We start from the raw sequence: 144,179 nt of genomic DNA, 5'->3' as shown, positions 1-144,179 counted from the left end.
AATAATAATACAGTAGAGGAACATTAGTAATGCCATTTTGAATTCTAAGCACATAGCTAGAGTCTCCTGCCATGACCTGATTCACTTATCGGCATGTAGAGGGCATCTGGCTAGTGTATTGTAAGCATTCTCACACTCCTTTTCACTCTCGCCTGTTACTCTGAAACCTGTAACAACCATAAATCATATAGGCCTTCCTGTTCTTACTCTGTGATTAGAGACAGGGATATATCTTTATTAAACTATGTCAGGCTCTGGAATTTAGGGCAATAACAATGTCAGTATTGTAGCTTCAAAGAACCTATAGACGCTTGATATTGTGATGTATCACCAGACTGTTTTCTGACCCTTTGATTTGCTGAAATTTGTATCTTTTCTGTATATAAACCTCGGGCAGATGCCATTATGGGCTGCCCTGTCTTTGGAAACATATTTCCCAGGGACTAGCGCTTTTCTTGCTCTGCAGAGACAAAGAAAGCTTTTGAAACATTCTCCCTTGGTGTGTGGATCTATTGACAAAACATGTACCAGGTAACAGCCCGATTTGACTTGCAACAACTGCAAGTATTACTCAATGGTCAAAAAATCTGCCAGTTTAAGACCAGAGTTAAGGCTATCTCAATCAAAGCCCCACAAATTTGAATCTAAGGTGTGGATGTGCTGTGTCTATATGTTTGTATGTTGCACCTGTTTTTGCATGTATTTGTGTGGCATCTGTGTTTTTGTGTGTGCATTTTGTCTGTGTTTGTATATTTGCATGTTGCATCTGCATTTGTACATTTGTGTGTGGCATCTGTGTTTCTGTATTTTTGTTGTGTGTGTGCATTTGTTTGTGTTTCTGCATTTATGTTGCATGCATGTGTTTTGGTATTTGTGTTTTGCATGTCTTGTGTATTGCATCTATGTTTGTGTATTTGTGTGCCGTGTCTGTGTGCGTTTGTGCATTTGTGTGTTGCATCTGTGTGTGTTCCCTCTGTTTGTGTTTGTATATCGCATCTGTGTTTTCACATTTTTGTATTAAGTTTGTGTTGTGTTGTTGTGCATCTTTGTGTTGTGTCTGTGTTTGTGCATTTGTGAGTTGTGTCTTTGCATGCTTGTGTGTTGCATCTGAGTGCATTTGTGTGTTGCATTTGTGTTGTCTTTGTATGTTTCTGTTGCATCTCTTTTTGTGTTGCAGCTCTCTGTGTGTGTTGCATCTGTGTTTGTTCATTTGTGTGTTGCCTCTGTGTGTTACCTGGGAGGCCCAGTTACCACAAACCAAAACAAACAAGGATGATTGAAGGAAGCAATAATCACCATTTATTGAAAACCAGCGCTGGTGACGCTCCCAGTACCTAACGGTAAAACCTGAGAGACGTGCCCAGCTGCCTGGGTCACAAGTTTTTATACTTTGGCATAACTACATAGCTGGGCATCAACATTCAGCCCCAAAGAACCAATCAGTTCATTACATTTGTACATATGCTTGCATAGAGGCTGGACTTTGCGCTCTAAGTTTCTATTTCACAGCAGAGAGATAATTAATTAATAGAAGAAGCCTTCACATTCCTAGAACAATACAGTTACTATTCAGGGGAGCCGATCTCTCCCCGCTGCTGCAAACCCCCCACTTATCCTGCTCTGGGCAGATAGCTGACTTAACACTTCCTTTGGGTCTGTACTTTCCCATCCCACAGAGGCACTGACTTGCAAACACACTTTCTACAAAGCAGTCACAAAGCAGCTTTCTGAAATGGCATTTTCCATTCCACATGTGTGCATTTGTGCATTGGACCTGTGCTTGTGCTTTTGTGAGTTGCATCTCTGTACACTGCATCTCTGTGTGCTTGTATGTTGCATCTGTGTTGGTGTGTATTTCTGCAGTTGTACTGCATGCATTTGTGTGTTTCTGTTGTATGTGTACGTTTTCGGGAATGTTTGTGTCATGCTTGTGCATTTGTGTCGTGTGTGTTTGTGCTGCAGGCATTGTATCTGTGTCTGCTTTTGTCAGTTTGTGTGTTGCATCTGTGTTTGTGTGTGTTTCGGCATTTACAATGCATGCATCTTTATGTGTTTGCATATTTGTGTAGCATGTGTACATTGTGCCTTTGTGTTGTGTGTGTGTGTGTGTGTGTGTATTTTTCATATGCATGTGTGTGTGTGTGTGTGTGTGTGTGTGTGTGTGTGTGAATAGGAAGTCAATAGGCTAAATGTAGCTGAGATTATCTCAGTGCTAGTTTTTGTGTAAAACAGATGTAGGTAAAGTAGCCCTGCCCATTGAAGCCCCCGAGACCTTCTTATCGCAGAAGTCAAGGGCAGTTTTCCTGTCAGCATTCTGACCGGGGGGAGCGGCAGCAGCCAGGCACTGTCCACTGAAAGCAGTGTCAGGTAATTCTGAAGCAGCCACTCTCAGCCTGACAGACAAGAGGAGGAGGAGGAGGGGAAGAAAAGAATGCTGCAATCATCAACAGGCTTTCTCAGCAGTAAGCCCCAACACCAGGTTTCAGCTTATTAGCTCAACAGCTGTGATTTTCATACGTAATATAATTTTGCGGCTTATAATGGCTGGCGCTTTTTTGGCTACTCATAGGAACATAGGAAACTGCCATATACTGAGTCAAACCATTGTTCTATCTGCTCTTCCCAGAGTGGCTCCATCGCCTGAGTGGAATATCTTACAGTCAGTGCTCAGACTTCTAGTCTCCCATTCAAATGCAACCAGGTTGGACCCTGCTTAGCTAAGGGGACAGGTCATGCTTGCTACCACAAGACCAGCTCTCCTTTCGCCTCAAGTAGGGTGGTTTTGGGTGGGGGTTTTGTTTTTTTGTTTTTGCTATTTGACTCCTGTGCTCCTTTAATTGCCCAGTAAACTTATTTGATCATTTATCACATCATCCACCATCTTAGTGATAGCACTGAAGCAAACTTAGCTTTCTGGATCCAAAAGACATGAACTCACTCACTGCAATGAAGGAATTTCAGTGCAATGTGGCTATTAATTGTGTGCTGTTTACAGTATCGTTTAAATTCCAGTGATTTCAGCAGGATGTGCAATTGGCTTTAAACATGCCCATCTCAGAAACCTAGTGGATTGGTTTTCCTGTTGAGAAAAGAGTGTTTACTTTAAGTGCCAATAAGCAGAAACTGAAATTAAAACAAGCACCTGCTTGTTTTCATATACTTTCAGATCTGCTTCATGTGACTAATCAGTGGCATGATTAAACGTTTTTTTCCAGTTCAGTTTATACATTCAGCACAACCAACTGATAAAACTTTCCTGAACTCTGCCCCTTCAGACTACAGTGGGTGGGGGCTGCATATTTGAATATTTCTTCACTCACTCACCCACCCACACATTGTGTGAAGGGAGGAGAAGTCTCGTCTAGGATAACAAGCCTAGTCTAACATTTCCCAAAGATGTATAGAGGTTTTTGTTTGTTTTAAGATGGGGAACCTTCAAACATTTGATCTCCGGCTCTTTGAGCCTGAACCCGTCTAATCCAGGAAATTTCTTTCTGCTTGATTCTGGAGAGTGCATAAACTGGTCCTCATTGTTTTACCTGTGCTAACTGATAATGAGGCTATGTACATGAGCAGCCTAAGGCTGCCCAGCCTGGGTTGGGCTGCTTGTGTGCTGTGCTGGGATCACTTCCAATCCTGGAGCTTCTGCCCCTGCTAGCCTTTATCCCATCCCTTAAGTGGAGTTAGAACACCCTCAACCCCAGGTCCAGGTTCATGTGAATGCTTGGGCTGCTTGTGTGATGCATTTTGGGCTTCTTGAGGCCAGGACTCATTTTCCCGGCCTCAGGAGATCTGTGCTGATCAGAGCAAAACAGATTGTGTGGGTACGTGGTTGTGTGCTGAAGAGGAGCCTGGTATCATCTGGGGGAAGGTAGCTTCATCCCTGCCTGCCACCCCCACCCCTCTCATGGTCATGTGCACAACCTCAGTATCTGCTACCATCTTGCCTCAGTTCTTATCCTGTCTTGATGGCAGTCACAAAATCGTGTTCTTGCTCATTTGAAAGATCCTTAAAAATAAGCACAAATAGAGAAACTTTCCCCATCATTTAAGAAAGAAACAAGACAAAGTGTGCACTTGATTTCTTTTGATTGGTTTTGTTGCTTCTTTGTATTTCTGTTTCTATGGCAATGTGTTGTGTTATTGTAAGATGGGATTTTAAGATCATGCACTTATCTTGTATCTGAGCATAATGGAGGATCATTTAATTGCATGTCGGTTTCCTCTCTGTTCCTTTACTTGTTTTGTATCAGTGGTTGGAAGACAATCTGTATCGCAGCTGAAGTCTTTCACAGCTAATTGCAATATAATTTAAATCTCTGGGTGTGCATTTCAAAATGCTTATATTTCTTATTTGGATTTGAACTTTTTATATTAAAAATACTTCTAACTGTGAGGTGCATCACACGACACACGTGAAGTGCCTGATGGGGTTCAGACAAGCAGCCGCTCGTAGCTAGGCGGCCAGATCGGCCACCCACATGGCTGCCGGCTCCGTCATGGAGCCGACAGGGGCTGCGGGGATCGGGGGCTATGTGGCCCCCGGAAATTCCAAGATGCCCCACGCATCCTGAAGAGACCCCCCAAGCCCAGGAGGCTGCTTGCGTGTTGCTGCGTGTGGTGGCAACACATGAGCACAAAAACAAGGTTAACTGAGCGATCGCTCCATTAACCTCGTTTATGGGGAGGGGGATTTATGGTGGCTAGCTGCCAGGAGCTGTGCAGCTCCCGTTGCAGCATGCAGTCACCCCAAAGCAGGCTGGGCTCCCTTAGCCCGCTTTTGGATGATCCAAAAGGTTTTTTTGGATGATCGCAAAAGGTTCCTTAAAGCCTTTTGCAGCCAAGCAGGGAAAGGGGTGGCAGGGAGATATCCTGCCACCCATTTTCTAAGGAAGAAACGGGCTTGAAGGGGGCTTGAAGGGGGCAGCAGGGGGATTGAAGGGGGCGGCTAAGCGGGGATTGAAGCGGGCAGCAGGGAGGTATCCTGCCGCCCGATTTCTCAAGTAAATACGGTGCCCGCCGGAGTTAGGAAAATGCGGGAGGGGTAAGTAAAGCCCCCCCGCCCTTAATGGAACCCCCCACCCCAATCCTACCGAACCACCCCGTGTCCGGACCGGTCCGGAGGCCTGTAGAATGGCCTCCGGACCGGTCCGTGCACATCCCTAATGCAGATAACACTCAGTTCTCTCTCTCTCTCTCTCTTTGTCACCTGATCCTAGGGAGACAGGGTATGTCCTGAATTGGGGGCTGGAGGCAGTGATGGGTTGGATGTGGGCTAACAAACTGAGACTGAATGGAAGTTCTGTTGATCAGTAGGAGAGCCAATCAGGATGAGGAGATTTGACTGGTTCTGGATGGAGTTGCTCTCCCTTTGAAAGAACAGTGCACAGATTGGGGGTTCTGCTGAACCTGGCTCTGCTTTTGGAAGCTCAGGAGGAGGCCGTGGCTAGGGGTGCCTTTGCATAGCTTCAGCTACTGTGCCAGCTGCATCACTTTCTCAAGTCTGCAGATCTGGCCACTACTACCCATGCCTTAGTCACATCACAGCTGGATTATTGTAATGGGCTCTACATGGGGCTGCCCTTGAAGAATATTTTGAAACTGCAGCTAGTGCAAAATGCAGCAGCTAGGATGTTATCTGAAGCTGCCTGCTGGGACCATATTATCCCCATTTTGAAAGAGCAACATTGGCTGCCAATCTGTTTCCAGGTCCAATTCAGGGTGCTGGTTTTGACCTTTAAAGCCCTAAATGATTTGGGTCCTGGATACCTGATGGGCTGCCTGCTCACAAGGGTTTCTGCCCACTCAACGAGGTCATCTGGCAGGGGAGCCCTGCTCCATGTGCCAACAATGAGGGAGGCTCAGCTGTTGTGCACGCAGGACAGGGCCTTCTCAGTCATTGTCCCCAGGCTTTGGAATACTCTCCCAGTGGGCATCCGCTCCCCAGTCTCCATCACAGTTTTTAGAAAGCATGTAAAATCTTGGCTTTATCCAGCCTTTTAAATGAGTTTTTTGTTTGCTGCTGCTTTGTATCTAATGGTTATATTTTACAAGTTTTTAAAACTTTTAATTAAATTTGTATTTTTAGATTCCATCTTAATTTTTGTTGTGCAGTTTTTATGGTTTTATATTGTTTTAAATGTTTTATACTGAGGGTAAAGGGACTGCCTTGAGATTATTTTAATGAAAGGTGGTATAAAAATTTAACAATAAATAAAATAAATACAATCAAAGCTGCACGCATGAAAGAAGGTCAAATAGCTGCACAGATGCTCAAAGTTGTGCAGTCCCTTACCCTCTCAACCACTTGTGCAAGCACAGTGATAGCAGAACAGGGACTAACATCTAGACTAGTGTTATGCTAGTGCAATGGGAAAAGTTGTGAACACTTAAATAGTATGCAGAATTGTGTGAGGTTGTGATGCCCTCTGATGGTGTTGCACTAGCAAAAACCTTCATCAGGACATTTACAGGAGAACACCACAAGGTTGCATTGTGCAATGCATTGTGCAACCTGTCATACAACTTGTCAACATCTTTTATTAGTGCACAAGGTTGTCTGTGACAGATATACCTTTCTTTGTGCAATGTTCTTGCACTGCTCCCTTAAGCTAGCTCAACAGCATTATGCTACCACAATACTAGTCTGAATGTAGACCAGGATGTGGGCATCTCCTTCTACCCTAGGTTATACAACTTGCTGCACAAACACACCCTCTATACTAAAGCGACACTGCCCTGGAACACAGGCTCCTGAATTAGGAGGACTAGCTTGCAAAACATCCTTGTGCTAGGGATGTGCCCAAAACACAATCTAGCATCCAAATTGTGGATATATGCCTTTAAAACTGAGGGCTTACACAGCCCCTTTAACAGAGAGGGGAGCAGGTCCATACCTGCTCCTCCACTGATTGCTGCCATTGCCATAATCCCAGCACTCCCTGCAAAGCAACAACTTGCATGCTGGCTTTGCACAGGGGCAGCTGGGAGATGCTCTGCTGACACATGGGCAAAGCAGGGGGAGTGCTGGGATTATAGCAATGGCAGTAGTTGGAGGAGATAGGAATGTACTTGCGATTCAGATGCCAAATCTCATTTCAGCACATCCCTACCTTGTGCTAGCACAACATGTTTACACTACCACAGCACTGGCTTGGATGTCAGCCAAAGTGTCCTGAAAAATTGAACCACTGCATTTGAGTTAGGGTCCTTCAGGACCCAAGACAAAAATAAATACACATTATTGTTGCACGTTTGTGCAGGGGTATGCAAACTTTGCATTTATCCAAACTTAATGGAAAGGTAACCTCTCATCTACTGAAGAACGAATGCATGTCAAGTTGAGTCAGTGCTTGAATAATCATTGGCATTGTTTAATGTGATCTCTTTGCAGAAATGGGTATTCACAGAATGATTAGAAGCAGCTGGTGAAATCATCATACGTATGCCAGCCAAACTGAGGAGTGTCTACTGACACACAGTTGTCATTCCTATCTTACCATTTTGGTTTTCATATGAGATAAAATGAACTAAAATTTTATGTATAAAATAGCATAGAGGGTGCACTTGAACACTCGTAAAATGAACTAAAGGTAAATTTCATTTTAGATGTAATCAGCCTGTCTGTCGGTATTGTAGACAGGTGAGGAAATATAGCTCTATATTTTAACAAGATTGGTTTTACATATTTTAATGAGAACTAGTTGACCCCCACACAGAGCATCTGTGCTCTCTTGGGGGCCGGCTACTTCACCTGCCCCCCCCCCCCGTCTTCGGCCAAGCCCAGGCTGCTGGGCCCAGGCTGCCGGGCCGAGTGCCGCCACCACAGCCAGGCCCGCTGCCGCTGTCTCGCCTCTGCAGGTGCCGCCTCACATCCGCCGCCTCGCATCTGCAGCCGAGCCTGCCGCAACCAGGCACGCCACCGCCTCGCCTCCACGGCCGCCCAGTCGGCCAATTATCCTGGGTGCGCCTCAGCCAATCAGGTGCCTCCGCTGCCCAGCCAATCAGCTGGGTGCCCGGACGCACATTCCAAGGCACACTCAGGAGAATTAATATAATAGATGCTGTTGTGTAGTGGCAAGTAAAAGGATGACCTTTCCTTACCTTTATGTTTAGCTGAAAGATGTTTCTTCAGTGGGCACCAATGTCTAGAATATGTTTCTCAAATGGCTCATTGAGATTGATGGTTGCTACCCAGCCAGGATATACCTCCCTACAAAGAGAGAGGCAGGGCAGGGCTAGTTACCATCAAAAGAGATACTAGTTTGATATTTGCAGCTGGCTAGAATGAAGAGCATTAGTAGGGTATGTTCCAACTGGTTTCTGCTAGCTTTGGGGAATACTAATACAGCTGTATACAGTAATGCTACCTGACTAGGTGCTTGTCAGCTGCTGTATATGCAACTTGAATATTTGTAAAAAAAAAACTTTATAAAATATACCATAAAATTTTAGTGGATCCCTCATCCAAAAGAAAACTAGACCCTATTGTGCTGCCCCTCAACTTGTTACCATCCAGAGAAATGGGAGTGCATAAGAATCAGGTGTTGCATTCATCATATCCCTACTTTTCTCATAAAAAGGGGGCCTAAACATGCACTTTGAAATTCTGTTTATTTCAGTGGAAAAGACTTTTAAAAAATGTTTACCTCTTCAGTTTAAATCAATGGGCTTTAATTAGAAAATATTTCATTTCCACCAGATCAAGTGGTAGATTTTTTCTACATCAGCCCGGAAACAAGTTCACTCCTAGATTTGTCAAGCTCTAAAACAGAATGTATCATTTTCAAGTTTTCCCAACTGTAGTTCTGAACACTCACTTGTGAAAACTAACAAATCTGTTATTGTTTTTTCTTCTCTGTTTTGCCATGTGCTGTAGACTGAATTACAAAACCGTGACTTTATTTCATGTGATAATTAATAGGAGCACCTGATAGTCACAGACCAGAAACTGAATGTACAAACAGCATAGTTGTAAATTAGATTGTCAGAACTCATAAATCTGTTACTGTCTAAAGTGCGCATGTCTTACTAACAGTGCTTCTCATTCAGGATCTCCGGTACAGAATTTAGTTGCCAATTTGTCACTGGGGTTTATTGACACATGGTGATGGAAGTAATGAAAGCAACGTAAGGAAGGCTAATTACATGCTAGGGATCATTAGCAAAGGAACTGAAAGTAAAACTGCCAATATATCCATGCCCTTAAACATCCAATATAACAATCTATGGTGCAACTGCACGTGGAATACTGTATACAGTTGTGGTCAACACACCTTATAAAGGATATTGTAGAGCTTTGCAGAAAAGAGCAGCCGAAATTATCAGGGGGTTGGAGCGACTCCCCTGTGAGGAAAGACTACAACATTTGGCCATTTTAGTTTAGAAAGATGTTGAGTAAGGGGGAACATGATAGAGGTGCACTTCGTGGATCAAGTGGATGGAGAAACGTTTTTCTCCCTCTCTCAGTGAGGCAGACCCAGGTTTGTGGTGGTCAAGAAATGGTTTAAAGGGTCTGCAAACTGCTCTAATTGCAACTTGCTAAAAGCACAATAATTCTTGTTGACCTGCTGGAATGCAGGCAAAGGGGTCCCCTTGGTATCTGTAGATAACAAAGTGTTGGCTGGCCAGTACTTTCAAGGCCACATCTGGAAGGGAGTGAAATAGTTGGCAATCAATATGCAGAGAAAGAAGGAGGAGAAATGCTTAATTATAGTTAGCAGAAAATGTCTGATTGGTATAATTGTAAGATGACGGTGCCGATTAATGAGAATTGTATCTACAATATGTAAATTGCTATGTATACAAAAGGCGAAGCCACAGTGTAAACGGGGATCAGCCTTTGGAATTTATTCCGCTGAGTCTCTAATTGCCGGCAATAAAACCTGCTTTCTCTTACGTCTGGTGTCAATCTCGATCACAAAACCCGGAGATTTCTGCTACATCACAATATTAGAACCTCTGGTCATCCATTGAAGCTAGAAACTAAATTCAAGAGAGACAAAGGAAGGACTTCTTTACACGGGGAAATGACTTGATTGTCAAACCAGAGGTTGCTGGTTCAAATCCTTGCTGGTATGTTTCCCAGACTATGGGAAACACTTATATCGGGCAGCAGCAACATAGGAAAGTGCTGAAAGGCATCATCTCAGACTGCACGGGAGGAGGCAATGTTAAACTCCTCCTGTATTCCACTATAGACAACCACAGGACTCTGTGGTCACCAGGAGTCGAAACCAATTCAACGGCACACTTTACCTTTACCCTTAGTTAAACTCTGGAATTTTCTTCCATTGGATGTGGTGATAGCCACCAGTGTAGACAGTTTTAAACAGGGATTAGACAAATTCATGGAGAATAGGGATATCAGGAGCTACTAGTAGGCATGTGCATGGATAGATTTTTGTGATTTGATTCAAGGTTGAATCAAACCAGCCTGATTCTATTTGAGCTCAAATCTGCTCCCCTCAAATCTGGGTTGATTCGATTTGAATTTGATTTTATTCATATTTCAATCAATTTGGCCAAATTGTTAAGGACTAGAGGGCACCCAAGTGGGTTGGGTGGCAGGGCCCCATGGCTGCCAACTGCCACCCAACACCCCCCCAGGGGGGTCCGCAAAGGTTCCCCCTTCCCCATCAGCCTCAATGCAGCCCAAACTGGCCTGTTCAGCTGGCTCTTCCCCCTCAGCGCGGTGGCCATTTTGGAGGCCACCATTCCTGCACATTTGGCCCCAAGGAACTCCCCCAAACGAAGTAAAGGTACAAAAAAAAGTTTACATATATTTTTGTAAAATGTCTGTGAACCCTCCCCCCCAGACTGGACTGAACTGGGGGGGGGGGCGTGTTTGAGGGGGTGCCAGACTAAACTGGCCCGGTCAGGTTCAAGTCCGGTCTGGGCCAGCTGGTTCTGTGCACATCCCTATGTACAACATCTCAAGAATGTGCCCAGAATTCCTGTTGCTGACACTGACATACCAAGAAGCATCACCCTCCACACACTCTACGTGCTTATGGCGTTTGTTGGAAAAGGCAAATGCTATAAGTGTGAGGGCGGTTGCTTCCATGATCATAAGGCTGATGTGTCCTAGCCTTCCAATCCCAGAAGGAACTGCCATCACAAGTATGTCATTTGCCTCTTCAGACAAATGCTGTAAGGTTGAAGAGAAGGGGGAGGGTGATGCTTCTCAGCATGTCAGCACCAGGGTGGGGCTTGCCAGTGCATTCTTCTAATACTGTACACAAGTACAACTTCCCCTTTTCCAAGTCTGAACAGGGATAAAGAGGACACGTCTGAACTACCTGGATGAAATCTTGACATCCATTAAGTCAGGGATTCTCAAACTTGAGAATGACCAGATGTTGTTGGTCTGGGGATGATGGAAGTTAACTTGTGGGGACCCAAGTTTGAGCACACCTGCATTAAGTCTGGCTCAGAATCTAAATGCCCTGCTTAGCCCTGCTGTATCAAGCAGTAAATACTGACTTATTGATGGAGATCCTATAATTGTAAATTGAGGGAAGTGGATATGAGCATTTCTTTGAATTTTTCTATGTAATAGTATGACCTTTGGAAAAATGGCTAAAGCTTATGGAAAGAGCACATTATTTTCATTTTTGTGGGATTCTGGTTAAAAGGTACTTTAGGATGTAGAGCTAGAAATGCTACAGGTTTCAACTCAAAGATTTGGAATGTCCCTCTTAAACTTAAGCAGGAAGCATGACAGCCCATGCTATTCCTGCCTGTTTTATCCTTTGGCTTAACTCATTCTGCCCATCCCATGCTATGCTAGAAACTTGGAATTCTTGCTACAGTAGGTGGGATGGAGGTGGACATAAAGAATATGTGGCAGAAGCTGTGGGGGGTGCTGTTTCTCCTAATTGACCAGTAGTTTTAAAAAGATACTAGCTGGGCTGGGCACAGAGCATCTGGGTCGGGCACAGAGCATCTGTGCCTCTGTCGGCCGCTTCTCCCTCCCCTGTCTGGCCCGATTCTTCTCCTGCCCGGTGCTTCTGGCTGGCGGGCTTGCCAGAAAGCTGACCCACCACCTCCTCCCACCCGTCCTCCAATTCCTGGCGGCCGGGCCAGCCTGCCTCCTGCTCTTGGTGGCTGGACCACACCGGCCCACCGCTGCCTCCTCTTTCTCCCGGTGGGGCCCGCCCTGCCGCCTCCTTCTGCTCTTGGCGGCCAGGCCAGGTTGGCCCGCCGCCGCCTCCTTCTCCCAGCCCACCACTTCCTTCTCCCGGCGGGGCCCAGTCCACTGATACCTCCTTCTCCCAGTGGCCTGCCCAGGCCGGCCCACTGCCGCCTCCTTCTCCTGGTGGTTCCCAGTCGACCGCTGCCTCCTGCTCTCGGCAGCTGAGCCAGGCCAGCCCACCACTGCCTCCTTCTTCCGGCAGCTAGGCCAGGCCAGCCTGCTGCCACCTCCTGTTCCTGGCGGCTGCCTGGCCTGGCCTGTCACCGCCATTGTCTCCCCATCCCCCTTGCTATCCCTAGGTAGCTGCTCTCACGAGAACTGCCACGCATGGGATTAGCGATGGGTGTGCCTAGGAGAAATAAATATATAGACAGGGAAATCTTTGGGTTGCAAACTGACAACCATACTTAATGCCTTCCACCACTTAGGCCCCTAGGAGAGCCACTACCCAAATTTATTGTATGGGGCAGCATGAAGCAGTGGTTTGTACATTTTTATAAATCCACAGGAGTGAATTTTCCTGGTGTACACGCATTTTCTCAAAGTACAAGGATGTAGCAGGGGGAGGGGGAATCCTTCCACATATACAATAGACTTCCTCCTTGACTTTCAATCATTTAGATCTTCTGGAGTGCCAAAAGGATTACACCTTGACAGGCTGAGAGAAATTATAGATAGATAGACTATTGAGACAAGATTTGACCTAGCAATTCAACAGACAGCTAACGAATTTTACACTTGACAGTCTGCTGGCAAAAATCGCATAGCTACAGAATTTGCCATAAAGTACAACACATATCCTCAGGCCTCTTTCTCCTCAGCGATCCTATTGATTTTATTTATGCCCCAAACCCCATCGATGACTTGTAAGTAAGTGGCTTGCAGCAGCATTGTTTTCCTCAAGCAACAATAGGTACGGAACATAGGCATGGGAATGCAAGATACAGAATGTCAGAGGAGTGATTAAAGGGAAACAATTACTGTATGTGGGAATAGATAAAAGACAGCAAAACAGCAAAAGCAAAAGAGTAAACAGTGTGAAAAATTTCTGTGCTTCAGCAGAACTGTGAGCGGCTGAATACAAAGACATCAATTAAACCACCTCTTAAACAGTTGCCACAGTTTTAACCTGATAAAGGAAAGAACAGCATTTTTCAAAGTAAATAAACTAAGGTTTACTTATCTTCTCCTTCTTCCTTTGAAGCACCAAAGAGTTGTACACTAATACATTACTTAAAGCAAAAAATAAAAATAAAAATCACTCATTCTAGATTTCCCCTCCTTTTATCTTGCATGGTTACATCTTAGTACACGTTGCAGTTCTTTTCCAGGACAGGAGCATAGCAATCTAATGTGTAATTTGATTGCTGCTCCTTCCAAATTCCTTTAAATATTGTCTTCAAACCTGAGTTATGTACAATATGCTGTATATTACAATCATTTAGATGAATCATTGTGTGAGTGCTTGTTTCTTATATACCTACAGCATTCTGATAAAATTATATGAAAAGGTACACAATTGCTAGGAGACCAATATTCTCCTTCTTCAAATATGTGTATGTAACAGTGAGTGCCCTACATATTGTAAATGTGGCATTCCCATATTAATTCTGACACATTAATTTTGGAATATCCCCCAACGATATATTTGCCTCCACAGTTTGGACATGCACAGGTGAACACTAACAATTATTTTTACATGACTGCCAACATATACCAAAACTGGTGCAACAGTTGCACAACCTTCAGCACACCTCATTGGTTTTAAAAAGAAGTTTTGCACAAGAGCACTATAGCAGAAGAATGCAATTTTGCAAATCCCTGATGTTTAGCTCAACTATGTGATCTTGTGCTAGCACAGCTTTGGTCAATTACACAAGTGCTTCAGTTAGTCAGAAAGTCAGCCTTGAATCTATATCTATTTAGCCTTGTTTATAATCAATTACAAACTTCCTCATATATTTTTACCACCTGGTAACAAGCTTAGAACCTGATACATGGACATATCTTGGAAACAATCCCTAGGCCCAATTCAGACATCACACCAAACCTCAGGTAAACATAGCTGAGGTAGGTGTCTCTGATTGAATACATGAAGCTGCACTTCCATCACCCAACCATGATGGCTCCATTTTTGCTTACAAACCTGAATTTGAACCCTTGATTTGTAGTGAGTTTTGCTGCTGAAGGCAGAGGTTCTGAAGCACCTTTGTGTCATCCGAATTCTGTGGCCGCTGTAACTTGGGTTTCATGAGGAAGCTCCTCGCACCACCATAAAGAGATCAGCTCAGTACAGCTCAGAAATGCGTTCGTTCTAGGGCTGCTATGTCTCTCACTGGCTGTCTCTCAGAGCATACACTCCACTTCTGCCATCACCTCACTCCTTCAGCCACTGCTTGGTAACAGCGACACTGCATCCCTAGTGTTCCTGCATTTAAAGGGACGGAGACAGATCAGAATAAGCCTGCTTTCCCCTGCTTACTTTGGACCTGATGTGTTCCTGAGCAAGAAGAGGCTCAGAGGAAAAGACGGAGACAGCAGGAGAGAATTCTCAAACTTTATTTCAGTGTTTATTTTAAACCCTAGATACAGATATACATAAACAAATTTCTGAACACACACAGCGGCTGTCCCTGGACCAGCACAGAGGATTCAGAGGAACAGCAGAGAAGCACAGGCAATAAGATGAGTTTTCTGCAGATATACCTGGGAACATTCCTCCCACCCCGACAGCAGAAAAGACAGCTGTGGGGTGATGAGCAAGTGCTACATTTTTAAAGTGCAAAAGACTCAGATGCTATACATGGGCACAATGAAAGTCCCATAGAAGTGAATGCAGGAACACTACTACCTTAACCCCACCTGTGGTCCCCTTCTTGTTGTTCAGTTACAGAAAGAAAGACAGAAGCTATTCACACACTCAGGCAAAACCAGGCTAAGGAAGCCCAGCCTGGTTTTGCCTGTGCATGTGCAACAACGGGATCAGGCCGATCCCGGCAGAGCCTTGGCAGCAAACCCGCCTAGGCAGTCACTCTCCAGAATGAGGTTTGGAGAGCAAGTGCTCTCTTGTAGCCACAGCTGCCAGATGTGTGTGGGGGGGTGTATCCTGGCCAGCTCCAGGGAGGAGAGGGGGGACCCTCATAATGCACTGCACACTTGCACAGTGCATTATTGGCACTCTGGGGGTGGGGTGATGTGTCCTTGCACCCCAACCACCCAAACTATCGGCGGCAGCCAGTAATTGTCTGGGCAGGCACTCAGCCCGATGAAGAGGGAACTCTGGATCATCTGTGGGGAAGTATACTTTTTAAGGCTTCCTCCCCACTAACCCTCTTTCCTCAGTCCCCAGAAGGGAAGGGAATAAAGGAAATGGAGCACCTGCTAAATTACCTTTCCAGGGTGAAAGGGCTTCCTTTCTGTGCATGATGTGTGTTTCTGTTCATGGCACAGTGGGGCGTGTGTGCTGCCATGTGAAGGGAGACTAGAAACTCATGGGTTCTGTGGTTGTGGTCCTGGGTTGCCATAGGCAAATCAAGGGTTAAGAGAGGATTTAAGGGCAAAGCCTGTCTTGCTTCTGAGAGGAAGGGGATTAGATTGGGGGATAGTTAGTGCTACAAGCAATCGATGCTTGGACTGCTTGGGCACCCTTCAATGCACCCCTTAGTGAGGTGCCTTGCATAGAAGACCTCAGCTTAGAATGCCTGTTGAAATGGATGTGAAAGCCTCTAAGAAAAGAAGAGGAAGAGGCAGGTCTGGGGCTGCTCTTTCTGAACCCATTCTGTTGAAGGAGTTGCATGTGTGGTTTGACTGGACACCAGCACATGAGGTGTTTTGTTTTGTTATGATGTTGTAAACCATCTACAGACTTTAGTAGTGAGTGGTATATAAATGTGATAGATAGATAGATAGAATAATACCTTAAAACAAACAGCCTTTTTCAGAGAAGGCATGACTCGACCTTCCCTGCTGAGAGACACTAATTTCTGGCACTAAGCTGGTAATTGCTGGTAATGATCAGCATCCGTTCATAGGTAAAAGAGGATGGATGTAACCTTTCACAGAACCATCATCGTGCCTTGAAGCAATAGGGTTTTACGAATTTGAATGTTGGCTTTCTTTGAGAATATCCATGGTTGAGAATTTACTGGTGCAGTTTTATTCTTTTAGCCGTTCTTTCCTGCTGCAGGTGCAGAATATTTGCAGGGGGAGGGGTGTCAAATTGTAGAATAGTCTTTTCCAAGTCTACCCTAGGCTCATAATACTCTTCTAAGATAAGAATATAACATAAGAATATAAGTAGAGCCCTGCTGGATCATACCAAAGGCCTATATAGGCCATCATCCTTTTTCCACAATGACCAACCAGATGCATCTGGGAAGCCCAGAATCAGGGGGTGGGGGAAGGCATACCTGCTATTTTGCCTTTGCTTCCCTCAACTAGTATTCCGAGACATCCTGCCTCTGAACCGGGATGTAGCTTATAGTCATCAAGGGTAGTAACCATTACTGGAATACTCCTCTATGTATTTGTTTAAGCCCCCTTTAAACCCTCTAAGCTATATGGCCATTACTGCATCTCATGGCAGCAAATTCCATAGATTAATTATGCTCAAAACAAAACTAATTATTTTTATATTACGCTCTTCCTTTCTGATCAATACTCAGATATTTCACATAATGTTGCGAAGTTTTGTGTAGCCACTTGCTGAATTCAAAAATGATGAGTAAACACTAATTGAAGGAAACTTGCATGATTTACTTAAATTAGAGAATATATATTTTAACATATATATGCTGTTATCATGTGTTGTGGTTTTTATTGCTTCTATTCCATATTGTTTAAAGCAGGGGTCCCAACCGGTGATATGCCAGATGTTTCTGAACTTCCACCATCCCTGGCCACAATAACTTGTAACTGGGGGTGATGTAGTTAAGCAACATCTGGCTTACCACTGGTTGGGATCCCCTGGTTTAAAGTATCTATCTTTTTATGGACTGGTCAATTGACCGTAATAATCAAGACTTGATTTCAGATTAATTATGTGCTATGTGGAAAAAGTACTTCCTTCTGTCCAGCCTAAATCTTCTGCCCAACAGATATTTATATGTATACCCCTTTATTGTGATACCATTTTTTTAAAAAGCCCTCTGTAGAGGTTCTATCAATGTCTTCATTTCAGCTATTATGCCCACTTACTGAATTGTTATATCAATGCAATAACTTCTGTCTACAAGAATGAGGTATTAAAAAGCCATTCCCAACTTACCCAAGGTGACATCGTGTCTCCAAAGAACAATGAACACTATCCACTTCTGCACAGCAACAATGATTCTGTTATTATTTACAAAAACATTATCCCACACACTATATGAGTATGGTTGCAACTTTATCTACCATGATATTGTTATACATTCTAATGACAGCTGGTCAGCCAAGCTTTTTGTGAAGCAGATTACTGGCAATGGTGCATTAACGGGAGATACTCTGAGAGATTTACTGGAAGTTGGAGATGCCGCCAAAGGCAACTCATCCTCCACTCCTGCTAGCAGGAGTAGGTTGATTTAAGGACGGTGTGTGTGTGTGTGTGTGTGTGTGTGTGTGTGTGTGTGTGTGTACCTGATGTAGTGATGCTGCCAAGTTTTGTTCTGAGTAGTATGGAAGTCAAAATTGGTAGTGTCGTCACATTCTTCTACAATGTGAGAAAAACATTTTTTTTAAAAAACAAAACAAAACAAATTTTGTTCAACTTGGACTTTAATCCAAGATGGTGAGAAACTGAAGCTTTGCCTGCCTCCTGCCTATTCCCTGCTTCAGAGGCCTTTCTTCCTCTACTTAACTTGCTTGTGGTTTCAGTACTGACAGTGGGAGAATAGAAAGATGTTTGCCCCTCCCGTGTCTGCTATGGAAACATTACAGCATGCCAGAAGCAAGGTAGGCTCAGAATTGCCAGTCTTTCCAGCAATATTGGTTCATGGCAAAATCACTAGAAAGACTACAATTCTCATGGGACACTGTGATGCCTGTGTACTAGATATGAGGCAGGGAGCTGGACAGAAACCTATCTTTCTAGTCACAGACATCAGAGTGTGCCAGATGGCATGGGACACTAGCACTAGGAAGTCTACAGTTCTCAGCTTTCCTTGTATCTGGCACACTGTAATGACTACATGCCAAACAAGAGATATTTTCCTGCCGCTGTCACAGCAGCCATTAGAAAATCACACAGGGAAAGGGCTCCGGAAAGAGGTGGGAGGAAAGGGGAAGGGTGTTTGGAGAGAGATTAGATTTGACCCTGTCACATTCCCAATGAGATCACTGGGGATATTCCAGGATCTGGTGGGGATGTGCTAAGATGGTGGCATAAGGGTGGAATTGTTCACTGTTTCTGACTTCATTTTTATTAACCTGACTGGGCAGGATTGGCCCATAATTAGTGTAAAGGGACAAAAGAAGAAGCTTGGCACAAGCAAGCAGTTTGGGGTGAGACAGACAGAAACAAACTGAGTGTTTTGGAGGGACTGAATGGAGAAGCTCAGAGCTTCTCAAGTCTACTCTCTGGAGAGCTGACGTGATCTGTTGCTGACTTCTGGGAGTTATCTGCTGCTTGCCTCCACCTGATGCATAATTAGTATATTTTTAAATAAACAAAGTTTTAGAATACAAAGGCACCCTATGTCTGCAATGATTTCTCCTCCAAAGGAACCCAAACATAGGTCACATTCGCTCTAGAACTTCTCACCACTTGGGGAAGTGGGGAGCACATAACAATTTGGTCTATTATTGTTTCAGTGATTATACATCTCTGATTCATATCTCTTTCCAGATATGATCCAGTCGCCCCTTTCGTAGCTCACTCTGTAGCTCTCGATATATTTGGAACAGTGCCAAGCTTGAAAAGTTCTCTCGGGTCAATTTGGCCTCCTGAGATTTTTCTCTGTTTGCCTTTTATGAATTCTCTTTCTGCTAGCTGCAGCTAAAACCCCAATGGGTATAGTTAAAGTCTCATAAAGAGAATTTTAAATCATTACAAATGCATTATACTAAATGTTGCCACATTTAGTTTTTATTAGTAATGAGTTTCATTTATCTATAGCTGCTTTTGTGGCCATAATATTTTGTAAATTCCACTTCAGCACTGATTTTTCTAAGTATGCTACATTTCAATTGTTTTGTAACACACTGGTTTAGCAATACAAGGCAACACTGAATATAGTTTATTTTCTGGGGAACCTTATGGGCAACAGGGCATAATTTCTTCTTGAATATAAGTATTAGGAAGCATTGCTAAAAAGTACTTTCAAGATTTATTTACTTATCAAGATAGTATGTTACTCCTGTTATAAATTAGATAAATAGTAATTATAGTTATTACTGTTGGGGTATCAGTAAGCTAGAGGAAACTGGTGGACTTGTCCAAGACTTGACAAAGAGCAAATTACACTTTGATATCAAGAATTAGCCTAGACCTGAGGCCCTCCAGGTGTTGTTGGACTACAGCTTTGCTAACTGGGCAAAGAGGCACCTTTTTAACGTGGTGATTCTCTTTATCTAGCAGGGGGAAAGTAACTGGCCCCATCCACCCCCAGCACAGTACCTCCAGAGACTGTTGCTGGTGTCTATCTTCTGTTTCTTTTTAGATTGTGAGCCCTTTGGGGACAGGGAGCCACCTTATTTATTTGTTATTTCTCTGTACAAACCGCCCTGAGACATTTTTGGAAGGGCGGTATAGAAATAGAATAAATAAATAAATAAATAAATAAATAACCCCTGGCTATTGGCCATTGTGGCTGTGTATGATGGAGGTTATGATCAAGGTGTTGAATTAATTCAAAACACATACCCAAAAACTGGTCCAGAGAGGGTTTTTCAGTGAACAAGAACTGAACCTGAACTTAAAATCTCAGAGTTGACTTTAACCTGAAATGGAACTGGAGCCCTAAACAAACCAACCAACCAACCAACTCAATAACCAGTTCAGAGTTAGTGGTAGGGATGTGCACAAAATAATTTTTTGAAATTTCATTTGAGGTCAAAGCGAATCAGCCAGATTCAAATCGAACTTGAATCTGCAAACTCATATCTGATCAGATTTTACTCAATTTGGATTTGATTCAATTTGGATTTGGATCAATTTGGCCAACTTCTAAAGGTCCTAGGGGCACCAAATTTGGGTGGTGGGTAGGTCCCCATGAGTGCCACCTACCACCCAAATTTGAAGGCAGTGGGGCACTTGGTTGATTTTTAAAAATGTTTTCACTGATTTTGTATATTTTTGGCATAGGTAATAATGGGGATTCAAAGTTGCCCTATCCCTAAGCCTAACATGGATCCCCAGCTTTCAATTTTTAAAAAAGCTAAGCTCTAGCCCTTGTAGAAATGGAATTGTGGAGTAAAATGTGCAGTCACTATTTTTCAGGTGTTTGAATACTTGGTGTATAATATTGAACTTTTTTCATAATGAACTAATGAGGATTCATTGCACACCTTCATTTCTTCTGTTCATTTTGACTATCACTGGACAGTGCCAATTGCCAAGTGTTATGATGTCAACTACACCCCCACAACCTGCAAGGCAGTGGGGTACTCAGTTTATTTTTTAGGAATATTGAAGTGTTTAGATTCTTTGGTGTCTAATAACCTTTCCTCATAATGAATCCCTGTGAAGATTCATTATACGCCTTCATTTCTTCTGTTCATTTTCATTGCCATTGGACAGTGATAACTGCTAAGTGCCATGTGTCAACTACACACAGCTCTCCCACATAAATACACACTGGGGTACTCAGTTTATTTTTTTAAGCATTTTTGAAGTGTTTGGACTCTTTGGTGTCTTCATTACACACCTTAATTTCTTCTGTTCATTTGACCCTAATACTTTGTGGGTGGGGGATTAGTGGCATCCCATGTGCCAACTACCCCACAACCCGCAAACCACTGGGGTACTCAATTTATATTTTAGGATATTTTGAAGTGTTTATACTCTTTGGTGTGTAATGAATCATCATAGGGATTCATTATGAGGAAAGGTTATTAGACACCAAAATATACTTCAGATGTTTGGCATCCCAACGAGCTTCCATAATAAACAAATATTTCATGAGTGCAATAATCCCCCCACTCATTCTTATTGTAGTCATTTAATATCTCCAGCTCTTCAAGTTTTTAAGGCTAAGTCTGTTCCTAAATTGCTGTATGACACACACATTTGGTCTTTTAAAGATAATGAGTACTTGGAGGTAACCAGTCAATGTTTCTACAATATTTATTTGATTTATCCAGTTGTGTTTCTTGTGTGTGTCTTCAGGCACAAATAGGTTTTCTTAAAATTACTACATGAGTTTGGTTAATTATTTTAAAGATCTTGTGTATATTGCTATGATTCATTTCATTGATAATGATGATCTCCATTGTCAGTAGCTGGCAGAAAGTTACTGCAGACAAAATAAATTTGCTAGACTTTTAATAAATACGGATTATTATTTTTTTGATTGTGCCTACACAAAAGAAGATATCACATAGAAATTCAAGAAAGCTACACAGTAGATAGTAATTCTTTTACTTTAAATTCTTTGCTTTGTATTTATCAAATCTCCTGATTCCAACTCATTAGAGAGCTTGCTCTCCAGCAAGACTCAGTGTAATTTGTTTGGCCTGTCTAGAGGGCCACTTTAGCAAAACTCTAGTAAGTGCTCATTTGTGTGCGATTCAGGAGAAATTCAATCACTTGTTCATGTTTTGTTTTTTGGTGTATATGAGCTGAGGAAATATTTTCATTTCCCCACTTATCACGAGTAAGTTTAATACATCAGGTGATGCACTGGTTTGGTTTTTGCTTGAGGACTAAGATATTAACATCATCTCCAAGGTAGCCAGATTGATTGCAGCTGCAATATAAAAAAGGAAAACAATTATAATTAATCCATGCTAATAGTCACCTTGTTAGTTTTTAATTATGCATGTTAATTTTTTTTAATGTTGTAAGAATTTATTAGCTGCAGGAACAGATTGTATTATTACTTGATCTTATATAACTTCCAAGTGTGTGTTGTTGGTTGATTGCTGTCATTCAAAAACCCATACTTATCTTCATCTTCTGTGGCATTTAAAGATTTAGGAAATTCAGACCTAATATTCCACCCCTGTACAGAAAACAGCAACCTCAAAATCTTAATTGCACTTAAAATAAGTGCCTTTTCTCTCTCTCTCCAGAGGACAGCCAGGTCTCTGGAAAGGCAAGCAAGCAGCAACAATCTATTTTATTGTGTTTCATGTCACTGACTGATTTCCTTTTCACAATGCTCATGTCAACCAGTGACCTCTGCTGATTGTTTAAGAAACAGCAATGATGATGTATTTTTAATAACAAAAAAATAACAGAAAGGGCACATAAAACCAACAACTTTTACAACCAACCAAAAGGAATGTCAAGAAGGAAAGGATATTAAAAGGTGGGGTGAAAGGAAAGAAAGAAGAAAAGAAAGGTTGAGAGCCAGGAAAGTGCAGAGAAGGAGGGGGAGAGGACTTCTAAAGGGGAAAGGTGGTGAGGGGAAAGGAGATTAACATAGGCAGAAAGGGAGAAACGTGACACATAGAATCAACACAGTTCCCTGTCATTTCACTCATCATTTTAACAAGTATTTAATCAATATCAATATAACAATTGAGCATTGTGAAGACCTGTGACCAAATAATAAATGAATTTTTCATTTCATTTGGGCGTGGGGTGGGGTGTGTACGCATAATTAAAAAGTAGGTTATTTTCAATGTTTGACGTGTTTATTTATTTATTTATTTATTTAATTTCTATACCGCCCAAACTTTCATCTCTGGGCAGTTAACATAAAAACAATTAAAACACATATAAAAGTTAAAACAATGCAACAATTTAAAAACAGCCATAAAATTAAAAATTAAAACAAATAAATTAAAAACAGACAATTTTAAAAAGCTAGGAAAGCTTGGGTGAAAAGATGGGTTTTCAGGTGTGTTTTTTAAATTGCCAGAGATGAGGAGGATCATATCTCAGCAGGGAGCGCATTCCACAATCTCGGGGCAGTGACTGAGAAGGCCCGTCTCTGTGTAGCCACCAGACGAGTTGGTGGTAACTGGAGACGGACCTCCTCAGATGTCCTCAATGGGCAGTGTGTGGGTCATAGTGAAGAAGACATTCTCTTAAATACCCAGGGCCTAAGCCGTTTAGGGCTTTATAAGTTACAACTAGCACTTTATATTTTGCCTGGAAACCTATTGGCAGCCAGTGAAGCTCCATGAGCAGAGGAGTAACGTGGTCTCTCCGAAATGACCCAGAGACCAGCTTGGCTGCTGCATTCTGAACCAACTGGAGTTTCTGGACTATGTACAAAGGCAGCCCCATGTAGAGCACATTACAAAAGTCAAGTCTGGAGGTTACCAACAAATATACCTCTGGAGGTACATTTTCTGCATGTAACATAGGTGGTACAGACCTGCCCATGCTTCTGTGGGGCTTTAAATCACCTGCAGGCTATCCTGTGTGAGAGGGCATAATGGAAGTAGCACATGACATGTGATCACACAAGAGTCAGCTGTACTGTTACTGCCCTTTTGTGCCGCAATGTTGCTGGGTGATTTAGAGACCTTCAGTGGCACAGGTGTGCCTGTGTACTGCCTGTGTTATGTTGCAGAACATGTCAGCCAATATCTACCGTAATATACTTCCCAATATAGCTTATTTTAGGAATCAAGAAGATATCAATTTATTCATCTAAGTGCCTAATTTTGACACACTGGAATAATAGATGGAGTGCTTTAGATATCCATCCTAAAGGTACATTGTCTTGAAAAAGAAAGAAAATAATGATATCCATTAGCAGAGTAAAAAAAAAAAAGAAGCCACTTAGTTAATTGCAGCTTGCCATTCTGACTTCATGCAATTTATGTATTCAGCCAATATGAGTGAGCACTCCTGATCCACACACACACACACACACACACACACACGCCACCCCATACACTGGCTGACATGTTGCACAGCATAATGCAGGTGGTTCTGAACTTCTCATACTGCTGCAAATGTCTAAAACACGCGTCCACATTGCTGCAGACTAGGGATGTTCTACTACTGCTTAGCATTCTGCAATTGCAGATTGCAATATTACTTGCATTCCCAATGCAAGTCACATCAAAATATTTAATCATGCAATGGTAAGTAGTAATAGAACAGCTCTGTTGCACAGTCATATGGGAGTGTGTTTTGGACACACCGAGAAGTGCAGGTAGTTCAAAACTGCCTGCATTACTGTGTGACATGTCAGCCACTGAGCAGATAACACAAGACTGAAAACTGTAGTTAATTATGGTTACAAATCTATTGAACACTACAGCATGGAAGCTTAACTTGGTGACCTGAAATGAAAAAGGAATTCTTAATAACATATCTTGAGGACACAGAGCCCTGCTATAATTACCTAGTGCAGAGCGAAGCTTTAAATGGCTTTGCATATATACTCCTCATTCACAGTGGTGCAAGATGTTTGAATGGGAGTTCCACTACTGCCTGATAGGCATAGGCGGAACTGGGGGGGCAGGCAGGGCACGTGCCCTAGGCGCCACTGAGGTGGGGGTGCCACGCCAGTTCCTTCCACCCCCACTCCATTGCCCAGCCCCAGGGTCCCTCAGCCACTTGCCTCCAGCTCCAGCCTAGGATCGGCAAGGCCTAGGATTGGAGCAGCCTGCAAACTGCAGAGCTCTTCTCTCCCCGCCTCTCAGCTGATCGGTGGGCGGGGCGGGGGTGCTTCCAGAGAGGCCTCTGAGTAGGCCTCCCTGAAGCCTGAACTCGGAAGGCCCCAGCAAGCCAGGAAGGAGGCTGGCAGAGCTCCTTGCAGCAGACCAGACCATCCAGCACAGCTTTTGCAAGGTAGGCTGTGAATTCCTTTTTGTGGTTACCCCCATATATAGGGATCTGCTTGCCGTAGGGCTTTGATATGGGGAGTGGGGTGAGACTGAGAAGTCTCTGAATATTTAATTTAAAACAGACTGAAAAATGTGCTGGCTTTAAAAACAAAAACTATCTAAGGCCTATAAGTGGCTTGTTTCATGTCAGAAAATTACAAAAACTTCTGGAACAAATATTCATTCATTCATTCATTCATTCATTTATAAATGCACTTATGTTCAAGTTGTTTTGCAACCCAGAAGGTCTGAGTGAGAACTGTGAAGCATGTGTTGTGCTTTTATTTTATTTTATTTTTCTTGTGTGTGAACTCCAATAACTTGCAGGGACTTCAGGGTAAATCTGGCCAACATGTGAATGCAGCACCTCTATTCCAGAGGAGATGTGTGTTAAAGCGCTTTAAAAGCCTCGTGTGAAAAACCTCCTGGAATCAAACTTTACTGAATTTGTTCAGAATTCTGAGAAAACAAACACAGGCTCACCCTGCATGGTTGAAAGTCTCCTTTGCTAATCTGCAGCGAGGGGGCCATTTTAATAATTAGCGTTGCTAGTGTGTTCTAGGCATTAAAAGTAGCACAAATATATAGTACTCAATGTATATCACTATATACCGTGAAGTGTGCATGTGTGTATTCAGGGAAATGTATTTCCAGGCAGCATACTTATTTTGAAATATCAGACTTAAATCCTTGGGGGCCTGGGATGTGTGGAGGCCCTGGACTTTGAGGGGCTGGGGGCCCATTTTAAAATCTCATCTTGTCCCATTCCAACCTTGCTATGCCCCTGGCGGAATAGATACATATGTATTGATCACTACACATGGGTTTCTGCACAACACCTGCACAGAAGAAACTCCCATGTAGAAAATGTGTCTCTTGTAAATTGACCCTGAATTTTCCATCCATGACTGGGATATTTGAGTGTTAGAGTCAATAATAAAAGAACAGCACACTGCTTGTGACAGGAAGGGGCAAATTACAATGATTTCTTAGTCTGGCAGGGGCTGGGTTTGGCCCTGGCAGAACTTGGCTGTCTGATCCTGTTGCAAATGCCTCTGTCTAGTGTGGCAAACTAATGTATCCTCCTCCCTCCTGGTGTCAAAGTAAGCACTAGTGTGGTGAATGCACATATAGCCCATCATGAGCCAACAGTCATCATAAGACAAAGGCTGGCAGGAATCATTCACTGCTTTATAGACCCACCACCACCACCACCACCACCACCACCTTCTTCTTCCCCTATTTTGCTAGTGGCTATTTGGGCAGGTGATCCTCTAGGACAAAGTCATTTTTTTTAAAAAAAGAATGAGATGAGACAGAGAAAATGACACTTGGAATCCTCGCATAACTCCTGACTGTTGTTCTAAGTCTTTTACAGAGATGGCTCATGTTTTCAGGTTTTGATCAACAATCATGTCTAGATGGTACAGTGTTCCTTTTAACAAGGATTTCCAGATATTGTTGACTACAAGTCTCATCATTCCTGTCTGGACAGGGGCGCAATTTCAGTGCTTGCCCTAGGCGATATTTTCCCTAGTTACGCCTCTGCTATAGGATAATGATGGGTTTGAAGGAGCCAATCAAGCCCACAGCCCTCATCCAATTGTTTGGAGGCAAAAACCTCACCACACACAGAGTGGATGCAGAGGTGACTAAAAGAGTTATTTTCTACATGTGTATTATATTTATTTTATTTACATTTGGTGTCTCCCATCCTAAGGCTCAGGGTGGTCTGACAAAAATGTGTGTGTTTGTGTAAGCCTAATATATGTGTGTAAACCTAAGTTTACACTAGCGGGTTGTGCTTGGAAGGGAGAGGAAATGTGCATGACCCCAAGGCTTGCTCTCAGGGCTGACAAGTTTCAGGGGACCACCCTTCCTTCTTAGGTGGACCCTGAGAGAGTTGCTCTGTGATGCTTACCCAAAGGCTATGGTCAGCAGGGTGGTCTCAGGGATCAGCAATTGGCTATTCTGAGGGCCCTGGCTCTACAGAAGCTGTTCAACAGTGCTGACCCCTGATACCAGCCAGCCCTGCTTGCTCCCAGACCATGCGCTGTGTCAGATCTATAACCTGGAGTGCAGTGTGCACTAATCTGTTAAGTTAGCTTTAAATGGCTTGAGTGGCTTATGTTTTGGTCAGCCAGTACCAGACTGTAGCCCATCATAGTCTGTCCAATACCCTTGCATCAAGCAGAAAGAAGTCACACTGGTTGATCTTGGTCACAGCAAAGAAAAATCCATTAGATCCATATGAATCATAAAGCAATGCCTGAAATGCCTCAAGTGCTGGGTTTTGCTGCATTGGCACGTAGAAGAGATTCATACTAGAAATGCTTACCAAAGCCAGATATTTACAGTGCAGGTTTAGCCCTAATTAAAGCAGTTGATTTGTGTGAAGCACATTAAGGTCATTATTACTATTATAGTTACCTGCCACCACCACCACCACCACCACCCCCCGGCCCGGGAAATCCCCTTATGCTGAAATATATTATCTAATTTTCATTTTATTCCACTTTCCTGATATTTGATCATATATATTTTAAGTCCCACAGCAGACTCGACTAGATAATGCAGGATTGTTGAGTCAGCAGCCGAAAGGTAGCACAGCATGTAATTACTGTGTTCCCTCTCCTAGTCTCTTCTGGGGCAGACTTCTGCTTTGTAGGCATGGAAAATGGCTCATACAGCAGCAAGGTAGGCCCCTGGATTCTCAGTGTAACCTCCATACAGTTCCCATCCTCAGCATAAATATAAACGTTGTACATGCAGAAATGTTGCATTGTGCTTCCATGCCAGTCAGCTTTATTTAGGGGCACCTGCGCAGGTTATACATACAAAGCCAAGCCAGCTTGACGAGCCTTCTGTTTCCTTCATCTTTAATTGACAAACTTAGTAGGAGCTCAGAACAAAGTGTACTTTCATACACCCCAAAGCGGTGCCCAGACTGGCCCAGCTGGATGGGATTTTTCTTGTGAGTTTAATCACCAGCTCACCATTTTGCCTAAAGGACCTTATAAAAGGTTTTCCACCTATACAAAAAAAAGTGAAAAAAGATTAGTTCCCTTGTTCTCTGTGTGGCTGATTTCATGCTATATGGAGCTACACGAAGAGAGAGAGAGATAAAGAAAAAAAAGCAAGTTTGAGCAAATTTTACTTAATATTAGGGATGTGCGAAACATTTCGGATACAAAATGTTTTGTACCCAAAACAGCCTGTTTCGGGTGTTTTGTAGACAAAACAAAACACCCATTTTCCAGATCCAAAAGTTTTGCATACAAAACAAAACGTCCCTGTTTCGGCTACAAAACGTTTTGTTGTTTCGGACCTCCATGTTGTGGTGATCTCTGAGTCAGTCTCCATTTTGTGTTTGACATCTCTTTGAATTTCCCACCCTTCCAGCCTTCTGATCGGTGACCTAAAGCATGGGCTGACCTGCTGACAATTCCCTCCTTGTTCCGCATTGGCTCTTTTGCTTCTTGCCACTCTTTACTGACCCCACATTGGCCAGGGGAAGGGTTCTGTTGTTTCTGTGGTGTTTTGAGTGTAGATTCTCTGGTAGCATATGAGAGTGGATTCTTGTTTTTCACTGAAAATCTCATGTGCTACCAGAGAATCTACAATGAACACCTCAGAAACACAAAACCCAGTACCCCAATGGCTCGTGGGTATGGAGGTGGTTGGCACCCTATGTGCACTACACAACCCCTCACTCTGGGCAACCCCAGTGCCCCCCAAGTGCAATTAGCGGCTGCTGAAACCTCCATTATTCCCTATGGGAGAAATCTTAAAAGACATGTAAACTTCAACAATTCACAAAAGATCAGCCCTTTGCCCAATGGAGAGGAGAACTGGTCTTGTGGTTGAGCATGACTTGTCTCCATAGCTAAGCAGGATCTGCCCTGGTTGCATATCAATGGGAGACTTGATGTGTGAGCACTGCAAGATATTCTCCTCAGGGGATGAAGCCACTCTGGGAAGAGCAGAAGGTTTCAAGTTCCCTCTCTGGCTTCTCCAAGATAGGGCTGAGAGAGATTCCTGCCTGCAACCTTGGAGAAGCCGCTGCAAGTCTGTGAAGACAATACTGAGCTAGATAGACCAATGGTCTGCCTCAGTAAATGGCAGTTTCCTATGTTCCTAATTCTTTTGAGATAATTCTGGAAGTTTCCTTGCCTAACCCTAACCCTCCCACCACACTCCGCTCTGGGTCATCCCTTTCCCCTTGATTTGAAGTGATACATTTGCTGGAATCCCCATTATTCCCTATGGGAAAATTCTTAAAGATGTGTAAACTTAAAAAATTCACAAAAAATCAGCCCTTTGCCTAATTCCTTTGAAATTTGGCTGGTAGCTTCCACCCATTGGACACTACCACCACCACCCACTCTTTTTGCCCTGGGACCCTTTTTAAAAATCCAAATCGATTCGGATTCGGAAAATTTGGCAACAAAACAAAACAGGGCTGGTTCAGATTCAGAAAATTTGGGTACAAAACAAAACGGCGGTGTTTCCATTTGGATACAAATCGAAACAAGAAAATTCCAAAATGCACACCCCTACTTAATATGTGTTTCTACAAGTTAGATAATGATTAATTGGGTTACGCTCACAACATAAATACACTATGAAGAGTGACTTCACTACTTGCATATCAAGGGCTTTTCCAGATGGCAGTAAAACTAAAAGATCTTGCGAATAAGTACAAGGTGAAAGCATACAAAGAATCCAAAAGCTCCCACAGATTGCCGCTGACTTTTCTTCTGGGATGTGATAGGGAGGTCACATGGGAAGAAGGCTCCTGGTGCAATTTCCTCTGCACCACCTGCTGGTCAGTCCTTGTTTTCCATGATTAACTCACATTCGCCAGAAAAATAGTTTGAAAAGTGAGTTAGTCATGGAAATGAAAGAGCTCACCAGCTGGTGGTGCATAGGAGCCTTCTCCCTATGTGACTTTTCTGTCATATTCCAGAAGAAAGAACAGTGAGAGTTGGGAGTGTCTGAATTCTCTGTAAGCTCTCTGTAGGAGTGTCTGAATTCTCCAGAAGAGTGTCTGAATTCTCTGTAACCTCTAACCATATACTTATTTGCAAGCTTCTTTCACTGCTGTCTGGAAAAGCCCCAGTTGTAACTTATGATGGAAGCACAAGTATTTCATACAATGTAACTGTGGCTGTGTGACCGTAAAGGCTGTGTTCTGTAAGTTTATCACAAATGGCAAATTAGATGAGAGATATAAAGAGAGAGTTTCCAACATGGAAGTGACTTCTGTATTAGGAATGATCAGCCAGCTATTCATTTGGCTTAATTCTGGCTCTGTCCTTTCTTTTTTCCCATCCCTCTGATCCTGAAACACTGCTAATATGTACCCAACAGTAGGGAACAGAGTGTGCTTGTGTCCGACATACACACAGGTATCTGAATACTGATTATTAGGCTGGTTCTTGCAGGGAATTCATGCCAAGGTGCCCCCACTCCCTCCATTACTTGCAGCAGCACAGTTCATAACCTTAATATCAAGTGGCCTCTTACAGCCTCAGCATTTGCAGAACTGAATGCACTTAAACCCATTGGCTGACATCCACTTTAGTACTGTGCTGGTGCATCAGTGCTTAGGGGTGTGCAAAGTTCCGAGCCAGTCCGGATGGGCACGGGGGGGGGGATGTAGCTTTAAGGGCGGGGGGTGGTACTTCCCCCCCCCCACCACCACTCTACCCCCTCCGGCGCTGTGATTTTCGATGAAGATTTTGGGGCGGCAGCGTTAGAGATGTGCACGGTCCGGACCAGTCATCCGGTCCGGATGTGCACGGTCCGGCAGCGTTAGAGATGTGCACGGTCCGGACCGGCACCGAAGGGGGGCCCTTTCTTTTAGGGCGGGAGGGCTTTCTTACCCCTCCTGCCTCTTCACCCCCTCCAGCGCCCGTATTTAACCAAATAACGGGGCGCTGGAAACCAGCCGCAGCCGCAGCCGCAACCCCCGCCGCCACCCCCAGCAGATGCACATAGAAAGGTGCCGCCATACCCCTGCCGCCGTCGCCCTCCCTCCCAGCTGCCCGCCCGCCCGCCCGCCCAAGTCCTTACCCAAAGCTGGAGTAGTAAACGAGAGGAGCTCCCGGACAGAGCTCCTCTCGTTAGAAAGGCCTGATACAGAATGAAGGCGCTTTGCGCGCGCGCGCGCATGCGCGCACCGCAAAGGACGCTGGAGGCCCGGTCTACCCGCCGGGAAAAGGCCAGGTAGACCGGGCCTCCGATCGCTGGAGGCCATTAGTTTCCATTAGGGGTGTGCAATTCGGGATTTCGGGTGATTCGGCTCGGACCCGAACCGAATCACCCCTGTTCTGTTTTGTGCCCGAATCTGGGTCACCCGAATCACCCTTGATTCGGTTCGGATTCGGATTTAATCCGAATCCGAATCTGAATCGATTCGGGGGGTAAAAAGGGGCCCAGGGGCAAACTTTTGGGGTGGGGTGGTAGTGCCCAATGGGTAGAGTCTGCCACCCCAATTTCAGGGGGATTGGGCAAAATCCTGATTTTTGGTGAATTTTTAAAATTTTAGTGACTTTGGGGCAGTTCGGGGGCATAGCATGGGATCTGGGCAAAAGGAGTGGGGTGGGGTGGTAGTGCCTAATGGGTGCAGGCTACCACCCCAATTTCAGGGGGATTGGGCAAGGGGCTGATTTTTGGTAAATTTCTGAAAATTTAATGTCTTTGGGGCAGATTGGGGCATATTGGGGCAGAACGTTGGGCCTGGGGCAGAATAGTGGGGTGGGGTGGTAGTGCCTAATGGGTGGGGGCTACCAACCCAATTTCAGGGGGTTTGGACAAAGGGGTGATTTTTTGAGAATTTTTGAAGTTTTGGTGACTTTGGGGCAGTTTGGGGGCAGAAAGTGGATCTGCCCCAAAATAGTGGGGTGGGGTGGTAGTGCCTCATGGGTGGAGGCTACCACCCCAATTTCAGGGGGATTGGGCAGAGGGCTGATTTTTTGAGAATTTTTGAAGTTTGGGTGTCTTTGGGGCAGATTGGGGGCAGAAAGTGGATCTGCCCCAAAGGAGTGGGGTGGGCTGGTAGATAGTGCCTAATGGATGGAGGCTACCACCCATCCCCAATTTAAGAGTGATTGGGCAGAAGGGTGAATTTTGATTAATTTATTTGTAAGAGGTTTGTCTTCATAAGGTGAAGTGTGCTAAAGTGATTACTTCCTCATATTATTCATAGTAAAGGAAAGTGTGAAAAAGTGAAAGTGGGGTCATGAGATTTGTTTAATTAAAAAATAGCTCATTTGCTATGATAGAATGAGAATTCACACCTCAGAAGTTTTTTCAGAAGAAAGTAATATAAGAAAGTGGTGTAAATCATCAACTCCCACCCCCCTTAGTGTCCTCTAAAGTCTGTCATGGCCAAAAAGGAAGCAATGGAGAGCTTTAGAATTCAAAATCTAAAAGTCCTTGGTAAGAAAAACATTTTAGTCCTTCAGTTGAGAACCAAATGCTCTTGTACAATGTTGCAGGATTTTGGCTATCCTGGATGTTCTCTGATCCGTGTTGTTTTGGCTTGTTTGGCTAGTGTTCATAGACAAGCTCGAATGTTCATGTGTTTGGGAGCCTTGACTCCCCCCCCCCTTGTGGGCAATCTGAAATAGTGTCCTTCGCAAGGTATCTTACCCAGGTAGGATGGTTCCAGGGCTTTACAGCTTGGGGAAATGCTGTTGCATGTATGACTCCAGAGAAAAGTGAACAAATTGGCTTGCTTGTTTGTTATCAGGCAGTCTTCAGGCATTTGTTGTCTATCTTTCTCCTACAGCACTTAGGAGCAGGAAGATGAATTTTGCATTAAGCCCTCTTCCTCAAACACAGGACGGGGTAGCAGATGGACGTTCTGTCACCATTGGGTTGGATTGGAAATGCAGATAGGGACTGCCCTCTGGTAGCTGCTGCTGCTGAAGGTTAGTTTTCCTGGGTCAGTGTTGATGTCCTCTGGAGACTCCCTTGGGATCACATTCTGGCGATGGATCCAGGTATTCCTTCGATCTGGGGAAGACCAATCCTTCTTGGAAAGACAATTCAAGGCACTGTTGGTTGCAAACCTGTTTACTTGAGAGAAAGACAGGCAAGTGAGTTGCCAATTCCCTCCCCCCCGCATGTAGGGACAGCATCCTGAGACTAAGTCTCTGGGTGCCAACCGTCAGTACAAAAGGAAAATCAAGTTTTCAAGGCAAATAATACAAAGGATGGATAAAACCTGAGGATATTTTCAATTTGGTCTTTTGGCATTTTCTTTTCTTTTCTCCAATTTATATTTTTGTTTCCCTGCTTGCCCTGGGCCCCTCTTCCCCGAAGACCAGAACAGGGGATGATGTCTTCATTTAAGGCTTGGTGGCTTGTGTTGTAGGCTGGTTTCTGATCACGAGAACAAAACAGCAATCTTGGGCAAAAGCAAAGCAATAAAGTCAAAAAGAAAAAGGCATTCACATTTTTCACCCCCCTTGTGAGTTTGGGGTTTTGAGGAGGCATTAAAGCCTTTCAGGTCAAGCATAGTCACTGCTAACAAATTCCAGTTTCCATGTGGCATCTCACATTCTCTTCTGTATCCTGTTCTTCCTCCTTACAACAACCCTGTGAGGCAGGCCAAATCTTTTGAGTGGCAGGCTCTGTGTGGCCCGCAAGTGTCATGGCTGAATGAGGGTTTTGGACTCGGGTTTCCCGGGTCCTAGTCCAGCACTCTAACCACTGCACCACGCTGGCTGACAATCATACTTACAGGCCTTTGTCAGGGCAATCAATCTCCATCCAGTATAACTGACTTCATCGTCAGTAACATCTGGCTTTGGGATCTTCATCTAGGTCACGTGTAGATAGTTGTGCCTCATAACTTAGCAGATGACCAATGAGTACTTTGTAGGGTAACAATATCTTCGGGGGGGAAACCTATATAAAAAAGAAACAGTCCATGCCCCCAGGGAAAATACTATACCTTGATGGAATAGGATTGAGACTTTTGGATGAGGCCTAATGTCTCATGAAGCAAAGCAAAGTGTCCCTTTTTACAGGAATCTTTAGTAAAAGGTGTTATCAGAAAAATTGTCCATAATCTTGCAGAGGGGTGAAACCTGTGATAATAAAGTCAAGTCTCTCATCAGGAGCTGTGAAAACAGGGTACGGGTTTCACAGTAACACACAAAACTTTATCCTTTCAAACTGGGAAGTCTTCTAGGTAAAATGCAAATCAGTACTTTGGAACTCCCTTCTACTTGCAGGAGTGGCAAAACAAAATTCTTTTCATCAAGTCGCATATCTGGGATCTGGAATTTTAAGATTCAGCTACTCTGAAGGCAAAGCAGGGCTGGTGGATGAGACAAATTTAAAATTTATACCTTAGACCATTTGATTATTAGCTCTCAGTTTACATCAAATTCAGCTAGCAGAAATATTGCATAGATTTTGCAAAAACATGACAGTAATACAATTAGACTAATTTATCTTAAAATCCATTTTTCCTTCTCACCCACAATTAACTGGCTGGAACACAAACTGCTTTACAGAGAACCTCCTTCCCCCTCCCATCTGGAAATGGGCGGAGTTGTCATTGTTCATCAGAGATCAGCTTTCATTTGTGAGAAAGAATTTGAAAGGGAAACTTCCCGTTTAAAGTTTTGAGCTCACAGAAAACAGGTAAGAGACCATCTCAAGGAAATCAGTAAACGTAACATATAAAGGCTTATGATACTCAGTAGTGGCAGAAATATCACAATCAACTTGATATAAGAATGAATGAAATAGAGCTTGCTCCTATGCCTAATGCATTCAGCCAGCCATAAGCTGCACTTCTGCAGAGGTGGGAAGATTCAGCCCTCCAGTTGGCCAGCTGGAACCATTGAAAGTTCCCCCTGTTGCTCAGGCCATGACCAATTTTATGTTCAATTAATATAATAACTGCTAATTGTGGAATTCAATGTTAGAGCAAGTTTGGTCTGGAACAGTTTACAGAAAGAAAACATGTCACTAGTATAAATACATTCACAAATACAACAGAATAAACAGAATAAATACAACAGAAACCTCATCTTCACCGAGATGAGCTATAAGATTGATGTAGGGTTGAATTCCTACACAGAACCAGAGCTTTGGGCTCCCGCTCAGAAACATGCACACACACACACACACACACAGAGGGAGAGAGAGAGGCTTGTCTTGTGTATTTCACAGAACAAAGGACTAAACAAAAGAAATTCCATGAGTCACAAAGAATTTTATAACATTTTCAATATGTTAGCCATAAACTCAGTTAAGAAAGTAGCTTAAACAGAACAAACTTATCACAGCCATCCATAAAACAATCTGTAATTCTATATTACCTTTCCACATCACAACTTTACGACTTACTGGTGCTTTTTAAGCAATTTTTTGTTTTCCAACCAAAATCCTTTTACGTTTCCTTCTAGTCTTTTCTCTGCAATTCCCATATGCATTCCCTCAAACTCCATCTTCTCTCCTCCTCTCCAACTGCAAGCAGTTGAAGGGGGGGGGGTGGAGAAGAGAACAAAGCAGTCTTTTGTCCGGAGAAACTTTTTGCAGCAAGAACAGTGTTATCATTTGGCTTGGTTACAACGGGACAGCAGCAGCAAGAATTTAGACTGTTTGCAACACAAGGGCAAAGCTTGGAAACAGCTTGGAAACAGAACATAGAGACGACATGATTTTTGCAAAAGACAATCATTCTTTCCTCTTTAATACTTTCTTCAGACCCCTCGTTCTCCATGGCATGTTGGAAAGGAGAAGCTGCTTGGAGCATGATGGTAATACATATGGTGGGGGGGTTTCTTTGGATTTTGTGTACTTGCTATTTCTACTTTCCATAGCCCCCCCCCCTAGTTTGCTCCTTCGTGAGCTGCCCCTATTTGGGCTCTAATTTGGCCCTCCTCGGGCTGTCTATATTTGACTCTAAATTGCCCCTGCTCGGGCTATAGGCTTAGATTTGCCCCTGCTCGGGCAGCCCCTGCTCGGGCAGCCCCTGCTCGGGCTGTAAATCCCCCCCCCTGCTTGGGCTGAAAGTTTGCCCCTCCTCGGGCTGTAGTTTCCCCTCGCCCCTGCTCGGACTGGGTACTCACCAAGAGATGTCCCTCTCACTCATTCACTCTCTCCATTCACACTTTCATTCACTCTTGCCTCGATTCCCAGATGTGGCGCGTTGTGACGACTGGCACGTCCCGGGCCCATGAGAATCCTCCACAGACAAAACTCTGTGAGGCGTGCTGGATCTCATTGTCCTGTGACGGGTCAGACTGTCCACCCAAGTCACATCCAACTCTCATGGCACCAAGTCTTTGATGAGGAACTTTGTCGAAAGCTTTTTGGAAGTCCAGGTATACTATGTCAGCTGGATCACCTTTATCCACACACTTGTTGACACTCTCAAAGAATTCCAAAAGGTTTGTGAGGCAAGATTTACTTTTACAGAAGCCATGCTGGTTCTCCGCAAGCAGTACCATAAAACAACTTGGTGTGGGTTTATACAATCATTAAAATATAGGTTTAATGTGGCTTACTGTCAGCATGATTATGTGAACCCACACCAAGTTGTTTTATGGCCCTAGATGAATCTGAGATTTCTGCCTTAGCATGGGTTCACATAATCACACTATTGGTAACCCACTTTAAACCTAGATTCAAATAATTGTGTGAACTAGGCCTCTGAAAATAGTTTTAAGAACATATTGGCAACAGGCAAAGCAAGTTTGGTTCTGCTGCACCTTTGGGCTCTGTGTGCTGTGCTAATTAGCTTCTCTATATAATTTCTATCTCTTTTGGTTGTGATATGTTGGGTTTTTAAAATGTGTATTATATAAGTTTTAATTATATAATATTGCATTTGTATTTTTTGTTAGTAGCCTTGGGATTTTTTAATAACAAGGCAGGATATAAATGTAAACAAATACACATATAAAGGTATGAGTTGTCTGCTAAAAAGAATTTGGGCTGGTGCCCCTCTAAAATTGTGATGAATAAGGAGATCATCCCTGATTTCTTAGATGAACAGTGAAGAGAGAGATCTGAATATGAACATTATATGAACATGAAGAGATCTGAAAGGACAACAGATTCCACAAAGTTCTGAAGAAACTTCTAGAGTCAAGAGGACCAATGGCCATTGGTAAAGCAGGTTGCTGATGACACAATCTCTTTTGTGACATCTCCTGTTGCTAAGGTGCTCTGTGAAAGCTGGTGATTATTGTGTTGCATGAGTTGGGGAAGGAGAGCAGGTGTCAAAGGGAGGAGGGAGTGTGTGTATGAGTTTGTGTGTGTGTGAGAGAGATGGATTGATTGATTTAGGGAGATATTGGGAGTGTGTGTGTGTGTGTGTGTGTGTGTTTGTGTGTGTGAGAGAGAAAGAGTGATTGATTGATTGAGGGATATATTGGGAGTGTGTCTGTGTGTGTGAGCGAGAGTGGGGGAGAGATTGTGTGTGTGTGACAGAGAATATTATAGAGGCAAAGACTGGATTGAGATAGTAAGAATATCTCACTACTATATTTCTGTTAGTTTTTGCATTGCCATTTGGTTAGTATAGTTAGTATTGGTATGTTGGTGTTAGCATTAGTGTTAGCTGACAAATACTGAGTGTGGAAAAGAGGAATTCTGTATTACGCTATGTAAGCAGAGATGTAAAGATAACTGGGAAAGAGTGGGCAGGGGGGTGGGGAAATGTTCCTGGGCCCTGTGGGGTGGGGGCTTCTAGCTGGGCAAAGCTTGCTTTTTGCTCTCCCCTTCCTGCTGTGAACAGGCAAATAAGAAATATAGAAGCATTGCTGATGGTGATGAATATATGACCTGATTGCAACAGCTATATATGTTTTTAAAAATATTTCTGAGCCAGCCATGCACACACATGTCTGGTGGGAGAGAAAGTGTCTGCGTACATGGGGAGTGTGTGATATTATTTGCACATGAGCAAGAGAAAGAGCATACTGAGAAAGTTTTGTTTTCCATCCTGCCTTTACTGTTGTTCTGCAGTAGATGTGAGGAGGAGGAGAGGAAGGTGAGGACATCACTTCTTGTCCCAAGACCCACTGCAACCTTGCTATATCTCTGAATGTAAGTATGATTTCATAGCAGCTTCCATGTTTTCATTCTATCCCCTAATACAGAACAGTCCTGGGGACTTCTCCCTCATCAGCTAGGACAGAGTTATTGAACTATTACGTCTAGGGCCCATAAAAATGCTTCATGCTTGCCTTTTGAGGGGTGAAAGGTCTGGAGCCAACTGCCTGGAGCAGAAAGATGAAAAGAACATGAGTCGTCATGATGAAGCCCCAGAAATGAGCCCTGCTTCTAGGGTCACACGGGAAACTTTTCTTGATATTTTCAGTCATGTGGATATAGGGTAGCCATTCGGACACTTGAAAACTGGGTAAGCCTTTTGGTTACATGGTCTTTATTCTGGGACAGAATCACACAAAATAATTGAAAACAAACCCTTAAAAACCTAAGAAAAATAGAATTTATTGTAAGATTAAAAGCAGTACATAAGATGGAAAATTTGAAAAGAAAAATAATTACTGAAAACAATTAACTAAAATAATAATAATACATAAGAATAAGCCCGGCTGAAAATAATCCAAAGGATTGTGATCAAGTCCATGTGACTAGGAGCAAATGTCTCAGGCTGTCGAACAGAGAGGCTGAAGATAGTCCAAACAATGATGTGAACCTTCTTTAGAATGCAATTCAAACAGACACTAGCTTCCAATGGAGAAGATCTCAAAGATCTCAAATGTTTAATGATAAGTCAGAACAAATGGATAAGGATTTAGAACTACAGTACAAAGATTTTAAAGTTACTTTTGCAAATATCAAAGAAATCTGAAAGACTATGAAGAAGCAAAGGTCTTTTCTTGGCATAATGACAACCAAAAACACTTTGATCAGAGTCCAAGTTGGTACTAGCCAGGATATGGAAGACTGTGAAGATGTTATAATATCTTCCCCCACTTCGCCATGGTCTGATCTTCATTGCTAGGGATAAAGAGTCTAGGCTTTTTGGCAGATGCTCCAGAACCAGGAAGTATGGAAAATGGGGGTTCACAGATCATAAGGGAGAAACAACCAGGTGTACTCTACCACATTGGGACTGCCTTACATTTTCTCAGCAACATCAGTGTGGTCCGCAGCAGCTCTGTACTGCACATCATGTCAGCCGCTATGTCGTGGAAAGATAAAGCACAAGAACTGCACAACAGAAAATGTCTCTATGAGGACTGGGTGTGGTGGGGCAGGGAATGCCTAAGAAGAATGCCTTGCTGGATCAGACCTAAAGTCCATCATTGGGTATTCAGTGGCAAACTGCTCTGAACATGGAAGTTTTGCTGTCATGGCTAACACCTATCTATCCTCCATTAAATTATCTAAAACAATCTAAGCCAGTGGCTCTCACCACATCTCGTGGCCACAAGTGCCTAGAGAAAATCCTGCCTGCAACCTTGGAGAAGCTGCTGCCAGTTTGTGGTCTGACTCGGTATAAAACAGCTTCCTTTGTTCCTATATATTTCTATTTCACAGGGACTGGGAAGAACATGCTTGGCAGGAACCTCACAAGCCTCATCAACCTCGCCACCCACATCAACCCGATGTGGGTGGGAGACAAAGCCTCCCAAATGCATAAAATCAAGCGCTTGAGAAGAAATGTGTGCCAAAGCCAGAAGCAAAATGGGAGAGGGATGCTCAGAAATTCGCAAGTCACTATAGCAAGGAAACCAGAAAATGGTTATGGTCTCTGATGTCTATGTACGAATGTACAGTGTATGAGAACCAAATAGATGAAATTTGAAATCCTAATGCAGGCAGGCAAATATGAACTGATAGATGTCACTCAAACTTGGTGAGATGAGATGCATGATTTGAACAGAGTATTACTTGTTCAAAAGTGGATAACTTATTCAAAAGGAATAGATCCAAAAGAAAGAGGGAGGAGGAGAAGTTGAAGTATATTTAAAGAATGTATACAGCTTCACAGAAGTCAGTGAGTTTCAACATGGAAGCCTAGTCAGAAATGTGGGGATAAAGAAAAAGAAAGAGACATAAAAGTGATATGTTAATGGGAATTTACCATAGATCACGTGACCATGCAAAAGACATGGATGTAACCCTTCTTAGACAGAATGCCACATTTTCAAAGAGGCAGGCATTAGTAGTCATGGGAGACTTCAACTACGCTGATATCTGCTGGAAGTCTAACTCTGCTAAGAGTGGGATTTCCAATACGTTCTTGACCTTCCTTGCCAACAGTTTCATCTTTCAGAAGGTAGAAGAAGGAACAAAGGTGTCAGCTATCCTAGACTATCCTAGATTTAGTCCGTACCAGCAGCAAAGAACTGGTTGATGAAATGAAAGTGGGAGAAACCTTGGGGGGAAATGACCATGCCATCTTGCAATTCATGATACCAAGGGGAGGAAAACTTCCGGAAGTCAGATGTACCTTGGATTTCAGGAATGCTGATTTTAATGACCTGAGATTAAAACTAGAAAGGATCCTTTGGCTTTAAAAAGAAAAGATGAAGGATGGGAGACTCTAAAGTGAGACACTGAAGGCACAATCACACAGAATTTCTCTGAGAAGGAAACATGGGAGACATTTCAAGAAAGTAGTGTGAATGCACAGAGAACTCTCTGAACAGCTGAGATGCAAAAAGGACACATATAGAAAATGGAAGAAGGGGCATATACCCTAGGCAGAGTACAAGTGGTCCAAACCTGTAAGGACATAGTCTGGCAATTTAAGGCGAAAAATGAGTTGAGGCTTGTGGGAGATGCCAAAATCAAGAAAAGGAGGGATTTGCAGATATTTCTGGAACAAGAGGGAGGTCAAGAAAGCAGTAGATCTGTTGCTTGGAGAAGATGGGTAAATGATAATATGTGACAGAGAGAGGGCAGAGCTGCTTAATGTCTATTTTGCATTTGTCCCCTACTCAAGGCAGAACTGGCCCAGCTGGACAAAAGATGTACCAATGAAGAAAGGAGAGAAATGCACTGCAAGATAGGTAACAGTAAAGACAAGTAAAGCTAGATAACTTAAATGAGTTTCTCTCCAGGCCCAAATGAATTACATCCCCAGATACAGAAGGAACTTGCGGATGTGACTCAGAGGCACTAACTGTAATCACTGAGAACTCCTGGAGAATGGGTGAGGTGTCAGAAGACTGGAGATGAGCAAATGTTGCCCCTATCTTCAAAAAGGGGGCGGGGGGAAGAGCTGGAAAACTACAGCCCTTTCAGCTTGACATCAGTACCTGGTAAGAGCCTAGAAGGATCTAGGATTAGTAAGCAATTTGTAAGCAGTTTGTAACCCTGAATCCTGGCATTCATAGTAAGAGAGAGAAATTTATTCAGAGAGATAAATTTGGAGGTAAGTTCTCTCTAGAGAGAGCACAATGAACCGTGAACAAACGGTTCATTGCCGAACCAGCTCGCCTTGAACCAGGCTAGTTCAGAAGTTCAATCATGGACCAAACTGGAGGTGCTTTGGTCTGTGATCAAACCAAACCAGGCCCAGTTCAGGGGAAACCAGTTCGGCAACAGTACGGGGTGGCCAGGCAGGGGCAGCGAGAGAGGTAATAAGCTTCTTACCCAGCCAGCGTGGCTGCTAGCGCTGTCTCTTGCCACTGCTCACCCTCCCTGGCATGGCCCCAAGCACACTCCTCCCTTCTTTACCAAGCTGCCGGTTTGGGGGCAGCTCAGTTCTGTCCTCCATGCATGCACAGATGCCATTTGCATGGCATCCATACATGCGTGGAAGCCAGAACTGAGCTGCCGCCAAGTCAGCAACTTGGTAAAGGAGGGAGGAGTGTGCTTGGAGCCACTCCAGGGAGCATGAGCAGCAGCAAGTGGTGGTGCTGGCAGCCACATCAGCAGGGTAAGGAGCTTATTACCTCTGTCGTCACTCCCACCTAGCTTATCTTTGGAAGGGTCCCCCTCTGTACTTGTAAAGGAGAATCCTCACCCCATTCTCCTTTACAAGTATATTGACCACCCAAACCACTGAACCAGTTTAGTCAAATGGACTGGACTGGCTGGTTGGTTTAACCAAATTGGTTCAGAACAATGGTTCTGAAATTGGTTCAGAACAATGCAGTTCAAATTGATTCAAATTCAAACCTAACCGCATCTTTTGGTTCCATGCACATCCCTACTCTAGAGCAGGGATTCTCAACGTTGGGTCCCCAGAAGTTATTGGGCTTCAACTCCCATAATCCCCAGCCCTAGTGGCCTTTGGTTGGGGATTATGGGAGTTGAAGTCCAATAACACCTGGGGACCCAACGTTGAGAATCCCTGCTCTAGAGCATTTGCATCCAAATTATCCTGACTTTACGAAGCCTGGTCCAGTCTTGTGTCGGGAAACCAAACAAATTTCCTATATAAGCACAGGAGCATTTCTCCATTTCACTTTGAAATCTGTCTAATATATTGTAAATTTCCACCTGAACTTGTCTCTTCCAGTTAGCCTGAAGTTAGTTTTTCTATCTGGCAAATCTGATTTGTGTCTCTATACTGTTGATCCTACATCTGAATATGTGGTTTCCACTTGAGGACTCATTTTCTTTGCCTCTTCTTCCATTTGTTAAAACTTGTTTGTCATGAACAAAATGTGGGGCCCATGGTAATTGCTTCAGGCTTTGCCCCCTCCAGGCCCTGTGAGAGACTGAGAAAAGTGAAAACAAAAGGCAAGGCAGAGGGAAATGTTAGCCAGAAGGGTATTTGAGAGCTAGGGGAAACCATGGGGGGATTTCTCCAGGGGGAAATCAGGAGGCAAATGAGGGGGAATCAGGAAGGGGAAATGAGGGCAGCAAATGAGGGCAAGAGAGTCAGCTGAGGAATAAACAGTACATATTCTGAGGATGATCCAAGGAGGATATATAGAGAAAGAAAAGAAGATATATAGAGAGAAGCAAGAGCACAAAGACATTTGGAACTGTTGCAGAGAAATTATTTATCCTTTATAAGGAACAGGATCCTTTATAACAGAAGCCAACTTTAACTGAGAAATAAGAGTTTGATGTTTATTACTTACTAAACATAGGCTAAGAGAACATTGAACAGGCTAACAGTCTCTTATGCAGAGAGAGGGAGAACCTCTCAGTTTGAATTTAAGTCAGCAAGTTAGGAAGTGACAAATACAGTGACTCCATCCCCGAGTCAGTACACAGACACATTCAAATAAATACGACGTGTCTTAGATCGAGAACAGAGACAATGTCTATAGCAAATGCCAACACTGAGTACCAAAAGTGTAAAGTCAAGGTGAGAAGTAAGGGAAGCCAGTACAAAGGAGTAATAGAACTGAAACAACAAGCAGAAAATATGCAATGACCAGCAGCTTTAGGGTATTAAGTGTAGAAGAACGAAGACCAAGAAAAAGACTGTGACCATCATCAGTACAAAAATATAACAGAATGAACTAACCTTTTGTCATTTGCCATGCCTTTACACACACACTCAGAGCACGGCTGTAAAATGCTCTCTGGGAGTCTCTGGAAAAAATTTGTTTTTTTAAAAAAGAACTAACTTTGGAATACTGTTTGCTATACCCGGCACTGCTTTCCAAGGCATGCCATACATTACAACTGTTTGTACAGTAGTTCCTGCTTCTGGGGAGCTTCTGTAATAAGCAAGTTGAGGCTGCTCTTTGATGGTCTTTCGAGGCACCTGCAGCATCCTTGAGAGCATCAGTAACCAATTCAGTTTTTTGTACAGTAGTCTACCTTTGGGCTGAAGAGCATGAAGCACTTGAGGCTACCCCTAAGATAATCAAGGATGGGCTCAAGAAAATTGAAGTTTCCTTGACCTTTTTGGCAGATTCCTCATTGGACACCATGCAGTTCGGTGCTCATGCCATGGCATCTAATTCTCTGGTCACTTTGTGACCTCTCAGTGGGCAAGGGATCTGGCCACCATTGGGCCTTCCTATCAGTGATCCAGCACCTTCTCCACATTCAAGCAATTGCACCACTTCCACCACAGTTCATCCACAGAGGTCTATTCCATTTTGTTCTTAGTACCCAAAGACAGTGGAGACATGAGAGCTATCCTGGATCTCAAGTGGCTCAACAAATTACTGAAGAAAAGATGGTTTCAGATGTAGACCCTAAAGTCCATAGTGGCATGTCTCCAAAAAGGAGATTTCCTGGCATCCATTGATCGGTCAGAAGCATACTTACATACATGTTCCAATTCTGGAAGCCTAGAAACTGCCTGTGCTATGATTACCATCATCATTATTACCAACACAGGGTGATGCCCCTCAGCAACTTGGGTGTTTACCAAGCTACTCATGGCCTTGGTGGCCCATCTGAGAAAGGGGGCCATCTCCCTGTTTCTCTGTGACATTCTAACAGCCACCATTAGCTGTCTGGAAGCTCACAGCTTTGTGGTCAACCAAGAGCTCTTCCCTATACAACAGATTGAGCACCTGGGAACCATACATGATGCAGTTCAAGATATCCCTCACAACAGAACATCAAAACAAAATCATTCAGCTTTTACAACACAACTGCACCAAGGATACAGCAAAGCTGATGGAATTATCTCAGCTTCTGGGCATGATGGTATCATGCTAGGGCCTCGTCAATTCGTCAAGATTCCATCTGCAGCCCCTGAAGTGGATCCTCTTTCCCTTTGTGGAACAGATTCCTTCCAGCACCTGTTGCTGCCTAGACTGGTGGCTTTCCCTCATTTGCCTCTCAGAGGGAGTCGACCTAGCTATACTAGATCAAGTGATAGTCACCACAGACACGAGTCTGTTTGGTTGAGGAGCTCACATGGGCTAACAGCCCAGGCAATCTGGTCACCTGAGGAAGCGCAAAGCAGCATCAACTTCCTCGAACAGAGAGCAAACAGACTGGCTCTTCTGGAGTTCGCCAGCAAGCTGTCCGGTCAAATGTTCCCATAAGGACAGACAACATGACGGCAAAGGCCTACGTCAACCAGCACGGAGGTGCAAGGTTGGGAATCCTGTATTGGGAAGCCTCCAGAATGCTGGAATGGGCAGATCAGAACCTACTCCCTCTCCAAGCAGAGCACTTTGCTGGTATGAACATGGGATTATGGATTGGCTCAATTGGAACCTGAAGTCAGGCTGGATCCTTGGGTCTTCCGTCAAGTGACCCATTGCTTCAGAATGTCGAGGGTGGTTCTTTTCACTTTGGAGGACAATGCAAAGCTGGAGCTCTTCTTCACCAGGTTCCAGTCTCCCACAGCTCTGGGAGTGGATGCTCTGGATAGTGCATATCTTTGGGGGCTGTTGTATGCATTCCCATAATTCCCTTTGCTGTCCGGGGTCATAAGGAAGCTGCAGTCAAAAGAAGGCAGAAAAAATGTTGATCACTCCTCACTGGCCGATATGTCCATGGTTCCCAGATTTGCTGCAGCTGTCTGTCTATTTGTGTTGATGGCTGCTGTTAACGACAAACCTTTTGACTCGGGGGCCAGTGTCCCATCCACAGCCAGAGCTTTTCTGTTTAACAACATAGAGGTTATTTATTAATTGATTTGATTTGATTTGATTTGTATACTGCCCTTCCAAAAATGGTTCAGGGCAGTTTACACAGAGAAATAACAAATAAATATAAGAAGATGGATCCCTGTCCCCAAAGGGCTCACAATCTAAAAAGAAACATAAGATAGACACCAGCATCTGTCACTGGAGGTACTGTGCTGGGGGTGGATAGGGCCAGTTACTCTCCCCCTGCTCAATAAAAGAGAATCACCATGTTAAAAGGTGCCTCTTTGTCAAGTTAGCAGGGATAGCAGGTTGAGCAGGAAGGCTTAGGAACAAGGGGGTATCCAGGGGACTTGTGTAACATCTTGTTGTCTTCATGGAAATCATCTACCAATAGAGTTCACTGGGTACCTGGCAGGCTTTCCTGTTCTACAGAACTATTCCACATTTGCCCTTGCAAATTGTGGATGTCCTGGGGATTTTGCAAGCTGGCCTTGACAAATTCAACACCAGCATCCTTAAACATCAGGGGGCCGTCACAGAACTGCATCCATCTCTCATCCTCATGTGCAACACTTCATTAAGGGAGCAGCCCTTTTGAACCCACCAATTGTACACCACTTCCCAACTTGGAACTTGAATTGATCCTCATGGTTGGGGATCAATACCCCTGCTAACTGGGCAAAGAGGCACCTTTTACTGTGGTGTTTCTCTTTATTTAGCAGGGGGAGAGTAACTGGCCCTATCCACCCCCAGCACAGTACTTCCAGTGACTGTTGCTGGTGTGTGTCTTATGTTTCTTTTTAGAATGTGAGCCTTTTGGGGACAGGGAGCCATCTAATTTGTTATTTCTCTTTGTAAACTGCCCTGAGCCATTTTTGGAAGGGTGGTATAGAAATCGAATTATTATTTATTATTATTATTGAACTCATGGCAAACTGCAACTTGTGTAACCTTACCTTCAAAACCCTTTTCATGGTGACCATTACTTCAGCTCAAAGTTCTCTCAGAGCTCTGTGCTCTTTCTGCTGATCCAGAACTTTGCATGTTCCACAAGGACAATGTAGTTGTCCCCAGACCCCAGCCCAAGAAGACACATAGACTTGATATGGGTGAAAGGGCCACAACTTTATTAACTGGACAACAAGACATGGCGGACTGGAACACAAGGTGATTAATCACCCTGAGAAAAACAGTGCGGGACTACTAGGGCCGGGTTAGGACTCTGACGTCCTACCCAGCGCCCTACTGGGCGACACACCCTGGCTCGGGAAACGGGCAGGTATACCCTGCCCAATTCCCTCAAAGCCAACCCCCCCTATGGTAAGAGAGGATCTGGACACTTCAAGGTCTTCATCCACCCCGGACCGCTCAGCCCAAAGGTTGGTGAAGTCCTGAAGCCGGTTTCATGGAAATCCATTCTCCCCGTGCCGCACAGACCATAAAGGAGCGATTGACCAATCCACCTCTTAAATATCCAAGGGTGCTCACCGATGTTCTATCCCTCAAATTACCACCCCACCCGCACTGTTACTGCCACCCAGGGAGGTTAGCCTAGCTTGACCTCCCTGCCCCATACCTCTCCACAAACTCAGCAAGCCCCTTCCAAATGTTGCTAAGATACAGGTCACATCCCACCTCGGAAAGGTGAACTCCATCAGGGCGAAACAACTCCGGGAAACGGGCAGACAGGCCGGGCTGTTGCAACACCTCACCCCCTGCTGCCCTCACCAGCTTCCCTATTGCTGCAGAAGATTTACGCCGAGCCTTCTCAATGCCCAGCATGTTCCAAACCCCCCGCCAGACCCTGCGTTGCAACCAATTAACCCATAATATGCGAACTCCAGGTATCGAACCCTGCAAAATCGTGAAATCGGAAGAGGCTTGCTGAACGAGAGAGAGGCCAGTCCGCCTGCCTAGATCATTCTCGCCCAAATGAATAACAATAATATCGGGCTCAGGGAACTTAGCTAAATGGTCCCAAATGGCGGGGAGCAGCTGGCTCCACAGCATACCCCACATACCCAACCAATAAACAGAGGGCCTCCTTCCAAATCCCAACTGAATGCCCCACTGGGAGGTGCTGGTCCACTTGAAGGCCCAAAAGACCAACGAATGGCCACACACCAGTACCCGAACAGGAGCTGCTGCTCCACCAGCACCTGCCAAGAAAAACAGTGTATCAGTATCAGTATACACCACCCGCTTCAGTGCACATAGTGCCTGACCACTGTGGACTTCCATTGCCCAATCCTTTGGACCATGTCCTCTCGCAACCCCATGAGAGTAGCAGTGGTAGCGGCCCCGATCCAAAATGAATGCAAGGTAAGTCCCTCCACAGGGACCCTGGCTGCAATCAAGGCCTTCCGAATGACTGCCAGAAATTGATATTGAGTGAGGGGGGCCTGGTCCTTATGCACAAACAGCCCCCAGGGAAGGGCCCTAACTCCAGGTAATGCCGCAAGGCAGTCACCGGACAAAGTGAAGGGTTGCTGGCAGCTGCCAAGCGGATGACATGTCCCTTACCCTTCTGGTCAGTTTTAGAATGGTGTAAAAACAAACACACCTCCCCATCTGAAAAGGACAAATCAGAAAACCGCAGGCAGCAGTCCCTAGGAGAGCCCTTGCTCCTTGGCAATAGCTCCCCAGGCCGGAAGGCGCCAAAAAATGCAACCAATACCGCTGCCCAAAAAAGCGGGACTTCCCAGGGGGCCCCACAGCAAACTGGCAACTGCCCGAGCAGGACGGCCACCAAATCCAAGGTAAATGGGCGTCTAGCGTCTGCTCCCACAGGACACCCTCTGGACCAACCCTCCAACATACGCCTCACCCGGGGATCACCAGAGCAATCCTCAACCCCTCTGACCTGTGCCTCAAATGTCAGAGCGGCCAGATAACCTACTAAGGTAGACACAGCACTCCCCGCCCTGTGGAGGAGCACCAGGAACTGCTGTAAATGACCAACCAGTACTGGCCAAACCTCCGCCAGGCCTTCCGCCCTCCGAAAAAGGGAAAAAGCCTCAATCTTGGACGTATAACTTGCCCTGGTGCTGGGTGCCAATGAAGCCACTATGGCAAGCTGGGCTTCTACCTGCCAAGATGCCACAGTAAGGTAGGCATAGGCTCCGGGTGCAGTGCTGATTCGGGTGCTAACTCCCTGAACCTGTTCACCTGAAAACGAGACAGGGCGTCAGCTATATCATTCCGAATCCCAGGCACGTGGCGAGACTGAAACAAGATGTTGGCCCAAAGGCATTGCAGCACGAAGACCCTAACGAGCCCCATTAACGAGCCCCATTAACGAACCTCTGGGAGTGGGAAGTCTGAGTATTAATAACTTGAACCATGGCCTGGTTATCACACCAGAACCGATCCGACGAGTTCGAAAACTCATCAGCCCAAAGATGCACTGCAATGACTATGGGAAAGAGCTCCAGGAATGTCAAGTCCCTAGTGATCCCCCGTTGCACCCACTCTACCGGCCAGCGGGCAGCGCAAAAGCGGCCCCTAAAATAAACCTCAAAGCCAATCCCACCAGCAGCATCTGAGTGGACTTATAAATCAGCCTCAAGGAGCTGCTCGCTCCTCCAAAAGGTAACGCCATTGAATTCCAATAAAAAGGACTCCCACACCACCATATCAGCCCTGACTCCTTCTGTGATCTGAACCCTGTGATGAGGGGCCCGAAGCCCTGACATCAAATCACAGAGACGCCCTAGAAAGGCCCGCCCAGGGGCCACCACCCTGCATGCAAAGTTCAGGTGCCCTGCTACTACCTGAAGCTCCCTTAATGTAGCCTTACGGGCACGCCCCAAAGCACCAAAGCCCTGACAAGGTCCAACAGGACCCCCAGCTTTGCTTGTGGCAACCTCGAGCAACCCGCTACCGTATCCAACTCAATCCCCAGGAAGGAGAGCTGCGTGACCGGCCCTTCCATCTTTTCTTTGGCCAGGGGAACACCCAGCTCTTCCGCTAGCTCCATAAAGGAGCGCAACAAATGCAAACATTCCCGCGAATTACCCCTGCCTACAAAAAGAAAATCATCTAACTAATGAGTGGGGAAGACCAAGCCAGCCCTCCGCCACACTGCCCACTCCAGGAATGTACTAAAGGCCTCAAAGGCTGCGCAAGAAATAGAACAGCCCATTGGCTGGGCTCGATCAAAGTAAAATTTTCCCGCAAAAGCAAAACCCAGAAGGTCAAAGTCCTCTGGGTGAACAGGAAGCAGGCGGAAGGCTGACTCAATATTGCACTTGGCCAAGAGCGCCCCTACTCCCCGGCCCCTAACAATCTGGACTACGTCGTCAAAAGACGTGTAACGCAGTGAACAAAGAACATCGGGAATTCCATCGTTGACGTCCTAAGGGAGACACCCATAAACAGGGTAAGGGGGGGCTGTCAAAAGGCCCCAACACCCTACCCGCTAAAACTTCCTTATTAATTTTCTTACACACTACCGCCTCTTTACCCACTACGGACCTAAGGTTGCGGGACATACTTGGCTCCTGGCGGGAGGAAGAAGGAATCCTAAAACCCTCCTGGAAACCATAAAACAAATAAGCAGCAGCAGACCTATTGGGATAGGCCGCTAGCAAGTGCCCCAGCACCTCAAGCCTGATGGGGCTGGGTCCCTTTACCCACAGGGGGTGGAGGGGGGCCCCCTTTCTTATTGCTACCTGGCTTGAACTTTGGTCTGGGACTCCCAACCCTGGCCCTAGGGCAGGTGGAGCTTGGGTGTTTGGCCCCGCAAAGCCCACATGCGTGCTTGAACTGACACGATGCCCTCAAACACCGGCCACCGTTGTTATATTCCCAGCAGACCATGTGGGGTTGAACCCACTGTTGGCCTGCCGCTGTGGCTGGTGAGACCCCATGTGGCCTGGAAAGCAAATGCCCGATATCCGACCGGTCCCCTTCTACGGGGCGGGGTGGAGACATAATTACCAGCCAAAACTCCTGTAGGGGCATATCTCACGGTAGGGTGGGGTCCAAAGCAGCCCGCATGCAGAAACTTTCATCATAGCGGATCCAGGAGGAGCCCGCAAAGTCTGAAACCTAGCAGGTTGAGCCTGCACTATTACTCCCATATAAATAGTGAAGCCTGACAGCCAGTTGTTCCATGTCTTCTCAACTGGTTTGCGCTTAGTCGCCTCATGTTCCTTACATGATTCGCCCTCCCTATGCTTGACCTCTGGCTCCCGAAATAAAAGACTAAATATGTTGACATATTCGCATTTAAGGATCTTTTCCCAGGTAGCTGGGAGCAAATGGTCACCCAAAGGCAGCCCCATGCCACCGTAGGGAACATGCTGCGGAGAAGGCAAGATTTCCATGGGGTAAAAACCTGCTGGACCACCTGGACCAGAAGGAGTCATTGACATTGCTCCCACTGTTCCTGCCAGGGAACCAAGAGCGGGCCTATTGCCCAGCCATACCTGTTCAACTGCCCCCTGAAGACCCGCTTTGACCCCTGGAAAGCCCAGTGGGAGACCCAATCCCCAGGGCTGTGTGTACGGGGACCAAAATGGGGCTGATCCCCAGCTGCCCAAGGCAGGCATCGGCCATGGAACGGAAGGCCACTGGCCGGTGCCACCGGGAGGTGTTGGTGCTGCAGGCTCACCCGGGGCCAACGGGACAGCTGGGTCCAAAGGAGACTGATCCACTGGCAATGGAGGCAGAGGAACCGCAGGCAAAGGCAGCACTGGAACAGGACTACCAGGCATCGGCATCCCAGGATCAACCGGCTCTGTGGGAGAAACTGGGCCAACGGGGCCCCAACCTTTCTCTAGCGCTTCCAGACTATTGGAAAGACACTTTAGTAACTGGGTCCTGGCAGTACCGCACGTGCGACAAGGAACCTTGGTAGGCACCACCACCCCAGAAGTGCCAGCACCCTTGTCAGAGGGAGCAGTTTTGGCCTTCTTGAGCGCTTCCATTCTATTAGTCAGGCCCCTAATGAGAGCCATTTCTTCATCATCCTCATCAGAGGAAGAAGGCGGAGGAGCAGACTGCTTGGGCTGTCTAATGGGCCGCCCACCTTTCTTTTCTTTTGCCTTCCTAGGCATTTTGACCAACTCCAGCCCTTAAATGAAAAGGCTGGACAGATGAGCTAGGAAAGTTAAGGAAGAAAATATTGCACCTGCCCCAAAGGAGCAGGGAGAGCCCTTAAAGCCTTTCAAGAAGAAAGGGGGAAAGCCAGCCAGCAATCAGCGGCCCACAAAGGACACCAGCAACACCCAGAATAATAACTGCCAGCCCTCAATGGAAAATCAAACCACCCAGCTATTCTGGCCACCACACCCAGAATAATATCTGCCGGCCCCCAGTGGACGCTTCACCCAGACACTCAAACCACCCAGCTATGGCCCCCCCAAGCCCGACCCGGCAGGGTGAGGGCCCAAACAAACCAGAGGGCTAAAGCCCTCGCAAAGGCCAAGCACGACCTGCCAAACGGCCCTCCGGCCGAACGCCGTGGTCCCCGTCACCCCGCGGAAGCCGCCGACAACTCCCTGTGCCGCCCACGGCGGACCAACTGGCCTCGCCGGAATGTGCCGATCGCCCGCTATCGGGCGTCCCCGCCCCGTGAAAAGCCCGGTCCCAGAAGGAGCTTGCGTAGGAGCTCCTTCCTCAACGAACCCTTGGCCTGAACTGAGGAGGCCGGGGCGGGGATCGGCCGACCATGGCCGAAACCCTGCCCCCAGACCCGAAGGGCCAATCGGCCTGCTTCTTGGGCCTCGTGAAGAGCCGGGCTGTGACAAACTCCCTCCCCTCTGCACGAGGCCAAGGGGAGGGGGATTCTGCACACTAACCTCTCTTTCATGCCCTAGGTTAATTGTCCCAACCCACTTCACCCTCAAGAGTGTAAGTGACATCCCTTAGACATTAGGAGGACCCTCAGATTCTATTTGGATAGGGCCTCCTCCTTTCAGAAGTCTTAGTCCCTTTTTGCATCATTTCAGTGGGTTCCTCGGCAACTATTTCCAGGTGGCTCAGACAGTGTAGCTCCTTAGCATATGAATTTGTAGGGAAACAGCCACCAGAGAAGGCCACAGCTCATTTGCTAGGAGAAACAGCCACCTCAGCTGCCTATCAAGGGAAATTTCCCCTTTTTGTAGGGCTACCACTTGGGTGTCGCTCCATATGAATATGAATACCAATACTACAAATATTTATATAATGCCTTTCAACAGAAGTTCCCAAAGTGGTATAGATAGATAGATAGATAGATAGATAGATAGATAGATAGATAGATAATGGTTCAGTGTCCCCAAAGGGCACACAGTCTAAACAAGAATATAAGACAGACACCAGCAACAGTTGCTGGAAGGATACTATGCTGGGGATGGATAAGGCCAGTTGCTTTCCCCCTGCTAAATAAAGAGAATCACCACTTTTTAAAGGTACCTCTTTACTCAGTTAGCAGGGGACCATACTTTCTCTAAGCACTATAAGATTGACACCTATTCCTCATAGGATGTGGCCTTCAACCATAGGGTGTTGCAAAGGGTGCTGTCCCACTGAGATGGCAATTCCTCTGTTCCACCCAGCATTCATACTGGTTCTCTACATCCCACTGCTGTTGAATTTTCTCTAGGAGTCTCTGGAGAAAAGGATGTTTTTCTTACTGTGAATTCCTAGTCTCATAGACTCCTGGAGGGCATTCATCCCACCTCCTTTATCAGAGGAACAGTCTATTGGTTTCTGTGTTGGTCGCACATGTAAGGGAGGTATATAGGGCCTCCTGGGAACTTACCTTTCCATTTCCTTGTCTTTATTCACACATCTGGCTTATGAATTTGTTTTCTAGTTTGTCAATGGATGCTCTATCATTTTTATAGTACAGAGTGGTCAAAAAGTGGCCTTCATTTGTTGGTTTTTAGACCCCGCTGTTGCTTGTTACTAGGGGTGTGCATTTTGGAATTTTCTTGTTTCGATTTGTATCCGAATCAAAACACCCCCGTTTTGTTTTGTACCCAAATTTTCTGAATCCGAATCAGCCCTGTTTTGTTTTGTAGCTGAATTTTCCAAATCCGAATCGATTTGGATTTTTAAAAAGGGTCCCAGGGAAAAAAGAGTGGGTGGTGGTGGTAGCGTCCAATGGGTGGAAGCTACCAGCCAAATGTCAAAGGAATTAGGCAAAGGGCTGATTTTTTTGTGAATTTTTTAAGTTTACACATCTTTAAGAATTTTCCCATAGGGAATAATGGAGATTCCAGCAAATGTATTGCTTCAAATCAAGGGGAAAGGGATGACCCAGAGCGGAGTGTGGTGGGTGGTAGTGCCCAATGGGGGCAAGGAAACTTCCAGAATTATTTCAAAGAAATTGGGCAAAGGGCTGATCTTTTGTGATTTGATGAAGTTTACGTGTCTAAGATTTCTCCCTTGGGAATAATGGAGGTTTAGGTTTCAGCAGCCCCATAATTCCACTTGGGGGGCACTGGGGTTGCCCAGAGTGAGGGGTTGTGTAGTGCACATAGGGTGCCAACCACCCCCATACCCACAAGCCCGTGGGGTACTGGGTTCTGTTGTCTCTGAGGTACTCATTGTAGATTCTCTGGTAGCACATGAGATTTTCAGTGAAAAACAAGAATCCACTCTCATATGCTATCAGAGAATCTACACTCAGAACACCACAGAATCAACAGAACCCAGCACCCTATGGGTTAGCAATCCTTCCCCTGGCCAGTGTGGAGTCAGTAAAGAGTGGCAAGAAGCAAAAGAGCCAATGCGGAACAAGGAGGGAATTGTCAGCAGGTCAGCCCATGATTTAGGTCACCGATCAGAAGGCTGGAAGGGTGGGAAATTCAAAGAGATGTCAAACACAAAATGGAGACTGACTCAGAGATGACCACAAAATGGAGGTCCAAAACAACAAAACGTTTTGTAGCCGAAACAGGGACGTTTTGTTTTGTATACAAAACTTTTGGATCTGGAAAATGGGTGTTTTGTTTTGTCCACAAAACACCCGAAACAGGCTGTTTTGGGTACAAAACGTTTTGTATCCGAAACGTTTCACACATCCCTACTTGTTACACTTTTTTGTTTCCTGTCCAGTTGATTAAGGGGTTAAGGGAGATCTTGGCTCGGGGAGCTGGGATGGTTCCCTGGAGAAGCTTCCTGTGAAGAAGCCTACTTACTGTTCCCAAAGGAGGTGCCATCCCACTGCTGTTGAATGCCCTCCAGGAGTCTCAGAAAATAGGAATTCACAGCAAGAAAAAATTCCTTTTCATATTGATCTACTGTGCTGACAAGTTTTTTTGTACTTTTGTATGTGTGTGATATATTGTTGTAATACACAGTATTTTATTGTGAACAATTTCCTTGGTTCTAGCAATGACTTATGGGGAAGGGAAGGAACCCACTTTCACCAGCTGTCCTGAAGTTACATGTCTGCAATCCTATGCATGTGTAATCAGAAGTAAGCCCTGTTGAGTTCAATGGAGCTTATTTCCAGGAAAGTGTATATAAGATTGCAGCCTCACTATACACAATGCCTGCATCCTGACTTAGTGCTACTGAGAGCAGACCCATTGAAATAATGGGATTTAAGCTGGTCATGAGTAAATGAATAGCAATAGCAATAGCACTTACATTTATATACCGCTCTATAGCCGGAGCTCTCTAAGCGGTTTACAATGATTTAGCATATTGCCCCCAACATTCTGGGTACTCATTTTACCGACCTCGGAAGGATGGAAGGCTGAGTCAACCTAGAGCCCCTGGTCAGGTAATAATTAATAATTATTAATGGTAATAAGTCCCATTATTTCATTTGGTCTACTCCGAATAGCACTAAGTCGGGATCCTGGCCAATTAGTTCAAAATAGGTGTTAATAACTCCCCCCCTTTTGGTATGTAAAAAGGGCAAATATTTTCACCCTTAATCATATGACCATGCTTTGTAGCTTGTGAAAATACCTCTCCTGGGGATGATGGGAGCTGTAGTCCAACAACTAGTGAGCAAAGTTTAAGGAAGTTTTAAAGAAACCCTGCCTTATTTAATAAAATTGGCCAAATAATTACTGAGATAATGAGGTTTAATATTTGTGTAATGGAGGCCATCTTGGTGATATCATCTCAGCCAAGTGCCATACATTCATGTGTGACACCATTTTCTTTTTCATCTAGAAAAATTAATTCTTCATCTAGAAAGGTTTCCAAATCAAACAAAAGCACCTGTATAAATTTATCACAGACTTTGACATGAAATTACACAAGCTTTAAGCCAAAGACACCATGAGACCCAAACAGAACCCCTCATCCCAGGGCCCCCCACAAGGCCCATTCCCATTTGCCCCATTGGTGACCCCCATGTGTCTCATTCTGCTGTGATCCCTCTTGAGTTTTGTGCTTTCTGCAAAGTAGCAGAACCTTGCACAAGGTGGGGTATCAAGAAACGTCATGATTGCAGTCTGTCAAGGAAGGGTGCCTGCCTGGTCCATTTTGGAGAAGGGAGATGAAGTCCTTCCCTAACTAACAGTTCAGTGCTTTCATCTTTCAAAACAGGATGTCCAAATTGTGCTTTCTCAACACTGTCACTGAGAGATATGTGGAGGCCTGTAGAAAGGGAGCAAGACTGCTGAATTTCTCCAAAGGGTGAGTATGCAGTTGAGGCCATCTTGGTGAGTGATTTGCAGCAGAAAATATCCAGGGGAAAACAGGGCAGCTGAGAGTGGGTGGATTATCTGGGGACTGGATTGGGGACAAGTGCAATTAAGGAGAGGACATCCAGCCATTGAAATTAGATACCAAGGACAGTTGAAATGATGCCCTGTGAAGTTTGTAGCATTACCTGGTGATCAAGTCATCCATCCTCCACCAGGCTTTTTATCCCCAAAGCCATTTGAAGCCAGGTCATGAAGAGAGCCAGGAGCTTTTCAAGTTATTTTTAAATTTAGCTTTTATCTTCTGTGGCAAAGACTCATGCTGGGTCTGTGCTATTCAGCAGGGAAAGCCTGGGAAGCCCACAGACAGTGTCAGGGAGACCCAGAAGCCTTCACAAGAAGAAGGGCAAAGGACAGGTTGAGATCTTCTGGAGTGGCTGTAGCCTTTTTCGCTCCCTGAGGATGGGCAAGGAACCCATCAGATGACCAGGAACCATTCACTTGGACTCCATTTCCTTTACAGATTGTCTGTAAAGCTGTAGTAGAAGCATTTACAATGCTGAGGCTGCTGATTGGGGGAAAACCCCACTGTTGGGCATTTAATCCACATGCTACCTAATGGCACAGTGGGGAAATGACTTGATTAGCAAGCCAGAGGTTGCTGGTTCAAATCCCCACTGGTATATTCCCCAGACTATGGGAAACACCTATATTGGGCAGCAGTGATATAGGAAGATGCTGAAAGGCATCATCTCATACTGCACAGGAGATGGCAATGGTAAATCCCTCCTGTATTCTACCAAAAACAACCATGGGGCTCTGTGGTCACCCAGAGTCAACACCAACTCAACAGCACACTTTATTTTTTGTGGAAGAGAGGATACTATGTTTCATTGAAGAAGAGCCTGCCAGGGAGAGATGACTATCCAGCCCACCTTGGGTTAGCAGACCCATGCAGTCTGTGCTTCAGGGCAAGCAAATGGAACAGGCTGCAGCACCATCTCACTGGGGAACATTCACATGTGCAACTTCCTGCCTGCATCCTGAGGCACTGCTTCTCTTAACTGCCAGGGAAGATAATTCCAGGTGCCACCCATGAAGTGGCCCTTACTCCATCACCACCTGCCTTGCATCACCCAGTGGGGGTGCTCAGAGGAAGGCCTCAGATGAAGATCTTCAATTTGGTAAGGTTCACAGAGGAGGAGACCACCCATAGAAATCTTTGAGACCATGGCCACTATAGATATTTCTATAGTGAAAGCTTGCTTCTACCTCAGCACCTTGTTGGGGGCCAGCGTTGTGCCTGGCCTTGTGGCAAGCAGGATGTACTGGACACCATCCACAGGGCATGTAATACTGCATGGGTAATCAAATGTGGGTGGGGTTTGCTGTCTTTTACGGCCACCACCTTCCACAGCCACAGCAGTTAAGCGTTTGACACCCACCTGCCCACCCTGTCTCAGTGAGGGATTAGCTGGTTGCCTTTCAGGGGCTGAGTAGGAATTTTTTGTTCTCACCTAATTGGCTGTTGGTGGGAATTTTTTCGCCTACTTCTCACTGATCATGTTATGGGCTTATATCTGTTAGAGGTGGTGGTCAATAAATAGTGTCACCCTGGTCACCCTGAGTGTGAGTATTGGAGGAGTAGTTCCTTGCGAACTGAGCAAAGAGGCACCTTTTAAACATGGTGATTCTCTTTATTTAGCAGGGGGAGAGTAACTGGCCCTATCCACCCCCAGCACAGTACCTCCAGTGACTGTTGCTGGTGTCTATCTTGTGTTTCTTTTAGATTGTGAGTCCTTTGGGGTCAGGACTCACAAACTTATTTATTTATTATTTCTCTATGTAAACTGCTTTGTAAACTTTTGTTGAAAAGCAGTATAGAAATATTTGTTGTTGTTGAAGGAAGGAAGTGCCACAAGACTGTATGGTAGTCATCATGACCAGATGACTACTAGTAGTCTCCGATCCCAGTTTATTTATTCAGCAATGGCTAGGTACTTGCCAACTTGAGGCTGCCTCCCATGGGTGGTGGTGGTGGTGTTCATCTATTAATTATTTATTTAGCATATTTGTATACCTCACACTACTGAAGTCTCTAGGCAGTTTACAACATTAAAACCAAGAAATTTTAAAACATGTTAAAAGTTCAAATTAAAATAACTGCCCATGAAAACTACTAAATATATAAAAAGCTGGTATGGAATTGTACACACTCTAGTTAGTTGAGTTATGTTATTATGCCATGCAGATAATTGTAGGTAGTTAATAAAGTATGTCCCAAGTTCCAATCTATCGTGCGTGTCCTGTCTCTTATTGGGGCCTAGGGGTGAGAAACTCTTCCATGTTTGGGCCCAGCACTTAGTTGCAATGCAAGTCTGAGAGTTATTTAAAATATTCATTGATTGACCTTCTCTTTAATAATTATGTCAATTGGTGGTTGTTTTGCTAGACAGCTGCTACCGTGATAAGCTTGAGTTAAAAACACTTTAAAAAAATCATTTGAGTGTGGTAATTTTTACTAATATTAACCAATCAAGTTCAAAGAAACTATGAAACATGAAACTAGCTGTGTAACTCTGGCTCATGAAAACAGTACCCTATTTTGAAACTGACAGATTCAGCAGCTATTATGCAGAACCAAGCAGAGAGGTAGATAGTGCTTGCCCAAACTTAGGTCCACCCACTCACTCTCCTTAAAAAACACCACCAATTGTCTCTTAACAAAATTCAAAATGACTCCTTTTCAGATCTATTTGCATATAATCTACAACACCCGGACTGATCACACCACTTTGAACCTTCCGTTACCCTGAAAGCAGTGGCAGCTGGTGAAGGCAGCGGTGAGGGCCCCACGTAAGGTACCTTTCAAAAGTGATTACTGGCTGACCATGTAAATGGCCTCCATCCGTGCGCAGAGCCAGGTGTGTGCTGGAGCAATGGCAGCCACTGTGCAGGAAAATAATAATAATAATAATAATAATAATAATAATAATAATAATAATAATGATAATTTTACATTTATATCCTGCTCGTTCTCCAAGGAGCCCAGAGTGGTGTACTACATACTTGAGTTTCTCTTCACAACAACCTTGTGAAGTAGGTTAGGCTAAGAGAGAAGTGACTGGCCCAGAGTCACCCAGCTAGTATCATGGCTGAATGGGGATTTGAACTTGGGTCTCCCCGGTCCTAGTCCAGCACTCTAACCACTATACCATGCTGTAAAATGGGTGGGGCACCAGTAATAACTTTTCATAGGTACCCCTTGTGCCCCCACCAGCACCCCATCACCAGTCGCCACTGCCTGAAGCTGGTTATGACAAAGGACATTTAAAGGTACCTTTTTAATGTAAACCGCCCTGAGCCTTTTGGGTGGTACAAAATTTTTAATAATAAATAATAAATAAATACAAAATGCAGTCCTTAAGTAAACACTTCTAGATCACTTATAGATGACTTGGAGATCACTTATATTGAGTACAATAAAAAAGACAAATAAGAGTACAATCATTTCCCTGTGTCTAACTTTGGCCAGATGCATTTAGTGTCTCATTTATGTCTGGTTCTGTCGCAAAAAAGCTCTGTGGCCAGGTATGGGTTACTCAGGAAAAAGCGTGGAATGAGGGATTTTACAAGATCCAGCCTTTTCAACTGAAAGTGGCATTAGTAGAGTAATCAGACACTCTTTTCTCTTGACTTGTGCTTGAGGCTTATCCAGCAGAAACTATTGGATCTATCCTGCACCACTTTTCACTTTAGGAGCATGTTCAGATGATGTGCTCAAGATGTAGGATCCAGACAGCTAATCTCTCTCACCTTTTGTGGAATTGTCTGGTGATAACCCTTTCCAGGGATATAACACGTCTTCCAGCCTTTTGCTGGAGAGGGTGGCTTTGCTCCACCTAATCCTAGGAAAGCATACGAAGCAGCAGGTGTAATTAGGGTAGGGGCTGAACAGGGGGTGTGGTTTTGCATGGCAATGGCATGCTTCCCCTGTGATGCCTCATTCACTGTGATCTTCAGGATCCCTCTCCATCTGGGCTTATAATGGGCATTGCTGGAGACAAAGTTGGATTTGTGTGTGTGTGTGCTTTTCAACAGATTGGAAAGATTTTTTGCCTACTTCATTGTGCCCCTTTAGTTAGTTTTTGGGTCACAACTGTCAGGTTTAGTGTGGCCAGAGGATAAGCCCCACTTCCCATGTACTGGTAAAAGGGAATCCTCACCAGATTCCCCTTTACCAGTACAGCTCCAAGCTGGTTGAACTAGCTCAGTTCAAACTCATACCGGGTCTGGTTTGACCGGGCCCAAATACGGACTGGGCCAGGTTGGCTCAGCAAAACTGTTTTTGTGCACATCTCTAGTATAGGTCTGACAACATACCAACTGTCATGACTTCCAAAAGTTTCTGTGGTTAACAAGCAAATTCTTCTACAACATTTAAAGAGCTCTGGCACTCCCAGCACTGACCAATGGGGTGTTGTGCACTCCCATTTATCTGAGCAATTAAATGTTTCAGAGGCAACACTACTTTCTCTCTGGTTTTCTTTATGTGAGAGAGCCCTGGAGGCTTATGGCATTTTAGGAACGTTGCTTTATTTACAAATACGCAAATGGAACAGAATTGGAGGCAAGCAGCATATGTACTCGTATCCGACAACACAACGTCAGCTACAAATCCACAAAAAGGTATATAGGAATATTGGAAGCTGCTTTATCCCAAGTCAGACCATTGGTCCATCTAGCTCAGTATTAGCTACACAGACTGGCAACAGCTTCTCCAAGGCTGAAGGCTGGAGTTTCTCTGAGTCCTATCTTGGAGATGCCAGGGAGGGAACTTGGAACCTCTTACATACAAGCATGCAGATTCTTTTCCCAGAGCAGCCCTGTCCCCTAAGGGGAATGTCTTACAGTGCTCACACATGTAGTCTCCCTTTCAAATGCAACCAGGGTGGACCCTGCTTAACAAAGAAAACAATTCAATCATGCTTGCTTACATGAGACAAGCTCTCTTCTCTTGGTCCTACACAAGGGGCTTCAGCTCTGCCTCTGCTTTACTGTTCCAAAACAAACTGTTATTTTCTTCATGCACACACACACACACAAAATGCCTCACCTGAGCTGGAGGACATTGGAATTCATCACCTTCTTAAGCTTTGCCCATTCCAAACATTCTGGAGAGATCTCAGTACATACAGTAGGGGTGTTCATGCATGCAGGCAGGCATGCAGGCATGCATGTTCATGCATGCAGGCATGCAGGTGGCTCATGCAGGCATGGGCAGGGCAGGGAATGGTTCCCTTAAAAAGCAGATAAGCAGGTCTTTACCTGCTCTGCTGCCACCCCACTGCTTTTACAAGCACAGCACAAACTCTACCAAAGGCTGTGCATGGCTGTGGCGCTATTCCCTACAGCCTGTGTGCCACGTCAGCACGCACATGGCCATCACACATGCAAGTTGGATTATCTTCAAAGAGTAATTCATAGAGGGAGTGTGACTCTGTTGGTCCTTTTGGATCTCTCTGCACTGTGCCCATAAAAGCAGTGGTGTGGCAACAAGGACCTGCTTCCCTGCTTTAAAATGGCAACACAGTCTTTTTTTATGTCTGGGATAAATATCAGAAAAGAATAAATCCTAGATTATCACCTTTGGCCTCTATACTGAATGCTTATTTCCATGAAGAAGAATTTTCTTCTAAGTATAATTTTTGGCGAGGCAGTCTATACTCCTTACAAAGTTTGGCCCAATATTTAGCTCTGGATAAATCAGTTTCTTTTGGGCAAACAACTCAACAAGCATCCTGGTTTCAACAAGCTCAGATCAGCTCAGTAGTTTGGAAAGAGTTACAGCTACACGGTGAGAAACTTAGAGATCTGACTGAGTTTGAAGAATTAATCACACAAAACACTGATCATTTATTAGGCAGAATTTATAAACTATTACTGAAGTATGAAACAGAGACTGAGCAGATAAAAGAATGTATGATAAAATGGATGCAGAACTTTAAAAGATCGACCGATCTCTCGGATTGGGAATACCAATGGAAAAAGAATGTGAAATTTACTTTGTGTACCAGTCTAAAGGAAAATTGGTATAAGATGTTTTTCAGATGGTATATATCTCCTTTGACTATTAATAAAATAGATGATTCTTTTTCTAAGAAATGTTGGAAATGTAACTCACATTTAGGTTCATTTTACCATATATGGTGGAGTTGCGGTAAAGCTCAACAGTTTTGGAAACAAATTCATATGAAAATTTAACAAATCTTAGAAGTTAAGATCTCTTTCCTTCCAGAAATCTTTCTTTTAAGTATGATAAAACCTTATATTCCCACCAAATCAAACAAATTCTGTTTTTATATGATTACAGCGGCTAGGATTATATATGCATCTAACTGGTGTACTTTGGAAATTCCTTCCTTAAACAATTGGTTTTTGAAAGTGTGGGACTATGCTTCAGTTTCAAAAGTCTCCGCTTATGTACATGGTCTCTCTACTGAATCATTCATGTCTGTTTGGGAACCCTTTATAAATTACTAGCTGACCCTACACAGAGCATCTGTGCAGTTGTGCACTCAGCCTGTGGCATCTCCTCCGCAGCTCTCTCGCTCGCTCACTCCCGCCCGCAGCTCTCTCGCCTGCTCTCTCTCTCTCTCTCTCACTCACCCCTGTGGCTCTCTCGCTCGCCCCCCACAGCTCTCTCGCTCGCCCCCCATGGCTCTCTCGCTCACTCCCCCCCCCCACGGCTCTCTCGCTCGCTCCCACCCCGCGGCTCTCTCGCTCGCTCCCACTCCGCGGCTCTCTCGCTCGCTCCCACCCCGCGGCTCTCTCGCTCGCTCCCCCCCCGTGGCTCTCTCACTCGCTCTCCCCCCGCAGCACTCTTGCTTGCTCCCCCACAGCACTCTCGCTCACTCGCTCACTCACTCCCCCAACAGCTTGCTTGCTCGCTCCCCCTGCAGCTCGCTCACTCTCCCCCGGAAGCTTGCTTGCTCGCTCTCTCCCCCCGCAGCTCTCCCCATTGGGCGGGCCAGGTCATCCTGCTGCTGCCTCGCACCTCCTCCTCTCGGCTAGTAGGGCTTTGCCTGCTGTCTGCCCACTGCCTCCTCTTCCTGGCTGGCGGGGCTTCGCCCACCATCCACCCACCTCTTCTGGCCGGAGGGGCTTTGCCTGCCGGCCCTCCACCTCTACATCCTGACCACCGCCATTATTTCTCTCCACTTCAATGATGGAACACTTGCACGCTCTGGAGCATCTGCACGTTAGTACTTGATTGCTCCCCTCACCTTAGAGATCTCTCCACCCTCACCTGAGCTGCACTCCTGCTCCTCCTCCATCCTGTTGCTTCCATCCCCCTCACCCTTCTTGGTCGTGGCTGCAGCATTGCTGCTGCCTATTGGCCAAGCTGCAGTCCCCTATCCCTAGAGACCTCCCCACCCTCACCTGAACCCCGCTCCTGCTCCTCCCTCCAGGAGCAGCAGCAGTGGTTGACCAGGCCATTCCTCTCTGCTGCCACCACCATGGCTGCTCATTCCCCTCAGGCCGCTGACAGGTTCAGGCCCGTCCCTTGCCCTTCCTTCTGTCAATTCCCCCCTTCTTTTTCGCTTTCTCTCTTCTCCACACGCTCCTCCCACTCTTTCTTTCCCCTCCCTTCATGTTTTTTCACTCCCTCCCTCCCTCCCTCCCTCCCTCCATGAGTTAACAGATTTTGTTCATCTTGTTTCCTCATTTAATTCATACAATGGCAGGCTCCTTTTCCTGAAGGGGCTCTTTCCTCCCTCACGACCCGTCTTTTTGCAGACCCCTGCCTGCTTGCTATCTATCTATCTATCTATCTATCTATCTATCTATCTATATATATATATTCCTCTCCCCTACAATCAAGAACATCCGACCAGTAACAGTTGCATTCCAATTGACCTTAACCATCACAGGCTCCTCCTCATCTGCATAGAAAATGCCCACTGCCTAATCACCATGGTGCCACAGGCTCCTCCTCCCTATCTGCATATGGAATCCTCACTGCCCAATCAGGTGCTTTTGCTTGCAAACTCTGTCAGCCAGTCACCTCCTTTCTACCACGTTCCCACACATGGCCCGTCTTGGAGAATTAATAATATACATAATATCCATTATGGTCAAACTTTGTTCCCATTTTCTGGATTCGACTTATAGTGTTTTTGATATGTAACTTACAAGAAGCTGAATAGATTAGATTTTACAATTTTAAGAGTTTGAATTTCTTTTGCTTTATCTTGTTTTAGATATTTTTTCTTTACTGCTGTAAATAATTAGAAAAATGAGGTTTTTTATTATGAAAAATGATTTGTTTTGTATTGTTTTGTATTGTCTTTATGGTGATTTGTCTTTGTCTTCTTTACTTCTCAATAAAAAAATTTATTTAAAAAAATAAAAGGGAACACACACACACACCGACTGGGTTTGGTTGTGGGCACCCAAGCTGGTTTGGCACTTCCCAAAGAAAGCACTGAACTGCTTCATGCACATCCCTAGTACACAGAGACCAGTTTATAATCATGGATTCCCACAAAGAAGTAACAAATGACCAATAAGAAACTTTAACACACTTGTTCAGTCTTAGATCTTGATCAGGCGTAGCTTTAAGGCAAACCTATAGTAAAAGGATTATTCACAGAACTCAAACAGCAAACTCACAACAGGATAAGGAACATATTGGACCAAGTAGCATATAAGCAGGTGGTCTTGTCTAAACAGGATACCTAGAGAAAATTTGGTGTCATTTGGCTTAACTTTCTGAATACGTCTGGGAACTGAATTGTAATGCCGTGAAGTTTACTCCCATGCCTTGTTGACTGTACTTCATCAACTTGGCACTAGATGTGAGTTTTTTTAAATATTTCAACACTCCTTCTCTCTCCCCCCCCTCCTTCCCCACTTTTTAAAAGGTTCAGTAATATAACATTGACTAGGATGAGTAGCTGAATATGTCGGCAAAACACTTTTCAATATGCTATACTTTTAATAGACAACAGCGTGGCTGTAGCAATAGCAAATCTGTAATGATTTAGTGAGCATCAAGAACTCTAATTATCCAACCAATGCGCCATTCTTAGCATCAGGCTAAAATATGGGTGATTTGGAGCGAAGGGCATGGTTTTCTCATCCATCCTAATTACTGAAATTACCTTCAGTTATCTACCTATATATTATGAAGAACTTGCAATACATTATCATTAAAGAAGACATATACTAGGGAATTACAGCCATGTGTATGAAATGAAACCCAGCACCCTAAATCAGAAAATATGGGTTTTCTGATTAAATTTTCTATTAAGCATGTTTCAGTCATCAAATATGCCCTGGCAGTCAGCAGAATGTGTTGTTTTATTCTGCCACAGCAACCCTTTGGGGATGTCAACCCCTGAGGGAGAGCTTGTCTCAACCAAGGCCTCTGATCCACACAGATTATTTCATCACATGGAAAGCTGAGTGTGACACCCATTCCTGGTTGTATTTCATACTGGTGATGTCTTTAAAATTTACAGCACGTAATTACAGGAACGCTATACATGACAACCCAACTTTTATCAGAGTTATTAGTTGTCTCTCTCTTAAATGGTATTTATGTTTTCTTCTGCTATGTGATGCAGCCTTCTGCCACAATATTATTAATGCTCTGGCCACACATAAACAGCTAGGCTTGCATTGTGGGTATCAAGAGGAATTCCGTGTGTAATATCTCTAAAATGAAATGATCAATCAGTATAATATTTGGCATTTCCTTCTTAGTGCCTTTAAATTTTGTAAGCTTTTCTGCCTATGGAAAACAAGAGCCCTGTTCAGATTAGAGAGGCGGGCTAGTCTTGAGGCAGCAAACGTGACTTGTCCCCTTAGCTAAGCAAGGTATACCCTGGTTGCATATGAATGGGAGACTTGATGTGTGAGCACTGTAAAATATTCCCCTTAGGGGACGGAGCCACTCTGGGAAGAGAAGAAGATCCCAAGTTCCCTCCCTGGCATCTCCAAAATAGGGCTGAGAGAGATTCCTACCTGCAACCTTGGAGAAGTTGCTGCCAGATCCGACTCAGTATATTGCAGCTTCCTATGTTCCTATGTGAGGGGTAAAGGAATGCTATACACATTACAGAATGCACCCAGAAGCCTCACTCCCTGTCACTCCTGGAGGGAAATAGCAGCTGCAAGTGGATAAAGAAACACCCCCCACAAACACACACACCCCAAAATTCCACTCCTTATTCCCCCCCCCGAATGTGGTGATATAAATGGGATGGGCATTTTTGATAAGTGTCCTTAAAACGTGCTTGCTTCAGTCCTGTGAATATATTGTATCACAGAAGTGGCCTCAATAACATCTAGAAAGCCAATTACACACACAAATTGTTCACACACAAACAGCAGTATCTATTGAGAAAAATTATCCTGGTTTTCCACGCAAAAAAAGTTGGAAGGCTTCAATAAAATGGCACTGGGCTTTATTTGATATTTGCAAAAAAAAAAGAAAAGAAAAAGAAAAGACATGTTATTCTCCCTTGAAATATAAATTGGAGAGATACCAGGATATGATAGGTCTCTGAGGTGTATCTTGATACAGCTTTAAGGGGTTTTGTTTTTTAATAATAATTAAAAAAAACCCTATTTCACTAGCTGTAAACAAAATGGCATGTTTAGTGATGAATGGCTGTAGCAAGCAGTAAATGATCCCCTGTTCCCATCTTCTAAGATGGCATTTCCAGATGTGTATACAAAGGAATAAAAATTCTGGGAATGGAGCTTTGAACATCAAGCAGTAATTCTTAGAGTATTCTAATTATTTGTGGGAATTATTGGTTGTTTATTCATTATCATGAAGAATTCTAAAGAAAAAAATGTCAAACAGAGAACTTGCATTTTGGGCGGTACAAAATGTGTTAAATGAATGAATGAATGAATGAATAAATAAATAAATAAATAAATAATTCTGAGAAATGGCAAAGGGTTTTGGGGGGTGGGGGTTGCATTAATAGTAACATCTTTCCATGTGTGACAAATAAAATAATTCTAATTGTTCACTCAAGCACTTTTGGTTTCTTCTGTTCTTTGAAGTTATTGTAGATGTTGTGGTTCTTAATTATGCAGCATACTCAATTTGAATTTTTTTTTAATCTTGTTTCCTCTCCAACCTAATCTTGAAGAAAGTAATACTAATTAAATTATTTCATCCAATGAACATTTTTTTCACTTATAAGACTACAATATTGGTGCTAATATTAATTTATTATATCTATCTCCTGTAAAGACACTGACATAACTAGGTTAAGGGTGAGGACTCTGCTGTATCCTATCCAGTTATCTTTTGCAGTTTGTTTGCTTGGATGTTTGTCCCAAGGAGGATCCTGTAGAGAGTGTGGGGGAGGAGTCAGAAAGGAGGGAGGGATAAGGAGAAGGAGAAAAGTTTAATAACCCTTTAGTTAAATCCACATAAGATTTCCTTGTGTGTATGAGGTAAGCAGCTATAAAACAGACACTTTAGCATTTCAGTGATTCTTGATTTCTTAGGGCCAAGTTACAAATGAATTCAAGAGAAGGGAATTCAGAAGAGAAGTAATGGGCGAGTGGGTGCTTCACCCTTTTCCTAACTACTGTTTTTCCAGCACAGTACACACAGAGGCTATTCTTACTGATATGTTTAGAAAACCAAAGCAACTCCATGTTTGCCCAGAAGACCTCATTCTAAGTTAAAGTAACCCCAGCCCAGCTCAGGGACATCACTGCCTCTCATGATTAACGTCATTATCTCTCTCCAGCTAAATTGTATCTATGAAATTTGCTAAGACAGCTAAGGTTCCCACAGCCAGAAAACAGGATATAACCAAATAAGGAGTAATCACCAGATGAACAATGAATCATCCGCATGCGTACTAGATACTTGGGCCATGTATACTGTGTCTAGAGTGTCAGCATCACTTAGATTGTTTGTATAAATGTAAGACGCACCTGTAGCCAAACTGTAATCGGTTTGAGAGTGTGAGCCTATTGATTACCTATTGCTGACTGCAGTAGCAATAAACCTCACTTAATAATTCCCAATCCTTGTGTCTGACTGATTGGCTAAGCGGACCCAGGAACGAGCCCCATCCATATCAATTTGGTGCCGTGACTCAGATGTAGACCCCTGGGTGGTTGCCCGACCTGTCATGGAAGAACCCAGAGGGAGAAAGGGAGTGGGGAGGGACAAGGGGAAAAATAGTTCATGAAGGGACGAAAATTCAAGAGAGACGTCTCTTGCTAAGTACCCAGTCCGTGCAGGGGCGAAGGGGAAAAAGTCAGTGAAGGGACAAAATAAAGTCAGTGAAGGGACAAAATACAGTCTGTGAAGGGAAGAAATAAAGTCCGTGTAGGGACGAAATAAAGTCCGTGTAGGGACGAAATAAAGTCCGTGAAGGGACGAAATAAAGTCCGTGAAGGGATGAAATAGAGTCTGTGAAGGGACGCCGAGGGAGGGAAATGGGGAACAGATTAGAACAAGTGGGAAAATTGAAAAGGAATGCCTACTCACCTTTAGAGTAAAGCGCTTCTGTACATAATTATGGCCATACTATGAACTCTATTCAGAGGCCTTCTGGCCCTGAAAACAACATCCTTTTGCAATTGCTTTTATTTTATACACATGCCGGTAAATTTTAATAACACCAATATGCACAGGCCCATCAACGAAACCCCCACCATATGTATTACCATCATGCTCCAAGCAGCTTCTCCTTTCCAGCATGCTATGGAGAACAAGGGAACTCTCTTAGTCTGTGAAGAGAGGGAGGGTCTGAAGAAAGTATTAAAGAGGAAAGAATGATTGCCTTTTGCTAAAATCATGCTGTCTGTGTTCTGTTTCCAAACTCAAACAGCTGCTTGCTGCCCTTGTGTTGCAAACAGTCAAATTTTTTGCAGCTACTGTCCTGTTGCAACCAAGCCAAAAGATAACACTGTTCTTGCTGCAAAAAAGTTTCTCCAAACAAAGGCTGCTTTTGTTCTCTTTTTAAAAAATTCTTCTCTTTTCTTTCAACTGCTTGCAGTTGGAAAAGAGGAAAGAAAATGGAGTTTTAAGGAATGCGTATGATGTAGTTCCGTGCAGGGAATTGCAGAGAAAAGACTGGAAAGAGACAAGGAAAGGAATGTCTTAAACGTTGAAAAGCACATTAAGTTGAAAAATGTAAGCTGTGATGTGGAAAGGTAATATGGAATTACATATTGTTTTGTGAATGACAGATAACAGTTTGTTCTGTGTGAGCTACTTACTTAACTGAGTTTTATGGCTAAATGATTGTTTGCCCTAAACATATTTAAAATATTATTATTATTATTACATTTGTGTCCCGCTCTTCCTCCAAGGAGCTCAGAGCGGTGTACTACATACTTAAGTTTCTCTTTCACAACAACCCTGTGAAGTAGGCTAGGCTGAGAGAGAAGTGACTGGCCCAGAGTCACCCAGCTAGTATTATGGCTGAATGGGGATTTGAACTCACATTTCCCCAGTCCTAGTCCAGCACTCTAACCACTACACCACGCTGGCTCTGGTTATATCCTTTGTTCTGTGAAATACACAAGACAAGCCAGTGTGTGTGTGTGTGTGTGTGTGTGTGTGTGTGTGTGTGTGCATGTTTCTGAGCAGGAGCCCAAAGCTCCGATTCTGTGCAGGAATCCAACCCCCATCAATCTGCTATCTCATCTCTGTGAAGATGAGGTTTCTGTTGTATTTGTGAATGTATTTATTCTAGTGACGTGTCTTTTTCTGTAAAATGTTCCAGACCAAACTTGCTCTGACATTGAATTCCAAAATCCAGTCATTATATTAATTGAACATAAAATTGGTCATGGCCTGAGCAACAGGGGGAACTTTCATCAGTCCCAGCTGGCCAACTGGGGTGCTGAAGTTTTCCTTCTTTGTGAGTCTTCCCACCTCTGCAAAAGGGAAGTGCTGCTTATGGCTGGCTAAATGCTAGGCATAAGGGCAAGCTCTATTCCATTCATTCTTATATCAAGTTGATTGTGTTATTTCTGCCATTACTGAATATCATAAGCCTTTATGTGGTATGCTTACTGGTTTCCTTGACATGGTCTAGCTTACCTAATTTCTGTGAACTCAAAACTTTGCTCTTTTTCTAACCGGAAGTTTCCCCTTTCACTTCTTTCTCACAACCCAAAGCTGCTCTCTGATGAACAATGATAACTCCATCCATTTCCGGATGGGAGGGGGAAGGAGGTTCTCTGTAAAGCAGTTTGTGTTCCAGCCAGTTAATTGTGGGTGAGAAGGAAAAAAGGATTTTAAGATAAATTAGTCTAATTGTATTACTGTTTTATGTTTTTGCAAAATCTATGCAATATTTCTGCTAACTGATTTTGATGTAAATTGAGAGCTAATAATCAAATGGTCTAAGGCTTAAATTTTAAATTTGTCTCTTCCACTACCCCTGCTTTGCCTTCACAGTAGCTGAATCTTAAAATTCTAGATCCCAGACCCTGTTTCCACAGCTCCTGATGAGAAACTTGACTTTATTATCACAAGTTTCACCCCTCTGCAAGATTATGGACAATTTTTCTGATAAACACCTTTTGTTAAAGAGGCCTGTAAAAAGGGACAGTTTAATTTGCTTCATGAGACATTAGGCCTTGCCTGGAAGTCTCAATCCTATTTCAACAAGGTATAGTATTTTTGCCTGCGGCAGGGACTATTTCTTTCGTATATAGGTTTTTTTCTCAAGAAGATATTGTTACCCTACAAAGATGTCAAACCCCAAACCCTTACTCATTGGTCACTTGCTAGTTATGAGGCTAAAGATGGAGAGCTGGAACACCACAACTATCTACACATGACCTAGATGAAGATCCCAAAGCCAGATGTTACTGACGAATCACCCCTTTATGGAGAATGAAGTCAAGTATACTGGATGGAGATTGATTGCCCTGACAAAGGCCTGTAAGTATGATTGTCAGCCAACGTGGTGCAGTGGTTAGAGTGCTGGACTAGGACCGGGGAAACCTGAGTCCAAACCCTCATTCAGCCATGACACTTGCTGGATGACACAGGGCCAGCCACTCACATGGTTTGGCCTGCCTCAGAGGGTTGTTGTAAGGAGGAAGAACGGGATACAGAAGAGACCGTGAGATGCCACATGGAAACAGGACTTTGTTAGCAGTTACACCCAAAGGGCCTTGGTGAAATTCAAGCGCTGAAGTTTTATGTTGCAGCCTCTTGAGTGATTAGACTACGGACCGGGTCTCACGATCCGTGAGACCCAGTTTAGGGCACTGAGCGGGGAGGGAGCCCTGGGTGGCTGGATTGGCCACCCAAATGGATTGTGGCTGGATTGGCCACCCTCCGAGACAGAGCCGGCGGGGCTGGGGAGCTCAGGGGCTGCGCGGCCCCCGGAAGCCCCAGTATGCCCTGCGCAAGCACGCAGAGCATACAGGGGAGACCCCCTAGCGGGGAGGCTGCTTTTAAGCCTCCCAGCTGGGGGTCTACTCGCAAGTAGCTGCGGCACCACAGCTACTCATGAGCAAATAGCCCGGGTTTGCTCCACAAACCTGGGCTAAGGGGTGGGCTACAGTAGCGGGTTAGCTGCTCCAGAACCACCGGGCTCAGCTGGGAGCCCAGTGGTTCTTACGATCACAAAAATCTTTCCTAGCCCGATTTTTGCGATCATAAGAATAGCTCCTATGTTTGACTTGTCAGGCTTTAATGCCTCTCCCCAACCCCAAAGACACAAGGGGTTAGGGTTAGGGTTAGGGTTAGGGTGAAAATGTGAATGCCCTTTTTCTTTTTGACTTTATTGCTTTTCCTTTTGCCCAGGATTGCCATTTTGTTTTTGTGATCAGAAACCAGCCTACAACACAAGCCACCAAGCCCTAAATGAGGACATCATCCCCTGTTCTGGACTTCGGGGTGGGGGAGGGGCCAAGGGCAAGCAGGGAATCAAAAACATAAACTAGAAAGAAAGAAGAAATGCCAAAAGACCAAATTGAAAATAGCCTCAGGTCTTATCCATCCATTGTATTATTTGCCTTGTAAACTTGACTTTTCCTTTTGTGCTGATGGTTGGCATCCAGGGACTTAGTCTCAGAATGCTGTCCCTACATGGAGGGAGAGAAATGGCAACTCACTTGCCTGTCTTTCTCTCAAGTAAACAGGTTTGCAACCAACAGTGCCTTGAATTGTCTTTCCAAGAAGGATTGGTCCTCCCCAGATTGAAGGCGTACCATGCATACAATCGCCAGAATGTGATCTCAAGGGAGTCTCCAGAGGACATCAACCCTGACCCAGGAGAACTAACCATCAGCAGCAGCAGCTACCCAAGGAGTGTCCCTAACTGTGTTTCCAGTCCAACCCAATGATGACAGAATGTCTATCTGCTGAGGGCCTAATGCAAAGTTCATCTTTCTGTTGTGCTGTAGGAGAGGAATAGACAACAAATTATTATTATTATTATTATTATTATTATTATTAATTCGATTTCTATACCACCCTTCCAAAAATGGCTCAGGGCGGTTTACACACAGAAATAATAAATAAAGAAGATGGCTCCCTGTCCCCAAAGGGCTCACAATCTAAAAAGATATATAAGATAGACACCAGCAACAGTCACTGGAAGTACTGTGCTGGGGGTGGATAGGGCCAGTTACTCTCCCCCTGCTCAATAAAGAGAATCACCACGGTAAAAGGTGCCTCTTTGCCCAGTTAGCAGGGGATAACTTCAGGATAACAAATGCCTGAAGAGTGCCTGATAGCAAACAGGCAAGCCAATTTGTTTACTTTTCTCTGGAGTCATACGTGCAACAGCATCTCCCCAAGCTGTAAAGCCCTGGAACCATCCTACCTGGGTAAGATACCCTGCCAAAGACACTATTTCAAATTCTGCCAAAGACACTATTTCAAATTGCCCACAAAGTAGGGGAGTCAAGGCTCGCAAACACATGAATATTCAAGCTTGTCTATGGACACTAGCCAAACAAGCCAAAACAGCATGGATCAGAGAACATCCAGGATAGCCAAAATCCTGCAACGTTGGACGAAAAGCATTTGGTTCTCAATTGAAGGACTAAAATATTTTTTTCTTACCAAGGTCTCTTAGATTTTTGAATTATAGAGCTCTCCATAGCTTCCTTTTGGCCATGGCAGACTCTAGAAGACACCGGGGTGGGGGGGGGGGAGTTGATGATTTACACCACTTTCTTATATTACTTTCTTGTAGTCACTATGTGCTATGATTATGTTGAAAACCCTGCTATGTCCTGTGCTGTAAGGACATGAACCTCACATGCTTGCTCTCTGGTCATTTCCTTACTTGCTTCCCTGACATATTGTGCCAATCATCTCACTGTTTCACCCAGAGCATTTACCTGCAAGTCTGCACCTATCTCCAACTTACTGGTTCCTTTTGTGCTCTAAAGACATTAAGCTTGCCCAAGCTTTACCTGCTAATTTTATAGACTCCTGTATTTAACTAATGTGATTGTACATGACTTGTCATTGCCATCGCTTTCCACAAGCTGATAATCCATTAATCGCCAGAAGCACCTGGTTCCACAATGCAAGGCTGTTATTGATACTTTATTTGGGATGAAGATAGGTTAAGACAATGTTGCTTGCTATAAGTTGTATGATCTTTATATGTACACCTTGCTGCTATGTGTAAAACTTTTTATCTATCTCAAATCATGCCAGATATGGGTGGTTAAGGATATGTGTGTTGATTTATGGAATTATACTAATTAAGTTTGTAGCTCTAGGCTGTTGTATGCAATGTATCTAGTTTTAATGCCATGTGTACAGCCCATTTAGCACCTACCATTTTTGTAAAATCTATGCTTAATGCATCACAAGTACTTAAGGCATGCCAAAACCACATATGTCCCAAATCCCTTAGCCACACAAAATACAGAACTATATTTATAAGATTAGGAGTTTATGAGTTAGAAAGAGCTATTATTAATATTTCCAGACAGTTAAAACTTTCATTTAACCTGACCCTATTAGCTTTAACTAATATGGAGAACCTATGGATTTATGGGCAAATAAGATAATTCTAGTTATAGCAGGTATTTTCTATTTATTTATAATCACATGTTGCTGCTTATAATGCATTCCAGCTTTAATACAAATGTTTATGAGAACCTTTAAACCTTGCCATAATGTAAGACCCAAATATATACAGCTGTACCTTTACAAACCTTAATTAAGACATCCTGAAGATTCAGGATGATCCAGTTTTTCAGGGGGGAATTGATGTGTTTACAAAACCAAAGCAACTCCATGTTTGCCCAGAAGACCTCATTTTAAGTTAAAGTAACCCCAGCCCAGCTCAGGGACATCACTGCCTCTCATGATTAACGTCATTATCTCTCTCCAGCTAAATTGTATCTATGAAATTTGCTAAGACAGCTAAGGTTCCCACAGCCAGAAAACAGGATATAACCAAATAAGGAGTAATCACCAGATGAACAATGAATCATTCATGTGCGTACTAGATACTTGGGCCATGTATACTGTGTCTAGAGTGTCAGCATCATTTAGATTTTTTGTATAAATGTAAGACACACCTGTAGCCAAACTGTAATCGGTTTGAGAGCGTGAGCCTATTGATTACCTATTGCTGACTTCCTTGTGTCTGACTGATTGGCTAAGCGGACCCAGGAACGAGCCCCATTCACATCATTACGATCAGCCAAAACCAGGCTAAGGAAGCCAAGCTCAGACTTGGGTGATCGTAAGAACCACCGGGATCATGCCCGAACCCAGCGGTCCTTCAGCAGCAAATGCGCCTTCCGAGCCGGCTGCTTATATTGGGTTATTGGAGCAAGCACTCCCTTAGTCCAGTTTTTATATCAGTGCCAGCTCCTTTAAGCTGGCGCTGGGAGACTGCGGAGCTCCTGGCCAGTGTGGGGGGAATCCCTATAATCCACAGTGCACTTGTGTGCTGCATTGTGGGCTTTCCAGAATCCTGGCCCACAATCCTCTGTGCTGCCAGGGGCAGCTGGCAATTGTCTGGGCAGATGATCCACCCGCTCAGCAAGGACTAGGCGAGTATCTGAGAAGAAGGTACATTTCTGTAGCCTTCCCTGCCACCTGCCCCCTCAAGCCCTTCTCACGGATCGTGAGAAAGGGCTCACAATCTCACTGCTTTTACATTCTCTGTTCTGTTTATCCCCAAATGATGTCCTCATATCCAGTGAACTTGCCGAGCCTCCTCATATCCAGTGAGCTCGCAGAGCCTCCTAAGAATTGTGCAAATCTATCTATCTATCTATCTATCTATCTATCTATCTATCTATCTATCTATCTATTTCAGTGCTGAGCCCAGGGCCATCCCTAGAAGGATGTGGGGCTGGGTGCAAGTGGCACTTCCCCGCAGCCACACTCCTCCTTTACCCTGCTCCTTGTCCCTATCCCACTCTGTATCCAACACGCGCAGCACTGAGGAATTCAATCATCTCCCTCATCATTCCAAATGAGAGCAGCACTGAACTTCCCAGTGCTGCTCAAGCTGGATTGTAAATGAGAGGTGCATGTGTACTCTGATGCCTCACGAGGGTGAATGTACACCTTTGATTTAGTATCCAGCTCCTGAGGATGTTTGTCTCTCAGGTGTGGAGAGAGGCATCTAGCACCATGCAAGATACTTAATAAGGGGCCTGTGTGCACCCTGATGCAGGGCACATGCGCCCACCTCTCATTTCGTATCCAGCTTGCACAATGCTGGGAAGTTTGCCTCATTCTTCATTCCAGTGATGAAAGAGGTGAACTTCCCGGAACCGCACAACCTGGATACTAAATGAAAAGCATGTGTGCATGTGCACTGATGCCTGGTCAGGGCGCACACATGCCTCTCATATAGTACCCAGTTTGTGAGCCGCTGGCAAGTTTGGTCGCTTCTATGGTCACTCGAATGGAGGAGGAAGGTGATGGAACTCTTCAGCACTATGCCTGTTGCATCCTGAGAGGGGAGCGGGGTGATGTTGGATGCCTGTTGGATCCTGAGCAGGGAGGGAGGTGAGTAGCGGTGGCTGATGAGCCTCCGATGGTCGCATCAATTCAGTCTATTTGCTCCAGTGTGTGTTGGAGCAAATAGACTGGCATAAGCTGACATAAAGCCTTGTGAATAACGCAAAGCCATTCTTCTCTCTCTCTCTAATCTCTTCTCTCTTATTTCTCCTCCTTCGTCTCCGGTTGTGCAGCACTACCTTACTTTCTAGGCAGGCTTCCCTGAGAAGTTAAAAGTACAGTTGATGAGGGAGGGCTCCCTCACTAGCCCTTACTGCTCTCCACTCTAACATCCCATTGCAGACTGCCAAGAATAGTAAGGCAGAGCTGTGCAATGGCACAGGCCTGGGTGCAGCTGCCCCGATTCACCCTGCTAAAGGACAGCCCTGGATGAGCCTCCCATTGGGGTGACAATCTATTTGAACTGTATAGGTATGCCTGGCAGTTTTCGAGGGCTGCTGGGCCAGACAGCCAGGCCCAGCGGTCACTCTGCCCACTGCTGCCAAGTTGTGGGGGGGAGGGACTGCTCAACTCACATGCCGACTAAAATTACAGAAAAGCCGCAGTTCGGTACAGAGGTGGGGCAGCTGTGGAGCAGGTGTGGGGTGGTGGCAGGAGGATCCCTGGTCTTTGGAGGCCCACCTGGACCTTGGAGGCCATGGACTGGGGCCCCAAGGTCTGGGGGTAAGAATGCCTCTGTTTATGAGGGAAGCAGCTATAAAACACACACTTCCATAGGTGACATGCTGTGCTGTATGTAAGCCCCTGATTTTTCTCTGTGGTGAATTCCCCCATCGATGTATATTCACTCATATGACCCCCACCTGCAGTAAGAAGGGGTAGAGCTCAATCCTTGAGGTTTATAGAACTAGGCCTAAAGGTGTCAATAGGGAGATTGCCATGGATTAAGTGGCAAAAAAGAGATACATGAAGAGTGCTCAGTGGCAAAAAGAGATAACATGAAGAGTGCTCAGCCATATGAACCCCATCTTCAATTGGAAGTGATAGAGTCCAGACATAGTAGTTGGGAGTGATACTGTCAAGGCACCACTGAGCCTGAGAGTATAATGCTTTGGATTAAGTGTTGAGATGAATACTGTTTGAAGACAGCAGAAATTGAAGCATCAACTTGATATATGGCCACTAACATGAAAGTTTGTAGCCTTTCCTGCAATAACAGCAAGAAAAGAATGATGGGGGAAAGGTGAACAAAAAGTGAAAGATTAGGCAACAAAACTGATGGAGTGATCTTGGGGTACTAGAGCCAAGAAGCAAACTGAATGTTACATTTTCCTGTTTCAGAGTTGTGTGAAAAGGCCACACAAGACAGACTAGCTGCTGGCAGATAAAAATGTAAGTAATATACTCTTATAAGAGAATTTCCTCATTTTTCAGGTTTGATCTGTGAGCAATCTAAAAGGTTCCTTAGGAGAAAATCACACAACTTCAGCTTTTCAGTCTGAATTTTATTTAAGAGGCGGCAGAGAAAAATATAATTGACATTTCAAAATGTAACAAAGGCACCATTTCAGGACAGAATGCAAATGGAGTATCCTTAGGATTTCTTCTCATAATATAGCAATTGCATTTCATCTCTGAAAAGCTACCAGACCAGAGGAACATGTTTAGGGCAACTATTACTTTTAGCTAAATCAAGCAAATTTGCTTCGCAGTAAATTTTGCAAAACACTGTGATCTCACCAGGCCATTGAAAGGTCTTACTGTTCTTGTAGGAGGAAGACAGACGGGGTTATACTTATTGCTCTGATGTTTAGGATCAGCAAGTTGTGCTGAAGCATGTGACTGACAATGTCCAGTTCATACAACCAGTCTGCCCACAGTTGGGGAGCCTGGAACTACCGTGGTTGGGATTCACGTTCAATCATGTATGAGCCATATATGTATAAATTCTTCAGTTCCAAGTATACAGTGAGGGAAATAAGTATTTGATCCCCTGCTGATTTTGTCCGTTTGCCCTCTGACACAGAAATGACCAGGCTATAATTGGAATGGTAGGTTTATTGTAGCTGTGAGAGACAGAATAACAACAAACAAACCCTCAAAAGCCCAGTGCCCAAAAGTAAGCGATGGATTTGCATTGTAGTGAGGGAAATAAGTATTTGATCCCCTATCAACCAGCAAGATTTCAGGCTCCCAGGTGTCTTTTCACTATATTCAGGTAACGGGCTGAGATGAGGAACACCCTCTGTAAGGGAGTGCTCCTAATCCCAGCTTGTTACAGTACCTGTATAAAAGACACCTGTCCATAGAAGCAAGCAATCACTCAGCTTCCAAACTCACCACCATGCCCAAGACCAAAGAGCTGTCGAAGGATGTCAGGGACAAGGTTGTAGACCTGCACAAGGCTGGACTGGGCTACAAGACTATCGCCAAGCAGCTTGGTGAGAAGGTGACTACAATTGGCACGATAACTCGCAAATGGAAGAAACACAAAATAACTGTCAATCTCCCTCGGTCTGGGGCTCCATGCAAGATCTCACCTCGTGGAGTTGCAATGATCATGAGAACGGTGACAAAGCAGCCCAGAACTACACGGGGGGAACTTGTCAATGATCTCAGGGCAGCTGGAACCATAGTCACCAAGAAAACAATTGGTAACACACTACGCCGTGAAGGACTGAAATCTTGCAGTGCCCGCAAGGTCCCCCTGCTCAAGGCAGCACATGTACAGGCCCGTCTGCAGTTTGCCAATGCACATTTGAATGATCCAGAGGAGAACTGGGCGAAAGTGTTGTGGTCAGATGAGACCAAAATCGAGCTCTTTGGCATCAACTCAACTCGCCGTGTGTGGAGGAGGAGGAATGCTGCCTATGAGCCCAAAACACCATCCCCACCGTCAAACATGGTGGTGGACACATTATGCTTTGGGGGTGTTTTTCTGCTAAGGGGACAGGACACCTTCACCGCATCGAAGGGATGATGGACGGGACCATGTACCGTCAGATCTTGGGTGAGCACCTCCTTTCCTCAGCCAGGGCATTGAGAATGGGTCGTGGATGGGTATTCCAGCATGACAATGACCCAAAACACACAGCCAAGGCAACAAAGGAGTGGCTCAAGAAGAAGCACATGAAGGTCCTGGAGTGGCCCAGCCAGTCTCCAGACCTTAATCCCATAGAAAATCTGTGGAGGGAGCTGAAGGTTCGGGTTGCCAAACATCAGCCTCGAAACCTTTCTGACTTGGAGAGGATCTGCAAAGAGTGGTGGGACAACATCCCTCCTGGGTTGTGTGCAAACCTGGTAGCCAACTACAAGAAACGTCTGACCTCTGTGATTGCCAACAAGGGTTTTGCCACCAAGTACTAAGACATCTTTTGTGAAGGGATCGAATACTTATTTCCCTCACTACAATGCAAATCCATCGCTGACTTTTGGGCACTGGGCTTTTGAGGGTTTGTTTGTTGTTATTCCGTCTCTCACAGCTACAATAAACCTACCATTCCAATTATAGCCTGGTCATTTCTGTGTCAGAGGGCAAACGGACAAAATCAGCAGGGGATCAAATACTTATTTCCCTCACTGTATATACAATAACTGCTTGCCTATAGCATCTAGCTGATAGCTTTGATTGGGGAACAGAATTTCCCCAGTCATGACTTCTGCTCTCCCACATGACACCTTGGACACATAGTGCAAAACTTTGCTTGTTGCAAGGCAGAATATGCAGGGGCAGTCCTTTCATGAGGCAGTTGACTTGAGCATCAGATTAGTGGAGCACCAGCGGGACAGCAAGATGCCCCCTGACATCTCACCTGCCTCTCTCTGCTGCTCCATCCTAAGCAATGCTTTGCTGAGCAGTGGCGCAGCACCGAGCCGCCACCAACCAAGCCGCCACCAGAATTCTCCTCAAAACCACTCTGTCCCTGCTTGCTTGCATGAAGAGCCTCTGTGGCTCCTAAGCATAGCATTGTTACTATAGTGACACAACTCGCATTGGGAATCCTGGGAGCAGTGTCATTACAGCAATGATGCAATCGTTAGCAACCACGGAGACTCTGAGGCTATTCTCACGAGCCCAAGAAACTGGGCTAATGAAGCCCAGCCTGGTTTCAGCAGGCCGTGTGCTGCAACGGGAGCTGAGCAGCTCCCGGCCGGCAGCAAACCCACGTAATTGCACCCCTCTTAAACAAGGTTAGCGGAGCATGTGCCCTGCTAACCCCGTTTACCTGATTGTGTGTTGCCGTGACATGGTGACTCATGAAGAGACCCCCAACGGGGCATCAACAACAAGCCAGAATGGCCAGTGCACTTGTGTGGGGCATTCTGGGACTTCCAGGGGCCAGGAGACCCCTGATTTCCCACCGCCCCAACCAGCTTCATGAGAGAGCCAGTAATCATGTGGGTGGCCAATCCGGTCACCCAGGGCTAGCTGCCTGATCATCTGTGGGTAGCCCACTCTCCCCGTGAAACCCCTTATGCCTCTCCACACTGCCTCGCATGGAGAGCCTCACTGTGTACTTGCTGTTGGGAATTTTCTTTGGTAAGAGATACCCTTCTAATATAGCAGAGTTCACAAAGCCACAACACAGCAGAGTCTGCCCAGGCATGCGTGTATGCTAAGAGTAAAATTAATTTGAGCCAGTTCATAGTTTCAAATCAATATAAGGAGTATTTATTAGTGAACTCCATTCTAGATAGGAAAGTGGAGAGATAGGAACTCTAATCTGTCTAGCTTGCTAGATGCAGAGGGATGCATCTCTGCACAAATGGTGCAGGGAGAGAGGAGCTTGCATGTTGCAAGGGAGAAGGGAGGGAAGGAAAGAGGATGAGGAAGTGGCAGGCAGGCAGGCAGGAAGTTATTCCCTAAGAGTAGCAATCTGCATTCCAAAGGGATAGTGTCAGAGCAGTAGAGAAGAGATGACCAATGTCTTGACCTCTCTAGCCCTCTGACTCACTAGTCTGTCCCCCTCTGTCATTGAGACATGAGACAGTGCAAAATCCTTCACTTCCAACACTTGCAAGAAGAGATGGTGTGCTTTTGAGTAGAATGCTGCTGCATGGGGGGCATCTTGCTTCAGTGAATGGTAAACAATGCAGTAGGTCAGTCACTGTGCATGCATGTGTGCACATGGGATCAAGCAACAGTGGTGGCTTTTTCCAAATGAAAAAAAAGGAAAGAGCAGTGAATGGTGCATGCACAAGGCTGTGTGTGTCAGAATTTGGCATTCTGCCTCAGGCACAAAGAGATCTTTAGTCACCACTTAAAATGTGCCACTACTATCCTGTCCCCAGCAACATTCTCCCTCTTCCTAGACTTTGCCATGAAGGATGGTGTCCTTTGAGCTCATGTCAAAAACCTAGGTGATAGGGTACCTCAAAATGTTTCACATGCACACCCATGCAAAATATAACAAATAGAACATATTATAAAATGTCTACATTCATGGCTGACACAAAGCATTACAAAATACAGGGAGGACTATATACAAAACACACAAGCACACAGAGTATTTCCAATTAGTACTAATAAAGTCCAAAAAGGATTGCAGCTCCTGTAGATGGAAGATCTGCAAATTCCAGAAACACTAAACTGAGCCTCAGCTGGATCAGAGTCAATACTGCTCAAAGGAGAAGTCTTCACAGCTGGCAGTAATCCTTGGCTGACTTGAAAACAATGCTGTAAAGTGCAACTGATGTGACTAGAAAACCTGAAATGGTACAAAGTCTGATGCATGCTGAAAAATTCATATGGCCCATTGGCAGGCTACAAAATGGAGTGAGGGATTTGACAATTTGGGAGAGTGAAAAGGAGGCTTGCAAGAGAGGAGAGGAATGCTGATGTTGTGGTAGCAAGCATGACTTGTCTCCTTAGCTAAGCAGGGTCTGCCCTGGTTGCATATGAAAGGGAGACTAGAAGTGTGAGCCTGTAAGAAATTCCCCCTTAGGGGATGGAGCCACTCTGGGAAGAGCATAAGATTCCAAGTTCCCTCCCTGGAATCATCTCCACGATAGGGCTGAGAGAGATTCCTGCCTGCAACCTTGGAGAAGCCGCTGCCAGTCTGTGAAGACAATACTGAGCTAGATAGACCAGTGGTCTGACTCAGAATATAGTAGCTTCCTATTTGCCTATGTAAGTCATAGTACTTCTGTTGGTGGTAAGTGACCACCATTTTTTAATTACAGTTCCCTTCCAATTAACGAGGCATCATTCTGAAATGAGTTTGGGGGGATGGGGGGCGGGTGTGACAGCCACCTGGGAAGAAAAATGACTGCTATAATACGGGAACATGATTCCCACTGCTACCAGGACATAACAAAGTGATGGGGGGGGGGGGAATTGCATGGAGGCAACTTCACAAAACCTTCCCTGCCCCCCAGATGGTCAAATTTCAGTGAAATTTTTGATGCAACAATACTTAGCTAAAAAATAGTTTTAAGCTTTTAAAGCTTTCCAAGCTAGTGATATTCATCACATCTTGATGGCAGCAAAGTCTATGCACTAATTTTACACAATATGAAGAAACTCTAGAGTATTTGTGCCATTTTACTAGTCTGTAAAATTTGCCATAAGACTTCTGGCCTGTGCTTTCTTTCCTGACACTATCAAGTTATTTGAAATGCAATCACTTTCTGAACTCATCACACAATGGCTAGTGGAAAATAGTCACATACTATGAAAAAACTCCAGGGAAATTCTTTCTTGGTTCATCTGATGGTGAGATTCCATAACAGTAAATTGATTAGAGCCTTTGGGCACAGTAATAATAACAATACTTTTGGCACACAATCTCCTAAAGACTTAAAAAGGCAAGGTAGTTACTTGAAAGTGTGAAAGTGATTTGTGTTGTTTTTACTGAATAAAGCTTTCTGTATTGTAAAACTTCACATTCTGACACCAGTTTATTCCAAAATCTCTTAAGAAAGCAGATAATGTTATATTTTAAATGGTCCACCATTTTGTAAAGTCCATCTACTACAGAATTATTTTGTTAATGGTTCAAATGATACTAAATGTTCATTATAATTGAATGAGACTAAGTCTCAGTTTACATGTATGTTGTGATTATAGATTGGACATCTAATGTCCAGAGAGTATCTTTTAGTATACTGTTAGATTACAAAGCTTGCAAATTTAATTAACAACTTTGTTATTGAATTTTGTTCAGTCTCTGCCCCAGATTTATGAGAGTTTAACATCAAATCCATATCCAACAACAGACAATTTGTGTGATAATATAATTTTGCATTTCAAGTAGTAACCCTTTATAACCTTTCAGGAACTCTACAGAAATTGTAGATTTCCACCTACACCAAATAGATTTTAATCTTAGCTGATCCCATTGATTTATCTCCAAAGACTCTGATGAGAATTGTTTGGAACAAAAAAATAAGTTTTAGTAAAATAATCATGCATGTGAAGACAATTTAAGCATTCATTTAGATCATTCTCTTTCCTCAGTAGCAAATATAGCTTCCTAAGATTATGTTATACATTTATTTCAGTCAGATAACATAATAACTTAATACCTAAATGCTTTGTCTTCCCAACAATAACTGTTTTAATTAATTAGACCTTTACATTATTTCTTTATCCCAATGCTATCAAATTCTATCATTCTCTTTAGTTTCAGTGTGGGAAACTGTAACACTATTTTACGTAATGTAATGTTCCAATTGATTTTAGAAGTCTACTAATTGAAAGTATTATGTTGAAATATAGGCTTATTTTGAAATTCTTGTATTTATTGAACTTGTTAATGCTTTCTTCTGATCTTATTCATATTTCTAGCAAGTCTTACTGTAATGCTGCTGTTGATATAAGGCAACTTGTTTATGTTCTTCTAGACAAACTTTATTTGCAGGTTGATTATGTACACCTATTTTTGTCTCAGGTACCCAGTGTATTGCTTTTATCATTTTTTTAAGTTAGCACCAAAACTGAAAACAAGTAAGACTAAACAAATATGACAATTTTGTGTCCTTGAATGCTCTTTTGGCATAAAGAAATATAGTGGCTGATATCCAGACTAATGCTGCTCATGTGCAAATCAGCTTGTTGCACCGAGTAGGGGTGTGCACAAAACCCATTTTCCCCATTTGGTTCAAGTCCGAACCAGACTCAAACCAAACCAGGCACCCCGAACAAATCCCAAAACTCTGCTCAGATTTGAGCCAGTTCGGGGATTTTAGAGTTGAATTTTTTTTTACAGTCACGGTCTCTGGGGGTGCTGCCACAGCTTTGTGTGCTTGTGTGTGTGGGGGGGGTCCCCTTCCACCACTGTCCTCCCTCGGTCTCAAATAGCCCAGGTAGATTCCAGCCTGTTTCCAGCCCACTCCAGATTGTCTGTGCTGTTGGTAGCCATTTTGCAGGCTGCTGTGCATGCGCCTTGGCCATCTGCATGACTGGGTCATGACCCAGCTATGCAGATGTCCAGGGCGCATGCATGGCAGCCTCCAAAATGGCCACTGCCAGCGCAGAGAGGCCGAGAACAAGCCAAAAAAAGGCCCAAACTGGCCCATTTGAGACCCGGGGGAGGACAATTGGGGAGGGGGAACCACCAAAGACCATGCCATTGCAGCACACACACACACCCCAGAGGAAATGAATGTAAAAATATTTTTTTACTCTAGGACCCCGGAACCGGCTCCAAGCCGGTCCACACATCTCTATGTCATGCCCTTGCCCATGGATAGCAATGAAGAGTGGGAGGCTGGCAACCCTCCAGCGGGCGAAGAGGCACCTGAAAAGAAGAGCTCAGTTGTCGGGCCACAGGCGGTAGCTGAGATGGGCCAGGGTGAAGCTTCAGGACAAGAAAGCCCGTCGGGAGCAGAGGAGACAGCGGGTGGAAGGTCAAACCCAGAGCCAGAGGACAAGAAACCATTAACCCCCCAAGAGCAGAGACGTGCAAAACACCGACAGCAGGTGCAGGCACTCAGAAGAAGTCAGCGCCTCCTCGGCTGGCCGGGGAAAAGAGCAATTAAGTCAAGGTCTATAAATCAGCCGGCAGGCAATGAACAAGCCACTGGAAGCAATATGTCAGTTGAGCTTGCTGCATACCAAGCCTCCTATTTCATGGAATTCCCAGCTTTGTGGTGGAACTCTTGAGTTCCAGGCTTCTCCTGCTTGTAACCTGATACCTGGGCACCAGACAACTTCATTCAGGATGGGCTGCTGGTGCTGCACTTGGACCTTTGGCTTCAGGACATTTGGGATCTGCTGAGCGACCTGGGTTGTAATAGACTCAGTTTGGACATACTTGGTAGTGATTTGTTCAAGTTTGCTTCTCTGCAGACGCGTAGCAACTCCTGAGCTACCAGCTCCCCTGGATAGAGACCAGGGACCAGACTGCAAGCAGACAAGCTCCATACTCACATATTAAATGGATCAAAATACCCAGATAATGTTAGTTGTGAGTGGATGACTTCTAATCCACAGTCAGATACATCACATTACCGAAGAAAAATATCATAAATCATTATTCTAAAAGGATTGCTGAGATGCTCATAACCAGCTTGTAATTTCATTAACAGTCAGTTTCATTCCAAGAACTAAGGCACTAATTCAAAGTGAAAATATCTACAAAAGTATCAGCCACCTATAAGTAGATCGTAAACTCCTTAATAGGGATGTGCAAAACATTTTAACATCAAAATGTTTCGACTCAAAACAGGCTGTTTCGAGTGTTTTGAGCTCAAAACAACCCAATTCAATTGAAATGTTTCAACACTTCAAGCGCCATTTCAGAGGCTTGTTTTTCCCTTGCTGATCATTTTCTGGCACTGGCTTCCAATAGATTTGCGATTTTACTTCTTGGTTGGCTTGTTATCATTCAAATCGAGTGTTGTCATGGGCAACTTTGCCCCCATTGCTGGGGAAAAGGGAAGGGAGCCAGAGGACGGATTTTCAAAATGTATTTAAAGGGACTGAGAAGCAGAGAGAGCCCTTATAGTGTGCCTCTCTTGAAAAGGATACATCAGGAGAGGAGGAAGGATAATCAGAGACTGCAGGAGCAGAGAGCAGACCAGGGGGCGGGGAGGGAGAGAGAGAGAGAGAGAGAGGCTTCTCTCTCTCTCTCTCTCTCTCTCTCTCTCTCTCTCTCTCTCTCTCTCTCTCTCTCTCTCTCTCTCTCTCTCTGCAGTGCTAACCAACTGTTTTCCCAACTATTTTTAAAAATCACACCAGCAGCCCAAATGCCTGTAGCTGGGTGCTGCTGTGGATTTCTTCTTCTTCTGTGGATTTTCTTCTTCTTTTAGCCAGCCCCCAGTGGCTTTATTAACTGGGTTGCTGTGCTGACCGGTTCCACCTCTGCTGCTGCTGCTGTTTGCCTGGATTGGAATCTATTTTTTCTTTTTTTATCTTTTGTGTGTGTGTGTGTGTGTGTGTGTGTGTGTGTGTGTGTTAGGTGACTTCTCTCTGGTGCTAAACCTGCCAGGCTCACTCTGTTTCCCTAGTGGTTTGGGGTGTGTGTGTTTTTCTCCAGCTTTCCCCCCCCCTTTGGGGGGGGTGCCTGCCTGGTGCCCACCTACCATATCCCCAGTTGTTGAGTCCCAGTGTCTGCTTGGCCTTAGTGCCTCTGAGAGGAGCAGCTGGCCAGACTTCAGCAGAAGATTCTGGAAGGTAAGCCTTTCCGCCCTGGTCAGGTTAGAGCTCTTTAAACAGGGTATATTTGGGGAAGGAATTAGGTACAAACCTGGACTGTAGGACAGGAGGGGTGGGTTAGGGGAGGCCACAGTAGTCTCCTCCCCCTTCCCTTTGACTTACTGTACACCATTGTTGCTTGCTCCCCTCCAACCCGCCCCCCCCATAAAGCCTCTTTCTTTATTTGGGGGGATTTGATTTTTCTAGCTTCTGTGTGTGCACTACAGTGCTACAGATAGCACTGTGTGTGGCATACACAGCATAAATAGACCACCCTGACCCCAACTCTTCTTTTTAAATCCCAACCTTAATTGCACTCCCCCCCCCATCAGAGTTAGGGCTTGAATATTTAAAAACCGAAGATGTTTAGGAGCGTGCAAGGCAGAGAGGCAGGAGCAGTCAGACGGTGATGCTGGTTGTGGTGGGCGACAGCAAGCAGGGCCTACTCCCTGAGTCATCTCCTCTGTTGTGGCTGCACTGGCTCAGCTTTCCAGAGAAGGGTGGTCCTGCCATATAGCCGCCAGTGGTGGTTGAGCTAGAAGTAGTGGGGAGGTCCTACTTTGTAAGGGAAGAAGTTCTTTCTGTGGCAGCAGAGGAGGCAAATCTGTCGGCTGCTAGTCCAGCCTGATCAGTCTCACCATCCTACCCAATTCCCCTTGGCAGTGCAATCCACCAGCCTGAGACTCTGCAGGAGCAGGAGGAAGTCATTCTGCTTCCTGGACCTTCTCAGTTCCAGATGAAGAATTGTGGTGGTGTTGGCCCTCAGAAGGAACCAGCAGCCCCAGTTACACCACCACTGAACCAGCAGCCCCAGTCCTACTTCCATTTTACGGGTGTGTAGGGAGGCCATGTCGGGGCTGCTGCACACAGCAGTGACTGACACAAGCATGCATTTCACTGCTGATCTGTGGAGCAGTGGCAGACCGACACTCAGTGCATTCAGCAGACCACTGAGGACAGGTGTGGTGGATCAGCTCAGGACACCCTTGGGTGCACTGGCAGCACATGTTTTGTCCTGCTTATGTGACCCAAGGATGAAGATCAAAGCTGTCACCTATGCCCAGCTGGAGGGACCTTCTGGTTGAAAATATTAAGCAAGCTGAGGAGAGGAGGCTGTGTTGCATCCAAGAGGAGAGTGATGGAGTGCCTATTGCTAGTGTGAAGTCCACCCCTAGCAGAAACAGGAGCTAGTGGCAGGCCGGAAGATGGAGCTGATCCCATTTGGGGCAATGTATCACCAATTCTGGCCTGACTTGTAGATGGTTGCTGGACAGTTCCTCTCATGCACACCAAGAGTCCAGAGTGAGGGGTGTTCTCCATGTCTGGGGATGTGGTGATATCCCATTGCTCACTCTTGGAGGCTGACTCAGTGGAGCAGCTGGTCTTCCTGAAGGCTATCCTCTCCCTGCTGGGCTATCCCACACTGGCCAGGGAGAGTTAGTGACTCATGGTCACCTCCACCCACTTCAACATCACTGGCAGTTTGCCCCACCTTGGCCAACCTCCAAACTAGATGTGTCACAGTCTGTCTGTTAGTGATTCTGACACACGCAGACACACATTCACACCACAGCCATGGCCTATGATGTGATGGAATGGTTCCTTGACCCATGTGTCAGGCTGTCGGCCAGGGCCCACCACCAATCTGAGGCCAGGGTGCTATCCAGTCACAGGCAGACAGGCAGCAGTGTCACTGAATATACACTGGAGAAGAAGAGAAGAAAGAAGAGTTTTTCTCATGGTAACAGTCTAGAAACTTTGTTTCTTGTCAGACCATTGGTTCACCTAGCTCAGTATTCTCTACAGTACACAGAGTCAGACTTCTCCCGAGTTATAGGCAAGATTCTCTCCCTCAGCCCTATATCTGGAGATGCTGGGCAGGGAAACTGGAATCTTCTGCAAAAACACAAGCATGTAGTGCTTCTCAGAGCGGCCCCATCCCCCAGGGGGAATGGAGTCTTAGAGTGCTGCTCACATTTCTTCCTCCTCCTTCTATCCTGTTCAGTCTTTAGAAAGCTGAGCTCAGAGCTGAGTTCAGGGCGGTATACAAACAAGAACAGCATCCAAGTTTTTTTGCAAATGCCTGGTGGAAAAGAAATGTCTTCAATAAGTTTTTAAAGGCTGAAAGGGAGGAGGCAGACCGAATCTGGGGCGGGGGGATAAAATTCCAAAGTGAAGGGTCAGCAACAGAGAAAGCCCTTCCACGGACCATAGTACTATGGACCTCTCTGAGACCAGAGACTGAAAGAAGGGCAACCTGAGAAGATCTCAAAGGACAGAACAGGACAGGCCAGGAGAGGTGGTCCTGAAGCTAAGCAAGTGCTAAGCCCTGAAGGGTTTTAAAGGTGAGAACCATCACTTTGAATTGGACCCGGAAGAAAATAGGTAACCAGTGCAGCGACCACAAGAGAGATGTCATACTATCGTAGCAGGGGGAGAGCAACGGGCCCTATCCACCCCCAGCACAGTACCTCCAGTGACTGTTGCTGGTGTCTATCTTATGTTTCTTTTTAGATTGTGAGCACTTTGGGGACAGGGATCCATCTTATTTATTTATTACTAGCCAACCCCGCACAGAGCATCTGTGCGGCGCTTTGGGGCCGGCTGTTTCCCCCTCCCTTCTGCCCCGGTCGCTCCTCTCTTCCCCTTCCCTCCGGCCCTGTGCTCTCCAGCCCTCCTCCCCTCCCATTCCTCCCCACACACAGAGCCGTGGCTGGCAGCCAAGAAGGGCCCAGCCGCCACTGTTTTTTCTCCCTCCAGTCCACCCACTGCCCACCGCCGCCTTTCTCTCCCCCCAAGGTCACCTCTTTGGGACCCCTTTCAGGAACCACAAGGGAAAGGGCTCTACTCTGCTCGCTGGGAGTAATGTTTAGTTTTTTTAATTATGTGCCTGAGTGAGGATGTTACTAAAAGATGTATTGCTACTAGAAATCTAGCCAACTGCATCTTGTCCTCATTCCATTCATGCAGCTACAACCTCCTGTGGTCTTGTGGGTGCATTAGAAGATTTAGAGCCAATCCTCATGTTACATTAGACTCATAGGTTAGTACTGTGCTGCTGCTGCATCAAATAAGTACAAAGTGGGCCAATTAGGGCTGTGTTATGCAGGGACTGTGTATTGCCCCCTGCCCCAATGAGCATGAGCCGCACCTGATTGCAACAGGTGTGCTTTTGCAATAAGGCACAGAAATAGACATCTGCATCATGTTCTGCTGTCCTTGTTGCACAAATGCAACACTTGTGCAAGCTGATCAAGAGCATAAGGGACTGCCCCAACTGTGAGCATCGGTGTAGCAATGTGATCTTCTTGCATCTGTGCAGCTTTGTGCATTGTGTAAGTGTAGAATTAGTCTGCATGTCAGCCAATATCAATATCTGTTGAGCATCACTTATGAGGTTAATAATTGAACCAGTGCATTGTACATATGTAGTTTTTTCCCCATTAATATATGTCTTTTTGTAGCCTCTGCATTATCAAAGTACATGTGTGCATTGATTAAAAAACACTGCGAAAAAGTGAATGATATAATTGTACATACAGCTATATGCAGGTTGTGTGTGTGATGGTGTGTTTTACCAGTGTGCAGGAGCACATATACAGATTAGTAAATCACTGCACAAAAATTATCTGTATTAAATCATACTCATGATTCTTATCTGTAATATTTTTATCAGTGTAGACCTACACATCAGTAAAATTGAGGGGTAAAATGATGCAGATGAACCCCGGGAACTAAAAGTCCAGAATCAATTCAGGAGGAGTGGAATGTAGGGCAAAGCAAACAAGAGGCGCAATACAGGAATTGAAGAATAAAATAAACTTATCCTTCATTTATAGAGTGCCAGACCATTGAGCTATCTAACCCAATAATCTGTTCTGATGCTCACTGGCTCTCCATGGTCTCAAGTATCTGCAGGGGCGTAGCAAGGTTGGAGTGGGCCCAGAGACAAGATTTTAAAATCCTCCCCTGCCCTCACTGGAGCTCAGCTCATGAAGTAAAGAAATCTTGAATGAGGCTGAATAGTGGTAACAAAAAGCATAGTAAATTTTATTCTATCTATCTATCTGTCTGTCTATCTATCTATCTATCTATCTATTTATCTATCCTATGTGCCACAATAGAACATCATCCTGAATTATGTTTTAAAAGGTTTTGTAAATTGTGGACGATGCAAGTCATTTAATAGTACTAGAGAAAGACATGCTTTTCTGGTAGCTCCAGGTCTCAACACGCACATCAGTTTCGGAGGATGAATACAACTGAAGGAAGTCTGGGTGGGTGCGCAGCTGGGGGAGTCAGTCATGGACTTTCCTCTGGGGGGCCCCCAAGGCAGTGGGCCCCCAGACAACTGTCCCTCCTTGCCCTATTATAGTTACGCCCCTGAGTATCTGCCCTTTGAGCTGGAGATGTCAGGGACTGAAGCTGGAATTTTCAGTTTGCATGTACCTCACTGGCCTACATGCTCTTCCTGTAAAGTCAAATCCTGGTTATACTAAGGGATGCATCTGAACATTATCCAAGCACAGCTCAGATTATGAATCTAGATGTACTCATATTACTTGCCTTAGGGCAAGGCAAGCATTAGCAAAGTTCTGCCTCCATCCCTGCCTCCCATTTGGGTACATGACAGTACTGTGGGGAAAAGAACATCATGGAGCAGTAATGGATAAATATACCATCACTTCAGCCGAAAGCTATATAATGGTGATGATGATGATGATGATGATGTTGGAAGTGAAGGACTTTGCACTGTCTCATGTCTCAATGACAGAGGGGGACAGACTAGTGAGTCAGAGGGCTAGAGAGGTCAAGACATTCGTCATCACTTCTCTACTGCTCTGACACTATCCCTTTGGTATGTAGATTGCTACTCTTAGGGACTAACTTCCTTCCTGCCTGCCTGCCACTTCCTCTTCCTCTTTCCTTCCCTTCCTTCTCCCTTGTAACATGCAAGCTCGTCTCTCCCTGGACTCGATGTCTGGATAAAACAAACCAGTCAATAACACCTGTCTGGCTGTGTAAACAAGAAATAATAATAGTGAGTACACTACAACAGCAGCAAAATAAATAATGGAGTAGTAACAGTAAGTCTATTACTATTATCTACACAGAATCTATCTATGTGTTCGCTAAGAGTCAACACCGACTTGACAGCACTTAATCAATCAGTCAATCAACAGTAAGTCCACAATCATAATAGCAGCAAGGACAGTACATGCAAAGAGGAGAAAGTGCTGGCAAAGAGGCACGTGGGAAGTTGAGGGGGAATTGGACACTTATGAGGGTTATTAAGAAAGAGATCATCTCCTAGCCCTATTCACACATTATGTTCAACACTCATACAACCTGTGTACAGTATCACAGGTACAGATCTGTACACAGACACAATTATTCACATGTTATGTTGAACACAGGTACAGCAGTACACTTCCTATCTGTACCATGCATTTGAGGGATCTGTACCCAGGTTCACTTTAAAAATGAATGCAGTCACAATCATTCATACAAAAACGTGCATGGGTACAAACATCTGAACATGGGTACAACGTAATATTCAAATAGAGCTCCTGTCATGTTCTAAATGACATTAAGGTACAGCAGAATCAAAGAAAGGGCTGAAAATTGAATTTAGAAGGAATTGCCTATATTTTTAGTTGGGGAAATCAGTTCATTTCCCCCCTCAACCCCAGTTCACGACTGATTAATAGGGTGGGGTTACCCATCACTTGTTACTAAGTTTGTGGCCAAATTGAATGAGTGAATAAATATACTCCATTAACACAGAAAACGCTTTGTGCCTAGGGAGGTCGTTTTCGCTCTGTATGCTAGAGCTACGCAACAATTCCAACCCATAGGCAGGATATAGAAAGCCATTTTGTATCATATCAAGCACAGCAGAATAAAGGCAAGAGACAATTCTGCTGTGTTTTCAAAATTTAATATTCGAGTTAGTGGGGCTCCAACTGAAAAACAAGAGCTAGTGGATCTGATTGCAGAATTGGAGCCTTGCAGCGCACTAATGAGTACACTTTCCACTCAGCGCCTCACAGACTGCTTTGTAGCCTTCTCAGATTTCTCATTTCTTCTTGGTTTGCAGCAGCCAGCTCTCTCAAAACAAATCCGATTGGGTCACATGTCAAACCAATGGACCACTGCAGGAATCTGCACGGAAATGTTTCTGATTGAGAAGGGGAATTACAAATGTTTCGCTTTGATGAAAGCCGTATTGTGCATCAGGAAGAGAGACAAAAACACCACGCTGACGGAAAAGAACAGCATGCTTATGAGGAATAAAACATATAAAGGGAAATTTCATTTCAAAGACTCCCCCACCCCTTTTCAATTATATTAAAAGATGCTTAACCACAATATTATCATTGTGTAGACTGTGGGGAATAAAACAGCCCAGATTATGTAGCAGTTATGATGGGTATTTGTTGCTGTTAAACTTTTAGATAAGAACTGTTTTACACATTATACAGACTAAGGTGATAAGAGTTCAGGACCATACCTACTACACTACACTACACCGAATATTTATATACCACTTTTCAACTAAAGTTTCCAAAGTGGTTTACACATACATACATACATACATACATACATACATTAAAAAATGGCTCCCTATCCTCAAAGGGCTCACAACAGGGGTGGGGGAGAGAAAAGAAACATAAGATAGACACCAGCAACAGCCACACAGCCACTGGAGGGATGCTGTGCTGGGGATGGATGGGGCCAGTTGTGATCTTCAGATTACAGAGAGACATCATATTTTGAATGCTGCCTCGTGTAAGAAGTTCCTTGCACATCGTAAATTAGCCAGTCATGGAGGGGGATGCACTAAGCATTTGTCTTTGATGTACCAGTTTACAATACACAGGAAGAGGGGGGTTGTTTAAGATGGTGACAATCTTAAATCTTTAGACTGCACAATCCCTCTTGGACTGCACAATCCTATCTTTCTGTGTAGCTTTTCTTTATAGGTGTGCTCTTCATAGGAACTCAGGAATCCGCATGTCAGACCATTGGTCCATCTAACTTGGTATTGTCTATACTGGCTGGCAGCGGCCCTCCAAGGTTATAGGCAGCAGTCTTTCCCAGCTCTACCTGGAGATGCCAGGGAGTGAACTTGGGACCTACTGCATGCATGCTCTCCCATGGAGCTATGGCCCCATCCCTAAGGAAAATATCTTACAGTGTTCACAAGTAGTCTTCCATTCACATGCAAACCAAGGTGGACCTTGTGTAGTAATGGTGACAGTTCATGTTTGTTATCACAAGCCCAGATCTCCTCCCCTCAAGATCAGCTCTCCTCATCAGAGTCAAGACTCCAATGCTCTCTTCTAAGAGAGGAAAATATTGTACAAGTTTATGTCTGAAAGGGATATTTGATTGAGAAAGAGATTTTCACTTAGAAATTTTTCAGGGCAAAATGGTGTGTGTGCAAACAGTTAGCTTGCAAACCTTTTTGTGTGCTGTTGATTGCTTGTTCACAACTGCTTCTTTCCTGAGCTGTGCCTTCTTCTTCAGGTGGTACCAGCCAACCATGTAGGCAGATTGGTTGGTGTTACCAGATCATGTAGGCAGATCATTTAGGCAGATAGGTGACATCACTTCATCATACAGCCAATCAGATTTGGCTACATGACAATGTCACAAGACAAAATCAAAATGAGTTCAGTGCTTCCTGAATGTGTGAACCTTTTCACTCCACTTTACACTACAACCAACCCAAACATTCACCAAAACATTTCATTAGGGACTACATTTTAAATGAAATATAACCCTTGTTTTGGCTCAGATCTAGACATTAGAATTACCATTGCCCGAGTCTGACAGCCTTCACGTCTTTCTTTTCTTCTCTCCTTTCTACTTCACTGTAACATTTCTCTTGTTATCTGAGCTGTTGATCAGCTTCTGCATTCTATTCATTCCTTATCTACCTATGTTTGTCTGTGCTCTTCTTTGTACCACTGCTGTTCCTTTGCTTTTCTCAGTAGAATATCCCAGTATGCCTAAAAGCTGTTTCAGTTAGTGTTTCCTTCTGTTACCTTACTAGAGACTGACACCAACTGTTTTGGTTAGTGCAGAAAAAGGCATTAATTGAGGAGGTGCTATAAACCTAAAGCAATTTCAAACTTTGTGTCAGAGATTATCCTTATATTGGTGAAGAAAGGAAGGAAAAATGTCATGTTTGTTTGTTTGTTTGTTTGTTTAGTACATTTTTATACCACCCTAACCCAAGGTCTCAGGGCGGTTTATGTTGGGTTCTCTCACCATTGCCATTTATCTAAAATTATTAATACTAGCCAACCCTGCACAGAACATCTGTGCGCTCTTTGGGGCTGGTGGTTACCTCTTCCCCCCGATCTTCTGCACAAGTCTCCACTTCCAGGCCCAGCCACCTCTCCTTCCCACCACGACATCTGCCCCTCCACTTTCTCCCTCCCCCCCTCCAGGCCTTGCCTCCACGGCTTGGCTAGGACCACCGCTTCCTCTAGCCTTTGCGGCCAGGCCTGCCACTGCCGCAGCGACCAATCCTCCTGGGTGAGTCTCAGCCAATCAGGCCCGTCCGCCACCCAGCCAATCAGCTGTGTGCTGGGACGCACATTCCAAGGCACACCCAGGAGAATTATATATATAGATGATCATTGTTCAGCATTCACCACATATGCACACTTATCTGTGCACTTATCTAGGTAATCTGGTCCTTCAGTTAAGAAGTATTTTGAAAATATGAATTTTCAGGGCATTATCCAGTCACTATGATTTTCTACAGAAGTATGCAGGGCTATTTCACACACTAAGTAAGTGTCCCCCACCCCCTGTATTAGGGTTGCCAGGTCCAGATGGTGAAAATGGAATGAAAATGAAATCTGTCATGAAAAAAGTGGAAATAGTTGGCACTGTTCACCAAAAAGGTCTCTAATAGTTCTCCACTTAGCATAAAAAAGCATTAAAAATTACATATGCTAATTGGTATAATATATACATGCTTTGCTAAAAACAGGATAATTTGAGAATAAATACAACTCACGCACCCCTTTCCTCACATAGTTCAAACACCAGCCTTCCTCTGACTGGATCACGGGACAAGTCATGAGACAAGTGGTGCATTGTCATTTCATATATATATATATATATATATATATATATATATATATATATATGTTTTGGGGGGGAACCACCACAGAACTCTTTCCACACCAGAAACCTCTAGGCCACATAATCCCATGGGGCAAATGGTGCATTTTTATTTCATAGGGGGAGGGACACACCCCTTCTCCATTGTTCAACAGCTTTTCCCCTCCAGAGTGGTACATATAGGGGAAGCATAAGTCTCCTGACCTGGGCGTTTTTCACACAGCAAGCTTTCCCATGAGCTTACTGCGAGGCTTTACTGCAAGTTCAAAGTTGGGAGGGAGGAAAAAACGATGCAAAGAGTGAATTTTTATATCCTGGATATAAATCAGGCTACACTCTAATGTGCAATGAAAACCCCAAATTGTGTGTGAAGTGCTCCCCGTTAGGGATTTCAGGTTAAATCTGGCCAGTATGTAAATGCACACTCTCCATTCTGGAGTAGATGCAAGCTAAAAGCTCTGTGTGAAAAACTCCCTGGAGGTTTTACAGACAGGGCTGTTACCCTGAATCTCCTCTGGAAGAGAGTATGTGTGTTCACACACCAGCCAAACTTACCCCAAAGCCAAAGTCCATTCGAAATCCTTGGAAGCACTCCACACACAAATCTGGCTTTCTCTTCAGAATTCTAGCTTATTTCGACATATTTCTGGGTTATTAAAATGCGGGTTTTAAGAGAGTTTTTCTGAAAACACCGGAACAAATAGGGAGAGGCACTGATGTACAATCACTGTGTTCCTATCCAAGGAGCAGTCTCTTGCTCTTGCTCTCCGCATGGGCTAGAAGGAGGCATGCAATGCGAACTGTTTCCAAAAGAAAACCCGAAAGCAGAGGGGAGGGGCTGCTTCCCTCAGATGCCTCAAGTGTAATTCGAAGTGGCTTCACTCAACATTTACCCCCGCAGCATGAAGCCATGTGTGAATAACTCCTTGGAGAGAGCTTGCTGGCTGCTCATGCTGCTGAAGAGTAGCAGAGATAAACTATAGGAGTCAGAAGAAGTCCCTCCTTGGGGCCACTGGGCCAGTCACAATGAGTCACTGAGAAAATGAGCAGGCAGGCTGCTGCTAAAAAACACACACCAAACCTCTTGGCTGGGGAAATGGGATGGGAATTGCCAGCACAGCAGCAGCATACAAATGAGCTCCTCCTGCCACCACACAGTAAATGTTACACCTGAGTAATTACTTTGTTTCCAATGGGGCTACACATGGGTAACAGCCACTGAGTGATTTGAGCCATTCTGTGGCAGTTCCAGCAGGATCGCTGGAACTCCAGACACCACCTCCAACACAGAAATAGTTGGAGGGGGTTTAAAATAGTCACAGATCCAGGGTAAAAGTCCACATTTGGGAACCCTATCCTGTATGTACAAGGGAACATGTGCATATGGAGAAAAGTAACTTCCCCTGTGGTTGTTTTGAAATCTTGAAAATAGATTTTGGCTGTGTTAAAATATATTTGTCTAATATATCTGATTGATCACCAAAAGAAGAGCCCTTTTTATATTTGTCCTCAAGTAATGAAAAACAATAGCTGGGATCTGTGATAGAATCTTTGATCTGATCAAAACAGAATAATTCTGACATTAATGAATGTACTTATACGCTGCCTGCTGCCAAAGCAGACATGAAATATTTAAGCAGCCATGATAACATTGCTAGGGCACCATAGCTTCTTTTCTAATATCATCTCTTGGTAAATATAGAGGAAGTTAATGAGATCAAATTACTGAAATGATAAGAACATGCTGGAAATTCTTGTAGTAAAACCAATTTGTTTTTCCTTTCATAAGAGGAGGGGCAAGATATTAGAAAATGGCATGTACAGATTGCAACACTAACTTCATTTTAACACATAAATATTAAGCCTCAGAAGTGCTGCTGCTGACTTTTATGCATATGATAAGCTTATGATAAGCAGAGCTTTTACTGGGGCTGGGCTTCACATCTGAGAAGAAAGAGCTGCTACAGATTCATGTGTCCCACCCCACTACTACCAGCTTCTTCAAGAAATTGCTGAGTCAGATAAATGTCCTTGGAGACTGTACAAATCACAGTGGCTGTGTGTATAGACTGATATGGAAGCACTATCAATATTTTAATATTGCCTTTTGATATTAATATGTCAGAAGTACTGGATGAAAGATGATTGCTGAATAATTGTAGTTATTGTCTGATGACATACAAGGGACTTTAAGCACTGTCTGCTACCACATTCATCTGTCTCATCTATTAAGATCATTGAGAGAGGATCTCTTCTATGTGCCAGTGCCAGCATAAGCTTTGCTAGACTCCATATAGGACAAGCCCTTCTTAGTGGCTGCTCCAGACTTTCAAAATCTGTCCCCCACAAGTCCATGCTGTCCCATCTCTACCAGTCTTTATGTGAAAACTAAAGACCTATTTGCTCCACTGAGCAAACAGGTTCTCCAGGGACTGGGAGCAGATGATCATCATCCCCATATTCAAAAATGGACAAAGGGATGACCCTGCCAGGCCCATTAGCCTGCTCAGCGCCATCAGCAAGCTGTATGCCAGGCACACACATGGGAAACTCAAGGACTGGCTAAAGCAAGAAGAGATGCTGGCAGACGAACAAGTGGGCTTTAGGGAAGGCAGATCTACAACTGATACTTCAACACCTGGTACTTCAACATCTCATTGAAAGGTACTCTTCTAACACATCAGCCTCCCTCTACACTGCCTTTATAGACCTTAAGGCTGCATTTGATTCTATTTCCTGAGTTAAGCTATGGGAAAAGCTTGAATCCTCCTCAATTGATCGACGTCTGTTTTACCTGATCTTCACCCTTCACACAGACACATCACTCAAGGTGAGATGTAGCCCCCAAGGACACCTTATGAATCCCATATCAACCCAGAAGGGAGTTAAACAAGGCTGTATCCTGGCCCAGCTATTGTTCAACTTCTATATTAATGCCATGGTGAGCTGTCTCAACAACCCTGACTTCCACCCTCTCAAGCTGGCCAGAAGAGCCATCTCCATTTTACTCTATGCAGACGATGCTGCTATCCTTTCGAGGAGGCTTGTAGGCCTCAGAAGGGCAATAGCAACATTATCACAGCACTGTAAAAGTGAACAACCTGAAATAAACTACCCAAAAACCAAGGTCATGGCCTTCGCTAGAAGACCGAAGACCTACCATTGGAATATTGACGGACACAGAATTGAGCAGGTCACCTGCTTTACATACCTGGGGGTAGTCCGCCCTCTAGATTCATCGTCTCCCCCTCTGCATATCTGTCACAACTGGAAATATCAGCCACAGAAGGGTGTTTACCCTTGCCTGGTGTCATGCCATTCTCTCCACCATTCTGGAAGGCAAATACAAGAAGATCCCACTCATGGAAAGGCTTTGTCCTTGTAACTCTGGGGAGGTAGAAATCATAGACATGTACTCCTTTCATGTCCCTTTTATAAAACTCATATCTCCCCTGCTTCTCAAATACCCTGGTCGCTCTAGTCAAGTCTGCACCAAGATGCTGCTCTCAGATGAGAATCGGACTTTCAAGTACAATGCTGCCAGGTTCTGCGGGGCAGCTTGCAAGATCCGCCAGGTCCTGATCACCAGTCAATACCCCTTGCAGCAGATTTTTAACTACTGATCATTTTAGACTGGATTAGGCTATCTGTATGTAAATTCAAAACCAATTTGTATAGGTTGCTCAAAATAACTTTTGCATTCTGCATAGTAATCAACAGCTCAAAATGTATCTGTTCCCTCAATGGGCCATACTTTTCCCGTAAAGCATTCATAGCATTTCAAGAAAATCTTGAAGCATGGGTATTCTTTGCTGCTCCACAATACATAGATCTGTACATCCTCATAATTCTCTCTTCTGTAACATCTTCTAACGTAGTTGATCCCATGATTATCCATGGATACATATTTCTGAACAACTCCTTGTTAGTCCATTCTTCATTATAATAAATGGCTGTTCATGGTGCCAGTCTAGGATTAGGACTGTTCTTAAAATTAAGCCACTTTTTCATCAAGTTATTGGTACATAGATTAGATGTGGTGATCTTTGCATTCCCTCTATTGCAAAACTATAATAAATTCAAATATCAAGTATCAGTTTAAGATGAGACTGAAAGTTCTTAAATTTTTTATTCTTGCTCTTAAGAGAGTAGAAATTGCAAGTTAAGGTGACCACTTTAACTTCTGTGCTAGATAAACTGCAAAGACTTTGCACAGACTTTGCTGGTTTTACGAATGAGAATCCATGGACTCAGAGGTGTAACTATAGGGGGGGCAGGGGGGCATGTGCCCCGGGCACCATCTTTTCTGGTCACGTGGGGGGCGCCGCCATGACCATTTTTTTTTAATTTTTTTTTTAATTTTTTGTTAATGCAAATGTTTCCTGCTCAGTGCAGCAACGCTGCAGCAGTCAAGGGAGCGCGTCGGTGCCCCCTTCCCCATGAGCGGTCCCTTCTGAGCCTCCTGCGCCCCCCCCCCCATTGCTTTGCTGGCGCCTGGCAGCCAGTCAGTGGCCTGGCTTGGCGGCGGTGGCGGCGGGCGCTTGTGAGGAAAAACCTAAGTATAATGTAGTATGTTGGGGGGCGGCGGCGGCGGGGGGCACAGTGGGGGTGCGCCATTTCAGTGCTTGCCCCGGGCGCCGTTTTACCTAGTTATGCCTCTGCATGGACTCACATTTTGCCTTGGTCTTTCAGCTGAATATTGAGCTAGAGAAAGATGCATACAGGCAGGAATTCAAATGTGCAGCTTCCCCAATCACTTCCTAGATATGGAACCAATTGTTGTCAACTTTACAGGACTGAAAACTTTACAGGACTGAAAGTGTCTCTAGAATCCAGTGCAGTTTCTTTCAGAGGCACTGGGATAATCTATGGCAAATCAACTGCAAAGTATTGATAGCATATTCTCTTAGCTGCCCATGTGTAAGATGCTATAGATACTGTCACAATGCATGGGGCAGGAATCCATCAGCTGTATAGGTAGGATGTAACTGATGGGTAAAACTGCACCTGTTCAATTCTTGATGGGATGCATCACTCCCCAGGCAACTCTCCAGGTGAAAAACCAAGGCAAAACGTGCATTGAATCTCATTTGTAAATCAGCATAGTATAGCACATGAATTCTCAAACTTGGGTCCCCAGATGTTGTTGGACTTCAACTCTCATAATCCGCAACCAAAATCCACTGGGGCTGGGAATTATGGGAGCTGAAATCCGATAACATCTGGAGACCCAAGGCTGAGAATCCCTGGTAAAGGGGACTGTACAAGTCTGCATTGCTTATATGGCATAGAAGTTAAGGTGACTGTATTAACTTGCGATTCCCAAGCTTGTTAGAGCACATGGAAATTGTAAGCACCTTAATTCTCATCTTAAACCAAAGGTGCTTTTAAAAATTTTAATTAACTATAACTAGGGGCTGACTTTTCCCCTGGAAGCAACTGGGGAGTAGCAGGAGGATGAACCAAATCAAGTCAACCAGATTTTAACATGGGGAAAAATAATTTTCTACATTCAGGCATCTCATACAGCTAGCTCGGTTGAATGAATGAAAAGACAGCTTGAAAAAATATTGGCAGAATGAGATAAAAACTTTCACTGATGACCTGCCATAAGACTATTTCCTTTCCACAGTAAGATGTTCATTCACTTGAACCTGATATAAAGAGATTAAGATGATGGGTGATGACATATGGATTAAACAGTTATAGACCTTATTTTGCTGGTCAAACATATAAGACATAAAGTCATTTGGAACTTTTCTGTTAAAAGCTCATGCAGCAGAGATGCCCATGACTGAGGCCTGATTCCTGTTCATCAATGTTAAAAATCACTAACAAACTATATAAGTTGCTTTATGTTATGTCCCATGCCAACAGAAGAGAAGAGCTCAGTTGAAGTTGAAAATGCAATGGATGTTTGAAGCTGTTGTGCAGCCATCTTACAATAATCAGCTTGTTAGAACTGCTCAAGTTTTAATTAATCTAGTATTGAGTTGGAACAGCCTACTCAATTTTGCTGCCTCATTCACAAGCAATGAAGTTTAGGATGTCACTGAGGGGATTTTCATAGAGGGGAGGGATGAACTTTCTGGAGCTATGCCTTGTGGATATCTTTCCAATCAGCAGCAAATGGTACAGGCTCCACCGGGGGGCGGGGCGTGAGAGGCACCTTTAAGAGTAAAGCAATCAGTGCTTACCTCTGCTCTTGCCGCACCTGAACGTTGCTCAGAGCAGCAGTGTGTCGTCCAACACCCCCTGTGGCAAGGGATCGCCTCTGCCAGACACCTGGCCACTGGCAGGGGATTGTCTCCGCAGAGGTCAGGTGAGTGGCGGAGGGGGCGCTGGGCGGCGTGCTGCTGCTCCAAGCAGCATTCAGGTGTGGTGAGAGCAGAAGTAAGCACTGATTGCTTTACTCTTAAAGGTGCATCCTACCACCCCCCTAGTGGTGCCCACTACTGCTTCCAATGTCTCCCACAAGTTGCCATGCTGAAGCACTACATGATCTATTTATCATGAGTGAACTTCTGAGTAAAAAATGGCAGCTGTTAGCAGACATCAAGAACAACATTGCCATGATCCAAATCCTCCGCACCCCTCCCCCAAATTTTAAGCTGAAAGAAAACTTGTTTTCTTTTTGTTTTGGCTTTTGTTTTTTGTTTTAAATAACTATTTATTTATTTATTTGATTTATATACCGCCCTTCCGAAATGGCTCAGGGCGGTTTACAATTAAAACAGAAAACATTAAAAACAATTAAATTAACAATTAACTAGTAGACTGAGGTAAAACCTGCAGGGCAGCAGCGTCCCTCCTTGCCACCCCGGTACTTTGCGGGCCAGAAGTGGCCAGAAGTGTCCACTATGCGTGTGCATGTCATGATGTGCACACACGCAGCGGACACTTCTGGCCATTTCCGGTCCGCCACGTACCAGGGTGGAGAGGAGGTACGCTGACTCAGTCCCCTGCTTCCTCAGAGCTAACACTAACTGACCAATTAAAAGCTTTCTCCTTTCTAGCAGGTGGCTTTGTGTGTAGTTCCCACCCAGTCCTCTGGATTGGTCCTTCTGCTTTGAATTTCCGAGGCATTTTCCTTCTTAGGAAAGGCTGTCCCTCTCAGCAGTTGCTCTAAGTGAAGCCTAGTCCTCCCTCAAAGCCTTCCCATCACTACAAATACTTAGCCCTTTCTCTCATTTGCCCCTTGACAGAAGGTTTTGGGGTGCTGGTTAGTGGGAACTCTCTATTCAACGCAGAATCAGTGGAGAATAAAATGTCATTCATGATTTAATTTGAGATGAGACCACCAGTGTGGAATGTGCTGCCAAGGCCTCTTGCATATTACTACTTTCCCGATTATACACTGCAACGGGGGTAAAATGCTTCGGCTTGACAGGATTGTATTGAAAACGACCCCCAGAATCTCAAACTCCTACAACAGGAAAATACAGCTATTTTTCTGCAATGGATTTGCAACATTGTAGCACTGTAACAGAAAGATAAAATCCGAAATAAGGCACCGGAAATGTGAACAGCTCCATGCTGTCAACGTAGGGACTGTGGTGTCTCAATACAGGAAGTACGGAAGCACATTTAGCAGATCTGTAGTGACACTGTTGTAGGGTTTAATGTGGAAAGTGCCCAGAGGAAAGTGTTGTGGCACTCAAGGACAAGGCAGTGGAGTAGAATCAGGAATATTAATGGTTTAATGAAAACAATATTAATTTTTTTCATTAAGAGAATAAAGAGAGAGGCAAGTGCAGACTGCTTTCAATATTTTTGTTGCCTGTTGTTTTTTAGCCCCACCTCTTCTCCAGGACTGGATTAAAAGTAATTAAAGCACCATTCTAAAGCTGGCCTGGATCAAGGAATGGATTAGCCAAAAACACCACAGAGAGATAAGTTTTGTCATCATCAGCAACAAAAATAATCCTTCTCTGTTGTAAGTGGACCTCATGTGACTAGGAGTGGGGGGGGGAGAGAAAGGAGTATACACACTGAGAAGCAGTTTTCACAGAAAATGCTAGCAGAAGTATGTGTGTAAAATGTCCTTTAAAGGGTACTATGCCACATTTCTATTCATCAAAATGCATAACAAAAGATACTATGCCAAGAGTTTCCCTGGAAGTGTCCACTGCCGGCTTTTCTCTCTCCACCCCTGCCCCAATCATGTCATTAGATTAACTCATTTTGTTCCATAAATAATTGAGTTTCTGAAAATCAGAAACACCTGGACAAGCTCAGCTTTTCACACACAGCTACAAAAAAGACTTCCATTCCTGCTACAGACAAAACTAGTATCTATGCCTATAAAATATATATTTTACCATGCACTTAAATGTTTTAATTAACTAAAGAGAAGCAAGCTGCCAGCTCATTTTCATTGTCTTGGGATGGCTGGTAGTTGTTCTTCCTGATTAAATGTGTATTGTAGTACCCATCTTTTCTTTTCAGTGGCATTTTCATGGAATGAAACTTGTTCTTTTTAACTTTTAATGAAGATGCAGATCTGTGAAACCACATTATACTATTTCCTTCCAGCTTTGCAAAGCATTGTCTATTGGATATTTTTGGCAATTAAAAAGAAATAATTTATCTGCAGCTAAACAATTCCCCTAGAAATTCAACCAGTTCCTTCTTTTTCTAATCTTATTATTCTTCTACTAAATTTATATTAAGATTTACAGAATGGACAATATAACACCCAACACATCTGTCTTTTTGTTGGCTAAAGGGGTAGCACAAATATGAATACTTGTTTCCTGCCAGTTTCTTCATGCATGTGTGTTCAGACAATTCCATTCATACCCGAAGGCACATGTGCAGTATTACTATATTGCCATGTGGTCTGCTGTAGAAATTGGCAAGCTTTCCCAAGCTCACCTTGGATTAATTCAGAAATCATGTAATATCTTCTCCCTAAAACTGGGAGATTTCAGATCATTTTATTGAGACAATTCAAGGTCTAGAAAAATGATGCAAAGACTAAATGGATTTTGGGGTCTGATCCAGCAATATTATTTATATAGTCTGTCTGTCACGTCAGCTATGGTGTTTATTTTAAGCACAAATGAGTTCCAAGAATTTTGGTTGGGAAAAGGTGATAGCACTCTTCATAGATACCTGGAAACAGGAAAGGCAGCACATGTATATCAGCTTGCCATGCTCACTGTGCTGATGCACCCGTTAGCCATGCCCCTGCCCCTTCATGCATCTACTGCTTTTCTGAAGAGACAAGTCTGCATTCTAGAACTAGCAGGGGTGTGGCTGAGGAGTACAGCAGTGCAGAGGCATGCCTACTTGCATCTTCTTTTTCCCCCCTATGCAAACCACTTTGAGAATTTTTTTAAAAAATTGAAAATCTATATCGAAATAAGAGTAGCTAGCTGTGCCGGGTGCAGAACATCTGCACCTCTAGTTCTTCCCACCCAGCCGCCTGCCCCCCCCCCCACCATTTCCTTCCTCTCCCTCCCCCCGTCTGCCACCATCACCATCACTAATTTTGCCTGCCCATCCCCACCTTCTCCCCTCTCCAGCCCCGCCCGCCCCGCCTTCTCCCACTTGCTGGCACCCGCGGATGGTCATTTTTCTACCTAGCTGCCCGCCTCTGTCGCTTTTTCCTTCCTTTTCACCCCGCACACCACCACCACCGTTTCCTTCCTTCCTCCACCTGCCGCTATTGTTTCTTCCCCATGCACCCACCACTGCCTTTTCTGGCTGGCCATCTTTTTCCCAGCTAGCTGGCCAGCCATCGGCCAACCCCCACCGCCATTAACTCCTGGGCCCACCAGCTGGCTGCCACCAGTTTATTTCCCCCGTCCATCTCCATCACTATCCTATCCAGCAGCTCTCCAAACTCTTGCAAGAGCTGCCACACATGGGATTAGCCATGGGTATGCCTTAGTGAATTATATATAAAGATAATATATATCAAGCTCCCACAGAGCTCCCTCAGCATTTATTCCCTTTATCTGGGGACCTTACAAATGAAGAGGGTCGAAAACAGGAAATGGTTGCATTAGCTGACCTATACCTTCCTCAGGTTACTGCAATAATTAGCTAGGCTATCTGGAAGTGCATTCACTGCTAGGGATTACTGTACCTCTTGTTCTGAACTTCCGAATGACCATGAGAGGTTATTAGCAAAAAATGAGGAGAGAGGAGAGCTGGTTTTGGGGTAGCAAGCATGACTTGTCCCCTTAGCTATGCAGGGTCTGCCCTGGTTGCATATGAATGGAAGACTAGAAGTGTGAGCACTGTAAGATATTCCCCTCAGGGGATGGATCCACTCTGGGAAGAGCATCTAGGTTTCAAGTTCCCTCCTTGGCATCTCCAAGATAGGACAGAGAGAATTTCCTGCCTGAAACCATGGAGATGCCACAGCCAGTCTGTGAAGACAATACTGAGCTAGATAGACCAATGGTCTGACTCAGTATATGGCAGCCTCCTATGTTCCTATTGTACAGGGTAAATGTTGCTTGAAGCATCTTGCTCCAATGACAAAGGGCTAGGAAAGGGAAGGGTCAAGAGAGTAAGGCACAAGAGGGATCAACAGGAAGCAACATTAATGTATGGGCTGTGCGAGATGGCTCAGAATCGAGCTGGCTTGAGCTTGAGCTTGCCTGGCTTGAAGGCTCGACCTTAAACAGAATCAGCCCCATAAAGAGTGAGGCCTGTCCGAGTTCAAGCCAGGCCGAGGCCAGTTTGACTGAGCTGGCTCAAATGTGCCTTGAGTGGCTATTTCACAGTGGGTGAATGGCAGTGTCCATTTTGTTATATGATGTATCACTTTTCCTGATTGGCTGCCCTGCCACTGCCCTTATTGGCCAGCTGTGTCCTCTGCTCCAGTGGGCTTGCCAGTCATGCCACTTGGAGTGTTGTTGTGGCAACTGTGACCCCATTGGCTGGGGGGAGGGGGGAGGGGAGGTACAGCAAAGAAGGGGGGTTCAAAATGTATTTAAGGCACCACCAGCACCCCCCAGCCTAGCTAAATCACTGCTGGTTTGAATCCCTTTTATTCCCTATGGTCGAACCTTTAAAACCAGCTTGAGGTTTGAGCTGAACTATGGGTCAGTTCAACTGAACTGGTACTTGACCCGGAGGATGCTTGTGCACATCTCTAGTCCCCGCCCTGCATCCTGCCCTTTTGACCAAACTAAATAAATAATGCAGAAGAGCAAAGAAAGACTTCTCAGCTGTTGGAGAGAAGCAGCACTTTTCCTCACATGGCTTCATATACAAATGAGAACATATGGCCTATTAGAGGATCACAGTGTGGATTTGAAGTTTCACTTCAGTAGCAAGCCTAGTTAGGTTTTTAAACTGAGTAATATAAATTAAATTGGTCACAAAGTATAGAATTCCCATTTCTTTCAAGTGCTCTATTACTGCACTCTCTCCAGCAAGAAATCCTCACTGAAGCCTGTTGCCTGGTCTCCTGCCACTTAAAAAGGAGAGTTTCAGAGGGAGTTCATTGGGGAAGGAGAATAAATAAGAATTAAATTGAATTAATTCCACTTTTTAACAGGCTCCTTACAATTTCATATGTGAAAAAGGGTTCATTAGTTAATCATAAAGATAAATATATCACCTGAAAAGGGGGGGGGGCACATTTGAAACAATGGAATGCACTTTAAATAAAAATATTGATGAGAGAAGAGGAAGAGGAAGACTGCAGTCACACCGCAGTGGGTTGATAAAGGAGAGCTGCTGCCTGTTTTCTATGAGCCAGCAACTGACTGCCAGGACTTGTTTGCTTTTCCTTGGGAGCAGAGCTTGGCTGGACAAGCCAGAGCTGAACGGAGCAGAGCTAATGTGTGCAAGGAGAGAGAGAACATGCACTGGAACTGATAGCCCAAATCCTGAACAGCTTCTACAGCTCCTACAATTCTTTTAGTATTCATGATTGGTTTCTATTAAATATGGTTGGGATCTGTGGGTACTTATGTTTTCTTTATTATTAGACCCATTTACAACTTGTCTTTATGTGCTGTCTGCAGATTGAAGGAAGGCCCCAGTGCTTGTGTGCACAGTCAGAGTGGGTAAAATGCCTCTGTCAAAAGCCAGACTACAAAAGACTTGGAAATCATTATCTTTTGGATGTGGTCTGCAGCTCAGGGCTCTCTGCAGCTCACTGCCATTTTTTCTCCACGTGATGGCACGGGCCCAGCATGCGGGTCCCCAGAGCCGTCACTTGGGTAGTGGGAACAACAATGTGAACCAGAAGGATTCACATCCCCACTTTCTGCCACTGCCGCAATTCCATTGCTGAAGCAACAGCTCCCAAAAGAGGTCAACAGCGTTCTGTGAAGGTTTTTCATTGCGTTCTTGCTTTCAGAGACACATGTGGTTTCTCTGATTTCAAGAGGCATTGCAGCTTGTCAAGCAACTCTGAAGCAAACTGCTCTTGCTCATGGCATGTTTCCTCTTCTACCAGACAAATAAAGGATCATCTGTGATCTTTTGCTTTTGGTCACCCTGAATGTGGGGCTGCCTACAGTGGAACCACACTGTACCTTGCTTGGCAAATATCACCCTCTTGAGGCATTCAATGCAGGGATAAGGAAGGCACATGCGGAAGGAGTACCATGCACTATACCTGATCTATTGCATTCATTAGGACATCAGCAGGGGAAAGACCTTGGCTGTACCACTGCATGTGTGGTGGGCTGTCTTCATGCTACAGGAACCTGCAAAGAGCTCACCACAGGAGTTCTAATGAATACATGGGATGTGTGGATGGAGTTTGACCCTTATATGCTCCCCCAGTTTATCATTCCGGCATTCAACTCCTCAATTAACAGTGGGGTGGATATTAGAAGCAGAATTACTCAACTAAATGAACACCCATGCTCAAATAGTGCTAAACAGAATGGAGACAGATGCAGCCACCTCTAGCAGACCCCTGCATCAAATCTGCTATCACCCTTGCTCCCAGTTCTCCAAGAAAGAAAGAAAAACTTACCTTGGGGAAAGTGGTTGGAGCTGGAAAGCCTGGCAACAATGGGGATGGGATGGGATGGGATCCCATGACCTGTTTAGCTAACAATGATGCACAGAGCATCATTTTCTGCCAGGGATCCTGGAACTTTCAAGTTAAGGTTTGCTTTGCTTTGAGGAGATGGGGGAGGCAGAAAAGCTGGTAGTAGAGTCAGGTGCTCCAATAGATGCACACAGCATCTTTTTTTCAGCTGGGGATCCTGGAACTCAAGTCCTAGATTGCTGGTAGGAAACCACACTCCATGCATCAAGTGGAGCACCCACCATCTCCATCTCCTTCCCCTTCCCCAGGGTATGAGGTTTTTGTCTTGAAGAAGGGAAGGAGAAGCAGGGGACAGGGAGGCAGTGGCCCTTTTAAGTGTTTGATTAGAGCTCTTGAGAAGCCCTAAGTGCTCCAGGGAAAAAGAGAATCATGCTTGACCATCTCTAGCCTGAATAGGGTGCATGTATTTCTCAAACACATGTTTACCATTTAACAGAATATTGGGGGAAGTCGACAGAGAAGCATATGCAGGGGAGAACTGGTGAGTGAAAGCAGAGCTTTTAAGCCTTCTCATTTCTTCCTATTCTCCCCAACAATCCCTTTTCCCAGGCCTTTTTCTCCTGGCTAGGTTACTGGTTGTGGAGCTGGCTGGGAGGCAGATTGCAAGGAAGAATAATCCAGCGGGGGTGGAGTGGAGTTATGCACCCCCCACTCACCATTCTCCCTTGCAAATGACCCTTTCCCTTCCTTAAGTGTGCGGAGGGAAACATAGGGTTTGAAATGTGACATTTGCCTGGAGGTGTAATTCGGTCTTATACAGATCCATCAAGCCAGTACAGTCTACATTAACTAGCAATGGCTCTCCGAGGTCTCAGAAGGGAATCTTTCCAAGCCCGGCTTTCTCCAGTCCTATAACCTGAGATGCCAGGGTGGATTGAATTTGAGATTGTTTATGTGCTAGTTGTGTATTCTGCCACTAAGCTATTGCCCCTCCCTTTCTTTTTCCTCCGACCGTGCTTCTCTGAGAATGCTGAGAACATGAAAAGTTGTCCGCATTAATGTTTATTGACGGATTGTTTGTTTTAACATGCGGCAGTAATTGAAGAGAAGCTGGCAACCGATGTAGTATGTGTCCACTTTTATTACAGCATATCAAACTTCTGTATATAACCACAAGTCAAAAAGCAAAAGAAATCAAAAGAAATAGAAACCGTATTCCAAGCCTGTTTGGGAGAATCGTTTTTCATAACTTGTTTTGAAGGGTTTTCTTCTTCTCTATTTCCTCTGGTGGACCTCTCAGTTGTTAGGTTTGGTGTGATATTTCTAAATAAAAATGCAAGGAGCCTTTTTAAATAAAACATGATTGCTGCCACTATTCCTCTATGATTGGATATGCAAGATAAACTGTTTCCTGCAAAGAAAGAGGCAACACAATGACAGTCGAACCTTTGAATCACAAAGGAGATGTAGAGTGCTGCATGAGGCAGGCAGTCCCTGATGGTGGGGGGGAAAGATTGATATCCGTCCTCACTTCAGTGCTCTGAACCCTTCAGGAATTATAGGGATGTGTCTTATGGTAACTTACTCCAGCTGCATTTGGAATGACCTATACAGTATCTGCTAGTCTGATAGAAAAGCATGATGTCAGGCTTCTAACAGCAGCCAGCAATGCAGCAGAATTTCAATTAGTCAGGTGACAATCAGCTGCAGCCCTGGAGGAATCAGTGACTGGATCAGATATAGGGAGCCCTTAGCGCTGGCCCGAAACGCTTAACTGTGACACCAGTTACACTGACGGGCAGCATGTGCTGCTGCTTAAATCACTACGTGGGGTAACTTTTTTATTTTGCGTCATTGAGTTTTTATTTCAGAGAGAGCTCCATTGGACTCTCTGAGTTACTGAGTATGGCTGAGTTACTCTCTGTGCTTGTAAACAAGAGAACCACAGAAAAAGCACTGGAACTTGACAAAACGGAACAGCAATTGTTGCCACATCTTTTCCTTCTGGAGTAACACAATCATTGTTTTTTTTTAAAGTTCAACAAAAAGCACCTATTCTAATTCTAATGAGCTCTGGGGTTCTTGTTATGCTTTGGTACCTGCTGGTCTCCTTCAGGCCTCCCAGTGTATCCCTTTGTCAAAAAATTCCTGAAGGCATTATGCCTTTAACAGCCATCTGGCAGGCAGAAATTTAGCAGGTAATGCTTTACCCATCACTGAGGGGATGGTTCTAACACTAAGTGGTAAATTGCCTGCTTTGCATGCCCAAGGTTCTAGGTTCTCAGTCCCTGGAATTTCCCTGGAAACCCTGGAGAATTATTGCCAGTCCAGGTAGCAGTGGCTTCTCCAAGGTTGCAGGCAGGAGTCTCTCTCAGCCCTATCTTGGAGAAACCAGGGAGGGAACTTGGAGCCTTCTGCTCTTCCCAGAGCGGCTTCATCCCCTGAGGGGAATATCTTGCAGTGCTCACATGTGGTCTCCCATTCAAATGCAACCAGGGTGGACCCTGCTTAGCTAAGGGGACAAGTCATGCTTGCTACCACAAGTAAAGTTGTGCAAAATCTTCCCTATTTTCATATGGTTCTCCCGCACCACAGCATAGGTTCAGGACGTGTATTTTCAAAAGCAGATGCTCAGTGTTTGAGGGAGGATGTTCAAAATACCTATTTTGCATGTTAGTTTGCATCCTAACATTATCATATATTTACATCCCATTTAAGGGCATGGTGACATACTGATCTTGCTTAACTGTACATTATTCCCACTTTGGAACATTTTACCCCATTGGAAGCTTCCTTATACAGAACCAGACCCTTGGTCCATCTAGCTCAGTACTGTCTGTGCTGACTGGCAGCAGTTCTCCAAGGTTTCAGGCAGGAGTCTCTCCCAGCCCTACCTGGAGATGCTCTAAGAACTGGTCTATGACCGCAATAAAGGATGACTGACTCCTGGAGATGCCAAGGATTGAACCCTGTGAAGGCTCAATCCTTGCAAAACAGATGCTCAACCACTAAGCCATAGTCCCATCTATGTTAGAAGGGAGCGGGTCTCTTCAGCTTTTCCACATCCTCCTGCCTGTTCCTTTTTTCCCTTCCACATCATTTTCCCAGTGGAAATTGCCACCTGAAAGCTGCTATTTGCTTCAGGAGGAATGCTGTTCTTCGTCCAAATAGCACCTTTAGGGGAGGGCAATGTTTTCGAGAAAATGGCATGAGGGGAAGGTTAAAAACCCTCCCCTACTGCATGGCAATTGAACTGAATCAATGGCCCCTGTAGCTGATCTTTAAGGGGAAAGAAGACAGAAATGTAAGCAAACATTTAACACATGTATAGTGAGACCCCTTATTTGCAGTAGCAAAATTACAGCAGTGATTTCCCACCCCTGAAAACAGAAATCACAGATATTTGTTGCATCCCTAATCCTAAGCAAACTACTAACAGCCACTGCACATGATCAGCAGACTTGCACCGTGAATCTGTGGCATTAGTAAAGCAAAGTGTGCCATCGAGCCGGTGTCGACTTCTGGTGACCACAAAGCCCTGTGGTTTTCTTTGATAGAATACAGGAGGGGATTATCATTGCCTCCTCCCACGCAGTATGAGATGATGCCTTTTGGCACCTTCCTATATCACTGCTGCCCGATATAGGTGTTTCCCATAGTCTCGGAAATATACCAATGGAGATTTGAAACACTAACGTCTGGCTTGGTAGTGAAGCCATTCCCCACTATGGTTTTAGAGGACATTAAAAAAAACCCTCACTTCAGGGGTATAGCTCCCACTAAACAAACAAGGGGCGAGGAGAGTCCCTGGGCCACTGAGGGACCTGGTTGATGAATTGCTCTGTGCTATTCTTCCGGTGCCTCTCTGAAGAAGCAAGCTGGGGATCAGGGCCCCATCTTCCCTTTCTGTACAAGGGCCCACTCTGACCTTGGTATGCACATATGCAAAACTAGAATATTAGGGAGAGGATAATAACTCGCCTTCCAGTTTATCTACTTTTGGTCACTGTTCATTAAACTTTCTTTCTTTCTAAACATGAAAGAACATTTAAACATTGATCCCCTACTTCAGTCTGGAATGGGACAGTCCAGCAACAGAAGCATGACATGAGTCTTCTGACTCAATTCTGCCGTGAAAGCTGTATTCCTGCAGATACTTTCTCAGAAGTGAGTCCCATTGAAATCAGTTAATCTTTTTTTAAAAAAAAGATTGTGTTTTTGCTCGCTAACCATATATCCTCTCTTAGAATAGCTACATCAAATAAAAAAGGGCAGTGGAGGTGGTGGTGGTTACAGGAATAGGATGAGTTGTAAGTCCAAATATTATCACTTATAAAAGCCAACAAACAGCAGCGCTTGGCCAAGTGTTACAAATCTTTGGTCAGGGACAAATAAGGACCATTATTTGATCCTAGTCCTCTTTGATTGATTGATTGATTGATTGATTGGACGGAAATGACCAACTTCTTAGTTCCACTATTTGATGAAGCCTTTTTTGCCATCTGTGGTGGTGGTGAGTGGAAAACCAGGTGAACTTGATTTTTAAACATTTATCACTGTAAGCAGATGACAAATATGGATTATGGGTCCCTAAAAGCCACCTAATGGCACAGCAGGGAAATAACTTGCCTAGTGAACAAGAGGTTGCTGGTTCGAATCCCTGCTGGTATGTTTTCCAGACTATGGGAAACACCTATATCAGGCATCAGTGATATAGGAAGATGCCAAAAGGCATCATCTCATACTGTGTAGGAGATGGCGATGGTAAGCCACTCTTGTATTCTACCAAAGAAAACCACATGGCTCTGTGGTCGCCAGGAGTCGAAACCAACTCAACGGTGAAATTTTACTTTACAGAGCTGTTGCTAGAAGTTATTACAGTACTTTAACTTCAGACAGCACGCAAGTTGAATCCAACAATGTTCACCTTTTCCTCCCTTACATTCTGCTCTGAGTACACAAGCAAAAAATGGACGTCACTACTCCAGAAAAGATAAAGCTGTCAGGATACAAAGTGCAGTGTTCTTGGCCAAGCAAACTGAGGAAAGAGTTAGCCAAAGTGATGTCTCCTTGACCTGAGAGTGCCTTCTGCCCCAACTTGCTGAGGTCTGGTCACCTTTATATGCTCTTAGATACATAAATATTCATTCTTCTGGCTATTTGATAATCTTCTGGTGAACAAATTCCCATGAGTGTCTGGCCTTTTGGTTATCTTTCTGGCTAAAGGTAAACAAATTACATAATGCCCGCATGTCCATATTTGATTGGTATTTGGGACTTCTAGTTACCTTAAGTCTGCTGGCACATCAAGGAAGACTAGGGTCACATCTGCCCAGTTGCTTAATAATCAGCAATATCCAAATGATAGATGAATTATATTTACTTAATATGGGGGGGGGGCTCAATTGGCAGCTGTGGTATCAATTAGAATCTCTACCATTTCCCTGGTATGTAAGGTGTTCATTATTCATGGTTGGGTGGAATCCAGTTCTCTTGGTAAATATCTGATGAACTCTGAATATGTTCAGAGAACACCTTCTGGGAGAGTTTTGATAAGTTGCTGTGTTTGCATGATAAATTTTTAAACAAAACTTTTCCAGTTTACAAGCTCTGGTGGCACACTGCCAGGGGTTGTGGCTGGCATGCAATAAGGCAGCAGCAGGACACAGGAGTGAAGGTTCAGCTCAGGACTTCTCCAAACTATCCTTATAGTTTAGACACTTTAGAAAGGGGGGGGGGAGTTTCTAGTGCGTCCAACAAGGGGGGATGAACATATGCATTTGTCTTGTGATTTTTGTATCAAATAAACTCTGAATTCAGCCAATTTCACAGACCCACAAAACATACTTTTGAACTGAAGCAGTGAAGCAACTAGGCACATATGTTATTTTTATTCATGAATTGAAAAGGCTACTTTTTGAACATTCTCAGAGGTTGCTGCAAAGAGCCTGAAATGCTGACTCAGATCAGACTAATGGTCCATCTAGTCCACTGTGCTGTTTCCAAGAACAGTGAGTCAAATGCCACTGGAAGCTCACCATCAAGCCATGGAAGTGATGGTCTTCTCTATGGTTTGGTCACTAAATGGATGCTCCATTTAACAATATATATTAAGGATAGCTCCAGAAGTCCAACATTCTACTCCTGCCCTCAGTCCCACACCCGAAGTCCAACGGCCGCCTGCAGATGGCTGCACCAACAGCCACGCCACTGCCCCAGCCCTGGCTTTATAGCTGGGCCAGCCATACCCCCACTGTTCTCACCAGCAGGCCCCAGCTGACCACAATGACTCACTCATCCAGAGAAAGGAGCTGCCTGCAGGCTTCAGGTAGGAAGGTGGTAGCAAGGCCTAAGAGGTTCAGCTTCTGTAGTCCCAGAAAGATGGTCCCAGTTAAAGCCTCAGGAGATAGGAGGGAGGCAGATGTTCAGACCCTTCCAGCAGCTCCTACACCCCGCCCCCAGATCTTCCTCTTCTTGGTTTGTGTTTGAATAAGAGACTACATATGTGAGCACTGTAAGCAGAGATGCACTTACTCCTGGACTTTGGGGTGGAGGTCCAGGGCCTCTACAGCCCCTGGGGACCCCCAAAGCCTCTTTAGTCTGTTGTGGGTGGTGTGATCACCCGGCGGAGCATGATGATGCTTAATTTGCAGGGGAGAGGGGCCTCCAAAGGTGTTTAGATCCAGGCTCCAAAATTACCCACATGCACCTCTGACTATAGGATATTCCCTTTAGGGGATCACACCACTCTGGGAACAGCATCTGCATGCTTGCATGCAGAAGGTTCCAAGTTTCCTGCCTGGCATCTCCAAAACAGGACTGAGAAAGACTCCTGCCTGGAGAACTCTGGAGAAGCCGCTGCCATTTAGTGGTGTGCATGGTTTTGGTCCGGCCCCATGGGAAAGACCGCTGGACTGGTCCAGCGGTCCGGATGGGTGGGGGACTATGACTTTAAGCGGGGGGGAGGTAGTACCCCCCCCGCCGCCCTTCCCCCTTCCAGCTCTGTTCCGTTGAAAAATATTCTTGGGGCGGCAAAGTTCCTCCCTGCCGCCCCTGCCCCCATCGTTGTTAGTTAAGGCTTAAAAAGAGACAAGTGCTAGCGGCGCGCATGCGCCCTGTTTGGCGCGCGCGCTCGTCTCTGACGCTGCCGCGCGTGCACCACATACTTCACAGTGACGTATGCGGCGCGTGCGCAGCAGCGTCAGAGACGAGCGCGCACACCGCGCAGGGCGCATGTGCGCTGCTAGCGCTTGTCTCTTTTAAGCCTTATCTAACAACAATGGGGGCAGGGGCGGCAGGGAGGAACTTTGCCGCCCCAAGAAGATTTTTCAACGGACCAGCGCCGGAGGGGGAAGAGTGGCGGGGGGGGGTAAGTACTACCACCCCCCTGCTTAAAGTCACAGTCCCCCCCCCGCCGGACTGGGGGGGACTCTGGACCATGCACAACCCTACTGCCATTCTGTGTAGACAATACTGAGCTAGATGGACTAATGGTCTGACTCAGTATAAGGCAGCTTCCTATGTAAGGTCTTCATTGTTGCACCCTTACTGCAGCCATGAAAGCAGCAGTGCTGCTGTAGAGAACCAGCACTAGTGCTACTAGCATTATGGGATTTATTCCCATTGTTGCATATGGGCAAAACTGTAATGGTGCTGCTAATGCTACTGCTAGTTCTCTACCTAAATGTTAGAACTGCACATCATGTAGGCCAGTAATAATGGACAGTATTATTTATTTGTACACAGCCTTTTAAAATACAACTTTCACAGTGCAGTGAGCATAAGATAATAGAAATGATAAACACTAAAAACAAGAACTGGAAGATTTATAAAAGATAAAACAATTATGCAGCGAGATACAATCCATTAAAGCTAGCATTAAAGCCCTCAGTCGGTCATTAAAAACAAGGTGGAATAAAAATAAATTTGAGATTGGAGTAAAAGTCCTTTTTATTATTGTGGTAGCAGCAACATTAACATTTCTGAATCCTTATGCATTTGATTATTATTCTGTTCAGACTGATACAGAGAAAATAATTCTGATCAATCCATTTTCATAAGATCAAATTGAGATAATGTGATTGTAGGGGAACGGCAGTTGCCAGCAAGATAAAGCGGGGAAACTTACCCCCAATACTGGGATACCTTGGCCTGTCTCATGTGCCCCACCCGCTGCCCCACCTGGTGGCCAATGATGGACTTAGTGGGGATGATTGTAGGCGGAAACAGCCCCAGCAGGCAAGAGTGTCCAACCAACCATGGTGATGAGGCTGAGAGTTTAAACAGTCTGCTGGAGCTCTTGCGAGATCTTGCAACAAGATCTCATTTCAGGCTGAGATCTCGCGAGATTTGCCAGTACTGTTGTGGGTTATTTAAAGCTGGACTGACCAAGTTACTGAAAGGCTAGTTACTGAGGAGGGCCTATGCTGGCGAGTGCCCCATGGCTCAGTGTAGGGATACCACCAGGAGGGCTGTTTGGAATAGTAATCAGCCATACCATAGGTGATGTTTTAAACCTTTGAGGCGTGTCTTAACAATATTGGGGATTTGTTCCTGGGTAACTTTCTTAGACCTAGAGGGCTGTGACAATGGTTCATATATATTTTATGCTGATACATCCAACTATGTAAATATTAGGAAACTAGTGCTGTCATTTTTCTTTTTTCAGAAAACTTTATCTTGCTTAATGACAAATTATAAATTCAGTGTTGGTCACATGTGAATTATTTCCTGTTTTCCTTGTTTGCATTATTAAGATGACAATAGGCTCATGTACTTTTATTTTGGGTTTTCATGGCAATTGATCAGAGGAGCAAAGCACATTTTCACAATGTCAATGCTTAAGCATCTCTATTCTCAGACATATAAAAGAGTAAGATCCACTTACTCAGTTTCAGTATTTTGTGATTTCATTCACTGGCTATTTCCAGTCTCCTTGCTTTATAATAGCAATAACTTGCATGGAAAAGAAAGAAAGAATAGACTTCACAATCAGAAAACCGAATACTGAAAGGGTTGAAAACCATGTTTATAGGTCTATTAAATATTTATACAATCTTTCAATGATACCACAGGGCATTAGAAATTCAACATTTTATTCTTTTGACAAAGATTAGAATGGCAAATGGGAAATAGCTATATCTTACTTTATGTTAAAAGTTTCTCATAGATAATGGCGCAGCATTCAGAAACTGGTATTTTGTTGTTAGTTTGTCAAGCACCTGCAGACATTCGTTATCCAACAGAAATGAATCAGGAATGGAAACTGTTCTCTCCTTGGTTCAGTACCACTGGATGTTCACTGGAACTCAGCAGTCCCACCCACCTGTCCCCAAGGTTTGAAGGGCCGAGCCATACAATAAACTAAAGATGTCAACATCTAGTTAGGGAGCTGTTTTAAAGACAAAATAACAGCCATGGGGAGCCCAATCTGGATAGAGACCATCACATGGAGAATTTAACCCTTTACCTTCACACCATTTTCCCACTTAAAATGCCAGGATAGCAAAAGGTGAGCTTGAAGGTCCATAGCAGCTTTGGAGAGGGATTGTCAGGAAGACGGAGCAGGTGTAAAAGGTAAAAATACCACCTGCTGCTTTGGCAAACCAAAGCTCACTCTTCTGGGAGTGTTTTACATGTACTCAATATATTATAGTACTGTGTGTTTTTAAAGTTGCTATGATTTCTTTTTGCATAATTAGGAGGAAGTATTAATTGGTGATATTAGCTCTATAGTAAAATGTATATGAAAATTATATTCATTTATCTCACTTTTTGTACCTTCTTCTAGAAATTATATATATATATATATATATATATATATATATATATATATATATATACACACACACACACACACACACACACACACACACACACACACACACTTCTGTGCCATAGTCCCAATCAAGAAGATTTGGTCCCTATGTGGCTGTATTTTACCTTAAAAGTCAGCACCTAACTAAATGACAAGTTTAACATCACATTTAATTTGGCCCTAAGTCTTCCAATTCCGGCAACTACACTTTACTGCCCCTGTCCCAGGCTGACAAATGCCTGGGCATCATGCCTTGGGTTATCCAGGTTATCCTACTGGCAGCCTCTCAACAACAATCCAACAAGCAGAGCCTTCAGATGGGGCAGTTTGTAAATGTAATAAATAAACAACAACAACAACAACAACAACAACAAATATTTGTATACCACTTTTCAACAAACGTTTCCAAAGCGGTTTACATAGAAAAATAAGTAAGTACGTAAGCATGTAAATAAATAATTAAATTAAATAAAATAAGATGGATCCTTCCTTCCTTCCTTCCCCTGCCACAGAACAACTATTATGTACGGAAGTAGGACTGAAAGACTGGGATGTAGTCTTCAATGAGATATTCACAGCTCTTGTGTAGTTTTCTGCCTGTTCTTGAGTAATGGATTCTATTTTATTCTCAGATAATCTCCAATAGCAGATGTTGGTGAATAGCAATCACATGTTGTGTAATAACCACAAAGTGGTATCTATCAAAGGAGCTGTGATCACTTGGGTCTTACTGTGTGGCTCTAAGTCACATAATAAGACCTAAGATTATGTGACTTAGCCTCGTTATGAAATGATTGAGACTAAAAATAGACTTCACATCTGATTACTCTTTTATGTCAAATACAGTACATTATAATGTTGTAGTGGGAGTACAAACTCTTTGTCTAGTTCTCTCCAATTATATACCTTTATCATAGCTGCAAAACTCTGTAGATGCTTTGCTCACAACAGCTCTAGAACTGTCAGTACATGCAGGCAGGTTTCTAAAAATCCCATGAGATTGTCTCCTAAATTATGTATTGTTCTTCATCATCAGTCTGTCAATTATTAAACAATGGTATATGTTTGGAGAGGAGAGCTGGTCTTGTGGTAGCAAGTATGACTTGTCCCCTTAGCTAAGCAGGGTCTGCCCTGGTTGCATGTGAATGGGAGACTAGAAGTGTGAGCACTGCAAGATATTCCCCTCAGGGGATGGAGCCACTCTGGGAAGAGCAGAAGGTTTCAAGTTCCCTCCTTCACTTCTCCAAGATAGAGCTGAGAGAGATTCTTGCCTGCAACCTTGGAGAAGCTGCTGCCAGTCTGTGAAGACAATAGTGAGCTAGATGGACCAATGGTCTGACTCAGTATATGGCAGCTTCCTATGTTCCTATGTTTGGACTCTTTGGAAAAAACCTGGCATGAATGTCACTAAGATGTTCCCCACCTTGCATTTGTGACCACTGGTTCACAGAGAGACTTTCCCTCCTGCAAATGCGGGTAGCCCTCTGTAGATCATCACCTCTGCTCCTCTTGGCTTCATGGCCAGGAACATGAGGAATTTTGCCAGTCTTACTGAAACTTAGGAACATAGGAAGCTGCCTCATACAGAGTCAGACTATTGATCCATCTAGCTCATTATTGTCTACACGCTTCTCCAAGGAAGATTCTTGTAGTCAGGAGTCTCTCTCATCCTTATCTTGGAAATGCCAGGGAGGGAACCTTCTCTTCCCAGAGATGACCTATCCCCTAAAGGGAATATCTTACAGTTCTCAAATGTAGTCTCCCATTCAAATGCAAAACAGGGTGGACCCTGTTTAGCAAAGAGGGCAATGCATGCTTGCTACCACAAGACCAGCTCCTCTGCCATAGACCAGCTCTCCTCCCATGACCAGTTCTTCTCCCATCAACTTATTTTACTTCACTCATAAGCAGACACTTCTGAAATGTCAAAAATAGGGATGAGTGGATGAGCCGATTTCCTCCATTCTGCTCTTTCATTGTTTAATGGGTTCATTCTGCCCTCTCTTCCACTCATTCAGAATTCTAAGATAATTTATAAAATTAATTCTGGAATTCAAGCATCTTTCTCACAGCTTCTGATTCTTATTTGAAATTTTCATCTTTTTTTTAAAAAGCCCTGTAATATTTTTAATCCTAGCTATACACTAGAAAGCATAGTAGGAATACTCTGCATTTTTTAAATTACAGCTAAACTCTGCTCCCAAATCAGAGGAATCAAGTCTGTGCAGATGGCTGCTGGGGACTAGAAAATGGGTTGCACCTCCCCATCTTTATCAATCAGCCATGACTGCAACAGCGGAGCGGACTTCCCCCGACCCTTGATCATCCCTGGAGGTGCTCAGCCAGCCCCTTCCAGTCTTAAGAGAGGGTTCACCCCCTCTCTCCCCACCCCCACTTCCTGGGCTTATGATCCTTGTAGCTTCTTTTTAAAGAAGAACCTAAACAGCACCCAATTAATACAATACAAATAGAGATATCTTAGACTAAATGGACTGAATCCTCTGGCCAACTGCCTCTTTGCAAACATTTGTCATGAGCAATTATCTCTGAAACTTAATAGCTTCTTATCACATGACTGCCTCTTGCAACTATGTTGGCTCCATCTCATGCAGCCTGTGTTTGCTGCTGCTTCGGAGTGTCATTTGTTGTTAGTGATGGAGTAGCCATGTGCTGCTGGTTTCAGTAGACCTCTCATTCTCTGCATGCAAGAGGGAGCCAATTGTCTTGCTTTGCAATCACTTCTCTTCCAGGACTTTCCCTCAGGGACAGTTATGATATACTATAATGTCAAGAAAGATAGAGTTATTTAAACAAGTGGATGGATGAATTCTGTTGTGAATTTTAATCTTATGCATTCAAGCTTAGAAAACTTCCCAAAGGCTAAAGGGATTCTCTTTTGCTCCCTCCCTCTCTGGGAGGGAGCAAAAAACCACAAACCATCACTGCAAAGGGAAATCTATTGGACGCAAATTCATCCCATCCAACAACACATCTTTAGAAGTGGCAGGCCTTGATGCCCCAGAGGAAAAGTCCTTCCTGAGTCAGAAGCATCAGAATAGAAATCACATATTTCATAAATGTAATCACTGAGTTGCCAGCCACCAGATTTTCCCCTAGAGCACAATTTAAAATAATACTGGAAAGTTCTACTCAGGAGAAAGATTGTTTCCCATTTCTAATTGCTACAGAATTTTACCAGAAGTGAAATTCAAAGCAGATTTGGATGATACTGCTGAGGGGAAACAGTTATGGGAATGCTGAAGAAAGAAGATTAGCAAAACCCACATTTATCTACCTCAGACAACTCAGACTTTCTAAGGCCAAATTCAGACACAATGGGAAACTGGAGGTACCTTCACCTCAAGTTTCCACACCTGTACTTCCCAATGCGGGGAACCACAGACAAAAAATGGACCCACAGTTTCCTTCCCCAAACTGTGAAATTAACCCTCGGTTTTACTCGGTTTCGTTGCCTTGAACTGCAGTTGTGTGGTGCCGGAGTTACATCCGAATACTGGCACCACAGTTTCACCCTTCTGAAACTGGAGGAAGCTCCTTCATCACTCTGGCTCCTGTTGGCTGTGTGGGCTGTCCTTCATGAAAAAAGGAAGCCTGCAAAGCCAGTTTCCCCTCCTCTCTGTACTCAGACTGACTACTGACTAACTGACTGCAGCATTCCCTCTCTTCTCTGCAGACAGAGAGGGTCCTGTGGATCCGTGTTATATCTGAAGGCGGTCTATTACAGATTTTTCTTTGCCACATTTCTAGTAGACTTGGCAGACATTTCACTCCTAAGCCAGGGCAGCAGACTCTCAGCAGGGTAATCCTTTAAAGAAAGAGTTTTCATATGACCTCTAGTACTCCTTGTTCTGTAGTGGTTTAGTATCAGTTTGTGAGAGGAGAGCAGGTCTTGTGGTAGCAAGCATGACTTGTCCCCTCATAGCTAAGCAGGGTCTTCCCTGGTTGCATATGAATGGGAGATGAGAAGTGTGAGCACTGGAAGATATTCCCCTCAGGGGATGGAGCCACTCTGGGAAGAGCAGAAGGCTCCAAGTTCCCTCCCTGGCTTCTCCATAATAGGGCTGAGAGAAGTTCCTGCCTGCAACCTGGGAGAAGCCACTGCCAGTCTGTGAAGACAATACTGAACTAGATAGACCAATGGTCTGACTCAGTATATGGCAGCTTCCTATGTCCCTATGTCATGGCGACCTCCCAGTATAAACAGGAGGCTCTGTAATATATAGCCTAGCATACACATACAGCCTACACTGTCATTATCCTGTCAGCCATGGCTAAGAGAGAGCTCTAATACTGCCCCTTCTGGGGTGGTTATCTCCAGAGCCAGGTACTATGAACAGAATCTCCAGCCTGGAAATGCTACACCCAAGCAAACCATCTTAACCCTTTGCCAAACAAGTCTGGAGTGCTTGTTTTATTGGAAACTGTAGCTTCATTCCGATGTGCCCTGCTATAGGATGAAGGAGGAAGTACCTCCCTCTCTGCACCACTCACGATTACGTTGGGGCTTGTCTGAAGAGGGAAGAGTCCTCCCCATGATGGTGGGCACATCCATGATTGCAAGGGTGGATCAATTCACCCTCGCCATCATCGATGTGTCCACCATCATGGGGAGGGCTTCTCCCTCTTCAAGCAAGCCCTGTTGAAACTGTGAGCAGCAGGGCACCTGAGTGATTGAAGCAGCAGGGCAAAAATTCCTCCATCTTTGCCCCATTGTACACAGCTATAGCTGGGCTTTTGAATAATGTCTGAATAATGTCAAATAACCATTCTGGTTCAAAAAGCCCTGGGAGTGGAGAGTGGAATGGGGACTTTGGAATTAAAGCCAGCAATTGGTTCCATTTTTTTGACATGTGAAGCTGCCCTATACCAAATCATACTACTCACCCATCTAGCTCATTATTGTCTATACTGCATAATAGCAGATCTCCAAGGTTTCAGGCAGGAGTTTTCTCCAGCCCTACATGTAGATGCCAGGAATTGAACCTGGGACCTTCTGCATGTAAAGAAGATGCTCAGATACTCAGCTATGGCCTCATCCTGAGCAGCAGCAACAGAAAGCCTTCTGATTCTTAAGTATTGCTTAGTATACTTTGTGTATTTGTGCTATAAATGGGATCTTAAAATATACTAACTAAGCTTTTTTTCTTCTTTTCAGGCATCATGACATTAGGCTATTACTATTATCCCTGGAATTCTGCAGCTTAGTCAAAGCTCCAGAACTATAGGCGAAGCTTCCAGTCGAAGAATTCATCAAACCTCTAGCTAAGATTCATTTCTTCAAGCATCAATCATTTTGTTCTAAGGTATCTACTTTGAAAAGCTCAGCAGCTGAACAACAACTTTTTATATAGTGAAATTTGTATAAAATCGTCTCATCCAATCTTTAAAAACATTTCTCTGCAGGTGCTGCGCTTTCATCGATATTGGAAGAATTGCTACATGCAAATAGTATCAAGTCTAGATTATAAACTCCCACACAGCCCAACTGGGAGGCCAACATCCACTTGGAAACCTATAATTTCTTAAGATGACTGTGGAGAATGAGCATTCACAAGGAAAAAAGAATGCCTTTCAGTTTGCGAGATAGGCATATCGCATGTTCCAAAGGATCTTGGAACTTTACAGATCCAGGTGCTTGAAAGCTGATTGTTTTGATTATTTTGAAACACATGGCTGCATACATAATTTTCCAAACCACAAATAAGAGTGCAGTGGAAAGTGATTTTGTTAGCAGACACCCTGGCCTCATTAATTCCTTGGCTAACAATGTAATCAAGGAAATCAATGGTCTATCTAAAGTGTAAACAGAAACTTCTTAACTAGCCTCCAGAAGGTATCAGGTCGGTGTAGCCGGTGGTCTTTCTCAGATAAGGACTTCCACATGGGGGGAATCCGTTACCGAAAAAGCCTCCATACATTTGCTGGAGGATATGAAATTGTGCTCAGAAACTAACTGGAAACTAGAGGTGAGCATTTGGATAGAGAAATGAGCTAAATGAAGCCCATTCAGTCCATTTTTCATTCATTCCCAGCAGAACGTGGAGAACCCAAATGGAATGAATGGCATAAGGTGATTCAAACTGAGAGTATCTTATATTTAGCAGGGGGTGGGTAGCAACTGGCCCTATCCAGCCCCTGCACAGCATCCCTCTGGTGATTGTTGCTGGTGTCTATGTTTCTCTTATATGGTGAGCCCTTTTGGGACAGGGAACCATCTTGTTTGTTTTTGTGTGTAAACTGCTTTGAGGAATTTTGTTGAAATGTATGGGGTTATATAAATATCGTCGTCGTCGTAGTAGTAGTAGTACTCCCCCCTTTCGTATTTAACATAGGGAATTACTTTTAGCCTAGTGGACGAGGAATATTGGGGACATTCAACTAGAGCAAAAAACCAAGCTTTCCTGGTTGAATATTTAAGAGCTGTATTAGGAAAAATGCATCCCTGATTGCTGAGAAGGAAATCACAAACAATCAGGGTAGCGTTAATTCCAATTCAGAAACCCCTCTGCCACACCATATCCCCATCTCCTTTTCTCAAGGGACCCAGAAACTCACCTTGAGGCAGGTGGGGGAATGCAGCATTGTTGGTCATGAAAACTGGCCCATCCCCTGGCAGTTTTTCTTTTGGGGAGGGGCAACATCCCTTGCAGGCATGATGCTCTAAGTGCTATTCCAGCAAGAGGAAGACCTACGTAGTGGCTGCTGCACAGTAGCTCTTCAAATGTTACTGTTCTTTCCAATGGGTAGCTCCTGTCAGCCACAATGTTTTTCTCCTAGAATGCACCAAGGAATGCTATTACATCATGAAGTAGCATCATTCCAAGTTATTTCAGGGGGAAATGTTGTGTCTCCCTGTGTGCTATTTTCCTCAAAATGCACATGGAACGATGTTGTGCAGTGATATGGTGTCACTCCACAGTGCATTTGGAGGGGGAAATACAGCTGATATCAGCTGACTACCAGGAAAAAACAGCAGCTAGGGATGTACAAGCAGGTTCACTTCGAGCCCAGTTTGAAGAACTGGTTCACAGATTAGCTCGTGTATACTTGTAAAGGGGAATTTCCTCAAGTACTCTCCAGTCTGCTCTCCACCTTTTTCCTTCTTGGTTCTTTCATCATCTCTGCAGAGCAGATCAGACTCCAAGAGATACTTTTGTTTATTAGCATAATTAGATATATTGCCATTTTTCTCTCTTCTTGCTTCTGACATTTAAATGGATTTTCATTTCAGATTTTTCTAACTTTTATGAATTAATTTACCTCCTCCAATACAAAATTAAGAACACCCTCCTCATACATAAGAACAGCCCTGCTAGATTAGACCCAAGGCCTATCTGGTCCAGCATCCTGTTTCACACAGGGGGCCACCAGATCCCTCTGAGAAGCCCATAGGCAAGAGGTGAGGGCATGTCCACTCGCTTGCTGTTCCTCCCCTGCAACTGGTATTTAGACATGCCTCTGAGGCTGGAAGAGGCCTATAGTCACCGGACTAGTAGCCATTGATAGACCTGTCCTCCATGAATTTATCTAAGCCCCTTTTAAAGCCATCCAAGTTTGTGGCCATCACCACATCCCGTGGAAGAGAATTCCATAGATTCATTATGTGATGTGTGAAAAGGTTCTGCCTTTTGTTGGTCCTAAATTTTGTAAATTTATATGGTCCTAAATTTTTCTTCATCCAATTCCCACAACTTGGGCTGCAATCCTATGTATTCTTATCTTGAAGTAAGTCTCAGTGAACACAGTGGGTTTTCCTTATGAGTAAACAGGCAGAAGCTTGGGCTGTACTTTTTTTCTAAATTACTGGAAGTGAAAATACCATCCCTAGATATTCACTGGGAAACAGGAGTGCAGAACTCAGGTCACTCTGAAGTCATCTTGTAAGTTTTCTTTAGCTCAGAGGAACCACACTGTTGTTTTGATACATATTTAAAATCATTTGATACATGCTGTTTTGATACATCTTTAGCTCAGTGTTTTCTTGTTAACCCCCTCTTCTTTTCCCCTTTCTTCTTTTTCTCTCCCTACCTGATCAGGCTCTCAATCTTTTTCTCCTGGCATCCATTAACACACACATGCTCTTCTCACTTGCTTTGCACTGCTATTTCTAAACTACCCCCTCCTTAATTCCATTTTAAAACTATATAAAAGTGAATTATATAAGGTAATTATTCATAGCATGAAGAGTTTTTTTGTTTTCTTGAATCTACTGCCAATCAAATTAATTCGGTGACCATAGGCGGAACTGGGGGGGGGGGCAGGCAGAGCACGTGCCCTAGGCGCCACTGAGGTGGGGGCGCCATGCCAGTTCCTGCCACCCCCACCCCATTACCCACCTGCCCAGCTCCAGGGCCCCTCAATCACTTGCCTCCAGCTCTGGCCTAGGATCAGGGAGGCCTAGGATCGAGCAGCCTGCAAACTGCAGAGCTCTTCTCTCCCCACCTCTCAGCTGATTGGCAGGTGGGCGGGGCTTCCAGAGAGGCCTCTGAGTAGGCCTCCCTGAAGGCTGAACTCGGCAGGCCCCCAGCAAGCCAGGAAGGAGGCAGGCAGAGCTCCCTCCTGCAGCAGACCAGACCATCCAGCACAGCTTTTGCAAGGTAGGCTGTGAATTCCTTTTTGTGGTTACCCCATATATAGGGATCTGCTTGCCATAGGGCTTTGATATGGGTGGTGGGGCGAGACTGAGAAGTCTCTGAATATTTAATTTAAAACAGACTGAAAAATGTGCTGGCTTTAAAAACAAAAACTATCTAAGGCCTATAAGTGGCTTGTTTCATGTTAGAAAATTACAAAAACTTCTGGAACAAATATTTATTCATTCATTCATTCATTCATTTATAAATGCACTTATGTTCAAGTTGTTTTGCAACCCAGAAGGTCTGAGTAAGAACTGTGAAGCATGTGTTGTGCTTTTATTTTATTTTATTTTTCTTGTGTGTGAACTGCTCTCCAATAACTTGCAGGGACTTCAGGGTAAATCTGGCCAACATGTGAATGCAGCACCTCCATTCCAGAGGAGATATTTATTAAAGCGCTTTAAAAGCCTCGTGTGAAAAACCTCCTGGATTCAAACTTTACTGAATTTGTTCAGAATTCTGAGAAAACATACATAGGCTCACCCTGCATGGTTGAAAGTCTCCTTTGCTAATCTGCAATGAGGGGGCCATTTTAATAATTAGCGTTGCTAGTGTGTTCTAGGCATTAAAAGTAGCACAAATATATAGTAGTCAATGTATATCACTATATACTGTGAAGTGTGCATGTGTGTATTCAGTGAAATGTATTTCCAGGCAGCATACTTCTTTTGAAATATCAGACTTAAATCCTTGGGGGCCTGGGATGTGTGGAGGCCCTGGACTTTGAGGGGCTGGTGGGGGCCCATTTTAAAATCTCATCTTGGCCCATTCCAACCTTGCTATGCCCCTGGTGGTCACTACACATGGGTTTCTGCACAACACCTGCACAGAAGAAACTTCCATGTAGAAAATGTGTCTCTTGTAAATTGACCCTGAATTTTCCATCCATGACTGGGATATTTGAGAGTTAGAGTCAATAATACAAGAACAGCACACTGCTTGTGACAGGAAGGGGCAAATGACAATGATTTCTTAGTCTGGCAGGGGCTGGTTTTGGCCCTGGCAGAACTTGGCTGTCCGCTCCTGTTGTAAATGCCTCTGTCTAACGTGGCAAACTAATGTATCCTCCTCCCTCTTGGTGTCAAAGTAAGCACTGGTGTGGTGAATGCACATATACCCCATCATGAGCCAACAGTCATCATAAGACAAAGGCTGGCAGGAATCATTCACTGGTTTATAGAACCCCCACCACCACCACCTTCTTCTTCCCCTATTTTGCTAGTGGCTGTTTGGGCAGGTGATCCTCTAGGACAAAGTCATGTTTTTTTTAAAAAAGAATGAGATGAGACAGAGAAAATGACACTTGGAATCCTCGCATAACTCCTGACTGTTGTTCTAAGTCTTTTACAGAGATGGCTCATGTTTTCAGGTTTTGATCAACAACCATGTCTAGATGGTACAGTGTTCCTTTTAACAAGGATTTCCAGATATTGTTGACTACAAGTCCCATCATTCCTGTTTGGACAGGGGCACAATTTCACTGCTTGCCCTAGGCGATATTTTCCCTAGTTACACCTCTGTCGGTGACTTACATATTTTAGTATGAGAGATGGAGAAAAACCGTTTATCTGCATCATGTATAATTTTACAGACTTCTGTAATGCCCACCTTATGGACAAACTACATATTATGCTAAATATGTCATTAAGATATATGTTTACATTTGACAATATTGACAATATCGCTTTTAATGAAGAGCAGGTGTGGGCTCCCAATCTAGACTGCATCACATGGGAAGGTTAACTCTTTCACCTTGTACCATTTTTCTTGCTAGAAATTACCCCTCTCTGAAGCAGCTATTCACTACAAAAGCGTTTGTTGTGGTTAGCTAACTTTTCAGACTTCAGAATAATCAGTGATAACACATATTCCTAGAGAAAAAATCACATGCTCCTCCCTCTCTCTAAATGGTACTACTGGTTCCTATACCTCAGAGCTGATTGTTTACATGACTAACAGCCAAACCATCCTGTTATATTTACTGGCATGCTTCTATCTTCCACCTAGCTCTGCCACATTTGTATCTTGCCCTTCATAGGAACATAGGAAGCTGCCATATACTGAGTCAGACCATTGGTCTATCTAGCTCAGTATTGTCTTCACAGACTGGCAGCAGCTTCTCCAAGGTTGCAGGCAGGAATCTCTCTCAGCCCTATCTTGGAGATGCTAGAGAGGGAACTTGAAACCTGCTCTTCCCAGAGCACCTCCATCCCCTAAGGGGGAATATCTTCCAGTGCTCACACTTCTAGTCTCCCATTCATATGCAACCAGGGCAGACTCTGCTTATCTAAGGGGACAAGTCATGTTTGCTATCACAAGACCAGCTCTTCCTCGAAGGAGATCAGCGTGGTACATGAAGTTTCCCATTTTATCCTGAACTACACATTTAAAAGATTTGACCTCAGGCCTCCCCATCCAAATCCAGCTCTCTAGCAGCTTGGACAATTTTGCCAGGACTTTGGCGGCTTCGCCAGGACTTTGACAGCTTTGGTGACTTCGACAGGACTTTGGTGTTTTTGGTGGCTTTCATTCATTCATTCATTTGATTTCTATACTGCCCTTCCAATAATGGCTCAGGGCGGTTTACACACAGAAATAACATAAATTTACACAGAGAAATAACATAAATAAATTGGGCGGCTTTGGCAAGACTTTGGCATCTTTGGCAACTTCATCAGGACTTTAGTGGCTTCAGCAGGACATAAACAGCTTTGCCAGGAGCACTTCAGTGGCTTTGCCAGGACTTCAGTAACTTTGGTGCCTTCACCAGGGCTTTGGTGGCTTCAGCAGCTTCAGCGGCATCTCCAGGACTCCAGTGGCTTTGGAGGCTTCACCAAGACTTCAGTGGCAGCCAAATCTGCCGAAGTCTTACCGAAGCTGCCAAAGTATTGGTGAAGCTGCCAAAGCTGCTGAAGTAATGCCAAAGCTGCCAAAGCCACTTCTCCAGCACTTCGGGACTAGTTGTTGTCCTTGTTGCTCAATGTTTTCTCCTATCCTTCAGTTTGTAGTCAGAGGCACCACCTAAACTTGCTTTTCTCTTGCAAAATAAAACAATTCTGGGGGTTCCTTAAATTCCTGGGGTTTCTCAGACTCATAAATCAGACTCAATATATTTCCAGATGAAATACAAAGTGCTGGTTCTTACCTATAAGGCCCTTAATGGCTTAGGTCCAGGCTATTTAAGAGAGTGCCTCCTTTGTCATAAACCCTGCCGCTGGTTACGATCCTCTGGAGAGGTCCACTGGCCCGTTTGGATGCCACTGGCCCGTTTGGATGCCACTGGCCCGTTTGGTAGCAACCCAGGACTGGGCTTTCTGTGTGGCTGCCCCAGGGCTTGGGAATATGCTTCCTACTGAAATAAGAGCATCTCCTTCTCTGTTTTCAGGAAGAACCTCAAGACTCTACTGTTTTCACAGACTTTTAAATATAATTAATTTTAATATTTTTAAACTTGTTTTAATATCTATTTTATTCTATTTTTTAAGTATTTCAATTTGTAACTTGTAAATATTTTAAATTTTGTACACTGCCTAGAGATGTACATATCAGGTGATATAGAAATATGATGAATGAATGAATGAATGAATGAATGAATGAATGAATGAATAAATAAATAAATAAATAAAGTTTCCAAAGATGCTGAAGTCCTGGCAAAGATGCCAAAGATGCTGGCCGCTTCTTCAGAACTTTGGGACCACCTTTTGCCCTCTTTGGTCAATGTTTTCTCCTGTCCTTCAGTTTGTACTCACCGATGCCCTGGCAAAGCTGCAGAAGCCTCCAAAGTTCTGGCTAAGCCTTTAAAGCTGAAGTCCTGAAGAAGCTACCAAAGCCGTTGAAATACTGGTGAAGATGCCAGATAGGTCAAAGATGGTGAAGTCCTGCCAAAGCCACCAAGGTAAATTCCTGAAAATCCTGAAATTCTTAGGATTCCTGGAATCCCTTAAACTCCTGGAATCCCTCAAATTCCTTAAGTTCCCAGGATTCACCAAAATCCCGGAATTCCTCAGATTCCTATAATTCCTGGAATTCCTCAAGTCTGGCTTTGGCAGGGCTTTGGTGGCAATAGCAGCTTCACCGGACTTTGGCAGCTTCAGCGGTTTCGCCAGGACTTGGGTGGCTTCGCCAGCTTTGCCAGGACCTTGGTAGTTTTGGCCACTTAGGCAGCGTTGCCAAGACTTTAGCGGCTTCAGCAGCTTTGGCAGCTTCTGCGGGACTTTGGCAGCTTTGCCAGGATTTCAGAGGCTTCACCTGCTTAGACAGGACTTGGGCAGCAGCACCAGGACTTGAACAGCTTCGACAGAACTTGGGTGGCTTCTCCAGGACCCCAGTGGCTTCAGTATCTTCACCAGGACTTCAGCGGCTTCAGTAGGACTTTGGTGGCTTTGGCAGGTTCTCCAGGACTTAGCCAGACTTCAGCAGCTTCAGCAAGACTTTGCCAGTACATCAGTGGCTTTGGCAGCTGGAGTTCAGCGGCTTCAGCAGCTTTGGCAGCTTTGCCAGGACTTTGGCGGCTTTGGTGACTTTGCCGGATTTTGGCGGATTCACCAGGACTTTGGTGGCTTTGCCGGCTTTAACAGTTTTGCCAGGACTTGGGTAGTTTAGGCTGCTTTGGCAGCATCCCAGGACTTGAGCGGCTTCAGCAGCTTTGGTGGCTTCGGCAGGACTTCAGAGGCTTTGCCTGCTTTGGTGGGATTTGGGTGGCTTCACCAGGAATTGCTGCTTTGACAGGATATGAGTGGCTTTGCCAGGATACCAGTGGCTTTGGTCATTTCAGCATGACTTCAGCTGTTTTGGCAGGACTTTGGCAGATTTGCAGGATTTTGACGGATCCACCAGGACTTAGTGCCTTGGCGACTTTGCCAGGATGTTTGTGGCGTCACCAGCTTTGCCAGGACTTTGGTAGCTTCAGCTGCTTTGGCAGTGTTGCTAGGTCTTTGGCAGCTTCTGTGGCTTCACTAGGGCTTGGGCTGCTCTGCCAGGATTTTGGTTGCTTCAGTGGCTTTGCCAGCACTTTGGCAGCTTCACCAGGACTTCAGCAGCTTCGCTGGCTTTGCCAGGATTTTGGCAGCTTCAACAACTTTGCCAGGACTTCGGTGGCTTTTTCATTGTTGTGATCTCCTCACATGCACAAAGGCCCAAACTGTGCTGCAGCCAGACCAGGCTATCATTTGGGAGCCCACCCGGGGGTTTGGAGGCAGCCCCACTGCTGCCGCCTCCAATGCCATGGCACTACCCCCACTGCCTCAGTGCCTGCCTATTCCCCCTAACCCATGGCCTCTTCTACAGGTACAGAGGCGACTTTCTTTCACTACCCCCCCCCACACATTTAGGGAATTTTAGGTTAGAGAGGCCCCCTTTACATGTAAAGGGGAATCCTCAAGGATACTTTACAACTATACCCAAACCAGACTGCGAGATGGTTCGGCCCGGCTTGATGGTCAAGCTGAGCCGAACCCAGTTATACTGAACCCGGACCAGGCTGGGTTGGTTCGAATCTGGTCCAGATTTGAACTGGACCAGCCCAACCAATTCGATGCACATTCTTAAGAGCAGCACTTGAACTGCTATTATTGCCAGCATCACTCACAGAGGTGCAGAATTTTCTGGGGGGGGGGGGAGTAAACATGTTGATTATGGTAAACTGCCTGCTCAACCCTGAAAAATCGAACCGAGTTTCATTCTTCTCCAAAATAAACTATCAAGATTCATCTCCGACCCTTGAATCCCTTCCAGCACTACAAAATTTGCTGAAATTTGTTAAATATATTTGTGTCAGCACTAGTTTTTAATACCATTCATGATATATGTACCAGTGATCATCAGAACTGGCAATGGATACTAACTTGTTTGGTATTCCTTGTATTAAACAGGAGGAGCCATGTGGTATTTTGTTTATTTGTTTTATTATTGTACCCTGTCAGCATGGCTCCATGGAGCCCTAAGGGCAGCTTACAACTAACTGGATAATTAATATTGGGTGGGTTCTCACAACCCATGCTATGCCAGGGAAATTGGAGATTCACAAAGCATGCATGCCCCTGATTTCTAATTGTAATAACTTGGAAATTTGGGGCCATCTTGAGTTGGCACAGTGCCAATCCTATATCTAATGGCCATTGGCAACCTTAGATCACATCCTAGATTATTGATCTCTGCTAAATGTCAGGTTGGTGTGGTGCCAACCTGACATCATTAAAAATTTATGGGTTCTTGTGATCAGACATCGGGAGCATACACACCTCATGAATCTCCTGTTTCCTGTTTCCCTGGCATTGTGCAGGTTGTGAGAATCTGCCCAATACAATATTTATAAAACAATACAAATATATTCCAAGCCAATTTTCAACAGTGGATAAATCAAACTATAAACATTCCGGCCAGATCCGTAAATGTCCATTGAGATAAGGTTTTCAAAATTCTTTTGAAAGAAAAAGTTGAGCCATCTGACACTTATCTGGAGCCGTATAACATGGGCACTACTACCGAGAATGCACTGCCTCTCATCCCTACCAATCTTGAGAGAAATTGATTCTGAGCAAGGTGTTGTCTGCTGAATTTGGTGCACAGGTAGGTGCACAGAGAGAGATTCTGGGGCAAAGCCATTTTGGGCTTTGATGGTTTACATCAGCACTTTGAATTGTCCCTATAATGTATCAGGTAATTACAGATTTCAGCAACATCACTGCTTGGTGCAATATGGCCTAGTTTCCCTTTTGCCATTGAATCCTGAAACTATTATAATGATTACTAGTACTTTTCTTTTCATCTCCTGGACATGATGGAAATTTGCTGTGAAATGAATTATAATCTCTGAAATATATTTTTAAAATTTGGCATGTAAAGCCTTTTCTTTATTCTTAATACAAACTGAGAGGGAATTGACTTTATTCACAACTTTCCCCTCTATATTTCAAACTGTAGTGTGTATTAGCTATTCTGCCTCTTTCTTCTAAGAGACAATGCATGCATTAATAAGGATAGCAAGCCATAACCAGAGTCAATGTAACAAAAAGTGATGATTCAGTATCTTTGCCCCTCAGCCATCTTTGGGCAGCACTTTTCCAAATTAAAATTCTAGTGCAAAAAATGTGAGCCCAAAAGCAAAGGCCAAGCGAGGAGAATTTCTTAAGTGTTCCATGAAGAAAATATTCATGTGAGAACTGATAAAAGAGGCCTTTCAACCAAGCATTCAGGTATTTCTGTGATGCATACCCCACCATATGCCAGCTGACAATTCAAGAAGGATGAGCACTTAACACCTGATGAGAATGAGCTATTTCAGAGTGGCTCAGCTGGAACAGAATTTAGAATATGCTATTAGTAGTGAAATTAATTGTTCCTTCACATTGTCAGCGGGAAAAATCCTTCACTGCACAATACAGTAAAATTCTTTTACAATACTAGGTGGACAACTGCATTGAGCACATATTGGTTGTTTAAATGTAAAGGCACCATATAGTTTTGGCACACAATAGCTGCTTTTGCTAAAATATTCAAAGGTATCTTTTATGCTTCCTTTCTGACAAAAATAAAAAATGTAAATGAAGAGGTTTTAAAATATTTAAAGTTATAATATAGTACTTAACAGAACTTGTTTAGGGTGCTTATTGTAAAACAAAACAAAACAAAAAAACCTCTCCACTACATCTATCTACCCACATCCTGATATAAGCCAGTGAACAACCATCAGCACATACTACCCTGATCCATTTTTCTAACCTTCAAACGGAAATCTTTCCTAGAGTATTGGTTGTGACCCATAGTAGAAATAGATGAGAATATTCTCCAACAACTTTTAAAAAAAATTCTTTGTTTGAAGTGGAGGCAAATACTTAGAAGAATTTATCCCCCATTCCCCATTTTTTACCTCTCGAATTTTCACACACAGGAATAATTTGCATATCCATAGATGGCTCCTTGGGGGCATGGCTAACAGAGAAAGCAGACCTCCAGAACACCTAAAGGAGTATTCTCAGCAGGGTTGGGTGTGGGAGGAACAGCCTTTTAAAAGGCTGCACAAATGGCTGATAGATTCTGTTTTATGTTATCACCAAGTTCATGAATAAAAACATGCTTTTTCAAGATCAGAGAAACAAAGTCCTTCGTTGTCTGGACAAAAGTTTCTTTCTGTAGGCTAGAATCACACAATGTTAATTTGCAGTTCTATAGTGTTGTTTCAAGTACTTGAAACCCTGGTTTTGAGCAGCAAAAGGTATCATTAAAAGTTATTCAGTACCCCCTTGTTCCTCCTTCATTCAGTAGTGCCTATTACTGAACGTATGCCATTGCATACTGTTTACTCTGAGCATGTGCTGAATGCCTATTCAGTTCTGCTCTGGGGTAAGACACACACCCCTCCACTTCACATGAATCTAAGTATGTCCCAGTTCCTGAGCACATACTGAGTCTTCTCAGCTGCGCCTGCATCTGTTCACAGGAGTGAATGAGAAGTGTGAAGTAGTGGTTTGACAACTGAAGAAAAAGACTTGCAGAGGGGCAAACTCAGTTCAGATAGGGGTGTGCATGGAACCATCTGGCCCTCAATCGAACCCCCCGGTCTGCAAATTTTTTGTTTTTTGTTTTTTAAAAATAAAGTTGATTATAAGTACCTTTAGCTCCTTCGGGGGGCTTGCGGAGGCCATGGGGGGGAGGGCCCGCGCAGGTTCCCTCTCCCCCCACTGGCCTTCCTCATCACCGCCACGGCCCACTGCGGCTGGGTAACTGATCATTTTCGGCCGTTTCAGGCCTCCATATGAGCATGTGGCTGCCATTTTGGCAGCCGCCATGCATGCGCCAATGCCCTCTGCGAGGCCATGGCAGGGAACCCGCGCGAACACCCGCCTGTGGCCTCAACAAGTCCCCCAAAGGGGCTAAAGGTACTTCAACTTTATTTTTAAAAAAACCAAAAAAAAAAAAAAAGTGGACCAGTACAGGACTGGACCAGGGTGGGGGGTTTGATTGGGGGCCAGACCAAACTGGCCCGGTTCGATTTGAGGCTGGTCCAGCCTCAAACCAAAGCAGGCCAGAAGGTTCCATGCACACCCCTAATTTGAACTGAATTTGCCCCTCTGCAAGTCTTTTTATTCAGTTGTCAAACCACTACATCACACTTCTCATTCACTCCTGTGAACAGATGCAGGAGCAGCTCTGAAGACTCAGTATGTACTCAGGAACTGGGACATACTTAGTAGGGGTGTGCAATTTGGGTTTTCGGGTGATTCGGCTCGGACCCGAACCGAATCACCCCTGTTCTGTTTTGTGCCTGAATCTGGGTCACCCGAATCACCCTTGATTCGGTTCAGATTCGGATTTAATCCGAATCTGAATCGATTCAGGGGTAAAAAGGGGCCCAGGGGCAAAATTTTGGGGTGGGGTGGTAGTGCCCAATGGGTAGAGTCTACCACCCCAATTTCAGGGGGATTGGGCAAAGTCCTGATTTTTGGTGAATTTTTGAAGTTTTAGTGACTTTGGGGCAGTTTGGGGGCATAGCATGGGATCTGGGCAAAAAGAGTGGGGTGGGGTGGTAGTGCCTAATGGGTGGAGGCTACCACCCCAATTTCAGGGGGTTTGGGCAAAGGGGTGATTTTTTGGGAATATTTGAAGTTTGGGTGTCTTTGGGGCAGATTGGGGGCAGAAAGTGGATCTGCCCCAAAGGAGTGGGGTGGGCTGGTAGATAGTGCCTAATGGGTGGAGGCTACCACCCATCCCCAATTTAAGAGTGATTGGGCAGAGGGGTGAATTTTGGTGAATTTATTTTTATGAGGTTTGTCTTCATAAGGTGAAGTGTGCTAAATTGATTACTTCCTCATATTATTCATAGTAATAGAGAGTGTGAAAAAGTGAAAGTGGGGTCATGAGAGTTGTTTAATTGAAAAAAATCTCATTTGCTATGATAGAATGAGAATTCACACCTTAGAAAAAACTTCTGAGGTGTGAATTCTCATTGTATCATAGCAAATGAAAAATTTTTTCAATTAAACAAAAAAATCTCATTTGCTATGATAGAATGAGAATTCACACCTCAGAAAAAACTTCTGAGGTGTGAATTCTCATTGTATCATAGCAAATGAAATTTTTTTTCAATTAAACAACTCTCATGACCCCACTTTCACTTTTTCACACTCTCTATTACTATGAATAATATGAGGAAGTAATCAATTTAGCACACTTCACCTTATGAAGACAAACCTCATACAAATAAATTCACCAAAATTCACCCCTCTGCCCAATCACTCTTAAATTGGGGATGGGTGGTAGCCTCCACCCATTAGGCACTATCTACCAGCCCACCCCACTCCTTTGGGGCAGATCCACTTTCTGCCCCCAATCTGCCCCAAAGACACCCAAACTTCAAATATTCCCAAAAAATCAACCCTCTGCCCAATCCCCCTGAAATTGGGGTGGTAGCCTCCACCCATTAGGCGCTACCACCCCACCCCACTCTTTTGGGGCAGATCCACTTTATGCCCCCAAACTGCCCCAAAGTCACTAAAACTTCAAAAATTCTCAAAAAATCACCCCTTTGTCCAAACCCCCTGAAATTGGGGTGGTAGCCTCCACCCATTAGGCACTACCACCCCACCCCACTATTCTTCCCCAGGCCCCACTTTCTGCCCCAATCTGCCCCAAAGACATGAAAATTTCAGAAATTTACCAAAAATCAGCCCTTTGCCCAATCCCTCTGAAATTTGGCTGGCCTCCTGCACCCATTAGGCACTACCACCCCACCCCACTCCTTTTGCCCAGATCCCATGCTATGCCCCCGAACTCCCCCAAAGTCACTAAAACTTCAAAAAATCGCCAAAAATCAACCATCAACCGAATCACCCGAATTTTTTGGGTCCGAAATTTGGGTGATTTGGCTCATGCCCAAAAAATATCGGGGGACATCGGGGGTGATTCGGTTTGGCCCCGAATCACCCGAAATTGTTCATTTCGGGCACAGATCGTTCTGTGCCCGAAATTTTTTGCACATCCCTAATACTTAGATTCCGACCCTGCACCCCTGGACCGGACTGCTGGACCGGTCCACACATCCCTAGTTCAAATTCTCATCTCAGCCATGGAGCAAAGCAGGGAACCTTGCTGCAGTCATGTGCTCTCCTCCTAACCTACCTCACAGAGGTGTTAGAATGAAAGGTGAATAGTAGAAAGTTAGTTAGAAGGCACCTTGGAAGTCATCTAGTTCAGTCCCAGCATTCCTGACAGGTGACTGTCCACTTCGGATGAAAATCAAAACTTTTGTAAAATTAGATAGATTCTATCAGCAATTTGTGGAGTGATTCTCTTGCCCTTTTCTAGAAAGCAAGCAACAATCCAAGAAATCTCATTTCTTTCTGTCCCCTCAGTGGTGGCTGGCTACTATTTTTCTTCTTCTTCATTTTCCTCTCTGAATAAGGGCCATACTGGAGATGGGGGAGAGTCATTTCTGAAAACCAGATGCTGTTCTAAAGACCCTCGTGAGAGTTTCAAGAAGATTTGAGCATTCAGTAGAGGTTAGTCAGAATTTCCCCCCTCATATTCTCCCTCTGAGAGATTTCAGAGAAGATGGGTGAGAGGAGAACTGGGGAGAGAGCAACCTTCATGAGCTAACGGGTGTACAGCACACAACTGCCTTTGTATCTTCATTAAGGAGTCACCAATCACTACCATTCTTCCACTTTTCTTCCAGAAGATGGTGACTGAGTCACTTCTGGCCGTAAAGGCTTGAGAGACCTCCTTCATCCTGTGTAGCCTGATGTAGCTGGATGCAGCTGAATTCACTTGAGGATACAGATAGTGGCCTTGGTGAAGTAGGATAAACCATTTGCTTGCTCTGATTGATTGATTGATTGACTGATTGATTTTGAACAGTCAGGGAAAACTGGGTTCAGGTAGATGAATGTCTCTCTAGAAGCATAATGGTTCTTGCCTCCTTGAAAGAGTTAGTTGTGGGAGGTGTGTTAAAGAAACCGTCACCAGATCCCTCAAACTGGAATAATTATATGTCAATCTCAAAGCTACCATTTTTAGGTGAAGTGATTTGGTGTGTGGTTGTTTCCAGGCTCCAGAGGCTTCTGTTGATATGAAGGAACTAAATCCTCATCAATCTGCTTTAAACCCAGTTTGGAACGGAGGACTGCTATGGTCACCCTGATGGACTGTCTACAGTTGGTGATAGAAATATGGCACAGCTGATTCTCTTAAACATTGACCATCTAGCTGGATCATCTAGCTAAGCTGAAAGTTCAGGCACCACATTGCAGTGGCTCTATGTCCACTTGTCAGGAGGCATTGCTAAGTAGATGCAGCTCTGCTCTGTGAGCTTTATCCTGCAGGGTATGGTAGTAGGGTCCAGTGTTGTTCCTTATGCTCTTTATGAAACTAGTGGGAGGGGCTATCAGATGATTTGGGGTACAGAGTCATCAATATACAGGTGACACTTTGTGAGATATTTCTTTCAGCAAAGCCTGCTGCGACAACAGTTCTGAATGGATGTCTGGGGTCTGGAGGGCTGGATGAGGATGAATTTACTGAAGCTCAGTAAGTGAGATGGAGATATTGATGGTGTGTAGCCTGCTTCCCCCACATTGTTGGGATGCCAGCCAATTTTTATGAGAAACAACTAAGAAAAGTGACCCAACTACTCACTGAACAAAGGCTGCTTGGTCTGATCACATAATCCTCATCAATAAATAAGAATTAAATTGATGATATGATTAGAGGATTGGACTCACGCTTTGACCAGAGGTCCAGGAGGTGGCAACCCCAGCTAACTGAGCAAAGAGACACCATTTAAAATGGTGATTATATTTAGCAGGGAGAGATAATCTGGCCCTATCCTTTCCCAGTACATCATTACTCCAGTGGCTGTCGCTGATATCTGCCTTATGTTTCTTCTTAGATTGTGAGCCGTTTCAGGACAGAGGACCATCTCATTTATGTGCTATTTATTTTTCTGTATAAACTGCTTTGAGAACTTTGGTTGAAAAGCTGTATATACATATTCATAATATTAGTAATTCTACCATTTGTAGTTCCTGAATCTTTTTGCAGTGAAGAAAGATGTTACAGAAAAGACTAAATCTGCCTAGAGAGCACATATGGGACTTTAAAAAAAAACCAACCACTCCAGCTCAGACACAATTGTGGGTTAGTGAATCTTGCATATAGATTGAGACTAGTCCACACTGGTCAATACTTTGAGTCATTTATTACAGTGAACTCTACTCTTTGTTAGTGAAAAGTACATACAGTATATTACTGTAGTTATCAGAAGCCTGCTACAAATATGGGGAAACTAGACATCCAGTGAATGTGTTAATATCCTAGTTCTAGCACGAGTGGTACTACAGAAGGGTTAATATTCTTTAAATGGCATAAGATTTAATGGGAAAAATTATCATTGCTGGATTTTCTCATTGTAATCAATAGATCTTAAAACTGTGTGACTTTGAATGGATTATGTCCTAACTGAACTCTATGACCACTGCTGTTTAAATTCCCTTAAATTTTAGTATTGCTTCCATTTCAGCATTTCCTTTCCTGTAAATAAATCAGTTTGAACTATCGGTCTAGAGAAAAAGTATTACTAGTGTTGGAAGTGAAGGACTCTGCACTGGCTCATGCCTCAGAGACAGAAGGGGACAGATTAGTGAATGAGAGGGCTAGAGGGGTCAAGACATTGGTCATCCCTTCTCTACTGCTCTGACACTATCCCTTTGATATGAAGATTGCTACTCCGAGGGACATCCTTCCTTCATTCTTGCCTTGCCTCTTCCTCTTCCCTTATTTCTCCCTTGAAACACCCACGCTCCTCTCTCCCTGCACCATGTGTGCACAGAGATGCAGAAACAATCCTTCTGCATCCAGCTAGCTAGCTAGATTAGAGATCCTATCTCTCCACTTTCCTATCTAGAATGGAGTTCTCCAATAAAGACTCCTTCTATTGATTTGAAACTATGAACTGGCTCCAAGTTTCTTTTTCTCTCAGCATACATGCATGCCTAGGCAGACTCTGCTGTGTTGTGCCTCAGTGCACTCTGCTGTAATAGAAGGGTATCTCTTACCAGAGAGAATTTCCAACAACTAGTACTAGTAGTAGTATTAGAGAAAGAGGAATGTTTTTGTACATAGTTGTAATGCATTCAGGCCACAATTAACTGCCCTTCGTCAGCTATTGGCCTTAGGAACGCATTTCCAGAGTCCCTCCCTTTCTGTTCTATGTAAGTGGATTTATCTATGCAGACCTTCAGATTCAGGGCGAAAGCCTGTGACTGATAAGTAACACATGTTTTGTGTCTGTTGATTACTAAAACCAGATTGCTTTCTGGATTGCTTTGTTGTTCTTCTTTAATTATATAAAGGCATGAAGAATCAAAAGATGATTATAGCATGTTGAAAGGAGCAATAATAGTAATTACTATCATCTGGATTTTTAATGCGACATATTTTGAATAATTACTTGCAAAAGCTGCATAATTGAAGGAAGAAGGACATGGCTGTTTTGCTTTTTATGCAAATTTCAAGTGACTCAGAGGGCTACAAAATGCCTAAATGTTGAATGAAGTGTTACAACGATAGTTTTGCATCCAACAGGGAGAACTGCAACACAGACCTCATCTGATTCTTTGCAATAAAGAATTAAATATATAAGGTTACTTCCACATGAGATCCCTTTAGGACTCCTGAACCGTGCATGGATATAGGCATGTACATACCACAGCACATTTGAGATCATCTTCCTGCTTCTCAGGACTGCAGCGTGTAGGTCCTCCATCCTCCTTGGAGCAGAATGGAGAGTAAGTCTTGTGGTAGCATGCATGAATGGTCCCCATTGCTAAGCAGGCTTCAACTTGGTTTGTAGTGACTACATGCGATGCACTTGGGATGGGTGACTACATGTGAGCAATGTCTGCTGTAAGATGCTCCCGTTAAGGGATGGGGCCATCATTAAGCACTGTGCAAAAGATCCCAGGTTCAAACCCTGGCATTTCTAGGTAGGAACATAGGAACATAGGAAATTGCCATATACTGAGTTAGACCATTGGTCTATCTAGCTCAGTATTGTCTTCACAGACTGGCAGCGGCTTCTCCAAGGTTGCAGACAGGAATCTCTCTCAGCCCTATCTTGGAGAAGCCAGGGAGGGAACTTGAAACCTTCTGCTCTTCTCTCCATCCCCTGAGGGGAATATCTTGCAGTGCTCACACATGAAGTCTCCCATTCATATGCAACCAGGGCAGACCCTGCTTAGCTATGGGGACAAGTCATGCTTGCTACCACAAGACCAGCTCTCCTCTCTGAGCAACCCTGGAGAGTTGCGGCCAGTCAGAATAAAAATACGTTGAATAAGAGAAATATTTATATACCACTTTTCAACAAAAGTTTCCAAAGGGGTTCACATAGATATTACATACATACATACATACATACATACATACATACATACATAGAATGGCTCTCTGTCCCGAAAGGGCTCACAATCTAAAAAATTGATTGATTGATTAAGTGCCGCCAAGTTGGTGTCAACTCTTAGCAACTACATAGATGGATTCTCTCCAGGATGATCTGTCTTCAACTTGACCTTTAAGGTCTCTCAGTGGTGCATTCATTGTTGTCATAATCGAGTCCATCCACCTTGCTGCTGGTCATCCTCTTCTCTTTCCTTCAACTTTTCAAAACATTATGGACTTCTCAAGGGAGCTAGGTTTTTGCAAAATATGTCCGAAGTATGATAGTTTGAGCCTGGTCATTTGTGCCTCAAGTGAAAATTCTGGATTGATTTGGTTATTTGTGCCTCGAGTGAAAATTCTGGATTGATTTGTTCTATGATCCATTTGTTTGTTTTCCTGGCTGTCCATGGTATCCTCAAAAGCCTTCTCCAGCATCAAAGTTCAAAAGCGTCAATGCTTTTTCTATCTTGCTTCTTCAGAGTCCAGCTTTCGCATCCATAGAGTGTCATGGGAAAAACCATTGTCCGAACGATTCTAATCTTGGTAAGTATAGACACTACAAAGTTGCTATCACACTGCTTGTGATAGCAACTATGAATTGTCCCCTTTGCTAAACAGAATTTGAATGGGAGACTACATGTGAGCATTGTAAGATATTCGCTTTAGGGGATGGGGCCACTCTGGGAAGAACATCTGAGGTTCCAAGTTCCCTCCTTGGCATCTCCAAGGTAGGGCTGAGAGAGATAATTGCCTGTAAACTTGGAGAAGCTGCTGCCAGTCTGTGTAGACAATACTGAACTTGATTAACCAATGGTCTGACTCAGTTGACGGCAGCTTTCTATGTTCCTAGTAGCAACAGTCAATGGAGGCATGCTGTGCTAGGGATGGACAGAGCCAGTTTCTCCCCGCTGCTACATAAAGAAAATCACCACTTTTAACAGATGCCTCTTTGCTCAGTTAGCAGGGGTTAGCAGGAATAGATAATACTGAGCTAGATGGACCAATGGTCTGACACGCTGATGCTGAGAGCTCAGCTAAAAGCCTGCTGACCGTAGCCATGTTAAACTCCTCCCCGAAAGCACCAATGGTCTGACACAGTATAAGGCAGCTTCCTATGAGAATTTTGTTCAAGAGAATGACTGGTAGAGAAAGGTTTAAGCACCCTTCCCTTTGCCACTTCTTTACCTTCCAAGACTGCTTTTCATTTTTTAAAAAATGGTTGGGATTTAGTTCCACCTATTTGCATGCAACATAGACTGTCCCTCAGTCTTGGCTTCTTCCCTCTGGCTTTCAGAAATCTCTTTGCCAGGAGAAAAGAAGTCATAC

General features: G+C 44.3%; 1 long non-coding RNA gene across 11 annotated transcripts; it reads left to right on the top strand.

The window, feature by feature from the left end:
• The first annotated feature begins 37,368 nt into the window (after positions 1-37,368).
• Positions 37,369-124,458, top strand: LOC128327059 (uncharacterized). 11 transcript variants are annotated; one of them, XR_008308443.1, is made up of 8 exons: positions 37,369-37,628; positions 38,132-38,212; positions 41,088-41,154; positions 56,116-56,205; positions 58,964-59,074; positions 77,527-77,577; positions 123,941-124,088; positions 124,189-124,458. It is a non-coding gene; the product is annotated as an uncharacterized LOC128327059 (long non-coding RNA). The 11 variants fall into 11 exon arrangements; XR_008308446.1 differs by lacking the exon at positions 58,964-59,074 and having other exon boundaries at positions 124,189-124,456; XR_008308441.1 differs by lacking the exons at positions 123,941-124,088; positions 124,189-124,458 and adding an exon at positions 92,925-93,196.
• Positions 124,459-144,179: the final 19,721 nt, after the last annotated feature.

The sequence above is a fragment of the Hemicordylus capensis genome, chromosome 5, assembly GCF_027244095.1.
Source record: "Hemicordylus capensis ecotype Gifberg chromosome 5, rHemCap1.1.pri, whole genome shotgun sequence".
Lineage (NCBI taxonomy): Eukaryota > Metazoa > Chordata > Lepidosauria > Squamata > Cordylidae > Hemicordylus > Hemicordylus capensis.
Note: the sequence above shows the minus strand (reverse complement) of the source record. Positions and strands in the feature narration are given on the sequence as shown.